General features: G+C 35.8%; 1 protein-coding gene across 1 annotated transcript; it reads left to right on the plus strand.

Moving 5' to 3' along the window:
• Positions 1-39903: 39903 nt before the first annotated feature.
• On the plus strand, positions 39904-41712 carry LOC149238245 (uncharacterized). Its single transcript, XM_089369513.1, has 2 exons — positions 39904-40315; positions 40655-41712. Exons 1-2 carry the CDS (start codon positions 39904-39906, stop codon positions 41710-41712), a joined length of 1470 nt encoding a protein of 489 aa, XP_089225639.1.
• The last annotated feature ends 102467 nt before the right edge of the window (positions 41713-144179 follow it).

Raw genomic sequence — 144179 nt, forward strand, 5'->3', positions numbered from 1 at the left:
CTCTCATTTGGGGCTTGCACAATCTAAAAAAGAAATAATTTGGGAAGATAATCATCTTATTGTGTTACCTTATTCATGAAGATGATGTAACACTATTCTGCAATAGATTACCAATAAAATGGTATAGAATGGCCCATGCATAAAATACCCACATATAATTTAACAAAAATAAATACAATGTATAGACTTTAGAAGGTCAAATACATTTACTCATGCTTACCTATAATAAATATACATGGAAATAACGAAATTGGTTGTTATATAAAATATGAAAGACAAGAAGGCCAATGGGCATGGGGTTGATGGCCCTTGCTTATTATCCCAAAATATCAACGGGGAACATGGAGGTAGGTGTTGGACTTGTGGATACCAAAGATGAATATTTAGTGCTCATTTTACAAACCAAACCCAACTAACTTTCTCTTTATGGCCTAGCAAGCGGTGATTTTAAATAATTGGCCAAGGTTCCATTCCCAAGGGCTTTACCAAGCATCTCTGGGGTCACCTAGAGGTAGAGGTTGAACTTATGACACGTGGATATGAATACAAAGTGCATATATTACAAGCCCAATGTGATTCTTTAATTTGAACTTCTTCTTGAAACTTGAGAAGCAAAGACCCCAACACCATTGGCCAAAGTTCCATTCGTGAATGCTTTAACAGATAATCATGAGGGTATATGGAGGTAGGAGATAAACTTATGGTACATATTTTATATTACATACCCAAGCCCAACTCAATGTTCCCCTTGAGGCATATGGAGTGGTTGGTTGACAGCATTGAGCTAGGATCCATTCCCAAAGGGTTTACCTAGCACCTTAGACTAGCCTTAGGGAACCTTGAGGTAGGTACCGATTGACCTTGAGAACGCAAAGCTAGACTAAGTCAACTGCACTAAAACATGGTAAAAACTTTGAATGCGATAGGGACAATTTATAATAGGCTCAAAACATGTAATTGTACATCAGGCATATTTCTGGATGTTGTGACATATTGCATATTTGTAACAAGAAATAATTGGGAAATAAATGCATACCTTGAAGGATTTGATGGGATTTTGAGGACTTATGTAAGTGTTAATGGTGGTGAAGATAGGAGATATTAAAGAAAATATTTAAATATTTGTTCTAGAATATGAGGAAGCATGAAAGAATGCCTAAAGCTTCACTTTTGATGACCTAGACTCCCTCAATTCTTCCTAATTTAAAAAGATGTCGAAACTATCACTGTACAAAATCTGTAAGAGCATGTTTTAACAGAAATGCTTAATAGACAAAACCCTAAAATATCCAAGAATTGGGATTTTGCCTTAGCTTTGCCTCAAATTGATAACCCTCCAAAGTTCAAATCTTTAACATGCATCCATCTTTCCTCTCAATTTTTTTTACATTTTTTTTTCTATGGTAAGGGATTTAGAGAATCTTGTCCATTCACTTGCGGGTTTGAGGTGTGGAGGATTGTCACTGTTAGTGTCAATGTCTTCACCCTTCCATCGGTGATCAAATTACTCTTTTGCATGCATATTAGGTGTCTCATTCGATCAGCTTCATTCCATTAGGTCATAGATCAACTGATGGTAGTGGTTTCATTTTAGTTTCTCTCATGTCATTTTATTCAAACCTCTTTTCAGTAATTTATAGTCATTTCAGTTCATTTCATTTAGTTTTAGGGTTCAGTTTCACTAGGTCTTACAGTATGTCATCATGGTCATCTAAAATTGAATAAAAGGTCAGCGGGCACATGAGGAGGATAAAAAGGTTCATAAAATCATAAATTTACTTCTGATATGCTCAATATGAAAACAGAGTTTTTCCATTTTTGTAAAAATTTCATGTAATTTAATTGTTTCTATATGTAATAAGCTCAACAGTTGTTCCTGGTTACCTTGTTGACTCCTACCAGTGCAAAAAGTCAATGTAATAAGTCCACTTGTAAAAAGGCAAAAGTCCGATGTAAGTGAAACATAGAATTTTGAAAAAGCTGACAAAGCATTAGAAAAGTGGGTTTTCGTTGGTGAAAAATTAAAGGAGAAGGGATATTAAAGCCAATTCATGTGTTTTATGTCTTCATTGTTGAAATTGAAAGAGCCAAAGGGAGAAAAACGTAATTTTGAGTAAAGAAGACAAAACTGGGGAAAAAATCGAGACATCTTGTTGGCGCTGCACACATGTGCCTTGGCGTTGTGCATTAAATCGGCACTACAAACCTATTTCAAGTTCACAGTTAAATTTTGGCCTGGCGGTGCTCATTAAAAGTGCACTACGCACTTGTTCCTTGGCGCTGCGGACCTGTTAGAGAAGCCAAAATTAACTCAAAACACTTCCAAACTCCCTAAAAAACAAATTGATGCATGTTCCATGTAAGTACATCACTCCTTGCTAATAAAATTTATTCTTGGTTGCTTAAGTGTGTTTGGCTTTCTATAGAGCAAACCCTAGCTAAATGGTAAACACAAACCCTAAATAATTGTTAGATCATCTCTTACAAGTTATTAAAGGTCATTTGCTCTACTTTCTTACTCCATTCATATTGAGTTTTCTAGATCCCATTCCTTCTCCCTCAGTCACCAAAATTCACTCCCCAAAACCCCTCTCTCCTTACCAAAACCCTAGCTCTATACCCTATTCCCAAACCCTAACGCCCACATCCTACACTTTCACTACTTCCACTTCACTACTTTATTTCACAACATCATTCACTCCCCTCATTTCCAAAAAGAAACCCGAGTTCCTATTCCCCCAAGTATTCACTTCTTCATACACATTGCTTACTTCATATTTCAAAATCTCTTTGTACTCATCACCAAAAGCATGGAGGCAGATTCAGATTATGAGAGGGAAGAGGAAACTCTCAGTGATTCTTCCAGAGAGGCTCATGTGACAAGAAAGCCACACAAAGGGAGAAAGATCATTGGGGAGGAGCCCATCACTCTTACAAAATTGCTTGTCTTCCCTCTTGCTATAGCCAGCTTTAAACACTAGTCCTGTTATCAGTTCTGTGAAATGGTAGAGAGGGTAAAATTTCATCATGAGCTTGCTAGGTTGTTTTTTGTCCATCTCCACAATGGCCAACTGAACCTTACTAGTGTCTCTTTCACCTTGACACCTACCACCATTTCAGCAACAACATGCATCCCTAATGTAGGTGAACAGTGGAATAAGGGGCAGTATGTGGGCAGAGAACATTATGAGCCTTACAATAATGCTGGATATCACAAGCAAATCAGTAGGGTTTTTCAGTTCAAATACTTGCAGAATGTTTATGCTCCTCTCATGAAACTCATCATCAAGTATTTCACCCATGAATGAAGGTTTTCCCGCCTATATACATATCATATCAAGTTGTTGATGCATTTCCCAAGAGTAAGGATGATGAACCTCCATTACTTTATATGCAGGAATATTGAGAAGATGGCTCACTATGTGCGAAGGAAACCTTTTCCTCAACAATTCAACAACATTTACCACTTCTCACTAATTAAAATTGTTTTCTTGCATTAGCTAAGCTTGCTGCATATACCATGGGATACCTTTATTGCCCATGAGATCTTCAAACACCCTCAAGTGATTCCATCAGTGCCTTAGGAGGAAGGAGGGCTGTCAGGACAGCCAGGTGTTCAAGAGACCGAAACTACAGGTGACTCTATGTTTTTCACCTATGAGAGAGGTACAAGGAGGCTTTTTGCTATTGCCAGGCGAGCACTATCTCCACCAGGGGTGGAAGGGGTCTTGTTTTCTTCACCAGACCATAGGCAAATGTTATCTTCACCGGGGGTGAAAGAGGTTTTGTCTTCTTCTCCAGCTATACAGGTTGGCCAAAAGTCAAAGAGAATATATAAAGGGAAACAAAAGATGCATAAGGAGGTCCTTCCTGAAGGGCAAGACAAAGATTTTATTTTGATTGAGGAAGATGTCATTGATTTTGGCTCTAAAAGCTCAATACTCAAGGACATGATTATCAAAGAGAAGGAGGTTGAAATACAAGCCTTATCACTTAACCTTGAGAGGGTCAAATGGATCATCAACTTTCTTGAGCACGAAAACAAGCAACTGACAGATAAGCAAGCTATGATGGAGCTGCAAATGATTAGGGAAAATAGACAAGAGGCAAAGAAAAGAAAGATGAAGATGACCTCCCTTAAGTAAGAAATTGAGGATGAATGAGAATCATGGCTGGAGAGGGCAAACATTCACCTTGAGAAGATGCTTGAGAAAGCCAACAAACAGAAGAAAATTCTATGTCATATGGCCTATTACTGCCTAACCCGGAACAAGATTTGCAAAGCAATGGTAAAGAGGCTAAAAGCCCAACTAAAAAGAGCTATGAGAAGCAAAAAAGAGCAAGATAAACTCAAGGTCTTGGCTAAAGCATCATTGGCTCATAAAAGCACTTAACAAGGGTCAATCATGCCAAATTTCAAGAAATTTGGAGAATTTTTTGTCATTTTTGAAATTTTTAATGTGAAAAATAGGCTTTTCGGTGGCATTGTGCTTTTGTTGGGGATATCTTCTTGCGAAATGGTTTACATTTTTGGAATCAGCTTGGAAAGATATGAAAGCTCAGAAATGGCAAGGAATTTTGGACAAGTTCTAGTTCTCAAAAAGGGCAGAAAACACTTAAAAAGTGGCCTCTCTCCCACTTTTTTGCCACACAGGAAGCAGTCTTGGGAGAATTAATTTTTGTAGGGGAAAATGGACTCCAAATTTAGAAATTCAAGTTTCTCCAGAAAGTAGACTTGTCGCGCTTTCCAACGCACTATCCTGCACTTGATTTGGACTCCAAGAAGGATTCAAAAATTGACCGAGAAAAATCATTATGCATTAAAATCTTGGCGCTGCGCGTTAAGTGAATTTTACCAGTTTTGCTTGATTTTCTAGATTGTTCCTAGTTTTCATGGGAGATCACCTTTTCCTCATTTCTTGGTAAATGTAAGCATGGTAAATGATGAATTCAATACAATATGTTTGAAAATCACTTCATAGGGTAAATACATCAAATTCCAAGTGGTTTTGAGCTGTAATGAATTGGTTTCCTTGGTTTTAGAGGTAAGCTCTTCCACTGCCTATATTCCTGTTCTTAGTTTAGATATGGTTGAAACCACCCCTTTTCTCATGGATTCAACCATGATAGCTAGATTGAGTAGTTTCCTTGCCTGTATCATGTACTTTTTGATTCATTTGTAAAGGTTTGATTTTGGCAGAAATGTTGGGCTCACTGAACATTTGTATCAGCAATTTGGCAAGGAATAAAACCAGGTTTCACAGCTATTTTTGTGGGATTCTTGTGACAGTGAGTTTATGTATTGTTTCTTCTTTGTAATGATCTTTTTCCGATGTTTTATATGTATCCACATCTCTCTCTCTCTCTCTTCTAAACTAAATGAATCAAGGTGAATATATAAAATACACTAGATTTACAGTGCTTTGTCTTGGGAATGCATTTGGTTTTCAATGTTTTCACTATTTGAAGAGGATTCATAGTTTCTTATGCCCTCCTAAACTCCTTAGCTATCTTACTCTACCATCTCAATCCATTGCTAGTACATAAGCCCTTGTCTACCTTGCCCCACAGGACATGGTTGTATCCTTGAGTTGATTTCACAGACCCAATCTGCCTTCTCTAATTGATCCAGCAAACAAAACCTAAAATCAAACAAAATTCTTTGATCTACTATACCTAGCCTAAAATCAACATTTATTTCAGTCATCTCAAGCCTTAGTTGCCAATATTCTAATTGAGATTGACAAGGAGAGAGCCCTCTCCCAACCTAGTAGGGCTAGCTACCAAGTTAAGCGTGGTTTGATGTTACCCTAGACCTACGTTCCCTTAGCCTAAGGTAGATTTAGGCACTAACAATCATAATCACCCTCAAAGCCATAATGTTGGCCTTCTGAGCATCTACGCTTCTTATTTGGGTCTTCTGCCCCTGCTCCTTTATTATGATAAATGGCCTCATGATCTCATCAAATGTCAATGCCATCCCTAGAGGTAGTAATGGAATGTCGCATAGAGATTGAAGCCTAAACATACAAGAGTGGTTGTAAAAAAAATGGATTTTGAGCTAGAGACCTGAGGTGCGTGTACTCTTGTGTGTGGAAGAAGACTGAATGTGGGGTGGAATGCACTAATTGAAAAATCGAACATACCTTGGTGCTATCAATCAATAGAATATCTGATGGTGGCATTCCATATTGGTTTTTCCATAGATAAAACTCTAATTCGTATGTTTTATATCTCTGGTTGGGAGGGGTTTTTAAAGAAAAATTAAAGCTTAAATTTCTCAAAAATTATTAAATTTTCCTTTGTAAAAAATAATGGATACAAACATTTTATTTTCACTTATATAAGATTTTAGTTGTATTTGAGAAACCAACTAGCTCTTACATGTTTCTGGTGGTGTCTGGAGGTTGGTATTTTAAGACATTTATCTCCACTATGTAGAATGAAATTCAAAGGTTTAAAGAATTGTGCGCCTATCATGATTACAAATCCAAGTTTGAGTTTCTTATCTGAGAAGAAATCGTGCCCCATCAGAGGCTATATATGAGCATTGCTTAAACACTTCACATTCTCATATCCAATGGATAATGGAATAACAACAATTATTAGAGCATTTGAAAGCCTTTTTCAATACTTGTAGTGACCATGCTATGAATTCCCAAATGAGAAGGAATGAACTTAATACGAATTGAAGAAAAGGGAACCCAAATCAATTCCATATATCAAACCACATGTATTAAGGGCTCACCTTTACACTAGCTTTAGAATACATCTTGAAATACATTGGATATGACTTGGATTCCAATTTATCTTGCTATGTTATCAAATTTTGAACTGGAAGAGCACTGGTCCAATAAATGCAGAAAGTGAACATGAACAATTGGATTATATTGAATCAATAATGGGCTATCATAAAAAAAAATGCACAAACCCATTTGAAATTTATGATTTCAGACAAATTATATAAGAATGACATGGATGACTTTATTGCACAAGGTTGTACAATTCGTTTAGTTTGGGGGTGATTTTGAACCTCATAAATGTCTTGGTTTTCTCATCTTCCACTGACATTTTCATGAGTATAAAAAACCTAACACATCCAATTTTCTAGATTTCTAAATGACCTTATTATAGAAATTTTTCTTTAAATAAGTAATTCATAGAAAATTAATGTGTTTAACAGTCTCTATGAAGATTTTGAATGAAATGCCTTAGTTCTTACCAATTATGATATGTTCAAGGTTACGAGTGTTCATCAAAATTTTGTGTATAATTAAAAACTATCATAGAATTCCTTACACAGAATTATAAAGAGGGTTGCATAATCTCTAGAATCACTTTGTTAGGGTGACTACATAATTCTTCTTAATTGTACAACACACCAATTCTATCGTGGAATTCCCAAACAACAATCAGGTTGACACATGACATCCAGATTATAGGGCAACATAGTCCCCACAATATCAACTCACCAGCTAAAAGTATAACATGTTAATTCCAGAAACTGTTAGTTTGCATTTCCAATAAGTTGTTAGGTTATTCTTCAGAATTTGGTTTTAAGAGGTTGTTATGTTATGCCTTGGAATTCCATTCAGGAAGTTATTAGGTTATACTTGCGAATTCAATTTAGGAGGTTGTCAAGTATTTTGGGATTCTGTTGGAATACAGAAACACAAAATCATGTGTTGGCATTAAATATGATATAAGATAATTTTATTAATGTCCATGAATGAACAAAAGGGTAGGTCAATGGGATGAAAAGGTATAATCAGTGGTGACAGGTTGTAGGAGTTCTAGTGAAACTCGTATAAAATAATCTCTAAGAGATAAAACATAAAATAAACTACTGAATATGGCCCTAAAAATAACAATATAAAATGCTAGGCATGACTAAAAGTAGGAGAAGAATGAGCAGGAGAAGGAGGGAGCCCTCCACCCATAATAGATATAGAGGTAGACATCAAGGAGGAAGATCATTGATAGTGGAAAATAAGCCAATACACTATCTAAGAATATCCTCAAGAGGGAGTCCATGTCTAAGAGGTTCAAATAATAAAACCATACAAGGAAATATAGAATGATCCGCCAATAATCTCCTAACAATCTAGGCCACCAAAAATAACTTGATGATGACTAGCCTTGGGGGTGGGGGGAAGGAGAAACTGTCTAGTACTCATTTATGAGATCAGTAACTCAAATTCCTCGAGAGTCATGTGGGTCAGTCTGCTTGCTAAAGAGGGAGAGGAGGTACATGGTTTCATAGATCTAATGTAGTAAGTATACTAGGACTTTTCCTTTCACCTTCCACCACCAGAAGTACTGCGGACAAGAGAGAAGCAAAGGAGGAAGTGGTATACCTAATGGAATTTGTTCAAGGAATTCCTCATAAGACCTTAAGTCCATTCCCTAACACCTCCAAGAGATAGGCATCTTCGGTCTAGATGGAGGGAATAAGAAGTTAGAGAACCCCTCAATTCCCAATAAAGATAGATGAACCTACCTCTAACCTCATAGTAAAAGGGACATAAAAAATATTGATTTCTCTACCAAATACCAAGCATAAATATAGAGGATTAACACAAAGCAATCCTTCAAGATAGAATCATAGAACCACTTTCTCAATATTAAATTAACCATATATATAAAGCGTTGAAAACATATGTTCTAGATTGGAACTGACCAGTCGGTACTTTTTTTGAGTTCATTCATGGTTTGAGGATGAATCAAAACAAAATATTGAAAATTCATTTGCCAAATGCTGCATAGAACCAAAGGCAAATTCCTGAGAGAAAAAAATGGAGTACATTGTGCTTTTGTGTTTCTTTTTTGTGATAGTACTTGCCAGCAAAGACCTGTCTATAACGTTGAGCCATGTTGTCTATGGGATAGTCTCATTCCACCCTTTGGTCATAACAACAACAAACTAACATTGAACGAATTTAATAGGGAAATGATAATTAAAGCACCATCTTAGGAACATATTATGAAAGAAAAGGATATTTTGGCAAATGTATGATATAAGATGGATTGATTTTTTTCAGTGTACATGCTAGGGTTCCTTACATGTTCTCCCATTCTATATTCAACTAAATACAAGAACTAGTATACAATGGTTTTCTGAGGCTCAGAACGTAAAAGTCGTAACTCTTATTAGGTTAGTAGATAGAGATGTTGACCTTGATTATGGAAGGAAATCATTATTTACAACTCGGCAAACAAGTTGTCTAAAGCCATTGTTTTCATCTATCAAAGAGGCTATAGTAGTAAATGTCCTATTGCGTAAGGTAGTGGTGGGAGCTATGGACCTGAGTAGAGAAGTTCATTTTCATACTAAATGCCTACATTCATGAAGTAATGTATTTGCGATGTGGGTACATGGCCATGGAAGTGGCTATGGAATTTGCAATTATGATGGATATGTACGCATCATTTATTGGGAAATAATCTACATCCAATCACGTTGATGACACATGTTGATATTTGAAAATGGAAAGAATTTTAGAGAGTATGAGAAAACTGAATTTTAATGTGGAGTACCTTGCCTAGGAGAAGCCCTCCAGATGGAAGCGACACAACAAGAGGAGGGCCAATTCTTCCGCAAGTTAAGAGATAAGAGAAAGCTCCAACTAAAGTTTTCATAATAATGTATTCATGCCTAATTCTGAGGAGAAGGTTGTTCCTGTACCATGCCATCGACTACGGAGAATTACTTCACCTCAACAAACTCCAAACTTCCATCATACCGATAGAACCCTAGCCCCTTAGCTCATTCTAGGAGGAACCTTCCATGACTTAGAGACGATGAATGAATATTCAGAATCAATGTAGGATCCATGAAGCCCGGGTCCTGGGGAGGAACACCTCTATGGGATGTGTAGTTTATTCACTGGATCCTGCAGAAATTCATTCCCAGATCCAGATTATTATAGTGTCGTTTTGCTTCTTTTTTTGGTTCACAAACCGTATGTTACTTTCATCGTGGTTTTTCTCTCTAATTGGTTCACTATGTAATTGGTTCTACTTATAAATATGTTCTTATCCTAAATTTCTAGGCTAGGGATTGCATCCTTCCTTATCTTATTGTCTTTTGGTATCAATTTCCTCCTCGAGTGATTATGCTTACTTTCTTCCCCATTTGACCTAATTGGTCTTTGTACCCCACCTCAATGCCACATTACCGAAGCACCAAAAAGTGCACGTATATACAATTGTCTATCCCTTATTCTCTGAACAACCCACCAAATGCTTGATGGAAGTGAATGGCCTAGACTTTAGATGTGTAGAGGGAAATTTAAAGTGAAGAATAAAAATAAAATTATGATCACCAAAAAATATGGAGGGAAGGAAACAAAGAGAGCATTGTTATAGTTTCACTGGAACCATATGTTAATAGTAAAAAAGAACCCATTTCCTAGGTTCAAGTGTTATTCCAAATTCATATACACATTTTCTAATTCTATGTATATTTATATATCGAATTGTTAAAAATAGAATTAGAGTGAAAATATGGTGCTCATGATGGTCATTGAGAAGAACCATATAGGGTATCTAAATTTTAACACTGTGGACGGACTCAGAGACCCCTTTTTCTCTAAATTTAACACTGCAAATTGATTCAAAGAAGGGGTTCTCTGAATCCATCTGAAGCATTAAACCTTAGAGACAAAAGGTTATTCATAATTTCAACATTGTATATGGATTCATGGACCCCTTTGTCTCTAAATTTTAACACTGCAGATGGATTCAGAAACCCTTGTAGTAAAATTTAAGACTTCTCTATCAAAAATGCAATTTTCCATTTCTAGATTGACATAATTAAAAATTAGTAAAATAAATCACTAATGCATATACTTGTTGTACTTGTTATTTGATCATATTCTTATTCTTGTACTATAATAGTCATTTAAGTTAATCATTATTAATTTTGTCACTTATTATCTAGTCATATATTTTAATCCTAGACTAAATTACTCATTTAAGTTGGTCACTTTTAGTTTAGTCACTCATTATCTAGTCGTATATTTTATCCGTAGACTAAATTAGTCATTTAGGTTAGTCATTTTTAGTTTGGTCACTTAAAATTGCTTAAATTTAGTAGTAATTCACTTGAAATAATTGTGGTGACTAATGTTTTTAGTAACCTAGTCACTAATTTCACCATTTTCTACTAGTGGGTAGAATATTCAAAGGAAGCGATAATTAAGTCATATAGCTGACAAGAAAAAGAAGTCAATATTGTATTATAGAAACTTTTAGAGTCTACATGTCTTGTGGAAACATATAACGTGCTCTATCATGAAGACTTCCCAAGTGCTTGATTTTGGTTGGAGAAATTTTTGTTTATGGGTGATATATTGATTTTGAAATAGTTTAACGATGTTACAATGAAAATGTTAAATCAAGTGTTGAATTGGATCAACGACAGAAAATAAAATTTGCATGTATAGATAGAATATTTCCTAAAGTAATGATTTCTAAAATTATATGGTTATCATGGGATTATAGGATCTAGATGAGAGGAATTATATTGTATTATAGTCACAAATTTGATCAGATATAATTGAAAAAATTAAAGGCGTGACCGTTACAATATGTTTGTTTATCGATATATTTTCTTTTTGTATATTCATAATCTCATTACATACATATATTAAGAGGACAAGGATTGTAGAAACAATAGACACTGTGGTTACACAATCCTTGAATTTCTGAGATAAATAAGCAATGGGGATTTACTACAATGTTATCAAATAGGTAATATAAACAAAAGTTATAGTGCAAAATACAGTCAAAAGAAAATTAAGAGGTTACATTGAATCACATTCAAAGATATATTCTTCCCAAGATACTGTAGTATTTTGTGTAATAATTAAATGGGTATTGTATAGGTTAAATATTATTTAACATTTCCTTAAGAAAATCATTTGTGGATAATTCCACCTGTAAAATCCATGTTATCCCTATAATCCAAATAAACAAATCCTTCTTTGTGTAAGCCTAGATCAAATGATGATAGGGTACAAAGCCTTGTAATTTTCATGTAGCTAGGTAATCCCTCTCAAGTTTTGGTGTTTCAAAATGATTTGAAATTAGTCTCACCCATGTTGTATAGTTCCTAGTTTATACTATTGAATATACACAAGACTTGTTAAACCTCAATTATTCATTAAAAAAGAGAGTTTTGAGAGTAACAATAGATAAGAAGGGAAAGGAACCACAATTAATAATCGAGCAGATTGAAGGAGGTTTTAATACAGAATGGTACAAGAAGTAGTGTAGAGAGGTAAGTAAAGATAGAGTGTGCATAACTAATTTTGGTATTACTATGACTATGACCATTAAAGAGTATAGATTTATAAAACAGAGGTGTTATAATGATATAAGGAAAATAATTCACTATCACAATAAGAAGTCAAACAATAAATCAAGTCATCATTAAAATCAATAGTATGACCTGCATGGTCATTTGAACTAAGTTATTTATATTAATTTTTCATTTTAGGTAACACAAAGAGCCATATAAGAAGGATGGTAAGCAGATTCATAGTAGGAGGACTCTACCAGGTTTAATTAGAAGGATAATATATACTTCAATAGCGAGAAAATAAAATCTAGAGTTCAACTACACTTAAAAAAATAACTTTGGAAAACAATTGTGATAGTGAACCTTGCCAATAGTGAAAACAAATTGTGCAATAACATGTATCTCATTGATATAATGATCAGAGTAGGGAATGATTACTTTCAACACAAACCCAAAAATAAAACTTCCAAGCAAGCCTATTGTAGGTATTTGGCACAAGAATTAAAAGAGTAATATTATAAAGTGCATAAAGGCACATGCCCATGTTTTTAATGAAAAATTTTAGATATCTAAAACAAAAAGCCAAATCTATATAAGTGTATAACCATGTACAGTTAAAATATACATTAGTAAGACAAAATAAAAAATTGGGTTGTGAATAATAAAACCCATTCAGAGAGATATATCATGAAAAATTTGGAAGGATTAGAGAAATATAAGTATGTCAAACCTGTAATAGTAATTTGATTGTATTTGGGTTAAAAATATTGAATTTCTAGGATAGGGATTTAAGAAAATGGTGAAGGAATAAAAGAATTGAAGTTAGCCTATATATCTGAGAAGTATACCTATGAAACCTCTTTATCCACAACTACAAGAAGAAACAAAAAAGCATTAGTAGAAGTCTGAGTGAAAACTAAATTTTATGTAGGAAATATGCAACTACGAGAAATAATTAGAAGTTGTTGACAAGGGAATATTTGAATGGAAAGTATTAAAGTTAATAGAATGCAAAAAGGAAGAACCCCAATTTTCCTAAAGAAATTCTAGAGGGGAAATCAGTGTACTTTTAGAATATAAAAAGAAAAAAATTGAAATATGTGTTAACTATGCTAGCCATGGGAAAGAGAACTACAATGGTTATAAAATGGAAGGGTTTTCAAGAAATCACAACGTTCATTACAGGTTGAACAGAGTGGCCACGTCATTGCTAGACTGAGTAGAATGGATGAGAGTATGTTTTTTCTACCCTCTCGAAATGTTCAATGCAATACTCACCCTGAGATTCCACAATTAGATTCCACCATACAATTGTAATCATAGATGATTTCTCTGGGACAATGGACCCACACGATCTCCATGTGAAGTAGGAAGAGTAATGTATTGCAAGTACTATGGTTGGTGCTGCCAGATGTCAGAGATGTAGTCCCAAAAACCTTACACCATATATGAACGATGGTCGCAAGTACCTAAAACGACATATGTAGGTTAAAGTAGTGCGATTATATTTATGATTTATAAATAGGTGATGAACATAATAATTAAAGAAATAGTTATACTGGAATGGTTTTAATGCTTATGTAACGATTATGTGTAGAATTCCTTGATATAATAAGGCATTTCATAAAATGTAGAAAATCATAATTATAGTACTATAATAACACTCAAACAATGTATATCCAACAAAATGGATAAATAATGATAACTTGGAATGAAAGAATGTCATGGTTTATGTTGAATGGAGAAAATTCAATAATATCTCGTATGCATATAATCCATTACAAGTCTATATATAAACGTGGTGGAACTTTAGAAGCATACACTATTGAGTTAAATAATATAATATTCTGTTTGGAAAAGGCATATAATATGTTACCCTTTTGAACGATTTCAATGAATTGCTTATAGTTATTTATGAAGAATGAGAATTATCATGAATAGAGGCTAATCCTAACACATATATATGAGATTCAATTCTATAGAACCTACCATGTGGGTAGTATGTATTAAAAGTAATGTACTGATGATCTCAAAGCATTGAACCTATATAATAAGGAATTCCATTCCAAAACATAAGGGATCATCAATAAGTTAAAATAGGACATAACTAAGCATCCTTATAATTTATGATAAAATTGCGTAAGAATGCATTTATGAGGCTTTAAGGGTAATTATAGCCACTACTACATTAATAATAATAATAATAATAATAATAACAAAAGTGAGGTGTTGAAGAGGTGTGTTATATATGGTATCAAAGCCTAGGTTCAACCATTGGACCTAAAGGGTTCATGGTAAAGTCTTTATGCTACGATAGTTCATAAATGGAGTTGTAATATAGTGGCTGGGTGTTGAACCTTTATCATTTGTTGATAAATAGGATCCTCCATAGTTTTAGGTATTATGTCCTTCATTGAAAGGAAAAAAATTGTTCTGAGGGAAATTATTTGTTACTATGCCTCATATGCATAACTTTCTGTGAGGAAAATAACTACAAAAGTTGTCTTGTTAGATTTACGAATGAGGTAGACAAGAACTACAATTAAAGACAAGAAAGAATTTTTTGTATTAATGTAAAAGGTGCACAAATGAGGTCAAAAACTCATTCACTTAGAATCACCTTTCCTCATGTGCATGTCATCCTCATACTAGCACACAATGCCCATTGTTAAGTAAGTTTTTAGCAAAGAATTGATCATCTTTGAATAGCATAGGAATACCGATGCCAACCTGGATTCAACAATTTTTTTTTGTCTTTCACTAATCTCTAGCAACTTCAATTATATTATTATTTATGGATCTCTCATGCGAGTTGTTTTTAATTTCTTTGAGTCATCTCAAGTTTCGTTACTTTTGTTCAAGTAAGCATAATTAGCATAGAAATAACAAGTAGTCTTACTAAAGGTTATCCTAGGAACTTGGAACATGAATAGGAGTTGGGAAATAATAGTGGCAACTCCTTCACATGAGATTAAATACCTTAGAATTATGGTTAAGAAACAACAATAAAGATGAAACTATTATAAAATTGGTTTCTCTAAATGAATCATTGGATTATAAATCAAATCGGATAGGATAAGGTATATGCAGATTTGCCAGGAATTGGGACATGGATAGGGAACATAGTAAAGTTCTACCAATAAGTTGAATTTTTGTTATGACCATTCTTTTTGCAACAAAGTTGAAACATACAATTGAGAAAACGTAATACAAATAATTCCGATGGGGTTAAGATAATGAATGCCTATAACATTTTCATGGGGAAAGTTGAAGATAGGAATCAAGTTAGCTCCTTACAATAATAATATGAACATATATAAAGGACTGCTAAAAGTGAAGGATCAACATGATCTTCCTTAATAACCTTTGAAGAAGGGTTCGGAAAACTAAAATAGGCTAGTTAAAAAAGAAAAATACATATCTGAAATTGGGTAGATATGATGATATTAATGGTATCATGGATCGAAGTACTATAGAAGTAAATAAAAAGGAAAATTCATACCAAAAATCCTATGGTTGAGGAAATATATCAAGGGACTAAGGTTGAAATCATTTTCATCAAAGTCCATTTTAGGATACCCATCCGGTTTTGTACAAAGTATTGACCTCTTCACTATCAATTGAATTGTTGCATGTCAATATTAGGAGGAAAAGTTAACTATGATTCAAGAGATATTATGGGAAATTGACTGGGTTTTATCTCCATAATTGGAGCAAGCCCTATAAATGAAAGATTTTAGGAGATTTGTAGAGATAATTTCAAAAGTATATGAATTAATTACAATAAAAAAGAGACATACATATTAGACTTAAGGGAAAAAAATTAAAACATGTCTCTAATTATAAATGTGATGGGAAATGATGCACATACAACTCCTTTTGCTTGTATATCAAACCCAAAAGGGTGGTACCATTACTCTTTCCGACCCAACTATGGTTGTGTTTAATCTAATAACACGATATATTTTTTATATGAATAAGGATTGATCTAAGAAAATATGAAGACATCGTTGTTGTGGTATTATGGCTAAGGAAATTATGTGACATTGTTCTATATATATAATAATAACTGAATTTTTTTTATTTAATTTGACCAAAAGTGTAAGTGCCATGCTAAGTATATAACACCTACAGTCTCGAGTAGTGTTGAGATGATTAGTTTGAAACAAATATTTAAAGCTCATAAGGATGAAGAGTGGAGAGTGTCACTCAAATCAATGACATGTGCTATGGAAAAATCTGCACTATAAAGAAAAACATGTGCTAGATATATGTCTGCAATAGGAATGAATGTTGGAATATGCCTTGAGTGCATAGTAACGTTACCAGATACATGAAACATCATAAATTAAGGGAAGAGGAAGATCATAATAATAGTATCAATACTGAGAACCTAAGGTGGGGTAATAAATGACAAGGAAAATAATAATCTTATACAGTCAATATGCATGATTAAGAGTAACACATAAAACCCACTATAGCTTCTCACAAGGAAATAAAGTAAGAACTTGAATTAGAAGTTAACAATACCAAGTATATTTATGAACAAACTAACTAAGAAAATGTCTATCGTTAGAAAGGAAGGAGAATGCAATGCACCCATAAGATACAAATCATTGAAATATATATAAAGATAGATAGAAAAGAGAGTAAAAGAAGGATTCAAAACTAGTAACCTATCAATAACATACAACAAATATGGAAAAAGTAATCTTTATTGAGAAGAGTTAATATTTTTCTTGATACAACTAAAGTACTTGATGCATGAGAATCTAACTAAGGGAGGTCATGGCTGGAGTATTTGTCTTTGTAGACCAGAAGGAGTTTCAGTTAGTTTTTTTTTAAGTTCCATTTAAATTTCTAGTTAACAGCATTTAGGACTTTACGCTAAGTTTAAGGCTATCCCAGCCACTGTTTTCTTTTTATTTCCTTTTTTTTTTTATTGTTTCAACTTAATTTTAGAATATAGACAAGCATGAATATTTATCAAAGAATGACTAAAATGTAACTACTAATAATTTAAATAATTGTACAGTGATCTTTAAGAAGTAAGGAAAAAGCCATTGTAATCATCTATCATAGTATTGAATAAAAAGAAGCATGCAGTCATTTTGAATAGCAAGAAAATTTGAGACCATATATTGTAGCCTAAAGTTATTTAATTAAGTTCATCTACCCATTTCTTAACAGTGACAGAGAGCAGAAATTATCACAGAGGCAAGAAGAAGACGTGGTCGAGTTCCATAAATCAACAGAGAGGGTTTGCAGAAGAGTCGAAACATAACAAACATCCACAGGTACTAAAAAAATTGCATCATTCCCATTTGCTATTTACTTTTCAAAATCTCTGTGTATATACATATAAATTTACAGTCCAAGATACAAAGTCACAAATAAGCTACAGACAAAACAATGAAACATAGGTCATCCATAACAGTGCCGAATGTAACTACGAGTTCATAAGAGCCCACATAATTACAACATCATAAGCTAATAGCCCGGAGGCACAAATACATAGAACCATGAAACGTTGAGGCTGAAGCCACAACCCTCGACAACAGACCAAGAAGAGTCTATAACCAACAAACCCTTTGAAACAAACAAATAGACAAATGATGAGGCACGACCCTACCCAATACAAGAACGTAGGTGTGAGGGCAAGGGACCAGCAGCTGGCGAGTGTAGTTGTTCACCTGCATTGGCCACCAAACAAGGCCGTTAGAACCCAGAAAATAGAACCATAAAAACAACGAAATTGAAAGCATGGATGACGGTTAAGGAGGGCTCACTTACCAGAGGAGTCGAGCCCTTGCAAACAGAGGAAGGAAGCCACAAACCTAGGCCACAGTCGCCAGAGTGCCCACTGCTCACCAAGAGTGAGAAAAATCAGTAACAATAGCAAACTAAGAAGAACCATAAAGCATGGAAGGAGAGCTTACCTCTATTCGAACTCCGGATGAAAGTTGAGAGTCGAGCCACCCCATGACCATGACCTACAATACAACGTCAAGCTTACAGTCAAATAGTGAGGTGAAAGCCTTCAAGACAAAAGTATAATCGAAATCACACAACAACAGACAAATTTACAAAGTCGAGGAAACCTAGGAGTATAGCTGAAGTAGCGCCCACAGAAACACAAGGTAGGCGGCCAACACATGACCCATAAACGGGTGGAGTACCTTACAGAAGCCGAGCTTCGAATCAACCCACAAAACTAGTAAACAAAGGCACATTGCAGCCACAACCGAGCCATACGTCCGAGAAAAAGAAGAGACCAGCGTACAGCTAACCACAATCATTACCAGAGCTTGCAAATAGAAACCCTCATGGAGAGCCATCCTGAGTACAGGATAACCGAAGCTGTCAAGGTGTAGTAGCTTGAACCCAACAGTAGTGACCTCACCTCAACAGAGCAGCAAAGCACCGTAACAACTACAGAATGGTAAAGGCTATGGTTTCATTGGCATATTAAAGAGGCGGGAGAAGCAAGACCCAAGGACAGGACAATTGCCGTCACAACACTAACTCTCCAGTACTGCACCATAAAACCAATCAACGACAAAATCATCCATGCAATCACACATTAAATGATATGCCATAATTGATTAGGGCTGGTCCCATCAAATTTCGTAACAGAGCAGGTTAGGGTTAATTTTTTATTTTTTTTTACAAAATGGAAGTCGGAAGAAGAGGTTGTCGTAGAGCTATTCGAAGAGTAGCAGATGAAGGATTGAGAGAAGATATTAGGATCCTGAGTGCCCATTTGGTAGCAGTAGAAGTAGGAAGGAGAAGAGATATGGAAGGAGGGGACGACAGTGAGGAAGAAGCTGCAATTATGAGAGATGGATTAGATGAGGAAGTACTTGAAATCCGATTGATAGTGTCAATTTTATTGGATAGAAGTAAGCCAAAGCCTGAGATTTGAAACTATGATAGTAGTTTGTCCACAAAAGTGTTGTTGGACTAGATTAGTGAGTTAGAAAAATACTTTGAATGTGAGGAGATCGGTGAAGATAGAAAAGTTAAATTTGTTGCCACCAAGTTGAAAGGACATGTAGCCTTATGGTGGGACAGTGTCCAAGCAGAGAGGAGAAGATCAAATAAGCCACCCATTAAAAAGTGGACCAAAATGGTCGGAAAAATGAAGGGTAAGTTTTTTCCCAAGGATTACTAGATTACTCTGTATCGATAGGTGCAGAATTTGAAATAGCGAGGAATGACTGTGAAAGAATATACCAAAGAATTTTATCGAGTGAATATGAGAGCAGGTTATGTTGAAGACACCCCAGAAGAAACAACAAGGTTTTTGAATGGCCTAAGGCTCAAGATATTGGATGAGATAAGTATTGTTTCTCCAAAAGCCATAGAGGAAGCATACCAGAATTCCTTGAAGGCAGAAGAAAAGATCACTAGGAAGCAGAATGCTAGAAGAGGACGTGGATTTGGCAGAGGGAAAGGAAAATCCTTTGGCAGAGGTAGGACTGCCAACAATAGTGAAGAAGGCAGTAGTTCAAAGACCTTAGGGCTAGCAAAAAAGGAAAGTAGTACTAGGGGTGGAAGGCCATACCAGTGAGAAAGGGGTAATGGTAGAGGTAGAGGAGCTACCTACCAGTATTACAGGTGCCACAAGTGTGGGCACCGGTCCTTTGATTGTCCTGAAGGTGAACAAGATAGACAAATAGGACCATATGATGCTCAAACAGAGGAAGCAGAGGCACCACCCCAAGAGGTAGAGAATGTACCGGAGATAGGAGAGGCCTTAGTCTTAAATAAGGTACTATTGAAACCGACAAAGGAGACAAATGACCAAACCCAGAGAAAGGCATTATTCTGGACTGTGTGTAAGTCACATGGAAAATGTTGTAAACTGATTATACACAGTGGAAGCAATGATAATTTGGTTGCTACAGAGATGGTGGATAAATTAGGTTTGAAAAGGTTAAAGCACCCAACTCCCTATAAGGTGTCTTGGTTACAGAGAGGACATCAATTACTAGTTGACGAGCACTGTGAAGTGGAATTCTGTATTGGCATGTATAGGGACAAGGTGACTTGTGATATCATGCCCATGGATGTGTGTCATATTCTGCTAGGTAGACCATGGCAGTATGACTGAAAAGTTGTTCGTGATGGAAAAGCAAACTGTTACAAGTTTGTCAAGGATGGGATTAAGCATACACTAGTACCCATCAAGGAAGTAGAAACAACAAAGACTAGTGGGACAAAAGTGTTGCTGATGGGGGGGAAATAATTTTTAAAACAGATTGAAGATAATGAGATAAAGTATGTCATTGTAAGGATACCAAGAGCAGTGTTGTTGCATACTGAAATTTCTGACTTACCTGAAGAAATCCAGGATTTTTTATAGGAATTCAGTGACATTGTGGTGGATGATTTACCAGATGATTTTCTATATGAATGGCTGGTGATGCCATTTTGGTTGAGTAATGCCCCTAGCGCTTTCATGCACCTAATGAATGAGATGTTGAAGGAATTCATTGGAAAATTTGTGATTGTATATGCCGACGATATACTAATTTTCAGCAAGACCAAGGAAGAACATTTTCGACACGTTAGATATGTTTTGGAGAAGTTACAGCAAAATAAGTTGCTGATAAATTTAAAAAATGTTATTTCTTTCAAAAGGAATTAGTCTATTTGGGTCTATGATTTCAGAAAATGAGCTAAAAATGGACCTAGAAAAGGTTGCAGCTATAATCAGGTGGCCATCCCCTAAGAGTTTGTTCGAAGTTTGGAGTTTTCATGGGTTGGCAAGTTTCTATCGCAAGTTTATAAAGAATTTTAGTAGAATCTACACACCCATGTTGGATACCATCCAAAAGTCAAGTCAGCCTTTCCATTGGACTGAAGTTGCAGAGAAGAGTTTCTAGATATTGAAGAAGAAGATCACTGAAAGGCTAATTTTGAGATTGCCTAATTTTAACAAACTTTTCCAAGTTCGTTGTGATGCCAATGGTATAAGCATTGGAACCGTACTCAGCCAGGAAGACAAATCAATAGCTTGATTTAGTGAAAAATCAAACGAAAGCAGGGAAAAATACACGCCTTATGACAAGGAGTTTTATGTCGTCATCCAAGGATTGAAGCATTGGAGACATTATTTGTTGGGTAATGAGTTTGTCTTGTTTTTTGATAATTCTGCATTACATTATGTTATGCAGAAGCATAAGCTGAATCATAAACATGCAAAATGGGTTGAGTACTTGTAGAGTTTTACATTCATATTGAAGCATATCAGTGGTCAAGCCAACAAGGTAGCATACGCACTAAGCAAAAGAGTTTTACTCTTATAGGAGAGCATGATACAAGTGTTGGGTTTTGAACACTTGAAGGACTTGTATCAAACCGATGCAGATTTCAAGGAGGCTTATGAAGCCTCCAAGAATCCATTGCTAAGGAATAATAGTCCATGGCTGGACTATAACTTATAGGAGGAGCTATTATTCAAGGGAGGACAACTGTGTGTTCCAAAATGTTCGATGAGGGAGAACATCATCCAGGAAAAACATAGCGGAGGTCTAGTTGGAAATTTTGGAATTGATAAGACCTTGGATCAGCTCAGTCATTTTTAATACTAGCCGAAGATGCGAAGAGACGTGCAACGATATGTAACCAGGTGTAAAGTGTGTCAGTTGGCGAAAGGGCATAGTTAGAACACGGGGTTGTATACACCCTTACCTATTCCAAAAAGACCGTGGGACTCAGTTAATCTGGACTCTGTCTTAGGTCTTTCAAAAACACAGTGGGGTTTTGACTCCATCATGGTGGTGGTGGGCTCCTTCTCTAAGATGGAACACTTCATCCCTTGTAGGAAAACTAGTGATGCCACCCATGTAGCACACTTTTTTCTCACTGAAATTGTTAGAATGCAAGGCTTACACAAGTCCATTGTTTTTGACAGGGAAGTGAAATTCACAGGACATTTCTGGCGCACCTTGTGGAAAAAGCTAGACACAAAGTTAAATTTCAACTTCGCTTATCACCCATAGACTGATGGGCAAACGGAGGTGGTGAACATGAGTTTAGGAAACCTGCTACGGAGTCTAGTTGGGGAAAATTGATGGATGTGGGATCGTGTACTTTCCCAAGTGGAATTTTCTTACAACGATTCACCAAATCGAAGCATAGGATGTAGTCCTTTCAAGATCTTGTATGGAATGTGTCCTCAAGGAGCTGATGAGTTACGAGATTTGGGACAGTTAGAAAGAAGGAGTGCTAATGGGGAAGATTTCGTAAGAGAAATTAACGACCTACATGAGCAAGTGAAGTCAAAATTATAGCACAGCAGTCAAAGGTACAAACAGAAAGTAGATCTGAAAAGATGGGAGGTACAATTTAACGTAGGGGATCAAGTCCTAGCACATCTATGCAAAGAAAGACTCCCTAAGGGTCAATACAATAAGTTGAAGTTTAAGGTATGTGGACCTTGCAAAATTCTGCATAACCTTTTTGCAAATTCCTATGAGCTGCAATTGCCTCCAGGTATAGGAATATCACCTGTATTTAATGTGGCATATTTATTACCATACAGTGCCAGTCCTGAAGGGGACAGTTCGGTGCAGGAAAATCGGGATACCCAGAAAGAGATTAGTTGATCGATGAAACAAATGCCTTCAGCTCAACCACTTGAGATCAAAGGAGTCCTTGATATACAGGTTGCCAAGCATACTCCAAGAAAGGAGTACCTACACTACCTCATGAAGTGGAAGAACCATCTGATTGAGGATAGTACGTGGCTTGACGCATGTCAGATACAACATGCAAGGTATTCTATCAAGGAGCTTATGGATCGGAGCCATGAATTTTCATCTATCCCGGGAGCTTGATGTAGTAGCATCCAGCTAAGGGAGGTCATGGTTGGAGTATTTGTCTTTGTAGACCGGAACGAGTTTTAGTTAGTTTTTTCCAGTTCCATTTAAATTTCTAGTTAACAACATTTAGGACTTTATGCTAAGTTTAAGTTTATCCCAGCCACTGTTTATTTTTATTTCCTATTATTTTTTATTTTTTATTTATTTTTTCAACTTAATTTTAGAATACAGACAAGGATGAATAGTTATCAAAGAATAAATAAAATGTGACTACTGATAGTTTAAATAACTATATAGTGGTCTTTAAGAATGAAGGAAAAAAAGCACTCTAATCATCCATCATAGTATTGAATAAAACGAAGCATGCAATCATTTTGAAAAACAAGAAAATATGAGTCCATATATTTTAGCCTAAAGTTATTTTATTAATTTCATCTACCCATTTCCTAACAGTGACATAGAGCAGAAATTATCACAGAGGCAAGAAGAAGATGCGGTCGAGTTCCATAAATCAACAGAGGGGGTTTGCAGAAGAGTCCAAACACAACAAAAATCTACAGGTACCAATAAACTCGCATCATTCCCATTTACTATTTAATTTTCAAAATCTCTATGTATATGGATATAAATTTACAGTCCAAGATACAAAGCCACAAATAAGCTACAGACAAAATAATGAAACAGAGGTCATCCATAACAGTGCCAAATGTAACTATGAGTTCACAAGAGCTAACATAATTACAACTTCATAAGTTAACAGCCCAGAGGCACAAATACACAGAACCATGAAACGTTGAGGTCGAAGCCACAACCCTCGACAACAAACCAAGTAAAGTCTATAACCAGCAAACCCTTCGAAACCAATAGATAGAGAAATGATGAGGCATTACCCTACCTAATACAAGAACATAGGTATCAGGGCAAGAGACCAGTGCCCGGCGGGCCTAGTTGTTCACCTGCGGTGTTCGCCAAACAAGGCCGTAAGAACCTAGAAATTAGAACCATAAAAACAAGGAAATTGAAAGAAGGGATGAGGGTTAAGGAGGGCTCACTTACCAGAGGAGCTGAGCCCTTGCAAACAAAGGAAGGAAGCCGCTGACCTAGGTCACAATCGCCAGAGCGCCCAGTGCTCACAAGGAGCAAGAAAAATTAGTAACAACAGCAAACTAAGCAGAAGCATAAAGCATGGAAGGAGAACTTACCTCTATTCGAATGCCAAATGAAAGCTGAGAGTCGAGCCACCCCACAACCATGGCTTGCAACAGAATGTCAAGCTTACAGTTAAACAGCAAGGTGAAAGACTTGAAGACAAAAATATAATCAAAACCACACAATGACAAACAAATTTATAGAGCCGAGGCAACCCAGGAGTATAGCCAAAGTAGCGCCCACAGAGCCACAAGGTAGGCTGCCAACACAGGACCCATAGATGGGTGGAATACCTTACAGAAGCTAAGGGTTTGATGCCCACAAAGCCAAGCTTCGTATCAACCCACAGAACTAATAAACAGAGGCACATCGTAGTCATAGCCGAGCCATACAACTGGGAAAAACAAGAGAACAGCGTACAACTAACCACAATCATTACTAAAGCTTACAAATAGAAACCCTGACGGAGAACCATCCCGAGAATAGGATAACTGAAGCCCTCGAGGTGCAATGGCATGAACCCAGTAGCAGAGACCTTACCTTGATGGAGCAACAACAAAATGGTAAAGGATAGGGTTTCTTTGGCATAGTGAAGAGGTAGTAGAAGCGAGACCCGAGGATAGGACAGTTGTCGTCACAACACTAACTCTCGAGTACTGCGCCATAAAACCAATCAACCAAAAAATCATCCATGCAATCACACATTAAATGATATGCTGTAAGTGATCAAGGTTGGTCCCATCAGTATTACTATGAAGAAACCAAATTCAAAATAGCATAAGTAGTCTAAATATTACACCTTTGTGATTGAAAATTAAACTTCCAAGGAGGTTTTCAATGGAATTGTGTTGAGGAATTTAGAGAGATTCATTGAAGATTAAGTTTCAATATCTGAGCATCCATAACAATAAGAGTGCATAGGGTAACCAATAAAAAAGTCTACACAAGAAAGAAAGTTGCAGCACTATAAGAATGCACTAGGTTAATCCATCTTTGGACAAAATTAACAAGATATTAGAACCATGAGTAGTATCTTCTACATCGAAATAGAAAAGTCATTTGTGTAGTGGACATAAGAGTATCAAAATAAAATTATAAGTTGCATTATCTTCTAACAAAAGCTAAGAAACTCAAAATTAGTATATTAAGAAGGAAATGATCTCAAAAAGGTTGGAATTGGAAATTGTATTATTCTAACAACAATAAAAAAACACACAGACATAAAATATTGGAATAAAGGGAAGAAGGTGTAGCACATTCCTAAGTACATTATGTCGAATTAATCAGGAAAATTGGTAAATGGTGAAATAGTTTAACTACCAACGTCAGAGACTATGAATAGATAGGAAAAAAAATCAAGGGTAGACATAGATAAGTCCACTAGAAGGCTATTTTAATCATAACATAGTAGCTATAAAAATGGTTAAAGTGGTATATGCACAAATGATATGATATTCTACAAACAGCCCTTGATAATTGTTATCTTTATACTAGGAACGTGAGAATCAATGTATAATTATGTGTATTGAAGTATACAAGTAAACAATATTTATGTTCATGCGCATAGACATGGGGTCTATTGCAGTAATATATTGATAATGTTGACTTTATGGAATGCAAATGGAAAATAGGTTGAGTGTACGTGAAAAGTAAGAAACACATATTCAACATCTATTCCGATGTACTAGAGGAGGAACAATGCATAAAAGTAAGAATATGTATGCTTCAGAATTGAGTCATCACACCAGATGAAACAAAGTGATGATTGAAAACATGCAAGACATTAAGTATTTTCCCTTCAGTTTTGAGAAAATATGGAATTATCCAACAACGCGAAGAGTATAGTAAAATACTAAAACTGCACAAAACTAATAGAACGGGAAACATGGTTTATCAATTAGCATTTCTTAGTCATATAAAAAAAATATCTAATTTTTTCATGTACCATTATCCAAGAGATAGGCACATAATAACTTTCATCTAATTGAGTGGAAAATGATGTAGGTAGAGTCAAAGGAGACTGTCTTGTAGAAAATCTTGTATCTTAAAAGAGATACGGCGATGGAATTGACTTGTCAGTTAGGATAAAAGTACAATGATACATAGAAGCAAGAATATGAAAAGAAGAAAATTTATCTAGCAAGAATTCAGGAAAGGAAAAACTAGAGAACAAATGTTGAGGACAATGTTAATAAAAGGGGAGGAGAATGTAATATTGCTCCATTGCTATAATATTGTTTTGGTTAGACTGGGTCACGATAGAAAGAATGGCGAAAAAGCCATGAAAAATATTGTAATACGTATGTAAATGAATATTTTATTAAATTAATGAATGGAATGTAAGTACTCGGAATGAGACACTTGGAAAATGAGATTCTTTCCAAAGAAGTATAAACAAATATCTCATTAAAAAATGAGATTGGAATATTCTTTCATGATAAGAATTCTAGATGAAATTCTAGATAAACTTAATGGATGGGAGAGAAAAATCCATTAAGTTACTTATCTAGAGAAAGATGTTAAGATTGGATAAAGCATAAAAGCATCGTGGGAGAGAAAGGTAAGCTTTTATCAAAAAGCCTTATGAGTGGGTAAAAAGCTCCATAAAAGTAGGATGCCGCTAAAGGAAACTTTATCATGAAATAAAGGTATTGAATAACTATGTAAGGGATTAGCTTGGGGGAAAACTAGAGGAACTCAGTTCATGGTTAGGTGGTTAAACCAGTGGCCTATTCCCAAGTGAATTTCTAACAATATGTCTGCTCAGAATATCTGTGATGTATGTTTTTTTTTTGAGTCAGTATATTATTGATGAATTCTTTAAACCTATGGTTAATATTGACCAATTTATTATAGTATATTAGTGTTTTTGGAATCTGGTAAAGAATTGTTAATTTTTTTATTGTTAACTTTACTTTCAAGACATGCACAACTCTTGGAAGTTACAATAGATCAAGCGATTGATAGAATATTTAGAGAAAGCAATAATTAAGTGACATAGCCGATAGAAAAAAGAAGTTTTGATTGTATTATAGAAATTGCTAGAGTCTACATGTCTTGTGGAAACATATAATGTGCTATGTCATGAAGACTTCCTAAGCGCTTAATTTCTGTTAGAGGAAATTTTGTGTAGGGTTGATATATTTTTTTTGGAAACAGTTTAAGGATGTTTACAATGAAAATGTTAAATCAAGTGTTTAATTATATCAACTACAGAAAACAAAATTTTCATGTGTAAATAGAAAAATTTTCAGAAGTAATGATTTCTATGGTTATCTGTGGATTGTAGGATCTAGATCAGAGGAATTATATTGTATGATAGTCAGAAATTTGATTAGGTATAATTGAAAAAAGGCTCGATCATTAAGTATGTTTGCTTATCGAGATTTATTTTTTATATATCCATAATCTCATTACATACATATATTGAGAGGATGAGAATTCTAGAAAATGTATACAGTATGGTTACACCATCCTTGAATTTTTGAGATAAATAAGGGGGATTTACTGCAATGTTATCAAACAGGTAATATAAATAGAAGTTATAGATCTAAATATCGTTAAAATAAAATTAAAATGTCATATTTATTTACATGCAAAGAGATCTTCTTCCTAAGATACTGTAGTATTTTTTGTAATAGTTGAATGGATATTGGATGGGTGAAATGTTATTTAACATTTCCTTAAGAAAATTAGTTTTAGATAATTCCATCTGGAAAATCCATGTTATCCCTATAAACCAAATAAGAAAATCCTTCTATGTGTAAGCCTAGTTGAAATGTTGATTGGGTACAAAGCCTTTCCATTTGCATGCATCTAGGTAATCCCTCTAGAGTTTTGTTGTATGGAATCGATTTTCATGTAATCTCACCTGTGTTGTGTAGTTTTTAATTTATACTATCGAATATACACAAGACATGGTAGACCTCAATTATTCATAAAAAAAAGAGAGTGTTGATAGTAACTACAGATGAAAAAGGAAAGGAACATAATTAATAATTGAGTAGATTGAAGGAGGTTCTAATACAGAATGGTACATGACCTAGTGTAAAGAGGTAAGTAAAGTTAGAGTGTGCATAATTAATTTTGGTATTACTATGACTATGAATATAAAAGAGTCTATATTTCTAAAACAAAGGTAGTATAATGATATAAGGAAAATAATTCACTATCAAACTAAGAAGTCATGCAATAAATAGAGTAATCATTAAAATCAGCGGTATGACCTACATGGTCATTTGAACTAAGTTATTTATATCAATTCTTTGTATTAAATAACCTAGAGAATCATTTAAGCAAGATGGTAAGGAGATTCATCTAAGAAGGACGCTACAAGGTTTAATTAGAATGATAATATATACTTCAATAACCAGAAAATAAAACCTATAGCTCAACTATAGTTAACAAAATAACTTTGGAAAACCATTGTGATAGCAAACCTTAACAACAGTAAAAACAACTTGGGCAATAACATGTATCTCATCGATAAAATTAAGACAGTGGGGAAGGATTACTTTCAACGTAAACCCAGAACGAAAACTTCCATCCAAGTTTGTTGTAGCTATTTGGCACAAGAATTAAAAGAATAATATTATAAAAATCATAAAGGCACATGACCCATGTTTAAAATGCAAAATTTTAGATAGCTAAAGCACACAGCCAAATCTATATAAGGGTATAACCCTCCATGTTAGAAATATACATTCGTAAGAGAAAACCCATAATTGGGTTGTGAATAATAAAACCCATTCGGAGGCATATGCCATGAAAACTGTGGAAGGATTAGTGAAATCTATGTATGCCAAACCTGTAATTAAAATTTGATTGTATTTGGGTTAAAAATATTGAATTCCTAGGATAGGGATTTGAACACATGGTGAAGTAAGAAAATAATTGAAGTTAAATTATATATCTAAGAAGTATAACTATGGCGCCTCTTTATCTACAGCTGCAAGAAAAAAAATCAGAGCGTTAGTGGAAGTCTGAGTGAAAACTAAATTTTTATAAGAAATATCCAACTGTGAGAAATAATTACAAGGTGTTGAGAGGAGAATATTTGAACGAAAAGTATTAAAGTTAATAGAATGCAGAAAGGAAGAACCCCAATTTCCCTGAAGAAATTACAGAGGGGAAATCACCCCAATTTTAGGATATAAAAAGAAAAGAAAAAACGAAATATGTGTTACCTCTGCTGGCCATGGGAAATAGAACTATAGTGGTGATAAAATGGAAGTGGTTTCAAGAAATCACAGTGTTGATTACAGGTTGAACAGAGTGGCCACGTGAAACTTGCTAGAATGAGTGGAATGGATGAGAGTAGGGTTTCTCTACCCTCTCAAAAATTTCAATGCAATACTCACACTCAGATTCGGCCATACGATTGTAACCGTAGATGATTTCTGTGGGACAATGGACCCACGCGATCTCCATGTGAAGTGGGAAGAGTAATGTATTTCATGTACTATGTTTGGTGATGATAGATGTCGTCCCAAAAGCCTTATACCATATATGAACCATGGTTACAAGTACCTAAAATGACATTTATAGATTAAAGTAGTGCGATTATATTTATGAGTTATAAATAGGTATAGTTATACTGGAATGGTGATTATGTGCACAAATCCTTGATATAATAAGGCATGCCCTAAAATGTATAAAATTATAATTATAGTACTATAATAGCAGTCAAAGAAGGTATATCCAACAAAATGGATAAATAATGATAACTTCGAATGAAAGAATGTCATGGTTTATGTTGAATGGAGAAAATTCAATAGTATCTGGTACGCACCTACACCATTTCAAGTCAGTATATAAACCTGTTCGATCTTTAGTAGCATATCTTTTCGAATTAAATAATATAATATTATGTTTGGAAAATGCATATAACATGTTGCCGTTTTGAAGGAGTTCAATGAATTACTTATAATTACTTACGTAGGATGAGAACCATCATGAATAGAGGCTAATCCTAACGTATATATATGAGAGTCAAGTCTGTACAACCTACTATTTGGGTAGTACTTATGACTTTAAAGCATTCAACCTTAATCATGACTTTAAGAAGGAATTTAAGAAGGAATTACTAAGTATCCTCATAAGAAGAACATTACCAAGTATCTTCATAATTTATGATAGAATTGCGTAAGAATACATTTATGAGGCTTTAAGGGTAATTATAGCTACCACTATATTAATAATAAGACGACAATTTTGAGATGTAAAAAAGGTTTGTTACATTTATAAAAAATGTTATTCGTTAGAATTCTTAGAATTCTTTGTTATTCTTATATTGTATACAATAAATTTTAACAGCTAAAAAAAATATTTTTTTTATGTCAAAAGTTAATTAGCACTTAGAATTTTATTTAGGAAAAAAGGCTATCTTAGAAATATGTATTTATGATAAAAAATTTAAAAGGACCCAGAGTCTTTATGTCACTCTTATTAATAATAGCGCAACGATGAGGTGAATTTAATACGACGTGCTCTAAACTAACTAATACAGTTAACATTGCTGTAACATCTCCATATTTTAAGGAAATAAACATTTTTATTTAGTGAATTTAATAAGACGTGCTCTAAACTAACTAATACAGTTAACATTGATGTAACATCTCCATATTTTAAGGAAATAAACATTTTATTTATTTACATAATTGTAAAACAAATTTTGTTATGCATAAGATTTTCCAATTTATGTGTTTTTCATGCTTATATTTTTCTTTTCTTTTAATTTTACTAGATTGAATTTGATACAATCTGAAATAAAATAATAAATAAAAATTATACAAATTCAACATACAATAGTAAACAAAAATTCTACATTACCACCAAAAAATTCTTAGCGGTACATACAAAATATTAACCATAGTCTGACCTCACTATTCTATGCTAATTGAAAATTGAATCAATGGGACTTTCTTACAAGACGGAAATGCGTCTTCTACAACTATTACGGGTAATTTCTAACCCTCATCGGGCTAGACATTATATCCTTTCATTTCACTGTAATGGAAAGAGTTATTTTTAACTCTGGAAATTTCCTTGCAGGTATGTATAGGAGCATCAAGCTCTGCCACGAATTCTGGAAGGTTTTTCTTATGAGGGTTATGATTGACAGATTATTGTGCAAAGTCTCATGTTCTCACTATTCTCTCTTTCTAGGTTATGGGTGTTGAAATGGTTTAGGTTTATCTATTTTTTTTTGTCTTGTAAAATTTGATGGATAGACACAATTCTGGCCATGGGGTTTTCAATGGATAGTTGTGCTCAGAAAAAGCCCTAAAGACCAAGGGTCTCCATATTTACTTTAATTAGGTTAATTTTATAAGTGGTTGTCTGTTAGATTCCTTATTATTGTTGGCATGCGGATTTATCTAATACAAAAATTGCAATTTATTTGAATAAGCATGACTTTTCAGGGCCAAACACATATCCTTAGTGTTTATGGAATGTTATTGTTATCTTGTAAAAAAATCATGCTTATTACACTTATCTATTCATTAATCCGTTCATTTATTTAAGATATGATGTTTGTTTCTTAAATTTTTGTCGTTTCACTCTCAACATTTAGCTCATGTGGAAATAATTTTTCCTCTTTTCGTAACCATCAGTAATTTATGTTATTTAAGTTAATACTCATGACATAATCACAATAAAAAAGAGTTATTGTTCTATGCTTTGATTTAAGAGAAATATATTTTTCGCTCGTTATACAAAAGTTAATTTCATTATTTTATGAGATAATGGCTTTATATATTTCTTTTTCTCTTTTCATATTTATTTATAAAAGTTCAATTGTGATATTTTAAAGGAATTTGGAATGTTTCAACTTTTTCTGCGAGAATAAAAGACATTGTATATTTGTACCTATGTTAATAATATACGTGCATGAATAGAAATATCTATTTAATACGGGGAGTCATTGCACCTCTGTAATGGGGGACTCCTATCATTTTTCTTTATATTTTTCCTCCCATGCTTACCATTGACTTTGTGGAATCTAAAAGTGATGATTCTGTAAGGTCTACATGTCTAACCTCGAAACAAGACCTAGAATTAGACACTATTATTATAATAGCTATAATTATGTTTAATAATGTTCGTAATATTTAAAATTATTATTTACTGAAGAGATTGTTTTCTTCATTCAAGCATGGAGCTATTTTTGTTTTTCTTTCTTTATCTCAGATTGCATTTTATATATTTGACACAAAAGAACTTTTTGGGTTCTCAGATAACCCCTTTCTTTCACTTGTGACCACAAGTCTCATGTCCAAAACCTTGCTCATATTCGGTGTTATATACAGCAAAAAGTTAGCCAAAGGAATCATTTTCTAACACTCCAAATTCAAGTTTAGTACAAAACATTTTCAGTCTCATATATATGCTTTTCTAGCTTGCCAATAGTCACATTACAGATCTAATAAGCACATATACTTCACTAATTACTTTCATAGATTTATTACTTATCTATATATTTTTAGAAATAAGCCAATAAATACCAGCGCCTCCCAATCTTGAAAACACTTCAAGTGTCAGTTTCCCCACCCTCTCCATCTAATTTTAAGGAAAAAATACTAAGAGGTATTTTTAGTTTTTCACTTTCTTAACCATTAACCACATCCTCCTAAACCATTTCTAGGTTACCAAATATTTCTTTCCCATAGGTAATTCTATTTATCTCCCATAGTACTTTGTACAGAATCCACCATAAGCTATTTATCTCCAACACTGTAATTTTTTATTTTGATGTGCATTTTCCTAAGATACTTTTCCTTCTTCTCTCTTCCAAATGCTCAAGATGATGACGAAAGGAGGAATTTTTTTTTTTTTTTCCTCTTGGGTTAATCTCTCATGTTAGCCTTTAAAATATTTTTGAGAGGACTAATATACCTACGTGATTTCTCATTTCATTTTTTTCTAAAAAAAAAAAATATTTCATCACATATCCCTTAGTTTTTTCCATACCGGTTACTAAATAAAAGTCACATCGTAATTTTGTCTAGGGGTATTTAATATCCCCAACCCTTATTAAAGGGAACACCATCGTCGGTGTCTTTCCAGACATATGTCTTCATAAAAACAACATAGGAAATGTCATTTTCATTTCATCATCCATTTTTTAGGTCACCTCCTCAAGCCCAAAGTGCTTCCATTGCACTTTAACATGGGTAATGGCTCAATTTCATAGTATAGTTTTCCTCCGATTCAAAATTTGCAAAGGCTAGAGATGGAATTCTCTTTCAAGTTCAACCTTTACGACATACAAATAACTTACATGAATTAGGTCACATAAATTATTATTTTAGAGATTGACATGAAATACATTATGAAATTTAATAGGCCTACCCCTAGCCAATCTTTCAAATAACCCACAAAACAAAGGGTTTAGTTTTGAACAACTTCCCAGATTCAAGGAACTCTTCTTGGGCCTTTATTTAACATAGACATGTTCCCCTAATTGGAACTCTTATGTGTATTTTTTCAAGTTTTCATAACCTTTTCTACCTATCTTCAGTTGCTTTTAAATTCTATTTGATTCTATTTACCATTTCTTCTATTTTATATAACTAGTTTGGTCCTAACATAGGCTTGTCTGTAGTATGACACCAATTTGGAGGGATGAAATTTTATTCCATAGAAGGCTTCAAAAGGACTCATCTTGAGTGACGGTGTTAGCCACTGTTATAGGTGAACTTCATAATGTATATGTGTAGCATATATTTTAGAACTCGATAGACTCTTTTTTTTTTCATTAGTTTGTGGATGGTATGTGTTTCTAAAATTCAATTGTCTTTCAATTCTTCCAAATATGGCCTTTCAAAATTTTGAGGTAAAATTTTCCTCTCTATTTGACATCACTGTCTTGGGTACAACATGAAGTCAAATTATTTCTTTCATGAATACCTTTGCCACTTGTGGAACATTTCAGGTAGACTACATGGGAATAAAATGGGAAGCTTTAGTTAACTTATCTACCATTACAATCATAAAGTCATGTTGCCTCCTCGATTTGGGTAATCTAGTTTTAAAATCCAATGATATCACCTCCCATTTCCACTCTGGTACAGGTTTAGCATTTTGGAATCTTATTGGATTTTTGTGCTTTGCCTCCCATTTCCACTCTGGTATAGGTTTAGCGTTTTCGAATTTTACTGGATTTTTGTGCTTTGCCTTTGCCCATTGACATTCCCGCCACATCACCAAATATTCTAGAACATCTCTCTTCATTCTACCCCATTCCCGACACATCGCCAAATATTCTAGAACATCTCTCTTCATGAAACACCAGGAAAATTCTTTCTTAAGTGTAAACATCATTTTTTGATATCTTCGACATAGAAAATTTTAGAGGCAAATTTTCTCCTGGGGAAAAATTAGGGGGGTTAATTTTTTATTGGGGAATTTTTTTGTATCATAATACATTATTAGAAATCGCCATAAATTTCTTTTATAAAAAAAATACCTATGGAGATTAGCCCACCTTATTTGAAAGAAGAGGGGAAAAAGCAAATTGAGCCCTTGAAATTAGGAGTTAAAAACTTCTATTTTCCCCAATTTACAAAAATATGTATTTATGATAACTATTTTGCACTCCTCATTTTGTGTAAAATATTTTACTTTGTTTGGTTCACCTCTATTTCATGGTATTAACATTAATTTAGAGAAAATAATCTCCAAATTTAAAAAAAAATGGTAAAAATAAATAGTTAATCTCTATTTAAAAGTTCCTCGAAACTGAAAAATGTATTAAGCTTGATATACAAAATATCCTCAACCTAGCATGATTCCACGACAGTAGACACTCAATATCAATCCTATACAATGCACCCTCGCACCAACTATCGTTGAATGTAAAACAATGGAAAGAATCTAAGACCCAATTGAATTATAAGAATCATTCAAGAAATTTTAATCACCTGTAATTCAAGCATACAAATATTCATGGATATTATTTTAGCAAGCTGCATGTTATCAAGCCTATCCTAAATGGAAATATAGGTTCACTAATGACGATGTGAATTCTCCCAAGACATCGAGTATTAAGTAAAACACCATTCACATTTTTATTGACTACTGAAAGAATTGTGTTCACTGACAGGAGTGTGTGAATTATTTATCTCACAGATAGAAACTATGCAAATCCTCGAGCCAACAATGGTCTCCTCCCATCTACCATCCATTAGCACCCCAAACAACCTCAACTCCTCAGATTTTGGCTAATGCATTCCCCATTCCGAAGGCTGATGCACACCTAAGATTTGCAGAGATGGCTTCTATACTCATAGAGATATATGCTGATAATGCATCCACTATCATCTAAATGTGCCATCAAGCATGAATTAAGACTTTTAATTTATTTAACCAAAGAAATATTAGAAAAATAATTGTGATGCGCTATAACATATGTCCAAATTTGCAACAGTGGTCACTCGAATAAGAGTTGTGGTAGTGCACTAAACAAAATTACAGTATTGACGCTAAGGAGAGATGCAGCAACAAGGAGTTGTAACATGAGTGTAAGAATCTTGGAATTGGAACACGAGTTTCTTCAACTTGGAGTTGCAACAAGGGTATCATGAGCTCAGAGTTGCAACATCTCAAAATCATAGCAATACATTGTAATGGTAAGTCATAGCAAGTCACAATGAGTAGTTGCAACACCTTGGCAATCCACAGTTGAAATAGCTAGCAACTGGGTGTTGCAGCACCTGGTAACAAAAGAATTGTTGCACTTGGAAAAAAAGGAGTTTCACTAGTTTATCTATCATCAGTTACACTTCTTATCTCTTTCCACAAATAAAAATAAACATTAAAATAGTTTATTACAAGAATATTTTTTTCTTTAAAATGAATTCAAATGCGAAAAACTTTGATGGAGTCAGGTGAAAATGGGAAAAAGATATGGAAACAAGTCTTAAACGTGATGAAAAAATTCCAACCCATGGCCTTATTACTTGAGTCAAGGATTGCATTAGATATGAAGAGTTGGAGGATGGAACGATTTGAGGCGCTTTGGGTTTAGTGGAGAACCTATGACAACATTGACCTTTTATCCATTCCCATATTTCTAAGCCTTTTCATGGTGTTTTTTTATTTTTCCTGGTCTATAAGACTTAGTTCTATTAACGATATGGTTTTGGTGTATATTAATCTCTTTGAATTTCGCAACCAAAATCATGCACGTAAAGAAATTTGTGGTTTGTTCAAGAATTATGGCTAGGATGACTTTATGCTATTCTTATTTTGAATTTAAGACTAAGAATTAGACCATTTAGTGGATAATGAATAACCGAAGAAACTATTCGCACAAATAATGTCCCGTTCTCTGTCAAATAGATGTGGACATCAAAGAATTGTTCAAATAGATGAAGACCTCTTCTCTATTAACCCGAATTATATTGCATACGAATTGCATGGTTATGACTAAAGTAACAAAACAAGATATTACATTCATGGAAATGATGATGCAACAAAAATGATAAATTCATAATTTAGAAATTAGATAGAAAATGCTTCACTAATTGTTCTTCAACTAAAATACAATTCCAAAAAACTTTTAAAATAAAAAACAATCCACTACTTATAGAAGACATAGACCCGGAAATACATGAATCACGTCTACCTTATATTTATTATAGTTTTTATCTATAAAGAGTAAAACTAGTTTTAGGAGTCTTTTCAACATTTGTAATATCCATATATATATATATATATATATATATATATATATATATATATATTAATAAAAATCTCTAAACATTTTCGGCTAGAACCTTTTTTTCTCCTCTGCAACCAGCTCTGAGCGCTCCCGCCTCAGCTCAGCCTTCGGCCTCCGTCCCCTGTGCTTTCCAGATCGAGCTCGAATCTATTGATTAGATCGTTGTTCCTTTGTGCCCTGCGCGCTTCCTTTACGATTGAGCTCTGTGGATCCACCCAAGCGTGGTCCCAGGTCATGGTGCCTTGATCTGCCAATCAGATCTTGGGCCCATTGAGGTGCTGGGTACCCCCCAGGCCCCTTCCTCCTCTCCTCCGTCGGCAAGCTCCCCAGCTGAAGCGTTCAGTCGCCTTCTAGAAGGGTTGCCCAAGAAGAAAAATGCAGAAGCAGCGAGATTCGTCAAGAAACTCGTCGATATCCTCGAGATTTCTTTACCTCCGGAAACCCCGATCCAGGTTGCTCTGTCCCTGTCTGAGAGGGCCCTCATAGGCCAGTTTACTGTTTTATGGCCTTCCCCCAAGTCAACAGAGAGTTGGGTTAAAAGAAACTGGTCGTCGCTGATCAGCGAAAGTGTGACTTCTTATTTCCTGGGCCGAGGATTCTTCCTCTTTGAATTTACCTCCAAAGAAGATAAAGAGCTGATCTTTCGAAATGGCCCTTACTTTATGGGCCCCCAGGGTCTGTATCTGAACAAATGGACTCCCGACTTTGACCCAGCAATAGATGTACCCAAAGTTGTCCCGGTTTGGGTAAGGCTCCCCAATCTCCTGGTTCATTGCTGGAACTGGGACTCCCTGATGCATATTAGAAATGCCCTGGGGAAATTCATAGACCGAGCGAACAACAAGGATCAATACGATTGCGCAAGGATCTGCGTAGAGGTGGATCTGGAGGAGGGGCTCCCGGAGGCCATCAAACTCAAAGTAGGAAATTGGACACATGTGCAGAAGCTAGACTATGAACAGTTGCCTTTCAAATACCGGAAGTGCCAGGTCTATGGACATTTCACCAGAAACTGCCCAACGGCCAATGAAGCAGCTCAAGGGAAGGAGGCCGGTTGGAATCAGGTAAAACGATCCAAAATGGCACCCAAGAACCAGAAGCAGGGAGGAGCTATAGGCAAAGATCTACCGAAGGACCCTGTACAACAGATCCAGCACCCCCAACCCTCGATCAATCTTGAGAACAAATACAGCCCTCTCAGCTCCCAACCAGAGGACTCTCATGAAGTAGTAGGTCAGAAGTTAGAATCCCCAGTCAAAGATTCCCAACCACCCAGAGATAAGGACAAGGGAACTGTAGAAAGCTCAAAAGGTACCCCTGAAGTAATCGAGGAGGAGGATCAAGAATCAGAAGAATCAGAGGAGGAAGGGGAAATAGGAGAATCCCAATCCTCGGTAAGGAGATCTACAAGAGGGCGTAAAACGGATCGGGAGAAAAGAGAGCATGAAATGTACAAAGATAAACTCCAGGGCAGCCAACCAACATTGGAGAAGCTGTTAGCAAAAAAGCCGAAGTTGGCAAGAAATCAACATCAAGGCTCCAAGGGATCCCACCCAAACAAAGGTAAATAATGCAGATCATCTCCTGGAACTGTAGGGGTATGGGCAGCAAAATAAAAGAAGAAGCGATTCGAAACCTAATAAGAATAGAGGCCCCGGACATACTCCTTCTCCAGGAGACTAAGATGGAGGAAGCTGATTTTCTCCAGGTAAGCAAAAAACTATGGAAAAACTGTAATGCTTCAGCTGTCTCAGCCCGAGGAGCCTCTGGAGGGTTGGGTACTCTTTGGAATGAAAATAGATTTTCACTGGTGGCAGAGGCATCAAACACCCACTGGGTGATGTTAGAGATGCAGCATGTTATTACAAAAGTATTCCTCTGCCTTTTTAATGTTTATGTTCCGGTAAATGCTGGAGAAAAAAAGAGCTGCTGGGACTCCTTAAGGCAGCAAGCAGATCTGATTACTCTAGGAAATGTCATCATAGCAGGTGACCTGAACATCACTTTGCATTCTTCCGAAAAGAGAGGGTGCTCTATTGTACGAGATCCGGCAAGGGAATGGGTCGAGGATCTCCTCCAAGACTGGGATCTACTAGATATCAAGCCCGTCTCAGGTATGTACACTTGGTCCAACAAAAGAATAGGTCCATGCCATATTGCAGCAAGGCTGGATAGATTTTTGGTGCATAGCTCTTATCTTCTACTTGGTCTAGATGCCACCATGCATATTCTTCCTTGTAGCATCTCTGATCACAAGCCAATCAAGCTCACCCTCCGAGCTCACATTGATCTAGGTCCCATTCCCTTCAAGTTTAGCCCATTATGGATCAAGGAACCAAACTTCTTGCTGATTGTGAAAGAAAGCTGGTCTCAACCAGTCACTGGATCCCCATTTTATATTTGGGAAGAAAAACTCAGAGGTTAAAAACAGCCCTGAAGAGCTGGGCTCAAACTATTGCAAATCCAGCAGCTGATAGGAAAAATATCCAAAGCCAGCTTGAAGCATTTCAGCTGAACGCCGAAGAGGAGCATATAACCAGAGAGACTTTAGACAAGGAGGCTCATCTTCAGCAATGCTACCATAAATCTTGTTTGACTGAAGAAGAAACGTGGAGGATCAAATCGCGATGCCTCTGGCTAAAGGCAGGCGACAGAAATACATCATTCTTTCACAAGCATGCGGAAGCCAGAAAAGGTTTCAATTCCATCAAAGAAATTAAGGAAGCGGATATTACCCATAAGGATTTTGCTAGTATCAAACAGGCAGCTCATCTCCATTTCAAAGGGTTGTATAGTAAAGACAACAATACGAATCAGAACTTTAGCTTGTTGGACGGGTTCCCTCCTCAATATTTGCTGATATGAACCAGCACTTAGAAAGTAAAGTCACTATGGATGAAGTCAAAAGAGCCCTCTATGCCATGAACCCTGACAAATCCCCTGGCCCTGATGGATTTTCCGCCTCTTTCCTCCAAACCTGCTGGCACATAGTGGGGAAAGACTTATATAAAATGGTCCTAAAATCGCAGGCTTGTCAGAAACTAGGAGGAAGCACCAACTCTTCCTTTCTATCACTCATCCCCAAAGAAAAGGGATCCAACTCCTTCAATAGGTTTCACCCTATATCGTTGTGCAACATTGTCTACAAACTGATCACAAAAGTTATTGCTAATAGGCTGAGGCATATTCTTCCTAAAGTCATCCCGGAGAACCAAGGAGGCTTCATCCACGGAAGACATTTAGTGGACAATTTCACACTTGTCCAAGAGGCAATTCTTTCAAGTCAGCAACGCAAGGAACAAGGTATGGCAATCAAACTAGTCCTTGCAAATGCCTTTGATCGAGTTAATCATAGTTTTCTCTTGAATGTGTTGAAAAAATTTGGTTTTGGGGAGAGATTCATCAATTGGATCCGGGCCTGCATCTCGGAACCATGGATCGCCCCATTAATCAATGGTAGATCTGCAAGTTTCTTCAAAGCTACAAGAGGGTTAAGACAGGGTTGCCCCATGTCTCCCCTACTGTTTGTAATCCAAGCTTCAGTGCTCAGTTTTCACCTAAACAACCAAATGCAAGAACAAGAGATATCAGGGATATCCATAGCATGGGGGGTCCAAAATATAAATCATGCATTATTTGCAGATGATACCCTGCTGCTTGGGACAGCCTTGATCCACTCGGCCAGAAGATTTAAAGAGGTGCTCGATGAGTACTGCATGGAGTCTGGTAGCAGCCTCAACAAGGGTAAGTGCCACACTTACTGCTGGAACACCTCGCCCTCTCTGACCAGCTCTATCTCCAGATGCCTAGGATTCGTAGCCTCCTCAGAATGGACATCGTTCAAGTATCTGGGGCTGCCCGTCTTCCTCAAACGAGTCCACAGTAGGGATTGGATGCCTCAGGTAGAAAAGTTCAAATGTAAACTCCAGGCATGGGGAGTTAATTGGTTAAATATGGCAGGGAAGACAGTCCTCATCAAAGCTGTCCTTAGCAGCCTCCCGTTATTCCAGTTCTCTGTGCTTCTGGCGCCTAAGGGTATTCTCCAGAAAATGGAACAATATATCAGAAAATTCTTTTGGAAAGGGGGTAAACACAATGAGAGAAGATTCCTGCTTGTTAAATGGGAGACTGTACTCAAGCCTAAGATGGAGGGAGGGCTCAATTTCAAAAAACTCCTTCACCAGAACATAGCAATGGGAGCTAAACTTCTATGGAGAATAATTGCACCTCAGCCAGGCTGGGCACAGACAGCTCTCTGGCGAAAATACCTCAAAGGAGCAAGGCTGAGATGCCTAGACGGTCCCCTGCCTCAAGGAAACACGCCCTTTGTCAAACTTTGCTCCAAAACGGCCCCCTTGATCCAATCAAAAGCCTATTGGATTCCAGGAAACGATAAAAAAATTAATTTATGGAAGGACCAGATCATGGATCGAGATCCTATCGGAGAAAGTCCAAATCTGAAATCGCTGAAGGACTGGTTGGTGGCTGCAGGGAAGAACAAATTGTGGGACATTTCCACTTGGAATGGTGCGCAGTGGGTGGGCTGGAGCCTGCCGGACCTGCCCTCAGACCTGCACCAAGAAGTCACTCACCTCCACAACCTACTGAATGGTATAGCTCCTGCGCGCATTAACAAGAAGGACAGGCGAGGATGGGGCGCTCATTCGACGGGTTACATAGTCGCCCAAGGATATGCATGACTAGACACAATTCCAAATGCGCCCATTGACCCAGCCCCGTGGAAAGCAGTATGGGGCAATCCCACGCTGCCAAAAATCGATATTTTTTGCTCGATACTGTGCCACAGAAAAATTTTAACAGAAGATAAACTCCAGAGGCGCGGTTTCTACGGACCATCCAGGTGCTCGTTGTGCCATGACTCTGAGGAAAGTGCCACTCATCTGATACTAAATTGCAAATTCTCAACTCAGGTCTGGAGAGAACTGATGGAGCATTGGAATCCCAAATTTGAGCTACCAGCGACCATATCAGACCTGTTTGCCACCTGGAAAACTCGCTACCCCGGACCCCCTCCCAAAAACAAAGGGATCAAAGAGGCCTGGGCATCACTGTTAAAAATCTGCTGCTGGCAGCTTTGGCTTGAGCGTAACAGCAGAATCTTCAGGAACCTCCATCACAATGCCAAGACAGTGGCGACCAAGGTAAAGTCCCAAATAAAAGAATGTCTGGGAGGTCACAAAGATGACTCCAACCTTACTCAGTTAGACAAAGATTGGGGGTCCTCCTTGAACCTGAATTTCCAGCAAAATATCAGAAGCATGGCTTCTCCAGAGGAATGGCAAATAAGGGGAAAAGGCAGAGAGGACTTTAAAGACTGGATTCTCAACCAGAGGATGCACTCCCTCTTCTTCGATGGAGCAGCAAAAGGTAACCCGGGCAGCGCTGGAGCAGGGGGAGTAATTTAAAACATTGATGGTGCAGAGATCCTCCATTTTGCTTGGGGATTAGGAATCAACTCCAGCATCCAAGCTGAAGCATCTGCCCTCTTCCAAGGACTCAATCAACTTCAAAAACTGGAAATCAAAGAGGCCAATATCCTGGGGGACTCTGAAGTGATCATCAAGTTGATGGTGACTAGATCCATTCCACGAGATTTAAGATTAGCAAGACTGATCCATAGAATCAGAGGAATGGCAAAGATGTTTCAAAATCTGAAATTCTTTCACGTGTTGAGAGACAACAATAAGGAGGCAGATCTTGAAGCCAATAAAGCTGCTCTGCTATCGGCCGGAACATTGAAAAGAGATGGAGAAGAAACCTGGGTTCCAATTCCTTAAAGCATTTTAGAAGATGTTTTTTTGCTTAATTTTAAAGTTGTTTGTATGTATATTTAAATTGGGGCAAATAGGAAATAAAAGCGCAATTGCTGAATCCAAATGGAAGCGGACAGCAAAGCTAAAAGATTCTCAGAAGGAAGAATCCAATTAGATAGTACCCATACCTATTGTATTCAGAAGACTGGTATTTAGACCAACTCATTAATATAACTCATATCCATTCCTGTTAAAAAAAAAATCTCTAAACATTTTCAACACTCACTAAAATTAAAAACTATCCGACAAAATTCTTGTATTGTCACGTTGACAACCCTAGATCTATAACGCTCTTTCACTACAAAATACATTTATATTGAGTTGGATAAAAAAAAAAAATGCTAAATAAAACAAAATTGGTTAACGAAAATTCAATTGAATATCGATATTGTACAAGTTTATGAGATAGTATGTAATAATTGAAATGTATGAATAGATATGTAAATCATTTTTAAACTAGAGAGTTTGAAGAATTTTAGATTTAATAAATTTAGTATATTCTTGTAAATTTAATAGTTATTCTGTTATTCAATATATGGTAAGCATCGAGATAATTATATTATGATACATAAATAAAAATAAAAATATAACAATCAACCATCATAATTTTATTTTAATTTTTTTACTATTATTATTAATTATAAAAAAAAAATAATATGAGTTATATATATTTAAAAAACATATTAAAAAAGGGTAAAACAACAATAAACAATAATTATTATAAACATCTTACTGGTTACAATTCAAACTATAAATTACAATTTGATGAAAATTAAATATAAGATAATTATGTTTAAATTAACTAATAATAAATTGGTAGATTTTTCAAATTTTAGCTTCAACCATTATTAGTAAGAATTGAGTAGAGTGGGGGAAATGGATAAATAGGTATGTATTATTATGTTAAGAAGGAAAATTAATTGTTATACTCTTGTTTTGATTGGAGAAATTAATTGCTTATTTATGCATAAGGATTTGCATAAGTTTTAATGGGTAGTAACCAATAGTAAGTTTGCACATTTGCATTTTTATTCTTACTTGTTAAATTTGAAGGGAACATATAAATCATGGTGGAAACATTTTAATTTTCATCGGCTTTCTTGCAAAAGAAGTAGTTGTATGAATGTCATCATATTGTGCAAAGGCTACAACAAAACATTTAAATTATAGTCGTATAAATTCTTTGAAAATTAATTTTTAATAATATTGAAAAATATTTATTTAGTTATGACCATTTTGAAATATAGTTTACGTAACTTTAGTTTTATTTTAAATAAATTTTAAGAACTTCATCTCCACCAAATACTCTAAAATATTCTTAAAACATACACAAACGAAAAATTAAGGTTTATTTTTAAATTAGTTATGATATATATTATTAATAAAATTAATTAATTAATAAACAAGAAAAGTCATGAATTGATTTATCCTTTTTTAGGTATATAATGTTGATAAATTATAATATTGTTTTATAAAACAATATTGAAGAATACATATTGATTTTAATTAAATTATAATAAAATTAAATTCTTTTTATTTTAATAATAAAATAAATAATTTTATAGTAATAAAATGAATAATTTTAAAATATACCATATTTATTTGGTATAAATATATTGAATTTATCTGGACGATTGAGTTTTTCATGTTTTGAAATAAATACTGGAAAAAGTACGCTCCAATATTGTAATAGAGTTCTGCAAATGTTTTTAAAAGTTATTATGAAGAATTGTTTAGGTTTATTTCTGAATTTTAAGGATTTCAATTTTATAATAAATAATTTATTTGATGAATTATATAATTATAGAGGCGGAATTGATAATTAGACCAGTCTTGTCAATGTAATTTCTAATTGAGAGTTAGGGAACTAAGATATCAATAGGGTTTTAAATATCAGTGACCAGTACACAGATACTACTTTAACATTACATTTATTTACCAATTGCTTAACACGCAGAAATTTAGTGACTATTTTAATCTATGTAAACAAAGAAAGTATTACACTTAAAATGTTTTAAGAAAAGAAATAAATTATCTAAAATCTAAATTAAAAATATATTTTTCATAATTTTTTTCGATTTCCATAACTTTTTAATTTTTTAATAATATATTTTATTAGCTTAATAATATATTTGAAATATATTTGTATTTATGAATTTTTTTTAATAATTTTATAAATTATGTTTGCATATTTTTATTTTTTTAATTTTGGAAGTATCTTTTTATTAATCATATGTAAGGTAAGTTACCAAAAATATGTGTGGCCTCAACCTGTTCGGAAGAATGACCTCAGCTTGCTTGAAAGAAATCAAGTCTGTTGGCCACGGATCAACATCATAAGTCATCCAAAACGTAAACAATTTCATAATGTTTATATAAGATTTATAGGCTGGCATATCTATCAACCATCTATATATATTATTGACAATGTAAATGCTATCAGACCAGATCATAAAAACATCAAAAATTATGAGAAACTTTCAAAATTTTAATCAATTCTTGATAGTCAATCGTCAAACGATTCTACCGGGGTTTCTTCCTTTGCACTCAACCCTAGCATTTCATTTTGTTGCAGAATTTGTAGTTGTTTTTCCATGTGGCCAAGGCAAACATTCTGATGGTATTATTGCATCTGCACTCTCTGTATTTCACTTTGAATATCCTTGAGGCTTGATTCCGAATGCGGGATTTGTTGGGGGACCTTAATGTTCTGTGTTTCTAACATAGCTCTTTCTAATATGCTCTTGATTTTCCAATACAGTTGGACTGATTACTTGAACAAATTTAACCTTCTGTGGGTATGTCCGAGATCCATTACCAAAGGTTCCCATTCCTCTGCTAGAATCGGTTCTATAGCCACCTTGGCATTCAGTTCTGCCTCCCATGTCGAGATGACAGACTTCACTTGTCTCAGGGATCCAGCATTGTAAGCATGCATGATATCTTGCATGTTCTCCTCCCCTAATTTCCTTCGTTTTCCACGTTGGGGCTTACTAGATGAGGCCAGCATTGTTTTCCTTTCCTTGTTGTTCTAGTTTTTACCTCGATGACGCCCTCACTTCCCCATGCCAACCTCTTCCTTCACCATCTTGTCGTAGACTATATAACCCAATGAGTGCAGTGCCTCCCGAACCTTCACCAAAGTGAAAACCAATAGTGCTAGAGCTGGAGGAGGATTTTGTTTAGGCAGACCTAAAATGGTAGTGCACATAGAGGGTTCAATAAAATCTTTACCATCTGAATTCCATATGCATGTTTTTTACCTCCGTCCCTTTCATGTGGGAGACCATTTTGGTTCCCCATTTCCTATTCTAGGGAGTGAGAACACAATAAACCCTAATTCCCTCAGACATTTCCTTGGGGATGATAGATGACCCTACCATATCGATTTCTTTCAAATGACATAGATGCCTTACTCCTCTCAGACTCTCTAACCGACTCCAGGCCTAACCATGCCTCTTACTCCATGAATTAAATAGGGCCTTCACAAAAATAAAGACGAGACTCCCGGTGATGACGCCAATTCCCCATACATGCCCGTCCAGTCCGGGAGACTTCCAGAAAATGTCTAGCTCCCTAACCAGCCATACAGGCCTTAGACACCTAGAACTACAGGACTCCTTAATAGAATTTACAGTCAAATTCCTATAGGCAGGCCCTGATTACCCATACATGCCCATCTGGGCCAACAGATTGCCATTAAAGATTGAAATCGACATTCCAAACACTAACATAGACATACTTAACCTAATCCAAATTAATCCATGCACTATCATCACCAGGCCCTCCCATTCAGACTTCGAGCCGTACCGCAATATCATTAGTTCATGAACTAGGAAGGCCTCAGAAACGTACGAGTTACCCAGTTGTGCCATCACGCCTTTGTTTTCACCCTGGATGCTCTACCAATGGCTTAAGTCTCCAATCCCTCGAGATGCTTTCACCACTTGACCACATCACTCGAGGTGAAACCACAATGTTTTCATGTAGAATGCTAAGCTTACCACCCTACTTACCACTTGTAAATCCCGTTTTACCATGCCCGATTCTGCCTTGCCACTTGGTTATTGATCATCATGCCCTTAATTGCTTGGAGCATGTGATTGCATTGGGTGGGCCACCCACTTACCCTACTCCACAGTAGTTTATACATTACAGTGATCTACGTGGGGATCTTGCATCCTATCGCACCTTGATCAGGAGCTATGTTCACAGATTTATTATCTTAAAAAAATACTAAATAAAATCACATCAATATCACATTGCCTTAATCTCTTACCATTATATTAATTTTCATTTATTTTAACATCTTAACATCACTTATTCATGTTAATCACACTTCCACTTCTTAAAATTCCATTTCTTTTAACCACCATTTTATAAAGATAAAAATTATTCTATAGAAAACATATCAGTAAGAGTAGGATGCAAAATATACTAAGATAAGGTAAGAGTTAAGGACTAGTAAAGAGAAAAATTTTAGTGCTAAGGATTGCAGAAGCATAGAGAGGAACGGCCAAATTGCCTCTGTTGTTATGGTCATGTCATTCAACCCTCTTCTTTGGACACGATCGATGAGTAGTTGAGAGGAATCTAGGTCAATCTAGATATACTCCGGGAACATGGATATGAGGACAAAAATGAGTTAGTATCTTATATGAATTATATATAATACAATCAAATTGAGATCATGGATCAATTGGCCAATATGAGTAGAAGGAAATGACATACAAATGATTGCTTAATGAACTCGAGGAATGAATGGAACACACTGAGTTCCATATTTATGAAGGAAATTGACCAATGACAACACCACCCATGGGACCTCTCCAATAACCACCATGACATGTGGTCTACTGGTTGTTTACTTATTATGTTCCCTTTTTGGTATGTATGGTTTACTAGCCCTCTATCTGAATGGAAAAATCGTATGCACTATATTCTAGCTCCCTTAGCTAGCAAAACCATCGGGGTGAATCTAGGAGAGTTGTTGACAAATATAATGTATTTTGCATTTTCGTGATAATATAATATAATGTTATTGAAAGACAACAAAAAGAAATACTAAGATAACCATGTAAATTAAATGGTTAGTAAATGTCATTAAAAATCAATCCATAATAAATACCAAACCAATTACTTCAAAATATGTCTCATGTAATTGAAAAGAAAAATATTCTTCAAAAAAACTAAATTATCATATTATTGTTATTATTATTAATTATAAAAAAATTAATCTATAAGTTAAACATGTATACATTTAAATACTTAATTTATAAATAGGCTTTGTTATAATACCATGGGCCAATACCATGGCATATTAATATCACATGCCAAAAAATTCAAACTCACTTTATATAACAATGACTCATATTGATAAATAAATTTAAATTACGGAAACCTATTACAAAATAAACATATTTATTTACATAATTAATTAACGATATATTTAAATTATTTTTTAAACTTACCTAATAAATAATAATAACTCTAAATTTATTAATTAAATGAATAACATCTCTATCAATAAAATATGAAAATTCTTATGTAATATTTTCCGCGGTTAGCTAAAAAAAATTATTATGTAATTTTTTTTTGGGGGAGATAGAATTAAATTTAGTCGATAATTTGCATGTATATAGTAAATGTTTGAACGTTATAAACTGTTTTATATCTTATAAAAGGTAATATTAGATATATTAAAAGAAATAATAAAAATTTGAAATACAAAGTAACAATAAAAAGATCAAATGTCAAAACTATATTCTATTTCTTTTGTTAGAAGAATCTATAAATCTGAAAAGGTTTTTTAATTCTGTTATTGTATGTCACATTATTACCGTATGTCCCATTTACATGGAATAAAACAATGAAACAGAACTCTTATCTAAGGAAGGCATACAACACGCTCTGGACCCTGGCCCATAGCAGAAACAGAAGATGCGGATATCCGTGCGTCGGATCTTTTGAGACTTCATCAGATTTCAGAGCAAATCATACAACAATTTTTTTAATTCCGCAAGACATTCTTTTTGCTTTGGATTTTTCTGTTCTTATGGTGGTCATTCAAACCATTAAAACATAGATATGTTTATGGTTATGATTTTGAAACAAATGATGTTGATTCTTTCGTGTTTGGGTTGTTTTTCTCCATAGAGGAGGCCCTGGAAATGAATTAAGAGATTAATATTGTTTTTTTCTCCTATTGAAATAAGAAATTATTGGATTATGCTTACCAGCTCATAAAACTCTACGTTTAGATGATAAACGTATCATATTTGATATATTATGATTTTTTTTGTTTTAATAGAATGTTTGATTTTTTCCTTACACAAAAATAGATAAGAATTAAAAAAAGATAGCTTTTAAATAGAAATAAATAAAAAACATTATAAATATAATTTAATTAAATAATTAAAAAATTTTATATTTTAAAATTTTAAATATTTAGTAAAATAAATTTATATTAAAATATAATGTTCATAATTTTACTAAAAAATAATTTTAAAATCTTATCAATATAATATTTTATTTAAAAAATTAGTTATCAAAAGTTATTACTGAAATATTTTAATGTTTTTTTTTTTTTAACGTTGAGAGTTTTTCATGGAATACTGTGTACTGCCTTAACATACAGTGTATTCTAGAAAAAGGTTTTCGTTTTCAATAATTTTTTTTTACATTTTAAGAATTTTTGTTTAAATTTTGCGAGTTATTATTGAATATAATAATAAAAAATAAATTTCTCAATTTCAATATAATTATGATTATGTTAATCAAAATTTATTAAATTTGGAGTAAATTTGATTAAAAATATACCAAAAACCCTAAAATCATAGAACACTTAAACTACAATATTAAAAAACAATTATACAATCATTGATATAATTCAAATATATTAAATATATTATTATCTAAGAAAAAAACATTTAACTTATTTCAATGTGAAATATAATTAAATCATAAATTTAAGATATTCTTCAATGTTAAATATTATTAAATCATTAAATTAAGGCGTTGAGATCACAAACCATCAATAAATATAAATTAGGATCGTAGTGAAATCCATTCAACTTATTTTCCAATCTCAAATATTATTAGTCCCTGCCCTCCAGGGATGGACTATAGTAATCGTTCGCGACGGATATAGCATTAGTTGACCTGCTTTTAGTCCCCGGTCATCAGCAATTAACCAAAGTTTTATTCCCGATCCTGATTTTTCATCTTATTTGGCCTCTTTTCCAAAAAACCAAAGCTAGACGTCAAAAACCGAGGCGAAAAGAATAGGTTATATTTTTGTTTGTCCGATATTTTCAAATTGTCAGTCCCTGCAACCTAAACTAATGCTAGCATTACTGGACAGCATTAAATGTTATCTCAGCATCCACGGACACCTTGGTATATACCAAGCAGGTCTAAGCATATTGGCAGGTGTGCATGCAGGCGCGGCAGGTGTGCATGCATGGGGAGGTGTCATGTTCTAGCGGTGGTTTTCCGTGTTTTAAACCTGATCTTCTGTTTACGAAGGGTTCATAAAAGCAATGATTCATCTCATCCCTTACATGCGAACCAGAAGCCAACGCCATTGCTGGAACTTACTCCTTCAGATTACCGTGCGCTTGCTGGAACTTACTCCTTCAGATTACCGCCCTGAGCGCACGCAAGGATCTGAGCGAACGCCATTGCTGGAACTTACTCCTTCAGATTACCGCCCTGAGCGCACGCAAGGATCTGAGCGAACGCCATTGCTGCAAACAGCCCGGGAAAATTTAAGTAAGTCTATTACAGCAGAAAATTTAAGTAAGTCTATTACAGCAGATTTTAATTACAGCGAGCCTAGTAATGACTTAAATCAAACCTGTTGTATTTAATCTGTTTTTCAAAATTTTCACTGAAATCTAAATTTCAAGCAAGACCTCTGTACATTTACATAGCATACCTTCACGTCCCATAAGCAGCAGGTTGACCATAAAACATAAAGAGTAGCCGCAGAGGTAGCATTACACCCCTATTTTTATACAAAACCCTGCAAGTAGAGATGTATGCTCTGCGTCAATTTTAGACGTTTCAATCCAGCTAAACATTCAATAAGTAGGTGTGGCAGAGTGGAGGATATCTGGTTACAGCAAATAAGTTTAACAAAATTAGAGTGTGAATTACATAGGACACGTTGAATGGCTTGTTCAAACATTGAACTGCAATGAAATTGCTTCCACTCAACACAAACAATATTATGAAAGCGCAGGCTGATCCTTTGCTATCTCTCATAATTTTACCGCCTGGATTCATACCAAAAGCGATGCTCAGTTTGCATCCCCATACATACAATGACAACTTTGAAGAATACTTTGCTCTGCTGCAAAGTATAGCTTCCACCGAAAGGAGGAGCGATGCATCTAATCTGCAAGAGCCCGTGAAGTTAACACGACTGAGTTTAGACCCAAGCTATATTAAGGGATTTCATCATAATAATTCATACATAGCCACAGCTGTGAGGAACAGAGGAAAATAGCACAAAGAACACTAAGTGTCAACAGGCAAAAGTATCACTCGTCAGACATCGAACCAGAAAACAAGTTAGTTAACGAGAAGAATCATTTTAGACATAAGTAAAAATTAACAAAGAAAAATTTTACAATCTGGGTTGTTGTTTAACGTTTCGGTGTCGCCATAATCACCGCAAGAGCATATTAAAACCTGTTAATTCTAAACTTTTCTGCACAATCCCAAAACTTTACCTCTGTGAGCCAGAGCAGGGAGGATACCTTGGTTTTCGTGGCCACTATTGCCCTGCCTCGATGTCATCCATTGATGAATGGAAGAAATCTGCGAGAAAACCCTACATTCAACCAAGCAAATGTAAATTACTTTGGCGTTATCTCAACCTGAAACTGCATTAAGGTGTTGTAAGCTACTGGATATATGCCTGGAATTGGATCTGGAACTATAGCATTTTCAGGACCGGCAACGGGCCTCCCAACCTGGACATTTGGTATGCATGCACCCCAGATCTCGAAGAAGCCATTTGAGATACGTGGCTATGTTGAGGCTTTTTTATAAAACAGGTGTATCAGTTTTACGAAATATTTTATTTAAAAATTAGACGTGCAATTTGCATGCCAGGTCAAGTCGACTGGGTGCTTGCTTCCATTGACAAAAGTGGCTTGTCTCCTAGAAATATCGCATGTGTAGGAGGACGATTTTCACCCACATTTACGTCGGGAGCCATCGAAACCCTAACCATGAACATCATGACGAGGAAAAGAACATGGGCACTATAAAGGAGTATGCGAGCAAGTTTAGCTACTTAGAACTAGGAGCATCCCTTTTCTTTTTTTTTTCTCAATTATTCCGTTGTTATTTTAATTCAATTATTTCATCAATAATACATATGCCGTTCAACACCATTATTATTTTAAATAATACGATAAAAAAAATGATATAAAATCCAAAAAGATAATTAAATAAAATTTACTTCACTCTAAGAACATACGCTTATTCGATATATTAATTTTAATTAATCATTTAACCTCTATAACCATAATACTATATGTAAGCAGAAACCTTGTCACATTTTATTAAGCTATTTTAAACATTTGATTAAAAATATAAAGTAAAAAGGAAAACATGCCGCATCTTGAAAACATAAAAGAGTCGAGTAAAGCACGGAATCTCATGTCATTTTTTGTTTGTAAGATACGCATTACTTAGTCAATGAGGCATGGTATTATTCAGTTGTTCAGATTAATCAAAAGTTACTAATAGCCTCCATAAAGAGAAACATGGGTCAGCCGAGTGATCCAGATTGATATGCATTGTGTCATCTAGAAGTTGATATGACTTTCGTGCTAAGATCAAGTTTTGGCTGGCTACCCTCGCCTATATATAGAGTCTAACCTGTGATATACAAGCATGAAATAAGCTCAACTGCAATTCCTTCCTTGTGTTGCGTTGCTTTGTAGTTGTGTTTAATTAGCTACCGGTGGCCGTTGCAATGGGGGCAAGAACATTGGCAGTTTCGGTTTATGTTACAGCAACACTAGCATTAATATTTAATCTCTATGTTCAAGGTAAGGTGGTAATCCCTCGACTGTATTTTATGTACGTATCATATTTGTTTGTTTTGGTGAGTACCTATCATCAATAAATAATTGTTTGCTTTGGTAAGTGCAGGAGCTACCGGTGCGACGGGTAATCATGGAGTCTTAATGTGCCCGGAGGAACAAGTTCAGGCAGATTTTGGGGACGTACGGGATGCTCCTTCGATGGCTCTGGTAAAGGACCAATCACACTTGCTAGCAAGCACCAGTACTTTGCCAAGTTTATATTTCCTGATTTTTTAATAAGCAAAGTTATTAGGCTGCTCATGCGGAGTTAAGAGCTTGTGGCACCTGCTGTGGCAAATGCAATTGTGTTCCGCCTGGAACATCTGGAAACGACATCGCAATAAACATATATTAATTCTCTCACATATATATTCTCTAAATTAAGAACATAATTCTCTCGCATATATATTCTCTAAATTAAAAACACAATCCCTCTGATTGACGTTTTAATTTCATCATCTCTCATTCATTTTTCTGCTCAACGTTCATCACATCTCATTCTCAACCTATAAATTCAATATTAAAAGCATTTCACTATGCCTATGTGCTATCATTATCGTTGGCGGCAATCAGTTATGGTGGGTGGAATACATGAACTCAGATAGAGCTGCGTAGGCAGAGGCAGCTGGAGCTACAGTTGACTTAGTTTTACTGGAGTCCCCTGGAGGACGCACCAGAGGAAGCAGCAGAGGCATTGGCCCCAAAGGAAGCACTACCAGCCATAATCCCTTACATCCCATTGCATCCAAGCTGGTCGTTCAACTATCCCATTGCATCCAAGCTGGTCGTTCAACTATGGATTATGGCAGGGACTAGCTGCCTCGCAGCCCTCCTTGTTAAATCATAAATTCAAGCGTTCAGATCATGAACGACCAAAAAAACCATCTCTGACCATCTCTCGGAAAGCGTCGGAATGTGCAGTTAGCTTATTTTGATCAGCCATCTTTAGCTTATGCCCTGAATCTACAGTTAGCTCATCTTCATTAGCAACCTCCAAAACTTCCCCTTTAAATTGTTTCTGGTCATGTATGTTTTTCTATACCATAGCTTTAGACTCATTATTTTCAGTATGCTTTGGCTGCTTCCCATCCTTGTTCAAATGCTTTGCATCCATCCCATTATATTTGGAGAAACTAAAGTGTCATCTGCATTTTTCTCCTTTCTACCTTTGCGCAGGTGAAAATGTTTGGCAAAATTAACTAATTTTTTTCTGTGGGCCTTTTTCACCTTTTTGGATTGCTTTTCACTTTTATGATTAGTTTTAGTATTGGCATTAACATTTTCAAGCTATACCTGAAAGGAAAAATTCTGTTCCAAAAACTTGCGTCTCTCTCATTAATTTTTCACTCTAAAATACATTGCATACCCACACCTATCCCACACGTAGTCATTGTGGGCACACTCTTAATCCCCACGGCTTGCGATTCCTACAACAAGAGGTTGCAGTATGCGTGTACTAAATACAAGAGGCAACATATTCCTGACATCCCAACGGTATTATACAACTAATTTTCATGTTAAAAGTTGGCCACCTTCCGTGGAAGTAATTGGCTGGTCGAAACCAGAGGTGTTTAAATAGTTTACTGACATGTTGACTGTTTTCACAACGTGTTGAACGGACTTAAATAGATGCAGGGCATTCAATGTTTTGATATTTGTAATATTTATTTTTCGTAAATAAAAAAGTATTTATTTATTTATTACTTTATTTTTTAAATAGTATTCGAAGAAAATATTTTTTTATCGTCACGAAGTATTTAGTGTCCTGATCGTAGTCCAGATGTCATCAGATTCTAAAACAAGTGCAACTGCCGTTGAGGGAGTCCCTGCCGACGTGCAATTTCAATTTCAGGACACCGAAATTCAATGATAAATTCAGTCCAAGTTTCTCCAGGGCCGAATGCGGTTCCTTTCATCATCTGGTATATTGCCCTAGGAGCCGGGAAGTTTCTCCAGGTCCAAATGCGGTTCCTTTCACCATCCCATATATTGCCCTAGAAACGGAGCCGGGAGGGCAAGGCTACCTACGCCATAGGGCGTGACATTGCAAAGAACGCAAGGTGATTGGGTCTTTTGGGTGCAGAGATCTGATTGGACAATCATCCGATATATTTCCCTACCAACGGAACTCAGGCCAACCGACGCCAACTTTCATTAGTGAATTTACCCTATATCAGGGCGTGACATTGCTAAGAGCGCAAGGTGATTGGGTAATTTTGGGTGCAGTGATCTGATTAGACACAACCAGCTCACCCGAGCCTTCCGATTATTACCCCCTGTCCCCTTCTTTCCTTTGCCAACCGGAGTCAAACGACCAGGCGGCGGAACAAGCTACAAGGATGATGTTGAAACGGCACTCGCGGGGTGGACAGAAGGAACAGGCTACGAGGAAGATGTTGAAACGGCACTCGCGGGCTGAACAGTCGTAAATACTACGAGAGCCTTGTCATCATATAAAACTTGTTTTCTTTGTTAAACTCACGTGAACCAGGACAAGTGGATCTCGAAAACCAGTACGAACCCTATGAGAATCAGAATTTAGAGAGGTCTAACATTGAGTCACCTCTCTTATTTCCAATGTGGAAGAACGATCAACCATGCTTGAATTCAAGTCTTCCTTGTCGATCTTGCCAGCCCACTGCCATGTTGAAGATAATGGAGAATATCCTAGAATAGGTAGAGTTGGTTCACGAAATCGCAGGATAGGAATTAGTTTTTATTTCTTAGGATATTGTTCTAACTTCCCTAAAACCATGTTTTCTACTTAATGTATAATATGCATGAACAATGTCGAGCGTTCTGAAGAGCCAGACTCTCCTGGTTCAGACTCTCTTTCGTAAAACTAACCAGTGGGTTTTATTTCTTTTAATACAACATTGTCATTTTTATCATGGTATTAGAGCGTTAGGACTAAGGAACCTGTACGCTGTCTGGTGGGTGAGACGAAACCAAAATCGTCGCACGTTTTGAGTGGATAGGCGCGATGATAGTTTTTATTATTCGACCGTCATAGGTTTTTAGTGTACATCTATGACAATCTCAGATATTAGGTGTATATCTATGATAGTCTTGGATATTAGATGTACATCTGTGATGACGTCTCAGAAAATTGATGTATATCTGCGACAGTCTCGGATATTTGGCGTATATTTGCGACAATCGTGTAAACAACAAAAAGGCTCCAAGAGAAGGTTGCATCTTGGAGAACGCTGTAGAGGCTAACAACAGAAGGTTTTCTGGAGGTTGTGAAGGAAGCCACGGTGATCTGCGGGTGTGTTGCGAGATCAAACAACATTGAAGATCAGTGATCTGTCTTTGTCACAGATCTGAGGTAAATCTAACATGTTCTTTTACCTGTCAATTTTTTTTTCCTAAATCGCCAAGATGAATAACAATATGTTTGAAGCATGCTTGAATGAGCATAATAGGCTCGATGGTTCCAATTATGCAAATTGTAAATTCAAGATGCAGACTCTGCTAAATGTGCAGAGTGCTTGGACAATTGCGAATGGAGATGAGCCGATGCCCGCGGCTAGATCAGCATCGATCCCAGATTGAAAGAAGCGAGAAGGTAAAGCAAGGACGCTGTTGAAGATGTCAGTGAAAGACCGCATCATACCACACATCAGATAATGTAAGACAGCTAATGAGATCGGGGGAATCCTAAAGGAGTTGTATGAGATCAGGAATTCAAATCATCTTCTGTTCCTCAAGAGTAAGATCCTATCCCTGAAGATGGAGGAAAATGAAACAATTTCTTCATTCATAGCAAGGATCAAAGACCTAAAGAACAAACTGGTAGACGTTGGTCATACAGTTGATGATATAGATCTTCTAACCATTACAATGAATGGTGTCACTGATGATTATCAAATGTTCATCACTAGGCTAAATGCCAGAGAGAAGATCCCAAAATTTGAAAAGATGATAGGTATATTGATGCAGGAAGAAGAAATAAGATCGACTTTGAAGCCCCAGAGTGCTGATCTTGCATTGATGGCGAAGAAAAAGTTCTTCAAAGGGAAAGGATGTCCACAACAACAAAACATAGCAAACTCACACAAAAGACCGAATCAGACCCAAGGTATGCATCCGAATAGAAACTACTCTGAAACGAAATGTTTTTGTTGCGGAAAACTAGGTCATATTGCCAGGGAGTGCAGGAAGAAGAAATATCATGAAGAATAGCAGAATCAGAAAAGACATGCAGGTCATCTCGCGAGTGACAATCATGTGCAGAATTTCAGATTGTTCATGACAAATCGTGATGAGAATGTTGATGCAGACATCTAGTATGTAGATTTAGGAGCATCAAGGCACATGACAGGGAAGAAGCATTGGTTCGAAGATTTTAAAGAAATCAACAAAGGAGCATAGATTTACCTAGGTGATGATAGAAGTCATCAAATCAAAGGGTGTGAGAAAGTTTCTGTCATTCTACCTAATGGTAATATTAAACAAATTCATAATGTTATCTATGTTGCTGGTATAATGAAGAACTTGATTTCTATATCTATGATTACAAATCAAGATCTGAAAGTTGAATTCTTTAAATCTAACTGTTATCTTAAAGATCTACTAGATGGCATGAAGACAATTGCTACAGGAATTCGAAGAGGAGGACTGTACAAGTTGGATGTAAGACCTGCACTAGTTCGAGCATTCATAGTAGCGAGCCTGACTACAGAAGAGCTATGACATCAGAGATTTGACCACATCAATTACAATGATTTGTTGTTACTACAAAAGAAGGAAATGGTAAGAGATCTTCCTATGCTAAAGCAAGTATACAATGTTTGTGATGCGTGTACATTAGGAAAAATGCATAGAGAAGAATTCCCTATTCGAGTAGAAAAAAAACAGAGGGATATACTTGAATTAGTGCACACAGACCTTTGTGGACCCATGCAAACAAAATCATTAGGAGGTGCACTGTATTTTCTATTGTTTATTGATATCTGTATGAAGTTTTCTTGTGTGTATTTCATAAGTAAGAAGAGCCATGCATTCAAATACTTTAAGTAGTTTAAAAATATGATTGAAAGACAAACAAGGAAACAGATAAAAATTCTTCGTTCTGATCAAGGGGGAGAATACATGAAGGATGAGCTTATCAGGTATTGTAAAGATCATGGAATTTTGCATTAATTCATAGTACCTCATAATCCACAGCAGAATGGAGTAACAGACAGAAAGAACAGAACACTGGTGGAAAGTGCTAGAAGTATGCTGAAAGGTACAAATATTTCGAATGGTTTTTGGGCTCAAGCAGTGAATATTGCAGTTTATTTGAAAAATAGGAGTCCTACAAAGAGTCTTGAGTCTAAAACTCCTTATGAAGCATTATATGGATTTAAATCTACAGTAAAACACTTAAGAATATTTGGATCCAAATCATTTTCCCACATTCCAAAGGAAGATAGAAGAAAATTATATTCAAAAGCCATCAGATGTACCTTTATAGGGTATTGTTCATAGTATAAAGCTTACAGATTATTTAATCCCTCTACTTACAAGATTTTTGTTAGTAGAGATGTCAAATTCCATGAGCAGGATCATGAATAATCTGATGAGTACAATGAGGAATGGGGCATTCCCTACTTGGTGGAAGAAGAAGCAAAGAACAATCAGGGTCAATAGCAGAAAAAGGTAGAGGATAAACAACAAAAACAACAACAGTAGCAACAATAACAATAGAAGCAACAACAGCAGGAAGAAAAGGTAAATAATGATCAAATAAGGTTTGAAGCCACCCCACCACTCAGGAGATCAAGTAGGAAAGCTCAAATGCCTACAAGATATAGGGAAAATGCTTCTATAACTAGTATGATGAATGTGGTTGAACTGTCTAGTTATAAAGAAGAAAATGAATGTAGTGAATGAAAAATATCCATGGAAGAGGAATATGATTCAATAATTAGAAATAGCACTAGGGAATTGGTTGAAATTCCTAGAGGAAAACAAACCATAAGTTGTAAATGGTTATATAAACCAAAGATTAATGCAGATGGAACCATAGAAAAGCTAAAAGATAGGTTGGTTGCAAAGGGGTACTCACAAAAAGAAGGGATAGACTATAAAGAAACCTTCGCCCATGTAGCTAAATTGAATACTATGAGAAATGTTAATCACTTTAGCTACTAAGAAACGTTGGATGATGCACAAACTAGATGTAAAGTCTTCATTTTTGAATGGAGAACTAAAAGAGGAGGTTTATCTAGAGCAATTGGAAGGGTTTGTCTAGAAAGGGAAACAACATTTAGTATGTAGATTGAAGAAATCACTTTATGGACTAAAACAAGCTCCCGGTCTTGGTATGGAAAGATTGATTCATTTTTTCTGCAAACTGGCTATAATAGAAGTAAAAATGACCTTAATCTTTACACCATTAAATATGAACAAGGGCGCGCAGTGTTGATTTCGTTGTATGTATATGATTTGGTCATTAAAGGTTATGTTACATATCTAATTGATGAAATCAAGCAACAGATGTCAAAGATTTTTGAAATAAAACACCTTGGTGAACTCAGATACTATTTAGGTCTTGAGATCTGGAGAGATGCAAGTCAAACATTTTCGTCCCAAGAAAAGTATGTCAAAGGCCTATTGGAAAAGTTTTGGATGGATCAGTGTAAGCCTATAGCAATACCATTCTAGCAGAACATCAAATTGCAGTGTGAGGATGGCTAAAAAGTGCTAGATGCAACACTTTACAGACAGCTGGTTGGGAGTCTAATATACCTAACCACCACCAGATCTGATTTGGCTTATACAATCATTGTGCTAAGTCAATTTATGTCTAAGACACTTGAAAGCTATTGGAATGCAGTGAAAAGTGTTTTGAGGTATCTACATGGTACTGTAGATTACGGTATTATTTACACTGACTGTTATGATGTTAGATTGGCAGGATTTGCAGATTCAGATTGGGCTGGAAATGTAGATGATCACAAATCTATAATAGGTTATGGATTCAACATTGGATGTGGGGTGATCACATGGAGCAGCAAGAAGCAGAACACAATCTCCTTATTGTCAGCAAAAGCAAAGTATCAAGCCATGCAACAATGTGTGAGGCAATTTGGTTGCAGAGACTTCTCCAGGATATTGGGGAAGAATAGATAGATGCAACAACAATCAGATGTGACCATCAAAGTTCAATCAAAGTTGGCAATAATCCGGTGTTTCACAAAAACACTAAACATATTGATACACAATTCCACTTTGTCAGGGAGAAAGTGCAATCAAAAGAAATCCATTTGGAATATTGTAATACATGTGATAATGTTGCAGATATTCTCACTAAGCCTCTTGGAAAAGTTAAGTTTCAAATGTATAGGGAAATGTTAGGCATATTTTTGAACCCATTCTCCATTAAGGGGAGTGTTGAAGATAATGGAGAATATCGTAGAATAGGTAGAGTTGGTTCACGTAACCTCAGGATAGGAATTAGTTTCTATTTCTTAGGATGTTGTTCTAACTTCCTTAAAACCATGTTTTCTATTTAATGTGTAATGTGCATGAACAATGTAGAGTGTTCTGTAGAGCCAGACTCTCTTGGTTCAGACTCTCTTTCCTAGAGCTCACTAGTGGGTTTTATTTCATTTAATACAAACATTGCCATTTATATCATGCCAGCCTAATGGTAAGGTAGAGAGTAAGTATTTGTACTAACTAGTATTTTTCTAGTCATAATTTCTTATTGGCTTGGATGGTTGGTGTCTATATCGGTGGCTTCCAAACTATTTTGGGATCGAGGAGGGACACTTGTGGCTCGATGGACCATACATCTTTACTCAGGGGAGCTAAGTCCTCAATGAACTTTCCATGGATGGAAAAGAGGTAAGGATGGCATTTAAATAAGGAGTCATCTACCGAGGCGAAGGAATTGCCCGAACGACCAAAAGTGGCTGGAATTTGGGCAGAACAATTTCAAAAAATATTGTAAAGGCAGTGTTTGAATCTTGCTTTTGATGGTGGAAATGGATTCAGCAACATCAAAAACATCTAGGACACCTAAAATTTTGAAGTTTAACAACTTTAACTTGGATTTCTGGGCAATTCCTCTAGGTAGTTAGACTAGTGCTTCAAATAACATAAACATGCCAAGAAAAGTGGAGAAGAAGCAATCATAAAGAAAATCAATAAGAAGGTTTATGAAGCTAGATATGACGTATCTAAAAAGTATCTTTAGTTGGACCTAGAAGCCAACACCTTAACAACAAACTCTTGAACATATCCAACAAGATAAACATGTTATGCATGCAGAATTTCACATAAACAGAATGATGCATGTCCTACCATAACGACAATGACAAAGTCATCGACTAACTATTTGATCTGAAAATGAGATCTTAGATTAATTTTAAGGTATTACAGAATCATGTGCATGGATTTGTTTATATCACTTAGTGCGACAGATCAATAAGATTGCGAATAATATAGACAATGAGCAGTTAGAGAAACATAATAGACAAACACACATAACACAGCAAGTTTGATATGGAGTTCACCCAAAAATCTTGCACTACGTCTCTTGTTCCAGCCTTATGTGGTGACCTCTCTATTATGGCTTCAAGAGCAGAGTTTTACAAAGTGTGAGCTCAAATTGAGTCTCAACACAAAAGATACAAAATGACAGGAGTTTACTTGAATCCCTCAAGTCTCTCGAAGTACACAGACTCTCTCTCTCACTCCCTATCCTGTCTTCTCTCTCTCTAAGAAATACTTGCCTTTGTCTCTGTCATTCTATGGACTTTAAGCCAATTGGCACTGTTTGTTGATTTCTTCTTCTGGGCTTTCTAGCTCCCAACCTCTGTCCACTCAAATCCCCCCTCTGAGCGTTAAGCAATCATTGCTAAACATCTTCAGGGATGGTGGCCACCTGTTTTGTAATGGAAGTGACCATCGACACCCTTGAAATCCCCAAAATGGTCGTTCTCTATTTGCAGAGAGAATACACTAAAACACAAGAAAATCCATAGGAACTCTTTCTATCAGACTTCAAAAATCATTGAATCTGCCCTAGACTCCTATTGGGTCCACCTATAATCACTATTGCAAGTCACAGTTCCCATGTGCCGTAGTTTCCTTTGTATTTGTAAAAATACATTAAAGCACTAAAATCTTGACGAATGGCTTTATGGCAGAGTTCAAATAATATGCAATAGCATTTACAAATCCTTTCAGGTCCGGCTTCATCGCATCGGCACATTCCCCTTGTATTTCATGTATTTAACGAAAACGTGTAATACATAGAAAAAACCCTTTTTCCAAAACTCAAAATATATTAAATTTTATTAATAAGACCCATCCGATCCGCTTTATCACAATTCGCATATGTATTGGCCCCGCTCCTCTGTATTGTCACGATGCGATTTTGTGATGTGACTTATCGCAATTGCATATTGCATAGTCCTCAGGCCCCAGTAAGTGCTCCCTTGTATTTTTCTGATGTGATATTGTGAGTTAACCTGGGCCCTCGATCTGTGCGCTTGATCGATGGTCCTCGTTGACCCGCATTGGTCACTGTCGCAAATTTAACATGATAGCCTCCGATAGCCTCCGCTTGTCATCCCCGATTGCAATATGCTAATCGGATCTGGACTATTGATCAGCAAGATCTGACGGCTCCTATGCATCACTGTCCAACTGTTTGATAACTCTGTTTTTCACTCCAGATACTGTTTTCTGCCATTTTGAAAGGTTCATCCTTTGCGATACTTTTTGACCTTTTGAAAACTTAGAGGGCTTTTAGGATCCATTTTGGATCAGGCCTTCCCACGAAAAAGCTTTTGGATGACCAAAATTTGGTTTTTTAAGCATCGATCAAGAGACGATACAACTTCCTCACTTGTCCAATTTCTAGCTGTTGTGCACTACTTGGTTTTGAACCTTTGAGTCTGATTATGAGGTACTCAACATCCTCTCTGCGCGTAGTTCTCAACTTCTTATCCAAAACTGTATCTTCCTACAACTCATTCAGATATTCAGGCAACAGATCATCAATACAAGGCAACTGACTTTGCTCTTTGGGATCTTCAATCAATGAAGGTTCAAAAAGTCTCAAGCTTTCTGCATTAACTACTAAATAGATGTGCATGTAAGCTGGAAAATCAAGGCAAAAAGCGTTTTCACAAATTTTCTCAAGTATCTTGAAACGCCCATACCTTATTGGCCTAGCTTCTTACCTTCACCCTGCATTATGTCCTTGCTGATGTACAGCCAGACTTGATCACCAACTTGGAAGCTATGCTCAATTCAATGCTTGTCATGCCTTTCCTTGTACTTGGCCTAGTTTCTTTCTAGTTGTTCCTGCACTACCTGGTGAATTTCTTGGATTTGTTCAATGAACTTGGTTGCTTTCTCCACATCATTGTGTCCATCAACTACTATGTCTTTTCCAAAGACAGAATCCAAGGGAGACTTTGGTGTAAAACCAAAACAAGTCTCAAAAGGAGATCTGTGTGTAGAAGAGTGCTTGGCATGGTTGTAGGTATGTTGCACATAACACAAATGTTCATCCAAAAGCTTGGGAAGCTTGCTACAATAGCCCCTGAGCAACTGGATCATTGTCCTATTGACCACCTCTATTTGGCCATCTGTTTATGGATGGAATGCCATGCTCCTTTTCAGTTTGGTGTCCATCAATTTCGACAGACTTGACCAAAACTTCCCAACAAATCTGGAGTCTCGATCAGATACAATGGAAGTGGGTAACCCAAAATGAATCCATACATGCTAAAAGAACAACATCATTGTTTTTTCAACTGTAATCTACTTGTTACAAGGTATTAAAAACACATTTTGTTCAACCTGTCCACAATAACATATAAATATTCATGACTTTTTCTAGATTTTGGCAATCCCCTAACAAAGTCCATGGAAACACTTTCCCAAGGACGAGAAGGAACTAGAAGTGCAGTGTACAAGCCTAATTTTCTATTTTTGGGCTTGCTTTTAGCACACATGGTACACCCTTTAATATATATAGAAACTGTTTCATGCATTCTTGGCCAATAACAGAACCTTTGCAGTTGTGCAATCATTTTACTTACACCAAAATGACCTGATATAATAGAAGTATGTGCTTCTCAGATTATGTTAACTCTTTCAGTTTGTGGAATGCATAACTTTCCAAAATGATACAAGAGTTGGTCCTTAACATAATAATCCAATTCTTCTACTTGTTTGCGATGACTTAAAGTTGCATATACATCTTTAAAATCTATATCTTGAGCATATTGTTCAATGTAGCTCTCATGCATTACTGAATTATGGTTAAGTATAGTAGATGCATTTATGATTGGTCTGGATAACATATTTGCAACCTTATTGTGTATGCCCTTCTTATATCTGATGACAAGATGAAACTATTGTAGAAAACCCATCCACCTATAGCGTCTTGATTGCTGCAATTTAGTTTGTGAGTGCAAATACTGAAGTGGTTTCCGATCTGTATGGATGATTGTTTCTTTTCACATTAAGTAACATTTCCACTTTTTCACACTCTGTACTAATGCATACAATTCTTTATCATATGTGGGATAATTAACTACTGCAAATTTAAATGTCTCAGAATGATAACATATGGGTTTACTGTGTTACATCAAGACTACTCCCATGGCATAGTCACTAGCATATGTTTCAATATCAAATGGTCGTTAAAGATCTGGCAATGCTAGTACTGGTGTTGTACTATTTTTTTCTTTTAAGGTGTCGAAGGCTTTCTGTTTTTTTCCTCCCCACTAAAACACCTTATTCAATCTTGTTGAAGCATGTAAGGGAGCTGCAATGAAGGAAAAGTTACCAATAAACTTTCTCCAATATTGTGCTGCTCCTAGGAAGCTCCTAAGATCTGTAGCAGATTTGTGTTTAGGCCAGTTCATAATGAATTCAACCTTAGAGGGATGTATCTTCAATTCACCACCCCCTACAATGTGACCCAAATAATTTAAAGATGTTTTGCCAAATTCACATTTTGATAACTTCACATAGAGATTTTCATTTTTCAAAACATATAAAGTCTGCTTTACATGCTTCAAATGTTCTTCCCATGTTTTACTGAAAACAAGAATGTCATATCAATATACAATTAGAAAATCATCAATAAAAGGTCTCAGTACATCATTTATAACTCTCATGAAAATGTCACGAGCATTAGTTAAGCCAAAAGGCATAACGAGCCATTCAAACATCCATTACTTTGTTTCGAAAGCAGTCTTCCATGCATCTTGTTCTGCTACTCTGACCTGATGATAGCCACTACACAAGTCCAACTTGGAAAAGTAAACTGCTTCTTTCAGCTGATCTAATAGCTCATCAATGCGACGAAGAGGATAATGATTTTTTATTGTTATTTTATTCAGTGCTCTGTAATCAATGCACATCCTCCACAAACCATATTTCTTTATCACCAATACCATTGGAGATCTGTATGGTGATGTGCTTCGTCTTATAAACCCTTTATCGAGCAGTTTTTGTATCTGCTTCTTGATCTCTGCATTCTCTAAAGTGGATAACCTGTACATTCCAATGTTAGGCAATGGAGCATCTTGCTGCAAATGAATATAATGTACTATTTCCCTTTTGGGTGGCAGATCTTTAGGTTTTTGAAATAGGATATCATATTCTGAAACAAATTTAATTAAATCAACTTTCTATTTAGCATCACAACCCTCAAATATATTGGTTTTATCAGGGTTATTTTCCTTTACAATCATTAGTAAAAATCGCTTGGATGAATTTACAATTCTTTTCATCTACCCTAAGTTTATGAGAGAGCAATTATTTTTGAGTTTATGAGCTCTTACAATATATTCTATTCCATCTTTAGTGAGTTGATATCTATTTTTAGATATATAGAAAATGGCTTTTCTATCATACAAGTAAGGACTTCCTAAAACAATACCACATATATCTAAAAGAACTATAAAAAATTGCTTGGATGAATTTACAATTCTTTTCATCTACCCTAAGTTTATGAGAGAGCAATTATTTTTGAGTTTATGAGCTCTTACAATATATTCTATTCCATCTTTAGTGAGTTGATATCTATTTTTAGATCTATAGAAAATGGCTTTTCTATCATACAACTAAGGACTTCCTGAAACAATACCACATATATCTAAGAGAACTATATCCAACTCAACTCATCTACAAATGTTGACACAATAGCAAAACTAAGTTTACATTTTCTAGACACTTGTAGCTTTTCTTTATCACATACCCAACCTAATGGATATGGCTTCTTGTGAGGTGTTGTTAGTAATCCAAACTTCTTTACAATTGCTTCAGAAATCAAGTTTACTTGTGATCCACTATTAAATAAAGTATCAATCTTGTGATGCTTGCAAATAACTCTAATATGAAAAAGCTCATGTCTTTTCCTTTCATGATCTTAATTATCAATAGATTGTGCAGAATTTTTACCGTTTATATTTGTGGCTATGACCATTGTCTCGTCACCAGAGTCTGACCCCAAGTCTTTTTGAATAGCAGCAACAGTCTTCTTCTTCTTACCACCAAACTTCTTGGGTTTCAACTTCGGATGCAAAGACCAAAAGTGTTCATGATCGTGTCCATCTTTCTTGCAGTGAGTGCATCAAGGTTTGTCTTTCTGTACAGCATTTGCCTTCCTCTCTTTCCATCTAAGCTTCTTCTTTTCCTTGTTCTTGCTTGCAGAGGGTGTTGATGATCCCCCAATCTCTGGGTTCACATTCTTGCCTCTAGGCTCTAGATGTGTAGCCTGAACTGATACATCACCTAGGCTAATGGGGTTAAACATGAGAATGGTGTGCCTCAAATAGCTATGCAGACCACTTATATACTTCAACAAAGTTTCAAGTGAGTCTAGTGAAATGCGTAGAGTTAAATCTCTTTTTCTAAATTCCTGGGTATAGCTTTGTACACTTTGGCCCTTTAATTTTCGAAGAGTTTTCCAACTCATCATTGCTTGTTGCATATAAGCTAGTGGATAGAATTTTTTTTTAATGGTAGAAACAAATCCATTCCAGGTAGAAAGAATTTTACCATGCTTCTTCAAATCAGCTTGTGTCCTTCCTTCCCACCACACCAGGGCAGTTCCTCCAAGGCGAAGGCTAGCCAATTAAATCTTTCTCCTTTCTAAATTGATGTTCTGCACCCTGCAATATACATCAATCTGTCTAATCTAGGCATCTAACTTTTCTGCATTTAATTCTCGATCATAAATTGGCAAATCAAATTTTACATCTAATTTAATCAAAGAAGTCTTATTCTTTTTCTTATCAGAGCTAGGAGATGAGGATGATGAAGGAGATGGTGGAGGAGATGATGGAGGAGGCTTCTCCTCTTTCCCTTTGCCCTCTGGAGGGGCATCTAGAGAAGCTTCCTCAGCTCCTATGTCTTGTTTGGGTGTCGAAGTGCTTTCATCTCGAACCTCCTTCAATTCCCGATACATATCTTCCACCATGGCCCTCATGGCCATAGAACTATCTATGAACTGAGATTCTGATTCCATTGAAATTTCTTCTCCCACCCTCCTCCTAGGATAGACTCTTCCAATTTCTGGGTTGGCCTCAACAAGCTCTCCTTTTGCCAGTTTGAGCTTTGACCTAGTTGGCATTCAAAAAAAATCCTGCACAAGATTACCTAACCTTAACATACCAAAAATCAAAAGCTCTGATACCACTTAATCTGAAAATGAGATCTTAGATTACTTTTAAGGTATTACAAACTCATGTGCATGGATTTGTCTATATCACTTAGTGCAATATATCGATAATATTGTGAATAATATAGACAATGCACAGTTAGAAAAGCATAATAGACAAACACACATAACACAACAAGTTTAATATGGAGTTCACCCAAAACTCTTGGGCTACGTCTCCTGGTCTAGCCTTCAGTGGTAACCTCTCTACTATGTCTTCAAGAGCAGAGTTTTACAAAGTGTGAGCTCAAATTGAGTCTCAACGCAACAGATACAAAACAACAAGAGTTTATTTGAATCCCTCAAGTATCTCGAAATACACACACTCTCTCTCGCTCTCTTTCATGTCTTCTCTCTGTCTCAGCACTACATGGCTTTGTCTCTATCATTCTGTGGCTTTTAAGCCAATCAGCATTGTCTGTCTATTTCCTTTTCTGGGCTTTCTGGCTCCTGACCTCTGTCCGCTCAAATCCCCCTTCTGATCATTAAGCAATCATTACTAAACGTCTTCAGGGATGGTGGCCACCCGTTCTCTAACGGAAGGGACCATTGGCACCCTTGAAATCCCCAAAATGATTGTTCTATCTCTACATAGAGAATACACTAAAACATGGGAAAATCGTAGAAACTCTTTCTATCAGACTTCAGAAATCATTGAATCTGCCCTAGACTCCTATCAGATCCGCCTGTAATCGCTATTGCAAGTCGCAGTTCCCATGTGCCATAGTTTCCTTTGTATTTGTAAAAATACATTAAAACACTGAAATCTCGACAAATGGCTTTATGGCGGACTTCAAATAATATACAATGGCATTTACAAACCCTTTTGGTTCCGGCTTCATTGCATCGGGCACATTCCCTTCGTGTTTCATTTATTTAAAAAAAATGTGAAATACATAGAAAAAACCCTTTTTCTGGAACTCAAAATATATTAAATTTTATCCATAAGACCCAACGGGTCTGGCTTTATAGCAATTCGCATATGTATTGGCCCCACTCCTCTATATTGTCGTAACGTGATTTTGCGATGAGACTTAATGAAATCGCATATCGCATAGTCCTCGAGCCCTGGTAAGCGCTCCCTTGTATTTTACCGATGCGATATTGCAAGTTAACTTGCACCATCGATCTACGCGGTTGATCGATGGTCCTCGTTGAATTGCGCTGGTTGCTGTCGCAACTTTCACATGATAGCCTCAGATAGCCTCCGCTTTTCATCCCCGATTGTGATATTTCGATTGGATCTGGACTGTTGATCGGCCAAATCCAACGGCTCCTGTGCATCACTGTCCAAGCCTTCGATAATTTTGTTTTTCTCTCCCGATAGTGTTTTCTGCCATTTTTAAAGGTTCATCCTTTGCGATAGTTTTTGACTTTTTGAAGACTTAGAGGGTTTTTAGGATCCATTTTTTTATCACTATTAATCTTTAAATTAAATATAAATTACCACTTCTTCGTGGTTGTTGGCCCACAATTTTACCACCTATTTATTATGCCATAATGCAACATGCACTTTCCTATTCTACCATAACACAACATGCATGAGAAAGTTCAAATAATTCTCTTCCACTCAATAAACAACACCGCTAATCATGGTGGAGTGTAATTTCACTGCAACTCCAATAGATCAAATAAGCTCCAATAGAAATGGTGGTAATGCTCTCCATATGGTGATCAATCTCTGCCCCCTACCTTATTTCCTATTTTCTCCAGTCTTACTAACTAAAGGGGAGTCTTTTAAATCAAAGTAATGTTGCATTGTAATGGGTACAAGCAACCATAGCTATGGAGCCATGTTGTTATGGAACTGTGTTGTTATGAATGACTGTTGTATAATATTGCAGGTCGAAATTTGGAAAACAAGTGATAGTCACTACCTCTAGCTATCTCTATGAGAAGACCCTTCTTTAGACGAATTCATTATTATATATGTATGCCAAGCAAGGATGAGTTACGGTTTGAGTATCTGCTTGTTATTGAAGTGGTGTGTCGCCCTGCTCCATCCACTTCCGGGATGGATGGAGCCTAAGCTTAGATTGGAACCTAGAGTGAACCCAAGGAAGCTTGATAGAGTGGGAGCAAAGTGAAAGTACTGATAAAAAAGAGGGAATACACCATAATAATCTATGCATATGTACGTAGAGCTAGTAACATTAGGTAAGAGGTAAATCTTGCCTGAGAGAGTAAACACATGAATTTAAATATGTTTGTTATTTTGAGAAAAATTAGTTCCAAATCACTCAAATTTTTTATACTCGCAATATCTAATGACATGCATATGCTTGTGATGTCCCTCCTAGTCATTTGATTCAGTTTATTGGTATTATTGTGGAAATTATTGTTTTTTTTATGTTATTGTGGAAATCATTGCTTACTCATCATTAATTTTCAAAGAAAATTTCTAAGAGCCCTTTTTAGGAGAGTTGCCAACAATTATATAATCCCCTTTAAAAGGAGAAAATGCATATTTATTATTAGTAGTGACACTACCTTTTCTTTTGCCTTTGCACTAGGGCTCAAATATTTGTTCTAAGATACCAAAAATGTGCATTTTTTGTAGGTTGCGTCTTAGTCTTTGCCTTTACTTTTAGAATTTGGAACAAGGATGGGATAGGATTTGGAAAGGCTCAAATATATGTTCAAATATGCCAACAATTGCAAAACAATGTGCATCTATGTACAAGAAGCAGTGCTAGGACCACAAAAAAATGTGTAAGACACGGTGCTAGGACTGCATAAAAATGCTACAGTGTGTTAAGATAAATATTCATCACATAAATATGCAACACATTAATATTGACTTGCCTTTGAATTTGGAACAAGGATCGGAGAGGCTCAAATATATGTTCAAATATGCCAAAAATTGCAAAAAAATGTGCATCCCTGTAAAAGAGGCTCAAATATGCAAACAATTGCAAAAAAATGTGCATTTGTAAAAGAAGCAGTGCTAGGACAACATAGAAATGTGTAAGACGCAGTGCTAGGACTGCATAAAAATGATACAATGTCATATGAAAAATATTCATCAAAGAAATATGCAACACATTAATATCAACTTGGATTTGTACCATGCAGACTGACTGTCCTAAATATGGGAGTGTCTTCCCCATGCCAGCTAGCTCAAATGGCAACAACGAGAGATGACAATGTTTTTTCATTTCGGCATGAACACATTCACTCACAGAGAATGGTGGGATGGATAGGAGGATCTGCGGCTATTCAATCCAAAAGCTCTCAATGCTGCTTATTGGACCTGAGTAGCCAAGGAGGCAGGATTGTCTCTAATGATTCGGGTTGCCAAGCACCGTGATGGCTTTTTCCTCTAGAAAAAAACCTACAACAATCATTATGTGAAAAGTAGCACATGGAAAGATGGTAAGGGTGTTGTCGTGAAGGATTTGGCAAAGGCAGCCGAAGTGGCAGGGCTGGAATTTTGGGTGTATCTATATGCTTGGGACCTGCCATGAAGCTACTTATGTCGTTGAACTCTAGTACAATGAATGCAGGACAAAGAGTTCTATATGGGACAGTTGCAGTAACCTCTCAACAAGTATGCACTTCATGCTTTTAGCCTTTTATTTTGAACTGTAAAATTGTTACTAACATTTCTACAAAACCATCTAAATCAAAGTTTAACATCTTTAATTTGAATATATTGTCAAATTTTAACATGCAATTTGAATACCTTGTAGAACAAAGTAATAAAAGAGTATATTGCAGGTTGAGAGAGACTAAAGATAAAAGTTCTAGTGCTTCAGTTGAATAGTAAAGTTGGCTACTTTAAAATAATGATTCACAGACCATTCAGAAAAAAGGAGATAGTGCTTTAGTTGAATAATAATGTTGGCTACATCAAAATAATGATTCACACACCATTCAGAGAAAAAGGGACAAATTTGTTTAGAGATTATTTTTTTATAAGAATGTCTTTTCAAAATTTTCAGTTCAGAAATGTCTCTTAATATAGGATCTCAAAGCACTGTTGACTCAATGCATAGACTGTGAGGGTTTCTAAACACTTTACATCATATAATAGTATTCTTTCCCTTGGATAGAAGAGGAAATGCGCTTTGAACACGCTAAGTATACTAGCCTAGCTTCTTTTCTAGATTTGGTAAATTGAGAATGGGTTTTAAGTTTTAATTCATTCCATTAAAAAATAGAAAAACACGACAACAAATAGAATCATTAGCAAGTATTACCGGCTAAATTTACCCTGGTGTATTGTACTTCAGTGAAGAGTTATTTTTTATTATTGCATGTCTTTCTACTCTTTCTGATTATATTATCTCCTATATGGCGATGAGTTCTTTCGGATTATTGCAGGTCTGTCTACTCTTTTTGATTATTTCCTATATAGCAAAGATGCTTTCTAATTAGTTACTGTCTATTCATGCTTTCTGATTATTTCTTTTCTTGAGAAATGATTTCCGATTATCGATGATTTGCAACAATCAAAGTGGGGAGATGTGCGTCCTTGAAATGAAGCAGTGGAAGGTGGCAACAAACTGTAGGGAGCAATATGGAAAGTGGCAGGGAGCGATAGAGGTGGCATGAATATAAATTTTGAATAAAAAGTAACCAAGGCAATCCAGACTTTTCCAGCGGCCCAGAAACTTCGGATAAAATTTACCCGGATGAATCTAGATTTTATTTCCCATGTGCTGCACTACGAGCCATCCAATCATTGCTTAAAATTCACAAATCTAAGTAGCAAGTAAATCCAGACTTCTGTTAAAACGTTTTTTTGGATCTTGATATTCAACAATCCGGAAACAAGACCTCCACTATAAAACTTTGTAAAAGCAAAAAACATCAAAACTAGAAAATAAAAGTTTGGCCAAAATAAAAAAACATCACTTAAATACACTGGTCAACTCAAATTAATAAGGATTCAACCACTATGCAAACGCTATAGTCCCGCTATAGTAGGCAGGGACTAATAATGACATACTATTTTAAGACTATGTATTTTATTTAGCAATACTTATATTGCTATCCGATGTTTAATGCAGTGGTCTTAGTTTATAGATAATTATATTCTAAATGAAATAATGAAACAGTAATGAATTATAGACCATAGCAATTTGATAACTTATGTACCACACGTGGAATATATATAAAGGACAGTCTCCCCTTTGCATTTTGATTTGGATTTCTGAGGAGATTTACCTTTGATAATGGGTAGACTGAAATGCAGGAACTATGAACCTGAACATATTGTTGGGATTGACCATATTGGGTTTATTGATCTTACTATCATATGGTACAGTCGTTTTTTACGAGCTTTGCCCATCCTTTTTATTTCAATAATCGCTCAATGTTTAGATTTTAATTAATCATTGTTTTCTTATTATTTTCAGACCAGTGAATTCTAACAGAGGTTATAACATTTTACAGTTGTGGCAAATCCAAGTGCAGATCGAAAAACGATTGCAGGAATCCACTTCGTAAGTGTATGGCAAATCCCCTAGCAGCAGCGGTTATGTTTGTCGTGGCATTAGTACTTGTTGTGATGCCAGAAAATTTCTGTGACAGTATGACAGTCAAGGTGCTATTATGAGTAAATTTAGCATTTATATAAATATTGGGCGGAGTAACATATCCTTGAAAATAAATTTTGGATGGAATATGTTGAGTATCTAACCTCCGCTGAGTTCATTTGGATGAGAATGTCGGTTCAAATCCATAGTAATAAGTGATTTTGCGTGGAAATCGATTTCGTTTTGTATTCGATGCATTACATTTTTAATTTCAAGAAATGGATTTAGTTTGAATCTCAAACTAGTTTAAGGAATAATTTAATCAATAATTGACATCACTTTCAATAAGTTAATCAATAGTCGGTATAGACTTCACTTTCAATTTTAAGAAATGGATTTTAGTTTGGGTAAGGAATAATTTAATCAAATCTTGGAAGTGCAAAAAGCTTAATATTTGTTGATTGGTGTTATGATTTACACCAAAAATAGTCCACTTAAATTGTGTTTTAAAATATTATGTTTGAGATAAATTTTTGATAATATACGCATAATTTACTGATTAAATATAATTATATATATGCATGAAGTGTTGTTTAAAGATAGGTAAATTAATTTGGACACACAATCATGTGGTTCAGAGAGTATTTCAACCACACACTAATCTAAGAGACATCGAGATATAACAACCCTAAGCAATAAGAACAGACTGTTGTAGATAGAATGAATCACAAGTGAGACAAGTAGGAAATACAATTTCCAAGTCACCTCCTTAATGACTACTTGTCTCAATCTCAATATGAAAAGTCTAGTTGTGGTCAAACAAAATAATATGTCAACATCCATATAAAGGTGAAACTATCCACCAGAATGCATGGGGGTAAACCATTGCAACCGTTAGTGTACTAGGATGCCCTTCACATACATGGTTATGTCAACCATTATAACTGCATACATGTACCTATACTTGCAAATCCTCCTCCCTCATCATCATGGGCTTTATCAGATTAGTCATAACCATGCTCTGAGTTTTATTAGATTTCCCTCAACCATGCCAACAAGGGCTCTCAACCACCAAGGCTCAACTCTCCCACCAAGGCACTCAATTCAACCACGAAGGTTCAACACAGCCACAAAAGTTCAACTCTACCACCAAGGCACTCAATTCAGCCACAAAGGCTCAACTCAACCAGGCCTAGGGTTTTCTCTCACCGATAACCATGCCAAGGGTTTTGTTGCCTAACCCTAAACCATGCCTACAGAATCCCTGTCCACTTTACTTTGACATGTGCTTTCTGGCTTAACATAAATCAAAACTGCAAAATGGTTTCCAGCTTATCAACAACCTATTATTACAAAGTGGTTTTAAGATTACCACAAACTTTATTTGGGTACATATGCCTCATAAAGCTTACATTACACACTCCAACTCTTCGAGTTACCAAGTACATACATTACAAAGACCACTACAAAATATGCTATATTTTCTTACTAATAAATGTATGTGACACATACTACATGATTCTGAGTTCATTCTACAAATCCACACAAACTTTCAGCTGATTGTCCATCATCCCAAATTTTCACTGTTGTTCTTACATAAAATCGATATTTGTTACACTTCAACCTTGACCACCTAGTGCCTTTGGTCTCTTCTTTTTTCTTTTCTGGTTTAATTATTGTCATGGATTAATTTGCCTGATTTGTTAGAGTAATTAATTATAACAAAACCACTCCACTGAATTAGCTAGACTCAATGCTTCTAATTCCAAAACATTTATAAATACCACTATTAATTTTATTTTCTTTTGGAAATTATAAACATGCAATTATAGCCACTTCTAATAAATTGCATTTCTACACTGATTTGATCAAGCTCAATGTATTTATCTTACTACAGGTAATTTGAGAAAAAATTACTTTTCATTTGATCGTGGTAAAAGGTTATTAAAGAGACTTGAACCCAACTGAATCCGTCCAATAGCCAAAGGAGTCGCCAAAAACTAAATAAAACACGGCACATAGTTGGACCCTCCAACACACAATCTCTGGCCCGCCAGAACGATGCTTCGGGCACTTGGTTTCAACTTGCCCGTTTCCATCGCAATTTATGCCCCTGCTCACAATGGGCACACAAACACACTTCCATTATCAATTAGATCATAGAGGTGGCACATGTATCCACATCTCCGTAGTCGGATCTCTGCAGCATCAAGGCACTCTCCTCGTATGAATTCCTTAAATGCACGACCTTGGAAGTATCTCTTTCATTCTGATCTCGGAAATGGCCGGTCGCACCAGAGTGACCAATGGAAAAATTGTGACACTCATGACCATGGCAGCTTCCCAACATAATCAATGTTTATCGGACATTCAGTGTCAGCCCCCATTACCAAATTCAACGCCAATAACTGCATTAGCAGAGAGATAATACTCATATTCATTTTTGTCACTGGTGCTTTCTACCTAACCAAAATACTCCACTGCTTGCTAACCAAAATAGAGGCAATGGTGGACGCTGAAACACTGCAAGCTTTAGGTTTTTCGCATGAGAAGGAGTAAGGATCGTTGCGAGGCCTGGAATTTGAAATTTCACAAAAGCCTTCACAAATATAATTTTTTATTGAAATTCCAAGCTAGATCACCGCATACAATCACCTGTAGTCATTTCAAACGCATGGACTGATAATTTGTCCTGAAATCCCTCCAAAAGCATCTCCCTTTTGTGTTCGATTAAGGTAGCGGGCATCGCTTTCATGGTTGGAGATAGCATCGTGATTAAATGTCATACAAACGTATCCTTTTCATGGAATCAGTTCCATAACCAGTGAGCTCTCGTTTGGCCATACGACCAAATATGTGATGACAACGCTCTGCTTTTTCATGTTCTGTTGGAATTTGGCATCGGCGGGGACTAACCGTTGTCAGCCACAATTACTTAAAAATCCGTTGGACAAATATAAAGGAGAAACACCCAAAAACAAATACATATACTTGTATTTCCCTCGGCTTAGGAGGGGCCAAGGGCACAGGCCCAAACGGGATCTGATATAAAGATAAATTTTGATAAAACATACTTCATTCATGGATCAAATACAATTATATATATATATGAAGTGTTGTTTCAAGATAAGTAAATTAATTTAGATACATAATTACTTTGTTGAGAGAATATCTCAATCACACACTAATTTAAAAAACATCTATATATAACAACCGTAAAAAATAAAAACAAACTTCTGTAAATAAAATAAATCATGAATAAAACAAGTAAGAATTACAATTTCCAAACATGTCAATGAACAAACAAAAGTTTTTCTACTAAAATGATGTTATCAAATATTATGTTTGAGTAAGCACTCCCTTTACTACTGAAAACATATAAATCTTACGGTAGCAAACCCTCCATAGGTTTTAAAGTCCATTTTGTAATCTGTTTTAAAAACTGCCTTGCAATTAGCTGAGAGATGTTAAATTGCGTTTTGAAATTTTAGGTTTAAATGTCCACTCTATCCGACAACAACATGTAAGGCTTACATGTCATAAAACCATATTTTCAATTTTTTCGAAACCCTTGAACCTGTTTTCTATGTTATAGTCGTGAGAACATTAATTTTCGGACAAACCCTCTACATGTTTTTAACTCCAGACTGTATTTTTATAATTTCTTTCGAAAATATTCGACTTGTTTTTATGTATATTATAGATAACAAAGTATTTTTTACCATCTCTTTTCAGAGCACAGCCAGAGTAAATGTGCTTTTCGTCGACCTTCTAAACCAGATGGCAGTAAATTGACAGCTTTTTGGTTTGCTACAATTTCTCCGATCAGCAAGCATTAAATCGAAGTGACATTTTGTTTCCAAATATTACATTACAAGGATCTTTAAGATAAGTTTGATATAAAAAAATTAATAAGGTTAATTAACTCCCTTTTGGTTTTAAAGATCACACATATACATAGCTTAAAATGTTTTAAGATTTCTTAAAAGAATTTTTACTCCTACCTACATTGTTATTTCTCTGGGGTAACTTCAAAAAAAATCCCATGTGACCTTTCCGTATATATTAAAGCTTCTGGTGAAGCGATGGAATCAACTTTACGTTTTAAAATCATTTGGTATTGATAATATTAATTTTTAAGATTTAATTGTTTATTATTTTTTTTGTAAGTTCATAGTTTATTAATCATTATGATTATGATTAACAGGTTTAGTTTTAATTTCCATTATTATATTTAATTGCTTATAGTTTTATTTTCATTTTCATAATTAATTTTATTTATTTTTCTCTTTGCTCTTTTTTTAATTGATATATTTTATTTTATTTTATTTTTTTTTCTACAAATTTGTTATTTGTTTCAAAAAGTTCATAAATGGTTTTAATATTATTATTTTCACATAAACATGTGAAGATGAAAATAAATTATTATTTCTCTCATTTTTAATAATATTTGAATAAGATATGAAAAAATATTTACACATTTTCTCTTTCCATCAACTCAAGTAAAATTTCTTATTCCACATCTACTTATAAGTGAGGAAAACTACTTTTGATACTTACTACGACCATTATTAGCTACTCAAGGTAGTAACACAACTTATTTCCATGGTGGTTATGGCCATCTAAACTATAATAAATATATTGGATAATCAGGTTTCAAATAGGTGGAATATAATGAATGTACTAGTTTCCCTAAATGGATTCTAAGACTACTATTAAAATAATAATTTATATAAAGACTTTAAAAAATAATCACAAATAAGACTATATTAATATTAATAATTGAATTTATATTTCTATAAATTCTTGAATTAAACCTGAATAAGGTTTTCTTATAATAAAAAAAAACACTTGAATGATCATGACCAAGACCGCCATAATATTATAACTGAGTTTTAAGCATAGACCATAGCAAGCTACAAAAGCATATAAAATAAGGAATATTTTGTACTTTGCAGGAACTCTGGGACTTCTTTATAACTTTTTCTCAGGAAAAGAAAAATGGTTGCTAAAATAAGGAATAGTTTGTACTTTGCAAGAACTCTGGGACTTCTTTATAACTTTTCTCAGGAAAAGAAAAATGGTTGCTAAATTAAAATTGATTGCATGTTTCATGACCTCATAACCGATTGATGGCTATAAGACTTTTACATGACTAGAAAATTTCTTGTTTGCTAATTAGATGGGTCTTGAATAATTTTATTTAACATGAGTATTATTGTATATGGCTTTGAAATTTCTTAATTCCTTATACCATTGAGTTATAAGATAATAATAATCATGAATATTCCTTATACCATTGAGTTATAAGATAATAATAATCATGAATATATGTGAAATATCTCATCCACTCACTAGCATAACAGAGTCTAGTTCTAGATAAAGTGTTATATAGTGTTTAGACTCTCATCCACTCATTAGTATAGTAGTGTCTAGCTTTGGATAAAATGTTATATACTTCTGAGAGTGTGTTTAAACTCTCATCCACTCATTAATTTCTTATTCTTTCCTTTGATGTGAGTTTTATCATAACTCATTATAGTTATGGGAACCACCTATCTCTATCTTATGAGACATCTCCAAATATACGGGTAATATATAATATTTTGAAATATTAGTAGTAGGATGTTTTTCCTTAATTGATTTCTTTTAGTGTATGACTTAGCTTACAGGAATTTTTTGATTGTTATAAATTCATTGTTATCAAAATAGATTCAATAAATTGGTTCTATTATATATTATTTTTTTCCTATCCTTCTAAACCATGTATAAATGCATGTTTATATGTTATTATAAGCTTAAATATAAGGTATATACTCACTTTAAAGTGGAAAAGAATTATATACTATTACCTATGTCACTAATTTGAATTAATGTAAATTATTTCACAATTTAATATTCGAAAACACTAACTTGTGTGCCATTATGTTAAGAATACCATAAATACCATTTTTTTTAAATACAATTTATTTTCTAAGCTTGAGTAAGTCCTACACAATGTTTTACAAAATAGATAGGCCAATCTCTTTTTAGATGATTTATATTCAATTGCAATGGAATATATCGAATTGGAATGGAATATATGAAATGAAAAGGTCATTGTTTAAGCTCATGTGATTATGTATTCGAAATAAAACCAAAACACTTTTAAATAAAATTTTATCTTAAATTTTAAAGGAATTCAAATATATAACAAGATCCGCAAGAGGCGGTAGTCTTTGTTGGCCTTGAAATCAAATAATAAACTAATTACAACTTTGGAATTGATGAAAAGAGATGGGTAGCACTAGTAGGGCTATAATCATTTATGCTTGCAGGAGTCGTTAAGAATAAGTGAATGATCTCCAAATAGCTATAAATATATGAAAATCGCTTCCCATATACAGCTATCACGTTCGATGCATGCCTGCCGCAAGAGGTAATGACGAGGTATCTTGGCTTTCGAACTAAAGATCCGTGCCTGCAACAAGACGTAATGACGACGTATGCTGGCTTTCGAACTAAAGATCTGTCTCCCGCTGAGGGGATAGTGGTGGGAAAAGAGTGTGAGAACCTTTCGTTTCCTAGACTCTATTTTTCAATTTTTTTTTTAAGCAGTGCTATGGGTTCTGGAACATATTGCGGCAATATCAATTAGAGATGCTTTTCCCGTTTGAGTAGTTCTGAAAATGGGATTTCGCTTTGGATTAGTTTTCAAAGTTTGACAATTTCAACTGGGATTTGGTGCAAAATGTCTAAAAAGGCGCTATCTACCCATTTTTGGGGCTGTATCACGTCCCTGCCGCAAGAGGTAATGACGAAGTATGTTGGCTTTCCAGCTAAAGATCTGTGCCTGCAACAAGAGGTAATGACGAGGTATGTTGGCTTTCGAGCTAAAGATCTGTGCCTGCAACAAGAGGTAATGACGAGGTATGATGGTTTTCGAACTAAAGATCTGTCTCCCGCCGAGGGGATAGTGGTGGGAAAAGAGTGTGAGAACGTTTCTTTTCCTGGACTCTATTTTTCAATTATTTTTAGTAGTGCTATGGGTTCTGGAACACACTACAACAATATCAATTAGAGATGCTTTTCCTTTTTGAGTAGTTTTGAAATTGCTATGGGTTCTGGAACACACTGCAACAATATCAATTAGAGATGCTTTTCCTTTTTGAGTAGTTCTGAAATTGTAATGATCTTGGCTGGGATTTTGGTTGAAAATGAGATTTCCCTTTTGATTAGTTTTGAAAGTTTGACAATTTTGGTTGGGATTTGGTGCAAAATGTCTAAAAAGGTGCTATCTGCCCATTTTTGGGGTTGTATTTTCCATATTTTAGCTCTGTTATGGGTTTTGGAACAGAGTGTAGCAATACCCATCAGAGATGGTAAGCATATAATGCAGGTTTCCCTGTGTTTTTTATTATTGATATTGGCTCTACTTAATGGATTCAAACCATGTGCAGGTTTGCTGAAATGTGGTCCAAAGCCCTTCGGCATGAACAACATGGTGTGGAATGGTTTCTATAATCTCTATATCATATTACAATACTAGTCATACTAGCTATCAATATTCAAAATCATTATCAATATTCAAAATCATTTTGGCATTCTTGAAGGAGAGGAATGCTGACGAGAATATTTTTATCTCGTTTGCTGGCTTCACTAATAAGCTTGTCCTTTGCATTTGTAATTAGAAATAGTAAATATCTATTTTTTTACTACAAAGAAAAAGCACAATAAATAGTAAATAGCATAAGCATTTTGCAGATAGTAATAGTAAATAGTAAATATTTGGTTTATGTAGGGATAAATGATTAAATATACAAGTTCTGAGCATATTCTCTTGCTTTTCTTTGTGTAAATATTTGGTTTATGTAGGGATAAATGATTAAATATACAAGTTCTGAGCATATTCTCTTGCTTTTCTTTGTGCTTTGATGCCTGCGCTTTAGCAGCCCTGGAAATATGGCTTCTCAGTAAACTACACCTGCGTGTTTTTTGGTGCATGCCTCCCCTTTAGCAGCCACTCGAAATATGGCTTCTAGGTAAATTTCACATGCCTTGTTGCTATTTGCTTGCCTGGTTATTCACTTGAAATAAAAAACATTGGTTATCTATTTGAAATAATTGAAATAGAAAATAAATACTTCAAATAGAAAATAAAAAACGTTCATTATGCCTTGTTGCTATTTGATTGCCTGGTTATTCACTTGAAATAAAAAACGTTGGTTATCTATTTGAAATAATTGAAATAGAAAATAAATACTTCAAATAGAAAATAAAAAAACGTTGATTATCTACTTGAAATAGGAAAAAATGTTTGTTATTTTCGCTCGGTATCTACCTCAAATAGAAAATGTTGGTTATTAAAATACGTGAAATAGAAAAAAAATGGTTATTAAAATACCTGAAATAAAAAAAATTGGTTAAGTGTTCAGTGTATCTACTTGAAATAGAAAATACTAGTTATTTACTTGCTAGTTATTATAGATGCATAAGTTCAACTCAAATAGATGCATAAGAGTTGCCGAAATAGAAAAACTTGCTAAAATAGAAAAACTGAAATAGATGCATAAATGCATAAGAGTTTCTGAAATAGAAAAGATGAAATAGACGCAATAGATGCATAAGAGTTGCTGAAATAGAAAAATTTATTTATTTACTTGGTTGTTTACTGGCTTGGTTATTTACCTGATATACTTGGTTGTTTATTTACCTAATTATTTACTTGAAATAGATGCAGAAGTGTTGGATTGTCCCTGGGATCGCCCATTAGGGAAATTTTGAGTTCTCTGATCGAAATCATGGCCTCGAGCATTCTTAGCGCCGATCCAACTGCCCCATGTATGCATTCATTTAAATGTGGGGATTCTGTATGCTTTGGTAACAAAGGAGCTGTTCTCTTATCGAAATCATCATGGCCTCGAGCATTCTTAGCGCTGACCCAACTGCCCCATGTATGCAGTCATTTAAATTTGCGGTTTCTGTAGGCTTTGGTAACAGAGGAGCCATGGCTGCATTAGTTCTCTACTTCACTAGCTGTAACTTGTAAGCTCAACTATTGCAGAGAACATTGGGTTAACATGAGCATGGAGGGGCAAGAGGAATGAAGCCGAGGCAACATATATTGCGTGTATTGCATGGAACGAAGACGAGACAGGGGATAGAGGTGGTGACAAATGGCTTGACGGACATGCAGGATGCAGCTACCATTGGAAGTGGAGGCTTAAAAACTTTACATAAAATAGTTTACATGCACAAAATAACTTGTTGAGACAATTGTTTTGAAAAACTTACGATAAAATAACTTGTTCAGATATTTGTTTTGAAAAACTTACGATAAAATAACTTGTCCCAGTTGAAATAACATCAGGGCATGTGAGGCCTGTAATAAGTGTTGGAAATAATACTGAGAGGGGGGGGGTGAATTAGTATTATCAAATTCTTTTCAATATACCTTCCAGATTTATAATTTAATTTATTCTTCAAATACTGATCATTAATTTGTATGTAAGTGCCATATAATAATGAACAAGAACAAGAAAAATAGATAGGCACACCAAAGAACACCAGATATAAGGTGGAAACCCAATGTGGGTGAAAACCACCTGCTGCAATATGTCTCTATCTTCTTTCAATTAGAAACTTCTTTTACAAGGATTTTGTACTAGTGCAGTCCTTTACCAGTATGCAGGCTGCAACCTGTACAAAGCTACAACTCTCTCTCATTTTCCAGTCTCTCCCGGAAGGGAGCTACAACCCCCTTTGCTCTTTTACTTCTTTAAGGAACACATTTCATTAATTTTCAGACTGGATCCAAGAAGATCAAATAATCATCATTGAGTGAGTTGCCATTAAGTACAACACCTGTACCACAGAGCCAAAACCAGAATCATAATGCCAACAATCTCCCCCTTTGGAGTTGATGGCAACCTCAAGATCCTCAACGTCATTCTCCCCCTTTGACATCAAGGGCAAAGGGTTATGCTCCCCCTAAGAACATGCTTAGGCCTTTGCTTTCCTGATCATGCTCCCCCTGACTATAGATCAGATCTTCAAAAGAAAAATTTCTTGAAGAAGAACCATAATCCACCATACACCATAAATGACCGTGAAAGAGATTGAGACATATTGCAGCAATATTCAGATCAGCATCCATGTTCTCCTTCTATACTTCCTCTGAGATCTTCTACCATAATGCCAACAATGCATTATTAAAAGAATATATTCTCCCCTTGAACCTATGCCATTCGATCTTCGAACAATCTGCAACACAGCAAATGTACCCGTATACCCCATATGAAACTTGCGTACAACCAACAATCAACAACAATATGATGCATCAACAACCCCCAACTTTTTCCTGAGGTATTCAAAGGTCTCCTTGGGCAATGGTTTGGTGAGTATATCAGCAACTTGTTCCTTAGGATGAACATACTCCAACTTGACCTTTTGTTCAAGCACTTGTTCCCCGAGAAAGTGATACTTGATTGGTATGTGCTTGGTCTTTGAATGCATGACTGGGTTCTTTGAAATGTTGATTACACTTGTATTATCACATAATATGGAGATAGGTGGAGTACAAGTGATCTGAAAATCCTGCAAGGTCTGCATCATCCAAAGGATTTGAGTGCAGCAAGATGCAATAGCCACATACTCCGCTTTAGCTATAGATAAAGAAATCGAACTTCGTTTCTTGCTGAACCAAGATATTAATCTGGTACCCATAAAGAATGCACCACCACTTGTTCTCTTCCTGTCATCCACGCTTCCAGCCCAATCTGCATCTGTATAAGCATGAAGTGTGAGATCCGTTTCTCTAGGATACCATAAGCCATATTTTTGAGTTCCTTGAAGGTACTTGAAAATTCTCTTCACTGCCTGAAGATGAATTTCCTTTGGATTTGCCTGAAATCTTCCAACTATTCCCACTGCATGCATGATGTCTGGTCGGGTACCTGTCAAATAAAGAAGACTTCCAATCATAGATCTGTAGGTTGGTTGATGCACTGCTGCTGATTCATCATTTGCACTAAGGCTACATCCTGTGACCATGGGGGTACATACTGGTTTTCCATCTTCCATGCCATATTTCTTCAAAATTTGCTTGAGATACTTGTTTTGAGACAAGAAGATCCTACCTTCATTTTGTTGGATTTGCAGTCCAAGAAAATATGTCAGTTCTCCAAGCAAAGACATTTCGAATCCTTTCTGCATCACCAAGGCAAAGCTTTGACTCATAGCTTTTTCATTGCTGCCAAAGATAATATCATCTACATACACAACAAGTATTAGCAATTTGCCATTTTCAATTTTTATATAAAGATTTCTATCTGCTGATCCCTTTGAAAAACCTTGTTGATGAAGATATTTGTCCAAGCGGTAGTACCAAGCCCTTGGAGCCTGTTTAAGACCATAGAGAGCCTTTTTTAGTCTGCATACAAGATTTGGACCATTCCCAAGGATGAACCCATCTGGTTCCTCAATGTACACTTCTTCTTCTAAGTCTCCATTCAGAAAGGTTGATTTTACGTCCATTTGAAATACTTTGAACTTTTGAAAGCTTGAGAGAGCAAGGAACATTCGGATGGCCTCAAGTCTAGCAACGGGAGCAAAATTTTCTTCAAAGTTTATTCCTTCTTGTTGAGCATACCCTTTACAAACAAATCTGGCCTTGTTTTTAATTACTTCCCCATTTTCATTCAACTTATTTTTGAAGATCCATTTTGTTCCTATGACATTCTTATCTTTTGGTCTAGGAACCAACTCCCAAGTGTTGTTCTTTTCGATCTACTCATGTTCTTCATCCACTGCCTTGACCCAACATTCATCTTTGCATGCCTCTCTTACATTTTGTGGTTCAGTGGAGGAGAGTAATGCCAAATAGCTTGAGGCTTCTGCAATTATTCTTCTTGTTTGTACACCTGCCTCTTTCTACCCAAAAATCTGAGATTTTGGATGATTCTTCTGACCATACCTGGATGTAATCTTCTCTTCTATCCTTATTTATTCCTCTAGTGCCTCTTGAGGTTCTTCTTCATCATCAATCTTATTTGGAGAGTAGTCTTCATCCTCTTCGATATTTTCATAATTTACTTGCCTAGGAATGTATCATTTTTCATCAACCACTACATCAATGCTGTCAACAATTCTTCCAAGTCTTTTATTTTAACACTTATATGCTTTGCTGTGGGAAGAATAACCAAGGAGAATGCCTTCATTTGCTCTAGGTTCAAGTTTGCCAAGCTGTTCATGATTATTCTTAATATAGAATTTCCTTCCAAAAATTTTGAAATGCTTTACCGAAGGAGTCTCACCATACCAGAGCTCATAAGGAGTTTGAGTGCTATTCACTCGGACATTTGTTTTATTGAGAATAATAATCGCAACAAAAGCAGCTTCACCCCAGAAGGTTGCGGGAGTCCCAGACTCATCAAGCATAGCACGAGCCATTTGTTGGACCGTTCTGTTCATCCTTTCCACCACTCCATTTTACTCAGGAGTCCTAGCTGTAGAGAATTCCCTTCTTATTCCATGTTCTTCACAGAAATTGAAAAATTCATTTGAGGTAAACTCCCCACATCTGTCGGACCTGAGGCACTTAATTTTGTGATCTGATTCGTTTTAGCCAAGGCTTTCAAAGATTTGAATTTTTCGAATGCTTTGTCCTTGTGTTTCATAAGTCCCAACCAAACCATCCTGGAGAAGTCATCAATGAATAATATAAATTATTCTTCTGCATAAAAAGCTATCCCACATCTTTTTGTTTGTGGTTCCTTTATTCTCCGTGTTCTGGTGCTTGAGGCTTGTTCCTTTGTCTGTCGAAACCTGCTCCTGCATTCAGAATCTTCATGACCGAATTTATTACAAATCGAACATTCAATTTCATTTTCAAGGGCAGAAAAGTTGTTATAGGTCCTTTCGTAATGCCAGTCATACTTCTTTGTTTTTGAGCTTCTCTAGTCATGATTGTCTTATAAGCAACAGAATGAGCTGCTTTGTCACCAATGTTATGGCAAGAGAAACATTGGCCATTGAAGAAACTTCTACGATTATCAAATCTACCAGCCAAATAATTGTAGTTTCTATTGTCATCCATTCTTGAAGCAAATTGAGAACTTTTTACCTATGGCTGGTTGTAGCTATTGTTCACTCTTAAGATGGATTGCCCCTGGTTTACCTGGTAGTCTTTGTTTGTTCTTGATGTAATTCGTCCCTGCCTTACCTGGTGATCTCCATTGGGCTTTTGCTCATTCCTCCTTACTGCATCAAGATAACTCTTTGAGGTGGATGCTTGAGATGTTTCTCCATTATAACCCAGACCTGTCTTGATTAGAGGAGAACATTGTACATTGATAATCTCATCCAGAGTTTCAGATCCTTTAAAAAATTTAAGATTAAGAGCCTTTGTTTTCTCAATTTCGTTTCTAAGGCCAACAATTTCACATTCTAACTTCTCAAGAGATTTTTCCTTTTCATCAAGTTGGAATTGCAGAGTATCAATGATCATATCTTTTTCTTCTAAACATATTTTGAGTCGAGAAATCTCCTCATGAAAACCATCTACATCTATAGCATCCATGTAATCATCATCTTCAAAGTCCATTAAAAGTTTATAATCATTACCTCATTCATATTCATCACTATTTGATAGGCCATCACTGTCTTCATGAGTGTAGTAACTTTTCTTAGTTGCATTCTGTTTCTTCTTCCATCTAATAGGTTCCTCCCATTTGTCAATCTTATCCTTGTGAGGACATTTCGTAGCATAGTGACTGACTCTTCCACAAGCAAAGCATTTGAAAGGTAACTTACCTCGGAATCGACCAGTACCCCGTTGAAGATTTCTGACAAAATTTGATTCTTCTTCTTCTTCTGACACGTGTCCTGACTCATAGTACTCTCCTTTGCCTGAAGCCTTGAAAGCAGCTTCTCTCCTGTCCGATGGACCTCCTTTCCTCACTTCATAAGCAGTTAGAATTCCGTGGAGTTGTGACATTTTAGGGCTTTGTAGATTCTCTTTTTCTTCTATTGCAGAAACTTTAGATTCAAACCTAGGGGACAAAGATCTTAGAACTTTTTCAACCACAACAGCCTCTTTTATTTCTTCAGTCAAATTTTTCATACAATTAACATTCTCATCTACACGAAGAAAATAGTTAGCCACACTTTCACCATTATACATTCTAAGATTTTCATACTGAATCCTGAGGGTTTGAAGTTTTGCTCGTTTTACCTGATCATCTCCTTCATATCTCAGGACAATCTTGTCCCATATCTCTTTTGCAGATTTAAACTGCATTACCTTAACAAATTCTTGTTGAGATAGGCATCCTAATAGAGTATTGACCGCCTTTGCATTTGTTTCATGTTTCTTCTTCTCATCTGGATCTGTAGGAGTTGTTGATGGAAAATTATACCCTCTATCTATGATATCCCAGACTTCTGTACCAAGAGATTGAAGATAGGCAGTAACTCTTACCTTCCAATAAATGAAGTTTGTCCCATCAAAAATCGGTGGCCTGATTGATGCTTCCCTCTCGTAGTTGCTCATGATGAAAGATATTTTTTCAAGAGATCAAGCTTCTTTTGAAGAACCTGCTCTGATACCAATTGTTGGAAATAATACTGAGAGGGGGGTGTGAATCAGTATTATCAAATTCTTTTCAATATACTTTCTAGATTTATACTTTAATTTATTCTTCAGATATTGATCATTAATTTCTATGTCAGTGACATATAATAGTGAACAAGAACAAGAAAAATAGATAGGCACACCAAAGAACACAAGATATAAGGTGGAAACCCGATGTGGGTGAAAATCACTGCTGCAATATGTCTCTATCTTCTTTCAATTAGAAACTTCTTTTACAAGGATTTTGTACTGGTGTAATCCTTTACCATTATGCAGGCTGCAACCTGCAGAGAGCTACAACTCTCTCTCGTTTTCCAGTATCTCCTGGAAGGGAGCTACAACCCCCTTTGCTCTTTTACTTCTTTAAGGACCACATTTCATTAATTTTCAAACTAGATCCAAGAAGATCAAATAATCATCAAGTACATGCAAATCACCCAATCTCCTTATACAATCAACCAATGAATCACCCAACTTCTTAGAATGTTGTAAACAGAAAAGTAATACCAAAAATCTAAACCCAGAGCTCTGCAGCAATAGATAAAAAACAGCCAACAAATGTTTCAAGATAGGTCCGCAACTTCACCAATAATGGCCTGCGAATACCTGCAGCTCTTCTGTGTCTAAACTGCGTAGATCCGCACCTGCTCGGTCTACTGCTTTGCGTATCTCCGCACCATTCATTCTGCTGCCCTGCGTACCTCTGCTCAGATCCGCACCTGCTGCCCGCCTGACCACGTACCTCCGCGACTGGTTCTTTTGTTTCCTTGCGTACCTTCACATTGTGCCTTCTTCTGCGCTGCGTACCTGACACTGTGCCTTCTGCTGCGCTGCGTACACTCGCACTCTGCCTTCTCCTACGCAGCGTAGCCTTGCACTCACGCCGTGGATTTCCTGCGAACCTATGATTAGGGCCAAATTAACAATCCTCCAATGTGCCACAGACAGTCAGATCCACAGATCTAATCATGCGCCTAAGAGATCATGACTTATCAATAGATTCGCCTTAAGTTTTCTCCTTAATTTAGATCTGAATTTTAAAAACAATCACCCAAAAAATTTCAGATCTTAACATATTCAAATTTCACAAGTGACTTGCCAAGTGATCTCTTTTCCTTTTCTATAGGCAAGCCCTTATTCAAACCATGGGACAAAACCATCGAAAACCAATACAAGGGATCCAAACAGGGGTTCAAATAATTTAGATCCTATACCATGGGCCAAAACCATAGGATGATGAACGACAGGCTAAATACCAAGGGCCAAACATAAGAAACCCCATGTGAGCGCGCTTCTCTTCATTGGAGTGAGTGAACTGGGGGACTGCACCTTATGAACGGATAACCTGCGGGTATGTCCGCACTTCCTGGAAAGCGAACCGGTGGGTCCACACCTTTTGAATGATGCACCTGCAAACCTCTTATTTTCCATCATTTTGAGAGCCTAAACAGAGTTTTTCCACTTGAGTGAGTTGCCATCAAGTACAACACCTATACCATGAAACCAAACCAAAATCATAATGCCAACAATAAGAGGTTGAATTCACAAGTTTGGTTATAAGTTTCTTACATCAAAATTTCCAAGAATAAACTTTGGTTTAAATTTGAAATGTACCGAATATGTTAATCGGTCAAAGTGGTTTAATAACTGGTCAACGTTGGATCGATCACAATAGTCCCTACTATGTCGGAGGCAAGGACTAATAACATGAGAGATGATCACACAAATTTCCTAAAACATATTATTTAAATTTAGTTTTAAAGAATCTTCATATAAATTATTTTGAGTATTTATATGTTTTCAAAATTGTAGATTACACATTTTATTTCAATGCAGAACACATGCAACATTTCTGGTTGGAAAAGGCATATCCAAGCATGTGATAAAGAAATAGGTAATTTCTAGTGAGTGCATTTTTATGATAGTTTATTATTGGTTAGCATTCTTTGGTATTCTTATATTTTATATAATCATTTTCAATGAAAGAAAATCATTTTTTCTTTCAAAAAATAATTCGTACTTAGAATTTTAGTTAAGAAAAATGTTATATTAGAAATATGTATTTATGTTCAAAAATAAAAAAGAAGAAGATGTTACCTACCTTCTTTATCTAATATCAATAACTACCTACAAATGCTCGAATCTCTATATCTAACCTAGATTTATTTTATATATATAGTAGTTGTCATATGCATAAGTATTAAATCATTTTACAAGCAAATATATTACATGAAATTACACTCATATGCTTAAAGGTTTGACAACATAACGTAAAGAGTAAAGATCCAACATATTGAACATCTATTGCACTTAAATCAACTCGGATTAGTGGAAATAATGTCACTTGGAAACCGAAGCACCCTCGCCCAACCTAGAACTTGATTCCTCCAATTCACCCCCGAACTAAGAGTTATTGACATCGATCAACTGCATCTTGTTTATTTCTTAAATGGGTATTTAATACTCTCTTTCATGGTATGGTTTATTTTTGTGACATCCCGCTTTCATGGATATTTTTATCCAATTTCTTAGTTTTTCCCTGAAAAGATCGCATTTTTTCCCACCATGCTTTTCCTCATAGAAGTTTGCCTTTATCTCCCAAAAGGATTTTATGTTTTTATTAAACTTAACATCTTTCTCCATCTAAGTAACTTAATGGATATTTATTTCCCAATCCATTAAGCTTATCTAGTATCAGATCTCGAAGTCTTGTCATGAAAGAATTATCTATTCCCATTCACCAATGGGATTTCATTTGGAAAGAATCTCATCTCTTGATGTCTCATTTTCCAAGTGATTAAATTATCTTTATTTATTTAATATCAAATTATTTTCTTTCATTGTTACAACTTAGACCTAATTTTTTTGTTACAACTCAGTCTTAGCTTAGGTTGAGCATGATAGCAACAAATTGTTACATAAAACAAAGGAGTGTTACATACTCCCCCCTTAAACTTACACCGTTCTCAGCGTACTACTGCATCTTACAATTTATTTCCTCATTCATAGGTAGCTTCTTCTGAAACTATAGGTACCTATGGCATTTCCACTCGAATAAGATCTTTCAATATATAGGTTACAAAGGAGTTCTATCGAAAAATCTCCTTCCATTGGTACCTGTAACTTTTGTTTCCATAAATTTTGTGAAAGACTTTAGATGCCAAAACTCAATTTTGTTTACCATAGTTAATGTCATAAAATGATATAACAATACTACAATTTAAGCAAGTACGTTAATGTTTCCCTCAATTTAACTATGATTCCTCATATTCATTATCTTTGAATGGGAAGAAATGCACGTTCTTCGAATGCATTTGTATTCTTTCTGAACATTTGCTTCCTGTAATCTCCCTAGAGTAGTCATAACAATTTAAACTAGCACATTTGACCAATCAACATGTATATTAATAACACAATAGGCTAGCTCAAGACATAATCATATAAATCATAAATCACATGTAACCAACATAAACCAAATCATAGATCAGATGCAGTTATCGTAGACCAGAACCATAAATCACATGCATATGAAACCGAAATAAAACATTGATACTTCTCCTTTAATCAATCCAAATCTTCCAACTTTTTCTTTCCTCTATATGCACTATGGGTCGATTGCCACACCAAGAAATCACCCAATGCCTTCTCCTCAACCATGTGTACATACACATAGTGTGCATCACACACATACAACAATACATGTATATCATCATGCAATACATGCATCGATACCAGTACCACATGTACCTCTTGTACAAAGTACCACCTGTACAACGTGTACACAATACCAAACGTCCATAGGATCTCACCTACACGACATATAATTCATCCACATGTTTTCAACCATGCTAGTATTATGCCAACAATTCCTTCAATCTCTCATTCACACTAGTTTTATGTAAGTGAAATCAAGCCATGCTTGGTTTGTCAATTGGAGAATAGAGGATTAATGGACCTATTTGACTTTTGTAGCCAAAAAATAACTACATAAATTCATGTAAAATAATTTAAGTGGTTTTATTGTTCTAATCCTACTAATATATCTTGTGGTTGCAGGAAAATTTCAACAATAAGAGAAAATAATAACATTTAGGTATTAATTCATAATATCACATTATGATACCAATAAATTTGGGTTTTGGGAATTGACTTTGTCTCCAAACAAGGTATTAATAACTCCATAATTTGACTGCCATCCAATCATAAAGTAGGCTATTGACTATGATAGTTAGTCTAGTATTGACTTCAATGTTATATTTGAAGTTTAATGACAGTCTTAACATTGTCTTTAGACAAAAAAAAAATGTTGGTACTCAAAACTACACCACACATAATCTAGTTATGCCATATGATTCCCTGTTTTCTCTTTTTACTACCTTGTTGGTCATGAATAATGTAGCGTGTATCCAAATTCAATTGCACAATCAGTATTCAAGTACATACACCTCCTATACAAGAGTCATAAATGAAGGTTACAATGTTCCCACACTCCCCAATCTCCTAATTTCCATTGTACTATGCATACCAAAGAGTGTACATAAGTGACTAAGATGGTGATACCCCACCTTAACACTAGGTCATCACCTAATAGAATATATTTCATTTCTTGGAAATCAAATCAATTATCGAACTATTTAAAATAAATTCTAGAGGAGTTTAGGAAATAATTGTTATGTTGTCATATTCCAGAACTAGAGAACATTATCAATGTAATCTGATAGGTAGACATCTCCTATATTCCTTGATAGGAAATAGTGGTACAAAATATGGATCTCAGATTGTACAATTGTCAATTAATATGAATAGATAAGTAGATATCATTTTATTGAAACCAATTATCTTTTTACACAACAATCTCTATTACCACTACAACCTAGCCAACTAGTATGGTTGAAGCATCCTATTGATTTAACAACGAGTTGTTGCATGGTTTGTTATCCTCTCTCTTCATCACCTAGAACCTTTTATACGTAATTCATTATTTTACTACTTTCATAAGATCCTTAGACCATCATAATTTGTATTAATGTAAAGCCCTTTTTTATACCAAAAAATTGTTAATTAACTCAGACAAGCCATGTTCTGAATCTAGTGTACAATTTGTTAGTCATTAGGTTGCTCTAAATTGGTCTATTTCTACTTCAAGTGCATCTAGCACCACCATATCTAATCTATTTGTCCTTCTTGTTCTCATAAAGAATGTACACCTTGTTTATATATAATAGAGCTAGACATATTATTTCACTCTTATCAATTTCCATAAGAAATACCTTTGTAATATCTACAACCATTCTACGGGAAGCGTCTTCTTCTTACTGTAGAATTGAAACACCCGTATTTGTGAGATGTTACTAACAGAAACCCATCTATATCTGAATTTATATGCACATCAAAGTTATGGAGTTTGAGGTTGCATACTTTTATTTATAATAATTGACACATTGGAATTTGAGTGAACTTGTCAATGTGCCCTTGAGATTGTGCTTCATATTTTCTCTCTTCTATCAATCGACAAGCGTTAGGAGTTGATTTTACATTGCATTATGTATTTACACTATAGGTAATTTTGGGTTTGAGTCCCATTGACCTTCTTATGAGAGTCATAAATTATTAGTGTATGACGTCTTCTCCAACATGCATATAGTGACTTGTATTACATGTGTGCATATACTTCACATCTCTGACCCTAGTTCAGTCTAAATTGGAATTATAACTTGTGCCTCTTTCATATCATAGTTACAATTATCAGGATATTTCTTTATTCAAAAATAAACCTATAGGTTCCAAACTATGAGTATCTAATTACATATGCATGTTGCTACTGAATATCAGAATAATGGCATAATAAGGTTTATTTTCCTTCAATGATATATGTTTGGAGCATTTTCCCCATAAGGGTGAACTAAATTGTTCAACGAGTGGCAAGACCACATCCAAAATTTAATTGCATCATTACATGTAGATGCACCAATTATCAGAGAATATTAAATTGAAGGACACTTTTAAAAAATAAATAGTCTCACACCAAATACAGAGACCTATCTTCCATGAGATTAATGATATTTCATGGGAATTTCATGAATAGATCCAATTAAGTGAAACCTCCAGAATTCGTTCTAGGATGGAACAACATTAATTTAACCATCAATTTTGGATGCTTTTGATAGAATATCATGAACTTATTTCTTATGACCTATATAGATTCCATCTATAATCTATATACTTGTATTTTTTATTTTTCCTCATGTTGGTCATGATCTATGGAAAGAGCACTTGTCCTTTTATCTATTTTTGTTTTCCAGTTACCTCATAAGGCTTCAACATTTCTTCCCTTCATTTTTTCATCCTTTCTTAAGATCTCTAGGAGTATATTCATCCTACTAAGTTATATCCTTTGATAGATTTTTTTTATCATCATTAGTTGTATTTTATTAAGGTATGTCCTTGGATGGACTACATAGCAATTGTACAACTCATAATATATGAGCAAGTAACATGATGAAAGTATGGAAGAAGAACCCTATTAGCGTGTAGTTAATGATAGGATTCAACTTTCTATAGCCACCATTACTCCTTTCAACAATTCCATTCATATTTATATGACATGATGACCAGCCCTCTAAAATCCATCACCCAAGTTGTAAATACAATAACCATACTTTAAAATTATTACATTCATTAAGCTCGACTATAACCATGTAAAATTAAACCAATTTTAAATTTGAACCATCCATGCATGCAAGCACACTAATTTACATGCATACAAATGCAACTCATAGTAAGCACAAATGAGCCATATATGCATGTAAGCACAGAATGGGCTATTCATATAGGTAAGCACATGAGTAAGCACAGAATGGGCTATTCATATAGGTAAGCACATGAGTAGTGAAAATTTAATCCATCCCTGTATGTAATCACATCATGAGTTTGGGACATTATCCTCATTCATCCACAACACTTATCATATGATAAGGATAAACATACAACCTTCAAATCATAATGTAAATCAAGCAACTCAGAAGAGAGAAGAAGGTATTTGTATTCTTATTATTATGGGATGCATAAAAAACAATACACACACGTACATATACATATGAACAAATCCCATATGTAAATAAAAAAAAATATTTTTAATGTGAATCAAAACCCAAATTGAAAAACGCCACCTGATTTTCGAACTCAGATCTCAAACTATTGAGAGAGATTTTCATGGGTTTTTCTCCCAACACCCTCAATTAAGTTCACTAGTAATATTTTGGCAAATTCTTCAGAGAATTGGAAAAATTACAATTGTAACTTGATAGTGATTCCTATTTAACACCGACACCCCATTTTTATTAGTTTCAGACTAATTCGATCCAATATTTTCTGGAGGATGAGATTGATAGAGGTTTATAGAGGGTTGTGCTTCTAATCATGGGCCATTGGTCTTGTCTAATCCGTCATGAATTCCCATAAACTCCGTTAAACCTCCATATCATGGTTGTTTGTCTTTTACTTCATTAGTCTTTAATGATCTGTTCTCACTCCCATTTGGAAATATTATTGCCTTGATTCAACCATCCTAAGAGATTTGCGATTGCATTGCCTTGAAGATTGTTCGAGCAACATATAGCCTTGTACAAACCAAAAAGTCGCAACTTAGGTACAAGTTTCTTCACGATTTTCTCGTATAAGTTTTTTTTCAAACGCAAATTCTTGTCTTTGAATTTCTGTGAAGATATCTATTTTTGAAGACCTGAAGTGATCATATGAATAATTGAACAAATCTCCCACTTATGTAAAAGAAAAAATCATGAAACATGGATCCATGAAGCTCTGGATAAAGTATGACTTTGAGGAGCCATGGCACAAAGGTACCATGTATTTCTCACTAAATCATATGAATGTACTTATGATTTGAAAAATGGGTAAACCATTTAGAAATTGCTAAGAAAACAAGTGACATCTACGAAAATAGAAATCTAAATCTTAGGGTTCCACAAATTGGATTTCTTGATTGCTATAATTTTTGTGTTTGCATGGTAATACATGGCTTTCTTACCATTACCATTCTCCAAATGAGAAAAAAACTAACCTGATTGTCGCAACCTTGAATGTGTGCCGGAATAGGAATCAAACTCATGTTATTTTTCGCGTAAGATAATCCGTTTAGGCAACATCCTCGAAGAAAATACTTCACTTGTTTCCTTTCGATGTCATTAAACTTAGATCGAATGGATATAGGAAGTATTTAAAATGATATGTTCGATTCCCATTACGCGTATCCTCCATGTTCTAAGATACAATGAAAAATAATGACACAACTAACAATACATTGTCCAATGGAAACTAGATAACCATTATCCAAACTAAACGTGTTTCTACATGACAACAAGGATAACCATTACCCAGTGAATGCTTTCATAGAATATTCTATAGAAAATGAGTTTTTTCTGGAATGGGTATGGTCATCTTTTGGTCCAAGTGTGCTACTCGATCAACAATCGGATAAGAACACCTCCAGATCAATGGATAAGGCAAGAAGAAAAGCGACATTGTAGATCGAAAGGGAAACATCAGCCAACAAAGATATTTTCTGTGAAAATAAAATTTGGAAGGTGTTTTTGTGCGTTAAAACTACCAATAGCACAAACTTTCTAGAACTAACATAACTGAGCGTGCCTTATGGGTTCAAAGGCATGAGGTTTTGTAAAGCACAACTTCAGCTCAGATCAAGCACATTTAGCCATATATTTTCATGCAAAAATTCTTTAAATATTTATTTACACGCTATAAAACTAATTTTATGAACACTGAATAGCATTATATAGGGTTTATCCTCTTTTTACAAATCATATATCCATCAATCAATGCTCCAAAAATGTATCGGAAACACATCTCTACATGTTCCGCATTCCCAGTATAAATAAAAGGGCCCTGTCCCAGAATGTATATCTTAATTTATCTCAACCATGTACCAGTCAATTTTGATCAACACTTATATATAGGGGAAGTTTAAGACCAAATAACATGCAGACCTGATAAGAGGAAACAATATTTTCCTTAAATCCATTTTTTAACCCACAAAACCTTTATTGAATGTAAGACATAGTGAAGTGCCAAATGTTTCCAAGGGAAAAACATATTGTTAAATTTCTCTTCGAGATAACCCTAACCAGAGGATATTGAGGCAGAGTGCATGAGCAAGAGGCCATCTTGACCAATCATCTAGACGTGATTGTCAAGGGTTTTGGGTTTGATCATGAAGAGATTCGAATTTCCCCTGTCCAAATGTAGTAACCATTACATTGCATTTAACTCGTATTTGTCATCCACTGAGATCCTAGGAGATTGGGTGACATCAAGGAGCATGGGGTGTCGGATTTTTTTCACTGGTTGTTATTATTTTATCCACCCTTTCAATATTCATTATTCCCTTAGTGTGTGATCCCCACCTCATGAATCGTGGATCATGATAGGATGGTTGTGAATATGGCAACCCCCGCATCCTAAATGAAATGTTGCTAGCGTTGTTTTTTTTTCCTTTTTAATGTGTGAATTATCTACACTGATGAAGAATTAGTTAAATTCTAGTAGGAGTAGCTGTAGTAATTCTCGAGTCATCACATATACATTTCTATTACACATACACAATTATACTTCTTCATTAATCGTTATGTCTTTCTTCGCCGACATTTGCTAACACTTTAAAGAAATAAAAAATAGAAAATATTGCAAACTTAAAGTGCAAACAATTTTATGATTATATCTAAATGTGGCCATTATAATTTGAGATAAACGATAGATATCCCATCCCTCGAGTCCTTACATGTTGATTTCTTCATACATACTTCATAATTACGACATATTTGATTACTAATATTATTGAAATAGATAATTAGATTGTCTTAAAAGCAAGATAATACTTACTTATAGAGAAGAAATGTACAATCTGTTTTATCCCCATTCTTTATTTACAAACTATGAAATCATTTGAAAATATAAAGACACATTTCTTTCTTCAATATCTAGTGATCTGAATCATGGTTTCAGACTACCTCTATTTTTAACTGATCCTTTTGTGCAATACGAATAGTTACATTAATGTCATGAAATATAGGAGATTGTACTCTTCCCATCAAAATATCAAACTCTCACTATTTCAAAATTCATAAATCAAACAACCTCAATTCGGAATTACCTTCGATTTCGAGGTCCTTCCCTAATAAATCATTTTAAGATTTAGTTTCAACCTTAGGGCAACACTATAGAACTCATTCGAATAGGACCTACATCTCATTCATATCTTACAGATGTATGTTGGCCCATAGGCCACAATATTTGAACTTAGAGCTCTGATACCATTTATCACACACCTCCTTGACCCAATATCAACAACCACCTAGAAATGCTCCAATCCCTACCTATAACGTTGATTTCTTTTATATATAGAGTAGTTTTCACATGCATAAGTATTAAATCATTTTACACACAAAGATATTACATGAAATTATACTCATATGCTTAAATATTTGACAACATAACATAAATATTAAAGAGCCAACATATTGAACATCTGATGCATTTAAATCAACTCAGATTAGTGGAAAGAATGTCACTTGGAAAATTGAACATTGCCAGCCAACCTAGAAATGACTTCCTCTAGTTCACCCTCGGGCCGAGAGTTCTTGCCATGGATCAACTGCCTCTTGTTGATCTCTTCAATAGGTATTTAATATCATCTTTCATAATATTGTTTCCTTTTGTGGCATCGCGCTTTCATGGATATTTTAATCCATTTTCCCAAAATATTCCTAGAAGAGCTATCCTTTCTCTCATGCGGGGCTTTTCCTCATAAAAGCTTTCCTTTCTCTCCTGCAACGCTTTTATGTTTTCCTTAAACTTATCATCTTTCTCTAGAAAATTAACTTAAGAGATATTTATCTCCCAATCCATTAATCTTATCTAGAATTGGATGTAGAAGTCTTGGCATGAAAAAATTATCTATTCCCATTCATCAATGGGATTTCATTTGGAAATAATCTCGTCTCTTGGTGTCTCATTTTCCAAGTCATTAAATTATCTTTATTTATTTAATATTAAAGTATTTACATTCATTGTTACACCTCATACCTAGATTTTCATTGTTACACCTGATACCCATGTTAGTTATATACGTCTATAATTATACAAATGTATAGAAATATTTATTTAATCCAGAGAATTGTTGAACATATGTAATGGGGGATTACTGTCAATTTTCTGAGTTTTATCCCTCTAATACTCAAGATTTGCTTTTTGGAGGCTAAATGTGACGTATCTACTCTAAGGGTCTACATCTCTAACCTGGACGTAAGACATAAAATTCAAAATTATTATTATAATAGCTATAAATATGTTTAATAATACTCATAATACTTAGGATTATTATTTTATAAAGACATTAATTTCTTCATTCAAGCTTGGAGCTATTTTTGTTTTTTTCTTGATCTTAGAGTGCATTTTATGTATTTCACATAGAAGAACTTTTCGGATTTTTTGGTAACCCCTTTCATTCACCTCTAACCATAGGTCTCCTATTGTAAACCTTGCTCATATTTCATGTTACCTACAACACAAAGCTAGCCAAAGACATCATTTTCTAACATTCCAAATTCAATTTTAATACAAAAAAAATTCATTCTCATATGTATGCATGTCTAGATTGCTAATAGTTACAACATAGATCTAATAACCACATATATTTCACTAATTATTTTCCTAGATTTAGTACTTATATAAATCCCTTTAGAAATAATCCACAGGCTACCATGTTCCTCCCAACCTTGAACCAGCTTCTCCTGTCAGTTTCCCCCACCGTCTCCCTCTAATTGTTAGGAAAATATAGGAAGAAGTAATTTTAGTTCTTCACCTTCTCAAGGATTAACAACATCATGCTAAATATTTTGGGTTAACCAATATTTCTCTCCCAATGGTAATTATTTTCCAAGGTAATTGTATTTATCTCCCACGATACCTTGTACATAATCCACCACAGGGTATTTCTCTCTAGCCCTATACATTTCTATTGTTGTGTATATTTCTTTGAGATATTTTTCCTTCTACTCTCTTCCAAATGCTCAAGATAATGGAAAGAGGAGGATTTTTCTTCCTTTTGTTTCTTCCTCTTTAGGCATAACTAACCTCAACCATTTTCCCTTAGAGTTACGGGTTAATCTCTCATCTTAGCGTTTAACACTTTTTACAAAGGACTAATATAGAAACATAATTTCTCATTTCATAATTTTTTTTTAAATAAAAAATATTTAATCACATATCCTTTACTTTTTTCCATATTAGTAAATAAATAAAAGCCATATAGTAATTTTTATCCAGGGGTATTTTATCTCCCATCCAATTAAATGGGACACCATCTTTGGTGTTTCTTCTGACATATGTCTTCATAAAAGCAACATAGGAAATTCCTTTTTCATTTCATCATCTATTTCCCAGGTGGCCTCCTCAGGTCCAAAGTTCTTCCATTGTAATTTAACTTGGGCAATGACTCAATTTCAAAGTATAATCTCCCTCTGGTCCAAAACTTGCAGTGGTTCAACATGGAATTATGCTTCTAGTTTAACGTAGATAACATATAAATAAATTACATGAGTTAGATCATGTACATATATCTTTAAGAGAGTAACATGAAATACATTATGAAATTTAGTATGAGCTGGTAATTCCAGCTAGAAGGCCACTAGCCCAGCCCTAGCCAATATTTAAAATAGCCCACAAAACTAAGCGATCATTTTTTAGCAACTTCCCAGATTCATGGAGCTTTTCTTGGGTTTTTCTTTAACATATACATATTCCGCTAGGTGGAACTTCTTATGTGTCCTTCTCAAATCTACACAATATTTTATACCCATCTAATCCAAGTGATTTTGGTGTCCACCCACCTATTCAACCTAGACTTCGAGTCGGTTTCATTAGTTTCATTGATTTAATTATAATTTACTTTCTTTTATCATTTTTCACATCCTGAATTTCCAGAGATGTTATGATCGCCTAAAAAACATTTGTTTGAGGTCCAAAATAGGCCCTTAACATGGGAATGGTAGTACTAAGAGAGATATTTTCGATGAGGTATCATATTAACCAATTAAATATCATATGACCAACTTACTACCGCTAGAAGTTTCCTACCTAACCAACACCAATGGGGCCCAAAAACTCTTGGTGTTCCATCTCCTCGAGTTAGGGTTTTGGTTGTTTAGGGTTTCCCTTTGTTGTTCAATAATACGAAATCCCTTAACCCTCACTGTAACACAGTTCATATGCACTTATCCACCACATCTCTTTTCAGATATAAACTACGATCACTCGAGCTAGGTTATTTCAATTCTTCTTGTAAACATATTTTAATTATTTGATAGAAACGAAATGAAGATTTGTTTATGCTGCATCTCTGTGCTTATGTTTATATTTGTATTCTATTTTGTTCTTACATAAGCTTGGATTACTGGTATTAGAGGGGTCTTCTCTTTCTCTATTTTCTTTTATTTTCTCCAACGAGGTCAAGGTATAAGGAGTTAAGGCTCAAACTGATTGAAAATTTGCAAGACCAGCCTCGAAAACCCTGTTGACCTCCCATGGAAGAAGAAAATAAAGACGAGGGAGCAAGAGATCCTTCCAAAATATTTGTCAAGTAAACCCTCAAGCAATAGAGGAACGCGATGATGGATAATTTTTCCCAGATCCTTCAACGACTACCCACAAGTGATGCATCTTCATCCAACAAAAACTCTAAAGGTGACACTCAATTTAAGGTACAATTAAACTTTTACATTCCCATATTTGAAGGCCATATAGATGTAGACATCGTGGATAGATGGTTAAGTTTGTTGGAAGGATATTTTTTGGTTCATGAATTTTCCCATTGGGAAAATATTACTTTTTCACTCCTCAAACTACCCCCCATGTCAAGGACTGGTTGGAAACCTACTGCGAAAAGAAGGATGAGAGGGAACCCTCGTTGTTTTCAGCCACACCTGCTTGGAGTTATTTTCGAGATGACATCAATGAAAAATATTACCTTGTCGGGACATATGAATATAAATACATAAAATGGACCATGGTGGAGCAAGGAAGGGATGCAAATGTGCCTGATTTTACAAATATTTTTTATAGCCTTCACACAAAGTTGGGTATCAAGGATTCTGAGTAGCATTTGGAACTCAAGTACCATGGTTATCTACACAGGTACATCGAGGATGATATGGAGTTATTTGAAGCCTCCTCACTTAGCACCGTCTATCGATACGCTACCGAGATCAAGTAGATATTGAAATAGAAGAACAAAGACTTTGTATCTATGAATCAAAAGCAACAGAAAGGCAGCCCCAAACTGTAGAACAAAGGAGAAAGCTAGGGTGGGGTGACCTAGGACAACCCACCAAAGCTGCAAGAAAAGAACAACACCATGAAGATAAAGAAGGATGTAGTGGAATGTTGTGAGGTTCATAAACTAGCTAGTCACAACACAAGTGAATGTCGAGCCAACAAGTCACTAGTGGCCAAGCTGAAGGCTTCTGAATCAGATGCATGTTTCGATGATGAGTCATACCCTAATAAGGAGAATAATAAAGTGAATTATATTATTGATGCGAAGCCGAATACCATCGTTTCAACCAGCAAAGGTCTAGAATATTGATCCTTAAGATCCAGAGGAGGAGGGGGGACTCTTCCACTCAGAGATGTAGGTGAAGGATTATTCGTTCTAGTTCATTATTCATAGAGGAATCCAAAATAACCTCATTTCAGTAGAGTTCATGAAGCGGTTGGGCCTACCGACGATACCCCACCCACAGTCATACACCATCACGTGGATTCAACAAGGACGATATCTCCACATCAACTAGTAGTGTCACCTTCCCTACAACATGAAGCCCTTCACAAATGAGCTGCTATGTGATGTTGCTGCTCTTGAAGTTTATGTTGTATTATTAGGCCAACCATACTTCTGGAAGCATCATGCTTTGCATAAGTCTACGCCATGCACCATTATTTTTCATTTGGGAAATAAGTTAAATGGGATATCAGATGTAGCACTTTGTACCGCCATATCTTTGATCTATTCAAAGTAATGCGGGAATATCATTTTTGAAATTGGGAAGTTTATCTTCCTTATGATTCGGCCTCAAGGCAAGAAGAAGACTGTGGCCACATCCACAACCTCCAGATAAGGCTCCTCCACATGGTAGCAGTAGATGGATAGGGTCATGGAAGTGTACAAGGACATATTAACCTCACCCACAAGGGTACCCTTGAACTGTCAGGTCAAGCACTCCATTGACCTATCCTCGGGGGCACCGCTAGCCAACGGATAGATATAAAAATGCTCTATTATGGAGAATGATGAAATTAAGAGGCATATTGAGTAGATACTATAGAAAGGGCACATCAGGCCAATTTCATCACCCTGTGGGAAATTGATCGTGTTAATATAGATGAAAGACAACACCTGTAGACTCTGTATTGACTCTCGAGCACTAACGAAGATCATTTTTGAGAATAGGTATCCAATCCCATGGATTGATGACCTTTTGAACTAGCTCAAAGGAGCCAAAATAATTTCAACAAGATTGATTTGAAGTCTAGTTATCACTAGGTTCCAATTGAACCCTCAAATGTGTGGAAGACTACCTTCAAAGAGGGACCCTTTTGAATGGTTTTTCATGCCCTTCGGGTTGATAAATTCCCCCGCAACATTCATGAACCTAATGAATAAAATCTTGAGGCCCTTAGACAAATCATTTGTGGTAGTGTACCTAAATGACATATTGATATTTAGTTGGAGTTGGGAGGAACACATACACCATATTCGACAGGTCCTCCAAGCCTTGTGACATCACAAATTGTGTGCCAATTTGGAGAAATGCGTGTTTGGTATGGGGTACATCATTCATGAGAGTGGTATGCATGTGAACACGACTGGGATACAGGGTATTTAGTATTGATCTACCCCAACCACTCTAACAGAGTTGCACATCTTTTTGGGTCTTTCAAGTTTCTTTTGCAAGTTCGTGTTGGTATTCTTTCATATCACTTGGCCTTTGAGACAAGCCACTAAGGGCAGAGTGAAAGAAAATTTATTTTAGTTGGAATCTCAATAGAAGGATTTTTTTGAGTTGAATCATCTTCTTTTCTCTCAGTTATTGCTCACATTATCAGAACTGCAACAACCATTTGAAATTGAGATAGATGCCTCTAACTATGTTATTGGTCCAACTCTTACCCAGCAGAGGAATGTGGTATATCACTGTGAGACACTTTCAAATAAAGTCTGAAACTATCCCACTTATGAAAAATAGATGCATTCCATTGTGCAAGACTTCCAACAATGGAAGAATTACATTATGGGGAAGAAAATTGTTATCCACACAGACCACCGACCCATGCAGTTCATACAGACACAAATAAAGTTTCCCAATCATCACCATCAGAAATGGTTTACATATTTTCAGCCATTCCATTCGAACATCATGTAAAAGAATGGAGGCACCAATAATGTTGCAGATAGTCTATGCCAACCAAAGATTATGGACCTCACCACTATGCTCGACTCTTGTGGAGAGGAGACTTTGGGGTGGCCGCACCTTTACAGGAGTGCTTTACAATTCAACAACACATACCAGATGCTCCTAGAAGGAAACCAAGTTCTATATTTTCACCTCCAGGGCACATTTTTATGCCGCCTAGTACACTTATACTTTCATTCGAGTGTGCCAAGATGATTTGTGATGAACACTACAGTTGGGTCATTGGACATTTTAGAATACAAAAAATAGTGGCAGTGTTGGAGAATTATTTTTATTGGTTGAACCTTCAACATTATGTTGGGAAGTACATCAAATATTTCACTGCTTGCATCATTTTCTAATGGATAATCAAGAATAAATTCATATATACTCCTTTCCATACTCCTAGTTAGCCTTTGGAATCCATCTCCATGGATTACATGTCAGCCCTTCCTTCTACTGAGCATGACATCAACTTCATTTTCATGGTCATCGATAGATCTTCCAAGATGGGCATTCTACGAGCCTACCAGAAGAGTATCACAACATAAGCCATTTTTAAGATCTCTTTTGAACAAGTGTGGGTACACTTTTGGATCCCACAATCCATTATCTCTAACCATGATAGCAAGTTTCTGAGTACATTTTGGTCAAGCATTTGGTTGATGCTAGATAACAAGTTCACTAAGTCCGCGACCTTCAACCCCAAAACTGATGGCCATACAAAGGTCATCAACAAGATGATCGTGTGCATTATGCAGGTGTAAAACTCGAAGCATCCATGCACATGGGATGAAATCCTCCCACATGTCTAGCACAACTATAGGACAACTCTACATAGCTCAACTAGCCACAACACCTTTCAGGTGGGGTTGGGATTGGATCCACAATGTACCATTGATGTGGCCATAGAATTTTCATCTAGTTAGGCAGATTTGGCTCAAGTATAGTCTGAAGTTGACATGGCTAGCAACTTCATTGAGAACATTCAACACATCAACTAATAGGTCCATGAAATATTGGACAAGGGAAATGCTAAGTACACATAGCATTATGATCAACATCGGGTGCAACGCAAGTTCTAGCTGGGGGACAAAGTTTGGTTAGATTTGGATATAAATTCCCTCGATGGGCCCCACCACAGCATGCACCCCCTTAGATATGGGTCATACACCATGGCAAAGGTTTTAAGGGATAATTGATTTGAGCTGACATTCCATTGTTCCTTGGCCTGAACCTAGTATTCAATGTGGACCGACTACGACCATAGTTTCCCCCATTGTTTGAAACATCCGACGTTGCTGAGAAGATGACACCAACATGGCTCAACCCAAGATGCATCAAACATGCCACAACTGATAATATCATGGACACACATATCAATAGAGCTTGCCAGTAGAGGATCTAGCTCTATCGAGTTGTCAAATTAGGCCAACTCCTTCACCATGGCAAGGGGTTCACAAGGGACAAGGTTCAACATAAATTTACTCACCTCATGGAGGCTCTGCATGAAATGGGGACAATTTCCTCCAAAGGGGCGAGGACTGATCCAGGTGTATCTTGGTGGCCACCCACGAATTCCACCTCGACCTCTAGTTTATTTCATTAGTTTCCTTGATTATAACAACATTTATTATTTTTAGCCATTTTTTGGGTCCTAAAATTCAAGAGCCATTTCCCCCCCTAAATGATTATTCTTTTAGGTCTGTAGCAGGCTTATGGCCATAAGTAGGAGCCCACTGAAAATATTTTATTACTTAGATAGATATTTCCAATGCGGTATTTTATGCGTCGAATGACGATCACATGACCAAGTGACGATCCCAGGGATTTTGTTTCCCAACTAACCCTAACGAGGCCCACAAAGTCATGGTGTTTCATCTCCTGGGGTTGGTCCTTTGGTTCTTTAGTGTTTCCCTTTCTTTTCCAATCATTAAAAGGCCCTTAAACCTCATTGTAACATAGTTTATAGCCATGTATAAATTACATCTCTTCCCAAAGATAAGTTACCATCGCCAAAGATAGTTTATTTCCATTCATGCTTGTAAGGATCTTTCAGCTATTTCATATTAATGAAATGAAGATTTATTTTTATGGCATCTCTATGTTTATTTTTATTTGTGTATTTTATTTTGTTCCTTCATAAGTCCACATCATTATCCTAGGTTTCTTTTAATATCAATTTGATTATCTTTACCATTTCTTCCATTTTCTGTAACTGATCTGGTGCTACCATAAGTTTGTCTTTAGTCTGACACCAATTTAGAGGGATGAAATTTTCTTCCATAAAAGGCTTCAAAAGGGCTCATCTTGAGTGATTCCTGGTAACTATTGTTAAAGGTGAACTTCCCCATGTGTAAGTAATCCTACCACCTAGTGGGTTGGTTCATAATATACATGTGTAGCATGCCTTCTAGAACATGATTAACTATTTTGGTTTTCCAATTACTTTTTGGATGGTACATGGTTATAAAATTCAACCATGTTTCCATTCTCATAAACAAGTCCTTTCAAATTTTTGGGGTAAATTTTTCCACTCTATTTGATATCACTGTCTTGGGTACACCATGAAGTCAAACTATTTCTTTCATGAAGACCCTTTCCACTTGTGCAACTTCTTATGTATACTACACGAGAAAAAAATGGTAAGCTTTAGTTAAGTTATCTACCACTACCATGATACAATCATGTTTCCTCCTCGGTTTGGGTAATCTAGTTATAAAATCTAATGATATCACCTTCCATTTCCATGGGTAATCTAGTTATAGAATCTAATGATATCACCTCCCCTTTGCACTCTGGTATAGGTAGGTGGTTTAGGAATCCTATTGGATGCTGGTGCTTTGCCTTCACCAATTTACATTCCCAACATCTCGCCAAATACTTAACAACATCCCTCTTCATTATAGGCCAACAAAATTATTTCTTAAGTGCAAAACTCATTTTATGATATCTTGAATATTGAAAATTTTAGGGGCCAATTTTCTCCCTTTTGAAATATTAAGGGGTTTTAAACTTTTACTGTGATTTTTTATTGTCATAGTACATTATAAAAAAACACCATAAATTTGTTTTATAAGAAAATTAGGTGTCGATATTAGCTCATCTTATTTTAACGAAGATCAGAAAAAATTAAATTTAGCCCTTGAAATTAGGCATTACATCCTTCCATTCACCCCAATTTGCAACAATATGTGTTTAGGATAGCTATTTCACACTCCCCATTTACTGTAAAATAATTTTCTTTCTTTGATTCACCCCTATTTCATAGTATTGGTATTCATTAAGAGAAAATGACCCCAATTTTTAGGAAAAATGGTAAAAAAGAAATAATTAATCTTTATTGAAAAGTTTAAGTGTCTTATTGCCATGTTTATTCAAGGATTCCATAGTCTTCTTTCCATGTTTGAAGTTTCCATATGTTTAGTCATAGTCATATCTAATACATGAGGGTTGTCCGTAAAGTTGTGGAATTTGAATTAAGAAGTCATGAGTTAGCACACAATGGTACAAAGTTGTTAACAAAGTGGTAGAATTGGAATGAAAATATCAAGGGTCAGAACATAATGGTACAAGTAACTTTATTTATTTGTTCTACATTCCAATTCATGTTGCATGCTCTCCTTTTCTCTCTTATTTTTTTTTCATTTTTCGTAACCATAACAATTTTTTTTTGGGAATGTACTAGGTTTTGGTAATAAAATAAGTATGGTTGATTATTTCAACCCATTATAGATTAAAATCCATGATTTGAAAGAAAATTGGTTTTTATCGTAAGTGTGTCTAATTAAAAGTGATTCTCTGGTACAGTGGCTTTCATCCCTTTTTTTGTTCACTACACTTCAAGAGAGAGTGTAGGTAAGAGTATATTGAAGGGATGGCCAACTTAGCTGTAATGTTTACTATGTTTGACAAATTCAAAGCCATCTAATATTTAGCTAAAGAAAAAATGATAGAGGAGAAAAATATAGATTGAAAAGAAACAGAGGAAGAGAACCTAGATAAAAAAAATAGATGGAGAAGAACTTGTATTTATATATAAATAAATAAAGAATTATGTCCCCTGATTTGTGATGTACACACAAATGTAAGTTTTTTGGATTCTTTTACATGATAACCAGGCCAAGATAAAGATAAATATAATATCATGTTCTAATAATAACAATTCAAATGAACATCTTACTCAAAGGAGTGGAGTCAATTTGTATTATAGCAACATTGACTGAAACTAAAGCAATTACTATTGTTAACTAATTTCACATTATTGAAGCTTGTATGATTATCGTCGAATGCAATAAATAAGGGAACATGAAAAGGGTTTTCCAATTCCCTTGATGGTTTTTCTTACCACATACGCATAGGTTAGATTCAAATTTTGAAACATTAATTTTCTTTAAATATATACATAAGTCCAACTCTCGACTAATAAGCACAATTTTATATCATGAAAACTTAGGGGTGCTAATAGTTATGTTAATTGGTTCGTAAATATATTTAGATTAGTAAATATTTAGATTAGTAGTAAATGGTTAATTTTTTAGTAAATACATTTGGTTAGTAATAATTTTTAAGTAAATATATTTAGATTTAGATTTGTACTTTGTGATACTTAATTTATTTTTCTTACTCCATATGCTCATATCCAAATCTTGAAATATTAATTTTCTATATATATATATATATATATATATATATCAGTCCAACTATCAACTAATAAACACAGTTTTATATAATGAAAACTTGTGATGTTAATAGTTATGTGAGTTTGTTACTAAATATATTTCATTAGCAGCAATTGTTTTACTAAATATATTTCAATTGAGATTGTATCTCCTCACACTTTTTCTTTACTGCATATGCTCATATTCAGATCTTCAAACATTCATTGTTATGGAACCAACTCACAAAAATATAGAAAAGATAGATGAACGACTTAGGAATAAGCCTCTTCGAGGGGGAAACCTCCTTTACATTACAGAAAGGAACAATTCTTGGACGATACAAATGACAAGACCTCCCTTATATAAATAGGAGTCTAAGGGGTCATAATATAATCAGAGCCGACATAACAATAATAATGTAAGGGCACAATAATAATAATAGCAGGCTTCTATGGGGCACAATAATAACAATATGGGGACTACATGGGTAATAAAATATAATAAGGGGCTTGTACTAATAACAATAAAGGGTTAAACTAGTAGTATAGGGTCCTAACATGCCCCTCTCCTTCAAAAAGTGTTGTCGCCAATACTTGAGTAGTTCTTGATGCTTCTGTATAAAATTCTTGTCCTCCCATGTGGAATCTTCAGCGGGTATGTTCTTCCACTTGGTGAGATAATTTGAAATTGATCGATTTTGTAGCTGTTGGGTTCTTGTTTCTGTGACTCCTCTAAGTTCTAATATGATTTTTCCTTCCTCTTCAAGTTCTGGCAATATCGTTTGAATTGGGATATTCTGTAACTTTTCAATGAGTGGCCACACTTCTTTGTCCTTGTTCCATTCATCCCTTGCTTCTTTTATCCAATCTAGTTGGGTAATAGAAATAGCAGAAAACAATGCTTCCACATCCTCATCCTTTCTTGAGACTACATCTGCAACAAAAATTATATTCCCTTTTCTGTAGATAATGTCAAAGTCATAACCCAACATATTTGAGACCCATTTTTTCTATTCTTCTAAAGATAATATTTGTTCTAAAAAGCACTTAGGACTATCATGATCCATTTTTACCTTGAAGTGTCTTCCCATTCTGTAAGGTCGCCATTTATTAAGTGCATGTAGTATTTCCAACATTTCCTTCTCATAAATAGATTTCTTGAGATGTAGCCGTAAAAATACCCAATCAACTACATCAGAAAAAATTTCACTGCAATGTTGATCTACCTTTTTTTTCATTTGATTTTTCACCAAAGTGGCGTTATCCTTTAAAAGTTGGAGAACTTTTTGTTGATGCTTGATGTGATCTTTCACTGCTTGAACATTTTCCTTCTTGATATGTCCCTCTATCTTGAGAGTTTGAGGAGTGGTAATTTCTTCCAATTCTTTACAAGATACAACCAGATTCATTTGTTGATGCTCGATGTGATCTTTCACTTCTTGAACATTTTTCTTTTTGATATGTCCTTCTATCTTGATAGTTTGAGGAGTGGTAATTCCAGCCAATGCATTGCAAGATATGGTTGGAATCATTTCTTCTTTCTCGATGTGATCTTTCACTTCTTGAACCTTTTTATTCTTGATATGCCCTTCTATCTTGAGAGTTTGAGGAGTGGTAATTCTTGCCAATGCTTTACAAGATATGGTTGGATTCATTTCTTCTTTCTCTGGGGTTGGGTCCTAGAATATATTATGTTATTTTGATGTTTCTTGATCCTTTTCTTCCTCCTCTTCTTACTCTATGTAAAATAATTTCTTCTCAGCACACTTATGACCTTTAGTGAATTTGCTATCACAATTATAACAAAGCCCTTTTTCTCCTTTTTCTTCCAATTGTTGTGGTTAAAACCTTGTAGGTTGTTGAAGGCTAGGAGAAGAAACACTTCCATAATTATAGTCATGAGTGGTGGGATTCCTTGTTTCCATAATTTTGCTTTCAATTATTCTTGCCCACCTGAATGCCTTCTCCAATGAATCAAGTTCCCAAAGATGAACCTCATGTTGAATGTTATCCTTTAATGTACCTATGAAGACATCAATCCTTTGCTTCTCTGGAATATCATTTACCCTTATATACAACTTTTTAAAGTCCTCAATGTGCTCTACCACTGAACACTTTTGTTTGAGACTTATCAACTGGATAAAGAAAGTGTTTCTCTTTGTATCCTCATAATGTGCTATCATTTCCTTCATGAAAATTGACCACGTAACAAGTGGTTTACAAGAACAAACTCCTTTATACCATAAAAATTGATTCAGTTCTAAATAATTATATGCAATACATACCTTTGGTAACAGTGGTACACCATGTAGATCAAAATATTCTCCATCTGTAGTATCCAATTTACCAGATCCTTGCCATCAAACTTCCTCATCTCATTTTTTATTGACTTTAGGAGCTTGATCTTGACATGAATGTGACTTTGCACTTTCAGATCTTTATGTTTTGAAATTTATATATGTAACAGCCCTCTAAGTCCAATTTCTGACTCCACAAGTTTAATCAAGATTGGATTTTCCAATGAAGCGTTATGCCAAATCTCCTACGATGACCTAAGTATAGACTTGTTCAGTAGAGTGAACTTGTATGATGTGCCACAGGTCACCGTTTCAACCTTATGTTCTGAAAATGGTACCCAAAAAATTACAGTCCGCCCTCTTTTTGTAACCTCTTACGAAAATTCAATCCATTGCTTAGAGTGAAAGTTATGACGATTTTCCCAAGATGACATGTTTGGAATGTAATTTGGGGGTCTGCAAAAACCCTAACTTCCTCAGACTATATCTCCGAAAATATAGCGACACAGGATCTGAAATTTGGAGCTGAGGTTCAGAATGATTTCTTCTTAAATGTGTTTTGTTTTAGCTTCTGCAACTTCATGGCGAAAGAGTTATAGTGAAAATCCCACGATAAATTGTTTTAGTTTAAATTATGGATCTTCAAAAACCCTAACTTCCTCAGATCGTATCTCCTATAATATAGTGAGACAAGCTCCGAACTTTAGACCTGAGGTTCAACTTCATTTTTTCTCAAATGGGTTTTCTTTTTCGCTTCTGAAACGTCGCAGAAAAAATGTTATAGTGAAAATTCCACGATTACCTTTTTGGAGCAGTGAAACCATAAAATCCAAAGCTCTGATACCAAATGTTATGAAACCAGCTCACAAAAATATAGAAAAGATAGATGAATGCCTTAGAAATAAGCCTCTTCGAGGGAGCAACCTCCTTTACCTTACACAAAGGAATAATTCTTGGATGATACAAATGACAAGAACTCCTTTCTATATATAGGAGTCTAAGGCGTCATAATATAATTAGAGTCGAAATAACAATATTAATGTAAGGGCACAATAATAACAATATGGGGACTACATGAGTACAACAATATAATAAGGGTATTGTACTCATAAAAATAATGGGTTACACTAGTAGTATAGGGTCCTAACATTCATTTGATTTATATATACAAAAAAAGCCAACTCTCGACTAATGAACTCAATTTTATATTATTAAAAATTGGAGATGCTAATAATTATGTCAATTGGTTAGTAAATATATTCAGATTGTAAATATATTTGGTTAGTAATAAACGTTAATTGGCCAGTAATAATCTTTTTACTAAATATATTTCCATTTAGATTTATACCTTATCATTCTTAATTTATTTTTCTTACTTTAGATTCAAATATTGAAATATTAATTTTCTTTATATATATACATAAGTCCAACTCTCGATAAAAACATTTTTTATATTATAAAAACTTACCATTGGTAATAGTTATGTTAATTGGTTCTTAAATATATTTATACTAGCAAAAATATTTGGTTAGTATTAAATGGTTCATTAATTAGTAAAAATATTTAGCTAGTAACGATTTTTTTACTAAATAAATTTAGATTTAGATTTGTATCCTCTCATATTAAATTATTTTTCTCACTACGTACACTACGATTCAAATCTTGAAACATTCATTTTCTTTATATCTATACATAAGTCCAACTCTGGACGAATAAACACAATTTTATATCATGAAAACTTGTAGATGTTGATACTTATGTTAATTCGTTAGTAAATATATTTAGATTAGTAAATATATTTTCCATTTAGCTAGTAATAAACTATTGATTAGTTAGTAAATATATTAGGCTAGTAATATTGTTTTACTAAATATATTTAGATTTAGATTCATATCTTCTCATATTTAATTTACTTTTCTTACTACATACACTCAGATTTAGTACATGAACCATTCATTTACTTTATATATATATACAATTCCAATTCGTCACTAATAAACATAGTTTTATATTATGAAACCTTCTTGATGCTAATAGTTATTTTAAGTGGTTTGTACATATATTTAGATTCATAAATATATTTGGTTAGTAATAAATGTTTTACTAAATATATCTAGATTTAGATTTGTATATTTTCATACTTAATTTATTTTTCTTATTGCACATGCTCAAATTTAAATCTTGGTATATCCATTTGTTTATATATATATATATATATATATATATATATATATATATATATATAAAAGTCCAAATCTAGACTAATAAACATAGTTTTATATTATGAAAACTTGTTGATGCTTATAGTTATGTTAATTGGTTAGAAAATATATTTATATTAGTAAATATATTTTTTATTTGGTTAGTAATACACCATTAATTTGTTAGTAAATATATTAGTTTAGTAATAAGATTTTTACTAAATATAATTATATTTAGATTTGTATCTTCACATACTTAATTTATTTTTCTTACACTCATATTCAACATTCATTTACTGTAGATATATGCATAAGTCCAACTCAGGACTACTAAACATAGTTTTATATTATAAAAACATGTTCATGCTAATAGTTATGTTAATTGGTTAGTACATATATTTATATTAGTAAATATATTGGATTAGTAATAAACGGCTAATTGGATAGTAAATATATTTGGTTAGTAATAATTTTTTTAATAAACATATTTAGATATGTATTTGTATTTTCTCGTAGTTTATTTCTCTAATTGCATACACTCATATTCAATTATTGCGACATTCATTTTCTCTTTATATATATGAGTCAAAATCTAGGCTAAAAAACATAGTTTTATATTATGAAAATTGGTTGATGCTAATAGTTATCTTAATTGGTTAGTAAATACATTTAGATTAGTAAATATATCTAGTTAGTAATAAATAGTTAATTGGCTAGTAATATATTTTTTACTAAATATATATAGATTTACATTTGTGTCTTCTCATGACTAATTTTTTTTAGTGCATACGCTTATATTCAAATCAAGGTACATTCATTTGATATATATATATATATATATATATATATATATATATATATATATATAATTTCAACTCTTGACTAATAAATATAGTCTTATATTATGAAAACTAGATGATAATAGTTATGTTAATTGGTTAGTAAATATATTTAGATTAGTAAATAAATTTGGTTAGTAATAAATGGTTACTTGGTTAGTAGTGAATCGTTTACTAAATATATTTAGTTTTAGATGTGTATCTTCAAACAATTAATTTAGATTTGGATTTCTTTAGTTAAAAATCACACATGTTTAGGGGTGTCTCTCGAATTACTTTCCCCTTGGTATGTAATAAGACATTTATGGTAAAACATGAGAAAAACATAAGAATATAGTAGGGCAACATTACCCATGATTTTTCTTTTCCCAATAATGGAAAATTGGTATAATATAGTTTATCTAAATATTTTTCTTACTATTATATATTTTTGTATACATTGTCAAGGAACCATTAGTATTTCACAACGTTTTCTAATATTTCAGAAGATTAGCTATGAATTTGTAGTAATTTATAGCCTATTGAAAAAATCACTATGGTTTAACAATTTTTTATACTTTAGTGAGATATTTTCCAACAAATTATATATGTATATAATATTATTGAAAAAATAGACTATATAATTTTCTATATGCCATGGGTATTCACCCATATATTACACAATAAATTTTGGGTGGTTTCTTAAAATTTTCCTTGATATTGGATGTGTTGCATATGGTTTTTTGTGATATTTAGTTAGGACTAATCGTTTTTTCTCACCCTCATTTGGAATATAGATAATTTTTTGTATACTAGTAGTCTCCTTTCATTGATTTTACACATTATTTGTTTTTCTAGGTATTTCTACTCCTCAAATTGTCACGAATCATATCATAATTATGATATTTTATTGTTGTTGTTTTTACTAGTTTTGAAAAATTTATTTCACTTTTGATAATAATTATCTCGCATAAGTATTTTCAACTCTAACTCAGTACATCAACCACTTTTTTTTCTTTCCTCTTATGAGCATGATGTCAAAATCATAGTCACTTAGGAAGGCCATCCAAATAGCCTACCTAGCATTCATGTCAAGTTAGCTGAAAAAATATTTTAGACATATATGATTTATAACCAGGGTGAATTTCTTACCAACCATGTAATGTATCCACATATTTAGGGTGCGAATAACTACTTCTAATTATAGATCATAAAATACATAGTTTGTTTCATGTTCCATTAGCTTCTAGAGCTCATAATCCACCACTGTCCTTGATTCAAATTGGTCATTATATTGTTTTTCATCCATATCGATGTATTTCGAGTGGGAAAATTGGAGGAATCAACTCCCATGACCATTTTTGCGGGAGCGAACTTGTTTGGAAAAACGACATCTGAAACCTTCTTGGATCATTTTCAGTCATCGAATTATATGTTTTTTGGATAAAAAACTGTATCTTTAGTGTTGCACCATTCCATGCCAATATATACACATATATATTTCCAACTACACAGGAAGTGCATCAATTAGAGTCAGTATGAAAAATTAATGCCACTCATAAGCTGGCCTTCTTGTTTTCACACCTATAGTTGAGGATGATGCAATGCCAACACCAATTATCCATGTAAAAGAGGTTGGCCACATGATTATTATGTAAAATAATTTAGAAGTGTCTAAATTATAACTCTAATTAAGAGTTGTTGTAGTCAAAATTAACCAGTAGTAGGCTATTGGGTTGTGTTATAACCAAGCCACTAGGAGGAACAGGGATTCTATTCTTTTGAGAGAATTTTGTTCCATATATAAGAAAAAATAGTTAAGAGAGATAGGAGGTAGAGAAAACAGTGAGGAACTGTGCACTATAGTAGCTCACGAGCCATAACCATTACTTCTTTGTACTTATAGTCGTATTTCTAGATAGAGAAAGATAATGAAGTGACCTCATATTCTAGTTGGTTTTTATCTCAAAAGAGTTTCCCAGAGAGCATATATTGTGTCGTATGTGTGCATGAGCTTATTTTATGTTCTCTACTTTTCTACATAATTTCCATTCACATGCATGGACTAATTAGAGTTAAATCTATAAACCTTAAATATTAATAAAACTGTAATAGTATAGAGTCTCATATTTTTTATGTAATATTATCATATTTGTTGTGACGAACTATCCAATGCAATATCCACAAAATTTTAGGGATTATTTGTTATCTAAGTTGGTTTGTTTAGGTATTTGTGGAGATTGCAAGGGTTCGGATCAGCGGGGCCAAAAATTGTAAAACATTAATCTTGGTTGATGGATCTATAAATTAACCTTGTGATCTTGCGGAGGTGAGGCTTTTGTAGATGGAACAATAAGCCACAAATATCAACTACAATGTAATCCTCCTCATTGTAGCTTAGAATAGAAAGTTGGGGATGTTTGGAGTAGATTGGGGATTGAGTACAAATGATAAATCAAAATGGGGATTAGAAGATTGGGGATAAACAAAAAACTAGTCGAAGAAAGGTCCTGAAAAAGATAAACCCAATTCAAGTGTCATGAACAAATCACAATCTATGTATATAATTGAGGCAAAAGTTGATATCAATTCGTACCATGGTGTGATCGATGCTATGAAGCTGAACCACTAGTTTCGACAACTGGAATTTTATTTTAGTTCTGACCAAATTGATGAAGGGAAAAAGATGTCATTCACATAGTTGAAATTAGAATGCCATGCATTGACTTCATGGGAGAGCCACACAAAAACCCTGAGGTTGGAGGGAGAAACTCTAGTGACTAAGTAGGATGATTTCAAAACCCTCAGTAAGTCATAGTCTTATCCCATTAGGTACGTGGAGGACCAGTGGATCCAGTTGGATTATTTGAGGAAAAAGTCGGGCGAAAGCGTGTAGGAGTACACCACAAAATTTAGGACGATGGCTATAATGGTGGGTATCTTTCCCAAGAACCTGGATCTATTCCTCAAGTATTTTTGGGGTATGCACCACAATTTATGTGAGAAAGTGATGTTTTTGAAGCCCAAATCGGTGGACGAGGCTTGTGTACAGGCACCATACATGTATAACATAGGCCTGAAGAGAGAGAAATCAAGTGGATCGAAGCAGAAGGAGCAATAAGAAGCTTCTAAGGAGGGGAATAAGAAACAAAAAGGGGGAAAATATAAGAAGATGATAACCACAACACACCAGTGTAAAGATATTAGCAACCGCTACATCCCCTACAACATTGACATCCATACATAGGAAATGTTGGAAGTTGCATCCATAGCTAAACCCAAAGAACAGGAAGGAAGATAAGAAGAACAATAATCTCATGGTCACTTATTCTTGTAACCATGTTCAAAGTAGCTCTGATGTGGATGAGAAGATCATATGTGTGTGAGTACAAAAGGAGGAGAATTTTAGTAAGCCTTCAGCAATAGGAAGAGAAAGAAATGACCAAGATCTTCCATGTAAAGATATAGGTCAAGAAGACAAGCATTCATGCTCTATTTTACTTGGGATCATAGGAAAATCTCATTGTAGCAGAGTTCATCAAGAAGTTGGGGTTAGAAGTTGGTAATCAAGCAAACCCATATCCGTTGGGATGGGTAAATAAGGATGCAAAGTTGAAGGTAAAAATACAATGCAAAATTAGATTTGTTGTTAATGCTAATTTTATTAATGAAGTAGACCTAGATATGTTCCCCTTGATGTATACGGAGTCGTGTTTGGGAGCCCATACATGTACATGCATGATTCAATATTCGTGATGAGATACACTAGTATTATCTCATCAAGGATGGAAAATCATTCATCATCAACGCGCACAAAGGCAAGTAAAAAATCTCACTCGTAAGTGCCAATGAAGCCAAGAAATTAATCAGTTCCATCAAGAAGTATGTTTTATTGTTTTGAAAAGAAATTCGGTCTAAAGAGTCAACAATAGGCAAGGAATCCCTAGAGGGATGTACTAAGAAATAGAAACAATAATTGGAGTAGTTCTTACAGGCATACAACAATGTATTCCAAGAGCATAAAGGGTTACCACCTAACAGATAAGTGGAGCATGAGATCCAACTATTCCTATAATCCCCATCACCAAATATTTGGATGTGCACATGGTGTGGTATAAAAGAAATTGAGGGGAATAAACAATTGTATCAGCTACTGGAATAAGATGTCATTCGACTGAATATATCGCCATTTCTCTCACCTATCATAGTTATGCCAAAGAAGGATGGGACTTGGCAGATGTGTATAGATTATAGGGTGTTAAACAAAATCACGCTTAGGAAAAAATATGTCCTACCCAAGATAGATCATCTTCCAGATCAATTGTAGCAAGAAAAGTACTTCACCAAGTTGGACTTGAATTCTGGATATCACAAGGTTTGATTCAAAGAGGAAGATACATGGAGAACTGCCTTCAAAACAAGGAAGGATTTATATTATTGGTTAGTCATGCCATTTGGCCTATGTAATGCACGAGCTGCATTTAAGAGATTAATGAATGATGTGCTGCATCCTTTTATAGTTTCATTTTTTATTTTTTATTTCGATGGAATAATGGTATATTGTTCTACTTGGGAGGAGCATATATCACATTTGACATAGGTGCTGGAAACATTAAAGAAGCACCAACTGCTAGTAAATATCAAGAAGTGTGATTTTGCGCGGTAGCCTTTGGTGTATCTAGGGTATGTGATTGGTGGAGGGGAACTTAATATAGATTCTTCCAAGATGGAGGAAATCATGAAATGGATAGAGCCTACTAATGTTTCCGAGATTAGGAGTTTCAATGGGGAAGCACAATACCTGAGGAAGTTCATAGTCTCATTTTCGGTGGTAGTCCCATCAGTCCACACCATAAAAAATACTGGCAAGAGTTTCTAGCGTTGAAAAGGTCAGCAAAGGGCTTTGGAAAGGTTAAAGAAGAATATCAACCAAGAACTAGTTATGGAATTACAAAACTTGCAATGACCCTTTAAAGTGGAGACATATCCGAGTTGGTATGGTGTGGAACTTTCCTTGAGGAATGGAGCAAGGCCTATATTCAACTATTCTGAAGTATTTCACGGCGTGCTCCTTAACTACCCTATCTACAATAAGGAGCTCTATGCCATAGTGCAAGTTGTGAAGAAGTGGAAGCACTATCTGATGGGAAAGGGGATAGTAATCAACACATATCACTAGTCATTTCAATACTAGTAGGACCATATTAAGCTACAAAATACCATGACTTATAAGTGGATAGGATCCCCATTCAGGATATTGGCCCACCTACCATGTATTATTTTAGGTTTTCCTTGGCTATAAAGTTCAGCACAACAAAGTTATGCACAGGTAATCTGGGATCACCAAGTGAGTATGCCTGCTAAGTGTTTAGTTATATTTGTGTCAAGGTTCTTCTACAATGGAGCGAGAAAAGAAAGTGAGCATCTAAGAGGGAGGTAACAGTACCACCCTAGTAGAGACACAAATAGCCAAGGAGGATCCATCTAGGATCTGACAGAATAGTCCACAAACATGTGATGATTATTACAACCAATCAACAAGAAAGATATGTCTTATATACAATGGATTATTCCACAAAATTGTGACAACAATAGTAACTATTACAAAAAATTCTTAGGATGATAAGTAGCAAAGTAACCAAAATAGTTCAACTAATTTAGCATAAATGAAATTGAACGTGAATTACAAGCATCCACATAATAGTCTTACAAGTATTTATAATCCATGCATGAAGAACATGTTGGCCTTGAGGCTTCTAATACTAAGTAAAAGTTCCAAGATGCATGTATACAATCAACGCCACTAGCTTCAATAGTGGAGCGTTGGGACCACTCCTTACTCCTCAAATGGACTAGCTTGTCTCTATAATATCTTGCAGGAGGAGCCAAGGTGAAAAGTATTTTTCATGAATAATGAGGGTGTATATATAACAAATGGGCTGATTCTTCACCTCCCTTATGAATCTTGGAGGGTGCATAAGTCATGATTGTTTGACTTCTCATGAATTGTTTACTTCTAACATGACTCTTCACATTACATAGACGACCCTTGGACTTCCACTTCACATTAACTTTTCCAATATAGAATTACATAATCCACAAATGATGTGGCACATGATGACTCATGTCAGGACATGACATCACACTAATGACATGAATAACATGATGATGTGGGAGTGCTAGGATTTCATTGTTACTACTTATTTCATTCTATCTTTAATAAGAGATGTATCGAATGCTTCATCTTCATGAGAGATATGATGTGTTCTTCATATTTACCCTCCAAAAGGTTGTGAATTAGATGGGGTCTTCCTATAATCCTGATATTTGGTCTTCTGTTGTAATCCAGTGTTCCTTCATCTTCACGTCTAATGACCATCTTATCTCCTCAACTCCTTAGGTGTCTTCTAGCATTTCCTCCTTATCCATATCTTTCTTCATCATCTTTCCATATCATGATAGAGTACCTATATATGAAATTCTCTCATGAGAAGATGACATCAGTATGATAAACCCCTAGTCTAAGATGTTGCATGATGATCTTTTGGTTGATTTAGAGCTAGGTAGTAGGCTGAGGGAGAGGCTCAGTGACTGCACAGTTGCATAGCTAAGGAAGTTAAGGGCCAGGATTGAGCCTTTAGACTAGATAATGGGTAGTTTAGGCTTGGACTAAGAAAAGGGATTGCATAGTTTGGGAGCTCAAGGAGGTATGCTAAGGGCTTGAACACTAATTTTTCCCATTTCACAATATTGGAAGATATAGCAGCTGGTCTGATTAAACAATTAGGCAATTCAAGAGCTAAGGGCTGACGCTTTAGCCTTGAGACTACACAATGTGTAGTTCAAGCTGGAGTGTGTAGAAAAATTGCACAGTTTTGAGGCTCAATGCATCAAGCTGTAGGGTTTCATAATGCTTCTGTCAACCATGTAGTTTTGTGAGGTAAAGCACACATGGTGATTTCACAATTCAAGAGCTCAAGGTTTGGTCATGAGCATATAGACTGCACAATGTGTAGTTGTGGCTAGGATGGTGGGATAAACTGCACAATTTTAGAGGCCAAGGTTCAGTCTTAAGCACTAAAATTGCGTAGTGCAAAGTTCTGTTATGAAAGAACTATGCATTTTGATATGTTAAGAGGCAAGGACTTGGCTTGAACTTTAGGACTATTCAATGCATAGTTTAGGAAGGCATGATGAGCCCATGTTTCTGGGAATTTTCTGAAGGCTATGTGTGGGATCAGTGGAAATTATGTGAATAGTGATAGGACTTGACTCTAACCACACGCTTATAGTTCTTGAGGACACAACATAGATCATATAGAACCCATTAACCACATAATTCCCTCTGTGCACAACCTTTATGACAACTTACGACAAGTTTGACATTAAAGATAGACTTTGTGATGATTGTGACAAAACTTATGTGACAATGACTAAAAATTTGGAAATTAGTGTGACTAAGGTTTACCTGGTAATATCGACTCATTTACACGTGGAAAACCTATTGAAGCCATAAAAACAAGTTTATGAACATTGTGCGACACTTAACATGCTAGAAGATGACAAGTGCTAAATTACAAATAACAGTTGCAATATGCAAAGGAAAATGAAAGAAACACATGCCAAAGAGAAGATAACATGAAATAAACACTAACTATGCTGAAATCAACCGAAAGGGATAGTCGAGAACAAGAAAATCACATTTGTGCAAACAAGGGTGTGTGAAAGTGAGAGTTTACAAAGCTCACCAAAATAGAAGTACAAACACAGCTAGAAGTGAGAAGCTATTGATGTCTGTGCACACTAACTTTCAAAATGGATTGGAAATAATACAGGCATAGTCTTGATGGACTGTGCTATGCTTGTTCAAGATTACGTGAAAGAATGTTCTCATGAGCTTGTTGCAGACTAAGCATGTGTGAGAAAGTAGCCTCAAAACTTTTGATTCAAGAAGGGATCCCAAAAGAATCAACTAACTAAGAACTTACTACGAAATGACCGATCAAAACATTTGTATTAGGGTCCAAATTTTGAGTGTAGGCAAAATTTTGGAGGGTGTTTGTCGCAGCGACAACACTTGGTGACACACTGGTAGAACTCTAGCTTCCTTGCCTTAGCCAATTCTTTCACGTAGGGTCTATTTATTCAAGAAGTATTGATTTCTCTTTCATATTACCATGTCATTCCCACTTACCCCATGCATAAACATGGTCCCCGTCATTCCTTTAGTTGGTTAAACATTAACATAAAATCAACGATCACAAAATGTTACGAATTAGGATAAGGTAATGAAGTTTGTGAGATTTACATTTTCAGAGTATATTTTTTCATTTCTGGTGTTGCTTCTTGAAATGTATCTAAATGTTGAGATAAATCATAAAGACCAATCGATGTGAAATAATTGTCATCAAATATACTGGTGGGAAAATGATAAAAAAAGTGACAGTTGGTATTATGGTCAGATGGACTAGTTAAAGCATCAAATTTATAGCTAGTATTTAATGAACATTAATCGATTTGAATAGCTCTTCCAATTCCATAAATAATCAAACCAACTTCCTCACAAGCCTAATGTGACAAACCATTTTCCTGCAACTAGTGACAAATTTTACAACCTTCGTAATAATAAAAAAATAATTAAAAGGGATTCCAATGCAACAAACACATGAGACTAGTCTGGACATAGTGAAAGGAGAAGAATTTGATTTGCGCAATAACTCGTGCATTCGTTATTACTCAAGAGGATTTTAGGTGCAATGAAGGGAGATATTTTAAAATTATACAACATTCACAAGAAAAGTCAGGAGATGAATATTAATAAATGAATATGATGGGCATGATATGTTCAACCAAAGTTAGTATTTGAAATGATTAGATTTTCAATTCGATGACTCTATGAGAGATACACATTCAAAAATCAAGTTTGATGTGAGAGATTTTCATGAAAATGGATCAACTGAAGAATATTATTGAATTTGATTTGAAAGCAAAGCTTGAAAGTTAGAAAAATTTCATTTGAAATACCAAAAATATTTCAAAAATAAATTTACATCAAGTGAAATAATGCAAAGAGAAGGATTCTACAAGAGAAACCATAACTGACTTAGTTTAGGGTGCTTATTAGAGTCACAAGATCTTGACATAACCATTAACATAAGTTGAAGTGCCTCGACATGGTGACAAGTCCCGAAACCTTTAAATATTTCACCAGATTGTGCATGATGTGAGTATAGTTTTTACCATTATTTTTAATAATACTAATGCTCACCAGATGGAAGCTACCTTTATCACTAATTTGACTAGATTTTTCAACTTCAAAAACTAGATTACTCAAGTTGAAATATTCTTCTAATCGGAAATTGGAAGACCATTTGAAGATTTATCTTCATGCAAGAGAAGATATGACGAGGGATGGAAAGAGTAGTCAATCATTTGATTATTTTCATTTTCATCATGGATAATATAACCACCCTATATTAATTGAGAAGTCAACTCGTTGGATGAATAATTTGATGAGAATGGAGTATATCCATCGCAAATAGATGCATCGCAGGCGATAGAGAACAAGGGATAGTGAGATGAAAAGGAAGTTTCATTAAGGAAATATTCTTTGACTGAATTGAATTATAGATGTAAAGCAAAATCTTCATGAGAAACCGAAAGATCAACTCATGTACCTCTGAATTCATGATCTCATACATCAAAAAAGGCATCATCATCAGAATGAATGTTTCGCAAGACTACAAATTGATTGAAAGAAGTGATTGCATTTGATTCACTACCAAGATTAGAAGATTGAAAATCATCAAAGAATGGATGCACATATCTTCACATGGAGGATTTTTAAAGAGAGAAGAATGATTGTAATAATCTTCACCTTCCTACTCCTCTATCTATGGAATGTGTATTCCTTGTATTTGATCACAATTTGAACCAACAACCTGAAAATCAAGAGTGTAAAAAACTAGTTGGTGAAGCAGATTTATCAAGGAGATGATGATACAAAGGGTCGTGTCAAGTAAATGATAGAGGATATCTGAAATAAAAACCAAATTTGAGACTACAATTATGAATAGTGGCATCATCGTGCGGAATGGAGGAGTTAGCCTTCACCATAGGCTTCATGAACCACTCTAGGATTTCCTCCATTGAATGTAAATCGTGAAAAGTGGAAGGAAGGTGAGAAGATGGGTTCAGAATTTGATGTGGAGGTTTCCTAACTCTCTTATCATTGCAAGGAGGCACCCTCATCAAAATTGGGAAAGAAGGAGGACAAATAACAAAATAATTAGTATGTTCCTCCTCTAAAATTTGAGGTGTCTCATGATTTTCAAGAGTTGGGGAAGTAGAAATTGTTAGGGTCCAACCCTAACCCCTTAATTTGTGTAATAGGCTCAAGTCATAATTATAGTTAGTTGAAGGGTCAATAAAACATGTATTAAATAATTGTAATTGGCTGACCATCATTTAATAAAGGGACTGCAGTTAGTTGCAAATCGGCCATGGTATTACATAAATGGTATTGAGAGAACGATGTCAATGACCCATGGTATTTTACATGTGAATCCTATATAAACGATATAGACTCCCCACTGAGGAATATCGACTCTTATTTTGTAATCAATCTCTGCTCTATTGGAGGTTGCCCCCTCGAAGAGGCAAGCAAACATTGCTTTCATATATGAATAATAAATACTTGTTGTTTTTCTCATTTTGTTATGTGTTCTGGGTTGTATTTCTTCGCATATTTAGTATTCTAGAATTTCTCCCAGGTGAATAACATAACAAAAACATTAGAATATTCATGTTTAGCATGAAAATCGATGTGAACAAACTGCTCAAAATTTTTCTTAAATAAACCCCAATTTGTGTCTTCTTCAGGAAATTCATAAAAAAGCTGAAGGAGTCTATCAGATAAATCCTTAATTTATTCATTAGGCTTTATTCTTAGCCGATTCATTCTTTTAAGAACATCTCAATAATCATACCTATCAAAGTCTTGATAAATCTCTTTGAGGAAATAATCAAAAGGAAGCATGGAAGAAGATGGTAAGGTATCAAACCATCAGTTAAAACGACATTCAAGGTTGAGGAAGAAGACCACACAATAAAAATCTTGATCATTGATTTCATAATGTTCACACAATTTAAGAATATTAGAAATGTGTTTGGTCATGGATGTTCCATCCTCACCATTAAACTTCAATTGAGACAAGTGATAAAGAGGCTTGTTAGGGATTAATAGTTTAATAGAGGATAGGTTACAAACAAAACTCAGTAGTATGATTTGAGCACGATCCATTTATGATAAGAGATTTAAAATAGAACCAACATGCACAACTTGTCATCTAGCCCTCCTTCTAGCAACATTTTTTTGACAGTGTTGGAAAATCTATCAACGAATGGGGTCTCCCCGGTGTGAAGTCCCAGTTAAACTTCACAAAGTTTGCAATAGGATCCCCATTCAGGATATCGACCTGGCTCCCATGTATTCTTATAGGTTTTCCTTGGCTAGAAAGTTCAACACAAGAAAGTTACACACAGGTAATCTCAGATTAGGAAGTGAGTATCCTTGGTGAGTGTTTGGTTTTATGTGTTTTAGGGTTCTTCTACTGTGAAGGGAGAAAATAAAGTGAGCCACTAAGAGAGAGATAATAGTACTACCCCGGTAAAGGTACATGTAACAAACAAGGACCTATCTAACATCTAGTGGAATAGTCCACAAAGATGCGATGATCATTACAACCAGTCAACAAGAAATATTTTTCCAATATCCAGTGGAATAGTCCACGAGGATGGGACAACAACAGTAACCATTACAACACATTCTCAATATGATAAGTACAAAAATAAATGAAATATTTCGATTACTTTAACGCAGATGAGAGCGAACATGAATTAAAAATATCCACATAATAGTATTACAAATATTCATAATCCATGCATGAATAACATCCTAGCCATGAGGCTTCTGAAATTAAGTAAAAATTCCAAGACATATGTATACAATGAACACCACTAGCTCCAATAGTGGAGAATTGGGGCCACTACTTTCTCCCCAAAAGAACTAGCTTGTCATTCTAATGCCTTGTGGGAGGGGCCAAGGTGAATATTATTTTTCATCAACAATCAAGGTGTATATATAACAAATGGGGTGATCCTTCACCTCCCTTATGACTCTTGGACTACCCTCATAACTGTTCGAATTCTCATCACTTTTCAACTTCCTACATGAATATTCACATTACATTGATGACTCTTGGACTTCTAATTCAAATTACATTTTCGAATATATAATTACATAATCCAAAAATGATGTGGAACATGATGAATTATGACAAGACATGACATGAGATTGAGGACATGGACTACATGATGATGTGGAAGTCCCAGGTTTTCCTTCTTGCTTCTTCTTTCTTTCTGTCGTAATAAAGATATGTATCCAATGCTTAATATTCATGATAGATATGCTTTGTTCTTAATATCTACCCTCCAAGCGGTTATGAATCTGATGGAGTATTCATCCAGTCCTAATCTTTGGTCTTCTATTGGAATCTAATGTTCCTTCATCTTGTTGTATAATGATAATCTTCTCTCCTCAGATCCTGAGGTGTCTTCTAGCATTTACTCCTTCTCCATGTCCTTATTCATCATCTTTCCATAGCATCATAGAGTTCTCATATCTATAATCCACTCATGGAAATACGACATCATTCTGATAAACACCCATTCAAAGATGATGCAAATGATCCACTTACTAGCCACAACTGGGTGGTAGGTCGACGGAGAGGCTTAGTGACTATGCAATTTAATAACTTAGGTAGTCAAAGATTAGACTTGAGCCTTTTGAATACACAATGTGAAATTCAAGCTTGGGTTGAGAAAAGCGATTATGCAGTTGGTGAGCTTAGGGAACCAAGTTGAGGGCTTGAACACTTATATTTCTCATTACATGTCTCTAGAAGATATACGAACTGAGGTGATTGTGTAATTTCATAGTTCAAGAGATCAAGGTTGAGGCTTAAGCCTTGACACCACATAATGTGCAGTTCAGGATGGACTATGTAGGGAGGTTACCAAGTTTTGAGGCTCAATAAGTCAGGCTACAAGGTTTTGGATTCTTTTGGTAAACTACGCAATTATGGGAGGAAGGGAAGACTTGGTGATTATGTATTTTTACAATTCAAGAGCTCAGAGTTTAGGCTTAAGCTTGGAGATTGTGCAATGTGCAGTTGGGGCCAGGTTGGAGGGTTGAATTACACAATTTTGGAGGCCAAGGCTTAGCCTTGAGTACTGAAGCTATGTAATGTGTAGTCCTGGAAGACAAGAACTACAAATTGCATAGTTTCAAGAAGAAGGGTTGCATCCTAAAGGCTGAGAATGCATAAGGCACAGTTAATGAAGGCTAGATGAGGCCAAGTTGCTTGGAATTTTCCAAAAATTTTCTATGTGTGGGATCAGTGGAACTGATGTCAATAGTCATAGGAATTGACTATGATAGCACACTTGGAATGCTTTAAATCACAACATATATCATTGAAAACACATGAAAAACATATTTCCCTTAGTGTGACAATTGTTACAACACTGTATGACAATTGTTACACTAAGGATACACTTTGTAGTGATTGTGACGACAATTATGTGGTAGTGCTTAAAAGTTTGGAAATGAGTTTGGTGGAGGTTTACATTGTAAGATAGGCTTATTTACGAAAGGATAACCTCTTTAAACAACCAAAACAAGATTATGTACATTGTGCAACACTTAACATATTATAAGACAACAAGTGCTAAAGTGTGAATGAAACTGGTGATATGCAAACAAGAGTGAAAGAAGCACATGCTAGAGTGAGGATAACATGAAAATGATAGTAATTAGAGTGAAAGAAAGCAAAATTGGCAATCGAGAATTCTAAAAAACACTCACAAGAACAATTGTTTATGAAAGAGATAATTTGCAAAACTCACCGAAATAGAAGTACAAACGCAGTAGAAGTGAGAAATTGTCAATGTCAGTGTGCATTGACTGTCAACATGGATTGAACATTGCAAAAGCACACTATTGATGGATTTTTGTATGCTTTCTCAATCTTGTGTAAAAGAATACATTGATGAACTTGTTGCAGACTGAGCATGTGTGAGAAAGTACCATTAACACTTTCAATCCAAGTAGGGAGCCCAAAACCTTCAACTAACAAAGAAGTGACCATGGAATGAATGATCACAAGATTAATAGTAGGCTCCAAAATTCACGTGTAGGAAAATGTTTGGATGGTGTTTTTTACAGTGATAGCAAAAGGCCAGTGACATAAAAGATCACCACTTTGGGAATTTTTATGCACATAGAGCCATTCACCCATTATGAATATAGAGAGCCACATTCAAAATATGAGGACTTTAAGAAGGTGTATCAGCAACTACAGAGTTATAGTAAAATGCACGAAGGTGATAGCATGGTTGACTACCATCTATAGGATGGGTTACTCTAAAGTTTGGATAAGCCACGTTTTCCTAAAGGTGAGCGATTGTAGTTGATCAGAAAGGATCACACCTCCAAGGATACATGGAACTTTGGTGACCACAACTAACTTGAAGAGGTATGTATATTAGCCCAAGGTACAAGAGAACGTAGCTATGTTCATAAGAGGATGCATGATCTTTTATACTAGCCTAGCAATAGGAAACAGGGTCTATATAATCCCTTACTTGTACCTACTCATCCTTGGAAAAACATTTCCATGGACTTTGTGGGAGCTTTACTAAAAACCATGAAGGGACATGACTACCTGTTCTTGGTAGTTGATAGGTTTACCAAGATGTGTTTTTTGGTGCCCTGTAAAAATATCATTAATAGGCAAGAAGAAGCAAATGTTTCCTTCGGATAGGTATGGGTGCACTTTCAAATACCAAGGATCATCATTTCAGATAGGGATATAAGATTTCCCAGTGCATTCTACATTCCGTTGTATGATAACATGGACACAAAGTTGAAGAGATCTACAAAATTCCATCCACATACATATGGGAAGACAGAAGCCTCTGAATACCTGGGAAAAAAATTTGGTATACGTACAACATTCGTATAATAGAACACTCCACAATTCTATATGAAAGTCCCCATTTGAGACTTGCTTTGGATAATTTCCACCTTCACCTTTGGATATTTAATATGGACAACAAGGAGGAGTGAGGGAAGATTTTACAAGAGATTCTTTGAGGGATGAAAAATTTATAGAGAAGATTAGGATGATCCATATATAGGTACAAGGAACACAGGACAATTCATAGGAGAAGCATAACGCCAGGCATTAACAGCACAGAATACAGAATTCATTCAATGTGGGAGATAGAGTATGGTTATAGTTGAATAAGGAGAGGCTACAGGGACCTCATAATAAAATAAAGCCTATGACTATTTGCAGTTAGTATGGCTCCATCAATAACCATACTGTCCTCCTTGGCAAGTCTTATACCTCTACTCCTCATGTCAAACTCCAAAAAAGAGAGAAAGCCTTTAAAAAATCAATATAAATCTGGTTCCACACTTTCTCTTACTCTTACCTGCGGGCCCGCACCTCAAGTACATAATACCTGCGTAGTTGTACGCTCTGTCTGTAAAGGGGTGGGTGCGTACCCCTGTGAAAGTCAAAAGGCACAAGTTCTACTTCAAAAAACTTACTTGCTGTCAATTCTAGAGCATTCTAGAAGATGGTTTGACGTTGGTTGAGCGCCTCCAGATGGTTCATGCATCCCAATGAAAGAGGAACTTATCCCATGAAGAGGGGAGCTATCCCTTTGAAAGAGGGGCTTATCCCATTGATGGTGGACCTGTTTAACTTCCTCCAAAGCATTATAAATACAGGCATTGGGCCAGAGGCAAGGGAGGTTGAAAGCTGAACATTCTTAAGGGTAGATGCTGCTGAAATTAGGACTCCCTTATAGAGCTTGAGAGGAGAGATCACATTCCTTTCTTAGCTTCATTTGGAAGTGGGTGAGCTGATCAAAGTAGAGGAGAACTCTTGCTGGACCCTGGGAGGGACCTGCACAACACCAAGGCATTGGTTGTAAGGTTTCTTTTGTTTCCAATTAATACAATTAAGTTCATTTTTCTCAACAAGTTGTTATATATAATTTGTTTCATAAACTCCTTGGTCTTTATGATGAATATGTTTTATTATATGAGTTATTCAGGTGCTATGTAATCGTTTGCTTGTTTGTGTATGCAGGCTTCAAGGAGAGGAGCTCATCTGGATCGAAGAGACTTGGCCGCTACAAATAGCGTTGGATTAAAGGTAAGCCTTAAACACCTGGTTGCTCTTATTTTAAATGCATATTTAGGGAAAGATAGTGCTTGATTGTTTTGTTTGTCACTAGAAAAGACTTAGTTTCTAGGGAGGTCGGTTTTGTCCACAAAATTGACTCTTTCCGCATGACAAAATGGCGACCATATTGGGGAATCCATGAATTTGATTGATTTCTCTTTTGATTGATACTTTGATTTGAGAAATGTTGATTTCTTTCTAGTTTTTGACTGGTTGACTGTGAATTTGGGTAGAATAGCTTAGGATTGAGTTAGTTTTTTATTTTTCTTGTTTTTGAGAGAAGCACGCACCCTCTGAGTTAAGCATAGTGCGTAGCTGTACGCACTTCTGCTTTGTACACAGAGCGGGGCCGCACCTGTGCAAACGGGCTGCCTGCGTACCCTGTCAAAAGTTTAAAAAATTTCAATTTTTGTTTTCCTTTTTTACCTATTAGATCTTGTTTATAGCTTATTTATTGCTGCCCAGATCCATTGGTTACTTGTCAGAAGTTTTCATCTAGGCTTGTTTCATCAGCATCAAGGGTTTTAGTGAAGTTCATAGAAATTCTAGCCCTAGGTTTGATTTTTGTATTGGTCTTGTAGTGACTCTGGATTTAGAAGTTGTAGAAACCTTGGATATCCCTGGTCTTTTCAGTCTTCTTAGGAGTTAGACCATTCATAAAATCCACCTTTGTTTGAGAAACCTACCGTTGTGTTGTCTCTTTGTGGAATTTCGAGAAGTCTTGTTTGTTAAGCTATGAATTTCATTCTTAAGAAAAAGAACAAGAGCTTTTTATTTTTGTTTTTGACTGATTTATGATTCTGCATGAATTAGTCCTTGGTTGAATTGTAACTGAGTAAAAAAACTTGGAATTATATTTTGTAGGCTTTTACCTCATTGGATTTCCTTTAGGTAGATTTCTCTTAGATTTTCATAGATCTTAAAATTGATTTTTGTTAAGTAGTTTTACATGCTTTGTTAAAATAGGAAAAATACAAAATCTAGTTTGAAGAAAGTTTCTTTTAGTAGCGTTTGAAGTCTTTGAAATAGAGAAAGGAAGTTTTCGTGAAATAATTAGTGGTCTTGTGTTGTGTGCTTTGGAAAAGATAAAGAGATGTTTTCTTTGATTTTCATTGCTAAGAAAGTTGTTTTTATAAATTTTGCATTCTCCAACTCTCTTAGCTAGGGAATTCATTGAAAAGGAAAGATTGTTTTTTCATACTAGGTGTATCTTTTTAGTGGATTTGAGTCGAGTCTACACATCATAAGTTTCATCTCCGCTACCTTTTGTCCTAAAGAAGAGCCATAAAAATAACGCTTAAAGTAAAATTAAATTAGTAACTTTTTATTTACTAGGGCTCTGATACACCAACATAGATCAGGCTAGTGTCTTTGAGTAGGATAGTAATTAACTCTCCAAGACAGTAAAAACAAACAAGTAGCTTATCTTGCGGCAGGATAAATCTAATTGTTACATTTATGCCCTGGGAAAGCTCCTCTTAAAGGAGAAGCACGAGATCGTGTCTGAACCAGTGAGGGGATCAGTCCTCCTTCATTGGGAACGACGCCAGATATGCATGTACTACAAATGGTAAACCTCGGATTAGCCATTTTCGAGGAGCCTGGGGTCACTTGTCGGTAAACCTTGGATTATTGTCAAGGAGCCAGCAAGGGGATTGAGCTTTTTACTCTGCCCTTGCGTGCGTATCAGATCGTAGACTGTTCCCCCAGGTATATTTGTTGCTGTTGGTGACCTTAGTGACTATTATCTTTAGGATTCTTCCTAAGGTGACGGTGGAGGGAAGATCCCACTGTACCTGGAGCAGACGTCGGCTAGACTCACTTGGATTTTCTGGGGGGTTCACTTCACTCGAGACGGTTATTAGTGGAGGAACTTGTGCCAGTCTATTCATTAAGCAAGTTGCCGGGGTAATTGTTCCACCCGCCATTTCTGTATTGAACTCTACGATGTCGGATTTCATCACCAACTAGCGTTTTCAGTACGGAAAGTTACTATTTGTGTGTGGTTTGACGCCCTAGATTCTTTAGGCGTGTGATTCCAATTTGTTTGGTTCTTTAGAGACTTTAGGCGGTTTGCTTTGAGATTTTACTTTGTTTGCGTGTGCAGTAGTTGAAAGTTTTTAGCTGTGGTTGAATTACCAAGACAGTCCCTTAGACTTTGGGGCCAGTCTCCTGAGGTTGTAACCATGGTTGATTTGTTGAGGAAGTCCCGTAGACTTCGGGGCCAACCTCCTGAAGAAGTCCCGGGCCATTACGAAGTTTTGAAAGTCCTCGTAACTCCTAGTGGCAGTAAAGTTGGGTCACCTGAAGAAGGAGAGTCTTCATTGGTGGTTCATCCTGATTACCAAACTTTAGAAACAGGTTATAATCCTGAAGCTATTTTGGTTTCCGAACTTGCTGGTAGATTTTCATCTACTAGTGATATAGGCGAAGAACTTGAGATATCTGAACCTGTTACTCCAACATCGGGTTTTGTCTCTCCAACTTCTAGTGCTCCTAATTCACCTAGGGTAGAAAGAGTAATCACCGAAAATCTTCCTTCTGGTTTGATAGCAATTGAAGAACTTGCTCCGGAAGAAGAAATAGGCATCCCTATCCCTGAAAATCAACCTACTATTGAACTAAGGGAGCGTGAAACAATTTTTTACAGTCCACCTAGAAGTATTACTTGGCATCTTTCATTAACTAATTATTTGGAAAACTCAGTGTTAAGTTTTTCACCACCTCGTGCTCCTTATCAGCCTAGGGTTTTTTATACTCCCGTAAATATGTTAGGTCAGTCGTCCATGTTTACTCAGTCTCCTGAATCTTTTTTGTACGGCGGTCCTTCTGTTCCCCCTGGGTATCAGTCACTTTCTGGTACTTTTTCGGGAGCATCTCCTCAACCCATTGAACAAGGGTTATTCACTGGAAGCAATGGTGCAAAGTGGTTGAGCGTAGAGGACATTCTTATGATGTCTGGTTCTATTCCCAATTCTCAACCTCAAGGTAGCCAGTTACCGCCTGGGGGGCAGCCTCAATTAACACCTGGGGGGCAACCTCAAGGTACACAATTTGCATCTGGGGGGCAACCTCAAGGACAGTACATGCCTACAGTACATTACGTTCCTCAAGGTCAACCCCAGACTCAATATTTACCCCAAGGTCTGTTGTGGGGAAAAATGCCTATGCAGGACGATCCTATCCACCTAAGGTGTGACAACACCTTAGCAACAAATGAACACAACTATTATGATTTCTTCCTTTATGAAATGTGAAGGAGGGGAGATAGGCAGACTTACCTTTGTCTTCCGGTTGTCCCTCGATCTAGATCCTCTTCTCTTTATGTGCCGACAGCTACTTGCCTCCTCGCTTGATCAAGAGAACAACTTCTTGAATCCCACGAGATCATAAGAGAACAACTACCTGTGACAAGAGAACAACTACTTGCGACAAGAGGAGAACACAATACAAAGGAAAATATACATATTCATAAATGATTCAGGATTAGAAGTAAATAAAATACACTAATGCAATCATACACAATACACCAGCATATAGGAAAGAATCAAGATATTTTTATTGAAAGTAACAGGGTTCAGGAAGAGATACAACCCATAGGGCTCCAATCCAGCATCTCCTTCCCAGCAGAATAGAATTCCTTCTTCAGCTCCCTTCAAAGCATAACACACCCAATGTTTCTAACCACAAACCAACAACAATTCTTTGCAATTACCAAATTCCAGCCTCCTTGATCTCATAGAGGAGAGATCTATATATAGGGATATTGGAGAGAGGATGAGTCAGCTTGAGAAGTGACTAGTGTCCTCTCCCTCTATCAGTTCTTGAGTCCACTTGGAGGTTCTTGCTTCCACTTGGAGATTTGGAACCTCTTACTCATCACCAGTCGAATTCCTTGATGCAAGTGTCACTTTGGAAGCTTCCTGGGCATTGACACATTGAGAAATGAGCCTGCCACTTGTCCAGTTACGCTCAACGCAGGTAGCCATTGTTGCAGTTGACATTCAACGCAGGTAGACAGTGGAGCAGTTGACATTCAGCACAGATGCTCAGTGGAGCAGTTGACATGATCCAGAATTGGCTTGTTTTTGAGTGTTTTCAGGTGGAGAACTTCAGTGAATTATTGTGGTTAGTTTGCCTTGTTCCTCTAGGGGTAGGAACAACACGTTTAGGGACTTTGGATCCCTTGGATTATGGACATTTCATGCTCAATGCTGTAAGGCACAAAAATGTCTATAACAGTTGCCCCCTAAAGTATGAGGCCATTTATCGGGTGAAATGCTTTATCCAGGAGGGTCCGAAGTTCATCCATCTGCCGGCAGGAGACCTGTAATAAAATACAATACAATACATTATGATTGATACTGCTTTCATGATCTAGCTGAGGTGGGCATTCCCATGCTCAGCTTTATAAATTCATTTTTGTACATAGAACAGACGATCGTTTGATGGTAGACTGATAATTTTGGCGAAATTATCATCCTTTGAGTAGGATGATCATCTGCTGCAATGATGTACATGTCAAATGTCTTTATTTTTTCCTGAATATATATCGCAGCCCGGATGGATGAAACTAGATCCGGGGTCTTCAAACTACTTCGATCTTCACTCTAAGTACAAGTCGATCCATGTGAGAATTGCGCTGAAGTCGAACATGGAAAGACATCGCTTGATTACCGGTCAATGATGTAAACCGTTAACAAGCGCGAAAGGAATCACCGATAATGATAATGACCCTCAAGGTACTGCAGTACAATTTACGTGGTGTGAATAAAGGACTTGGCGTCGAACACCACACAAAATCTTCTGGTCGAAGGTCATTGATGTATACCTGTCGCCGGAAGTGAGAAACTTGCCATTGAGGCATGCAAGCTTCAAAGTACTGAAGGGGTTGTTCCTAGATCAACTTCTTGGATAATGAGCTGATGTCGACAAGAAGTGATCCGTCAAAGGAGGGCCTTAATGAATCCCACATCAGTGACACGGAATGGAGCTAATGATTTTAATGGAGGTGAAAACGATCTGTGACATATGATTCAGGGTGGCGGTCATGAATGGATGAAGGATAATGTATGGTAGTGGATGGGACCCGGTTGACTCTTTCTGAACGACTTCTCTTGAACATATGGCGACACTGATGTGATGGATCGGTAGCATTACCCAAATATGGATGGTATGGCGAGACCATGGTGATGTGACCGGTGAATGAAACAACCCAACCCGATTGTGATACGGAGGAAAAGTGTCATGTTCAAGAGCGACCTGCTACCATCAAAGTTTTCTTGATTTTTCCCAATTTTTCCCCAGTCATTGCTTACCAGTACCCCTTTATTTTTGTCAAGCTTGAGGAGGATAACATATGCTTGTTCTATAACCTGCCTTTTGGGCAAGCCCATCGCTATGTTTTAACGAGCCTAGCGATAGGGAAACTCGTTCTCGTCTAAAGACAAGTTTGTCGCTATTTAATAATTTTAACAAGTCTAACGACAAGGATAACTCGGTCCTTTTCATTTTTAGAGAGTCTGAAAAGGTACATAAAGTCAACTCTAAAATTCCTTTTTCGTCATCTAATCCCTTAAGTACGAAAAAGTATAAAACAATACAGAAGGGATGAGTTTTCGATAATTTTAACGAGCCGAATAAAACAAGCGCTCGACCTTTTTGTGCAATAATCCCTCAGGTCCAAAAAGATTAAAATCTAGAGGAGGGATAGCTCTTCCTGTCCTTTACTGAGCTGGAAGGCCAAAACTCGACATTCTTTTCATATTTTATGAGTCAATTGAAAAGAGCTTAAAGAAGACTCGTCTTTTGAGGAACGAGTGATAAACAGGGATAGCAACTGATTCCAGGTACAGGTTGGAATTTTCCAATCACGGAAGTGTCACAAGGATGGCTAGGTGAGATCACTCTTCGCAGCTGTTCCTCAAAATGGGTAAACAATCATATGGAGGTGAACGATCGGCCAAATGAAAAGTGGAGGTGGCAGGTGCAAACACGACCAAGGCTTTAACGGCTGATAAAATTACATTCACAGTGGTTATTTACCAGGATAGGTTCATTTTTTAGTTAAAAATGAGCTTAAACACTGGAGGAAACTCTGCTCACTGCTTGTATTTATTTTTTAACGAGCATGAAGACAACGTTAAAACTGCTCGGATCTTGCGTTTATTTTTTAACGAGCATGAACTTTATGCTAAAACTTCTCGTTTACCCAATCATAAGATAAGAGTGTCTCGTGAAAGATCCCATTTTTTATCGAGCTTGCACCTTACCAAAGCTATGCTCCCTCTCCTTTCTTTATGCAAGTTCGGAAACGGCTAATCCTACGAGTTTAAAGGGTTAGACCTACAGGTTTAAAGGGAGGACCTAAAAATTTAAAAAATAAATAGTCGCCCCTTGCTTGCACTCCAAAAGGTTTGCATGCCCCCAGGTATAAAACAGAGTTTCAAGGTTACCTCTACTTACCCTACGCCAAAACATTTGTTTTAATCAAGAGAGGATTACCTCTTTCAGGTTATCCAAAGATTGTCTCGTTACTCTTTCAAACAAGACACTTCCTCGGCAATGTCTACCGAAATAGACAAGGGTGAATGACTCTGGCGCCAAACACATAACTTTGACAAAAGAATCCTATTCTAGAACAACCCCTCTTCCATCCACGGACGGGGTACGGACTAGTCATATTCTCCCGCGGAAACCTACTCTATACCCAAAGTTTCCTTGCCGAAGCAGGCCAGGATGCATGCCCCCTGGGTTCCAGTCATATCCTCCTTGATTACTCGCGCTCATCAGGAGGACGGACCGTGGGTTGAGACACTTCTTGCATGAATAGACCATTTAGGGATGGCATGTGACTATTTTCGATGTGTGATCCGGGAAACGAAAGTTGGTCCACGAGCTTGACCATTCTTCCTTCATGCGGAAAACACATTACTCTAAAGAGTCAGGAGACTACAGCTCCCATGCAATATATATAGTCTCATCCAAGGAGTAGGTTATAATCGAACGGTCCTTGAACGACCATCATGTTCATTTGAACGGTCTTCCCTTTCAATGTTATAGGCACATTGGGAAGGATCCCTAAAGGTCGACTGGTTCCTTTATCAAAACCTGATAGACTTCTCATCTCAGGTAAAAGCGCTGGCGAACCAAGCGCTTTCCATACAATAGAGGAAAGGATACTCACAGATGCCCCCTCATCAATGATAGTGCCAGTCATTACCATTCTGTATATTTGACAAATAATTCTGAATGGTATACTCGCTGGCAATCGGGGTCTGCCCAGTTGGTTCCAATCAAAGGACACAACCAGGTTGCTTGGTGGTGGGACCGAATATACGGCCGGATATCGCTCTGATGAACTTCCTTCCTGCGATAAAGGAATGGTGGCATTGCCCCCTTGATCATCAGAGTCGGTGCTGATGAAGAGAATATGGACGGTGTCGTCTTTATTCTCCTATGTGATGGTGTCATTCGAAGATGGATCCTCTGAAGGCAAAACCGGGTCAACTGCTGTATCACCCTTTTGACCTTTGTCAGGCACGGATCCAGACGGTTCATCTTCAATGACAGTTGCTTTGGCTGACCACCTGGGTGGGTCAACCGGATTCTCAACTAGCGAGGGACTTGGCAAGAGTTTTTGATATCCAAGAGGGAGATGCGCTCGTAAAATCAGGCGATCTTCCAGAACTCTTTTCGCCTCGTCTAAGAAGGGACAATGGTGGATGGTGTGATCACCTTCACATAGTCTGCATGGAAGTTTAGCTTTCCCGCTCTGTCCTGGAGCTTCACTCCCACTGGTTGACGGTGAGCAATCGACATGGCTATCAGAGGTCGATGCTACCGAATTGTGCAAACGGGGGGACCAGTCTCTTAGTATCCGTGGGATACAGGGACAATCTCTATGGAAGTGGTCTCCCCTGCATATGACGCATGGCGATTTAGGCCTTACGAGTGCGGTGTGTGGATTTTTGTTAGATGACACTTGTTTGCCCCCAGTCGCCTTAGGCTCCTTCTTCTTCTTCTCTTTCTTCTTCTTCTCCTTCTTCTCCTTAGGAACCTGGTTTTTAATTCGACCAGTTCCGTCGAGCGAAGAGGAAGGAGGGGAGGAAGATGGAGTTGAAGGCTGGGAGGCAACTCTTGTCTGATCTAACTTTTGACTCGATTGTTCAAGAATGGTGGTATTCTGAACGACATTGGTTGAAAAGAGCCAAACGGGTAGGCCAATTGTCAGTCCTGGAAGCGACAATGTGGCCATGTGGGGCGCACCAACATCTCCCCAAGAGGAGAAGGGACTAGGATTTCCACCCAAGGGAACTCCTTGGTTGGCGTGCTCCATCTTTTCAACCTAAAGATCAACGCAGGATTAAAGGGTGATTGTTCCGTTTAAAATAAATTGTTAACGACGCTTTAGACACAACTTGCTTTTTCAGTTTTAAAGAGTCGAGAAAAAGCTAAAGATGACTCTAGTCTCCTTCGATGTTTTAATGAGCCCGAAGTGACAAATGCTCGGATGGACTTTTTCTGTTATAGAGTCTGAAAAAGGCCAAAAGAAACTGCTCTGGAGATCTAGGCAGAGGGTGTGCCAAACTTTTCGCAAAACCATAGAATACTTTTTACGGTACGGGTGGTCGATCTTCGTGAATGCTATGTTCACTGCATTGCGATCAGTAGGGCGGCCGACATGGCTTCCTAAGGATAAAAGATATATGCCTATAGGGGTCTCCCAATATATACGCGACGGTACGTGGGAGCACAATCCGTATTAGCGCTACCGTCTCTCAGGAGGAATCACCCACCTTCTTTGAGATCAACAGTCACTATGTTTAACGATGCCGGAACACGTCTCTAGCTTAGACCTCTATGTTGTGCGTTATGTTACAAAGCGTTGTTGGGTTCATTCAGTTTATTTTAGGTTGATCTTTTGAAAGTTTTCCTTTCAAGGTTCACCACGAGATGTATGATACAAATTCCTAAATGCAGTCTAAGATGATAAGCAAGCTTTATTATCTTTCAACTTTGAAAATCCTAGCTACTAAGGGAAAAGAGAGCGACTATCTTTTCTCAAAGAGCAATTAGCACACTCTAATGCACTTTCCCTAAATCCAACATGCAAACTATCAAATGCAAAATGCACAATGCAAGTGTTTGTTTTCCACTTTCTTAGTATAAATGCCTACAAAGAAAGCTTTTTGCACAACTTTGAATTTGCTTTTAAGATGATCAATACAAACAAGTTCACTTTCTTCGAAATCAACAAGGGTAGAAGAGATTACAATCACTTTGCGATTTCCGAAATAAAGACTTGTTTTGACACTTTGAAAGAGACAAATTCAAACCAATAAGCAAAAGTAAATCTATAATCAATCTGAACAAACAGCCAATGAACTCTCTTCTAAGATCACTATCAATCAGATCTGAATCAAAAGCTACAGGATAATCACTTTACTTATGCAAAGGAATACTGTAAATGACGCCACAAACACATAAAAACATTGACAATCTTTTTGTACAAAAATGAGGCGGAATTCAAGCAAAGAAAAGGTTTATCAGACTGGCACCTATGCTGGTTAAAGGCTGCAAAAACAGAGATCAAAACAAGGCAAAAGAGGACAAAGAACCCCAGCTGCACAAGGCCAAACTGGTTCAGCGCAGTTCTAACACTGTCAGTTTGACATTCAGCGCAGGTAGCCCCTTCGGGACCTGCGTTGAAATGCAGACTGCCTTCACAGTGCTTGCGCTGAAGAGAGAAACTCTCGTTTCCCTTGTTTTCTGGGTCACAAAATGCTCAAAAATCAATTGTTTCAGGCCAAATCAGAAACACAAGCAAGGTATAAACAGAGGGATGCTTTGATAGGGTACTAAAGACTATCACAAGGATCAGCAAATCATTTGTGGATCTAGTTTAGATCATAGACAAGTCCAAGAAACTGGATCAAAGAAGCAACTTTTACTTTGCATCCGGGAAAGATGCAGTTCAATAGTTGTTGTCAAGTCTATGAAGTAAACAAATGATGGAAACACAAATGAAATGAATAAACAAGTTCTCCCCAGTGGAGTCGCCAATTTGTTGTAGGGAAAAATGCCTATGCAGGACGATCCTATCCACCTAAGGTGTGACAGCGCCTTAGCAACAAACGAACACAGCTATTATGATTTCTTCCTTTATGAAATGTGAAAGAGGGGAGATCGGCAGACTTACCTTTGTCTTCCGGTTGTCCCTCGATCTAGATCCTCTTCTCTTGTTTGCCCACAGCTACTTGCCTCCTCGCTTGATCAAGAGAACAGTTACTTGAATCCCACGAGATCACAAGAGAACAGCTACCTGTGATAAGAGAACAACTACTTGCGACAAGAGGAGAACACAATACAAAGCCAAATATACATATTCGTAAATGATTCAGGATTAGAAGTAAATCAAATACACTAATGCAATCATACACAATACACCAGCATATAGGAAAGAATCAAGATAGTTTTATTGAAAGTAACAGGGTTCAGGAAGAGATACAACCCATAGGGCTCCAATCCAACATCTCCTTCCCAGCAGAATGGAATTCCTTCTTCAGCTCCCTTCAAAGCATAACACACCCAATGTTTCTAACAACAAACCAACAACAATTCTTTGCAATTACCAAATTCCAGCCTCCTTGATCTCATAGAGGAGAGATCAATATATAGGGATATTGGAGAGAGGATGAGTCAGCTTGAGAAGTGACTAGTGTCCTCTCCCTCTATCAGTTCTTGAGTCCACTTGGAGGTTCTTGCTTCCACTTGGAGATTTCGAACCTCTTACTCATCACCAGTCGAGTTCATTGATGCAAGTGTCACTTTGGAAGCTTCCTGGGCATTGACACATTGAGAAATGAGTCTGCCACTTGTCCAGTTACGCTCAGCGCAGGTAGCCTTTGTTGCAGTTGACATTCAACGGAGGTAGACAGTGGAGCAGTTGACATTCAGCGCAGATGCTCAGTGGAGCAGTTGACATGATCCAGAATTGGCTTGTTTTTGAGTGTTTTCAGGTGGAGAACTTCAGTGAATTATTGTGGTTAGTTTGCCTTGTTCCTCTAGGGGTAGGAACAACATGTTTAGGGACTTTGGATCCCTTAGATTATGGACATTTCATGCTCAATGTTGTAAGGCACAAAAATGTCTATAACAAGGTCAACCCCAGTATCAATTTATACCTCAAGGTCAACCCCAGTATCGGTACATGCCTCACGGGTATCTACCCCAAGGTCAGTACTCGAACCAAGGTTTCCAACCACCCCAAGGTCAATCTTATGTTCAAGGAACGGGAAATGTACCTTTCAATTATCAATCCTACCCTCAACCCGGTTTTGGATCTCAATATTCTCAACCTGTTATGGGTCAGTACCCCGTAATGAACATAGTGTGGGATCCATCGCAAACTCAACAGGTGTTGCAGCCAAATGTACAGTTGTCATCTCAAACTGGACAACCCTTAGTTTTTGGTTCACCCCATCAACCAGTCCAATTTAATATTCAAACTTCTGTACCTTCCGTAGTTTCTCAGTCTGGGCCTACTGCGCCTCGTACTCCATCTCAAATGACTGCTGCAACTACCGCAACATCTGTTCAATCTACCCCACCTACTTCTGGAGTATCGACAGCTCTGGTTTCTACTGTTCCTGTATCTACTCGTCAGACATTTTTACCATCGTCTGGATCCACGATTCAAACTACGGTTCAGATGCTTGTCGGATAACCTGGTTTAATTACGGTTGTCACAAGTCAACCACAATTCACTTATCAACCATACCAGGGACAGTACCAATTCAGTCCTGCTGTCCAGCAGCCAGTTTATCAGTATCAACCGTATCCTGGGTACACTTATCAACAACCACAACAACCCCAGTACGGTCCGGTTAATCCTGGTTTTCCAGGAGGATACAATATCCCGAACGCGATTCCTATTCCTAGTTATCCTGGATATCCTCCTCCTGGGGCTAGTCTCATGACCCAGAGTTTTAGGGATCCTAATCGGCAGCTACCGTTTATCACAACTCTGGACTTACCAGACTTGTCGCGCCTAATGAATGATCCAACTAAGTATCTTCTGTTTTGGCCGCCAATGTCGAATAAGTTGCCCAGTGACATTCCCAAGTTCGAAGGTAAATCTGGAGAGGACTCGTCGAACCATGTGATGAATTACCGCCTCTGGTGTGCCTCTAATTCCATCTCGAATGATTCGATCCACTTACGTCTTTTCCAGCGCACTCTAATTGGTCTTGCGGCCAAGTGGTATATTGAGTTACCACAGGCCTCTTTTTATAATTTTAGCCAGTTAGCTACCTCGTTTTTAACTCATTTTCAGTTGCCGGTCAGATATGATAATGGCACGGAGTTACTAACTTCATTAAAGCAATCGACGTCCACTTATATTTCCGATCATATTCATGAATGGAGACGTCGAAGGCGGTTAGTGGAAGTTTTTATCCTGGACCAGATCTTAGCTGAATGGTTTGTTAAATTATTGTTACCGAAGATTACTGAAGATGTAGCTAAGGCCGGAGTAGTTACTGAGGAGCAAGTGATTACTCAAGCATAGTACCTTGACTTAGTTTATACTCAGCCCAGTACGTTACACGAAAAGATCCCCGATCTTCCCAAGTCAAATCCAATCGCTGCAGATCCTTCAGGTTCTCATGCTGCTGATGGCATGATTGGTACGGTGAACACTAAAAGCAAGAAGAAATCCTCCAAGAGTTCTTCTCCTATCATAACCTTGCCTGATTCCCTGACAGGAGATTCTTCTACAAAGGTTTCCGCCGATGTTCATGTTGTAGAATCATCTACGACTAAATCAAAATCCGGTGGAAAGAAGAAAGGAAAGAAGAAGAATAAAATGGACAAAAGTTTGAAAGAGAGATCCGAAAAGGCAGAATCCAGTGATGAAAAGTGCAAACCTCGTTATCCTTATCTTATTTGTGAAGAGGAACATTTTACAAGAGACTGCCCTCATCGAGCAGAGGCTGCGAAAACCGTCAAAGGTTCCCAAACTCCTGTTGTTTTGAAGGATCCATTTCCAAATCAAGATAGCAAGATGATAGGTTCTTCCTCGAGTGCCAATGAAGAACCCATATTGATGATGTCCCATGTAAGGATTGCGACTCAATCGCAAGATTATGGTAGTAAAAGTCCTGTTGATGGCAAAGGAGCAGAATATTCTCATTCTAATCCATCAACCTTAGCTCCCGGTTCCGATCCACTACAAATCGAGAAGCCTAATCCAGACTTAGTAATCAAACTGCTCGCCAAGGGTATACTTCGAAAGTCTGCTTTCAATCCACATGCGAGAGCGGCCCAGAATTATAACATTGTTGAGGACTTAGCTGTTTCACCCTCAGCAATGTCGGCTTTGGAAGTGCGGCAATCATGTCCAGCACAGCGTAAATTACTTTTGTCGGCTATAGGAGCTGTTGATGTTCAGGACCCGAACCTAATAGTCTTTGATCTAGAAAATAGTACACCGTGTTTCCCTCATCAAATGGCTTTCCAGATCCCAGTGATAGTCAAAAACTAGCCTATTCATCGAACTGTAATTGATGAGGGAGCTTCAACGCGTATTATGTCGAT

This window comes from Pinus tabuliformis, chromosome 8, assembly GCF_031772625.1.
Source record: "Pinus tabuliformis cultivar Carrire ecotype Pingquan chromosome 8, CPIR1, whole genome shotgun sequence".
In the NCBI taxonomy this organism is placed as follows: domain Eukaryota; kingdom Viridiplantae; phylum Streptophyta; class Pinopsida; order Pinales; family Pinaceae; genus Pinus; species Pinus tabuliformis.

Excerpts from the sequence above, each read along its gene's own strand:
- LOC149238245 (XM_089369513.1), top strand. The coding sequence starts at position 39,904 with ATGGATGAAGTCAAAAGAGCCCTCTATGCCATGAACCCTGACAAATCC. Across the intron at positions 40,316-40,654 it reads TCAGCAACGCAAGGAACAAG|ATGATACCCTGCTGCTTGGG; the intron begins GTATGGCAATCA and ends CATTATTTGCAG.